This window comes from Macaca fascicularis, chromosome 4, assembly GCF_037993035.2.
Source record: "Macaca fascicularis isolate 582-1 chromosome 4, T2T-MFA8v1.1".
Lineage (NCBI taxonomy): Eukaryota > Metazoa > Chordata > Mammalia > Primates > Cercopithecidae > Macaca > Macaca fascicularis.
In genome coordinates this window covers 53,594,996-53,713,832 of record NC_088378.1, presented here as the reverse complement: position 1 = coordinate 53,713,832, position 118,837 = coordinate 53,594,996, and the positions used below count along the sequence as shown (strand labels likewise).

At 37.2% G+C, this 118,837-nt stretch overlaps 1 protein-coding gene and 1 long non-coding RNA gene across 6 annotated transcripts; one reads left to right on the top strand and one right to left on the bottom strand.

Annotated features, from left to right (window-relative positions):
* Nucleotides 1-391: 391 nt before the first annotated feature.
* Nucleotides 392-58,548, bottom strand: LOC123573018 (uncharacterized). Its single transcript, XR_010586273.2, has 3 exons — nucleotides 58,418-58,548; nucleotides 39,066-39,125; nucleotides 392-501 (listed from the first exon to the last, which is right to left on the bottom strand). It is a non-coding gene; the product is annotated as an uncharacterized lncRNA (long non-coding RNA).
* Nucleotides 58,270-86,491, top strand: FBXO30 (F-box protein 30). 5 transcript variants are annotated; one of them, XM_065543538.2, is made up of 3 exons: nucleotides 58,270-58,368; nucleotides 67,405-69,451; nucleotides 73,457-75,631. In XM_065543538.2, exons 2-3 carry the CDS (start codon nucleotides 67,421-67,423, stop codon nucleotides 73,658-73,660), a joined length of 2,235 nt encoding a protein of 744 aa, XP_065399610.1. In that variant the 5' UTR covers nucleotides 58,270-58,368; nucleotides 67,405-67,420; the 3' UTR covers nucleotides 73,661-75,631. The 5 variants fall into 5 exon arrangements, with proteins under 5 accessions (XP_065399610.1, XP_073893299.1, XP_045247330.2 ...); XM_074037198.1 differs by lacking the exons at nucleotides 58,270-58,368; nucleotides 73,457-75,631 and adding exons at nucleotides 59,050-59,260; nucleotides 84,850-86,491; XM_045391395.3 differs by lacking the exons at nucleotides 58,270-58,368; nucleotides 73,457-75,631 and adding exons at nucleotides 59,050-59,523; nucleotides 84,850-86,491.
* Nucleotides 86,492-118,837: the final 32,346 nt, after the last annotated feature.

The following is a 118,837-nucleotide window of genomic DNA, read 5'->3' as shown; positions in this document are numbered from 1 at the left end:
CAAAGCTCATTCATGATTTGGCTCTTGGCTTGCCTGTTGTCTGTTGTCGGTGTACAGCAAATTTTACACTTTGATTTTGATTTTGTATCCTGAGACTTTGCTGAAGTTGTTTATCAGCTTAAGAAGCTTTTGAGTTGAGACGATGGGTTTTCTATATATAAAGATAGTTTGACTTCCTCTTTTCCCATTTAAATACTCTTCATTTTTTTCTCTTGCCCAATTGCCTTGGCCATAACTTCCAATACTATGTTGAATAGGAGTTGGGAGAGAGGGCAAACTTGTCTTGTGCTGGTTTTCGAGGGGAATACTTTCAGCTTTTGCCCATTCAGTAAGGACACTGGCTGTGAGTTTGTCATAAATAGCTCTTATTATTTTGAGGTATGTTCCCTCAATACCTAGTTTATTGAGAGTTTTTAACATGAAGGAATGAGGATTTTTATCGAAGGCCTTTTCTGCATCTATTTAGATAATCATGTGGTTTTTGTCCATGAAATGAAGAGCCTAAGAAGAAAAAAATCCCACAAACATATCAGTAGGTGCAAAAAGAAAGCATTTTACAAAATCCAACACCCATTCTTCATAAAAAACTCTTAGTAAATTACAAACAAAGAGGAACTCCCTCAACCTGATAAAGGATATCTACAAAAACCCTACAGCTAACATATTTAGTGGTGAGAACCTTGAGACTTTCCCACTAAGATCAGGACAAAAGCAAGGATATCCCCTCTTACCAGTCCTTTTCAACATTGTTTTTGAAGTCCTAGCTAATGCTATACAACAAAAGGAAATAAAAGGTATACAGATTGGGAAAAAAGAAATGAAACTGTCTTTGTTCACAGATGACATGATCATGTATGTAGAAAATCTGAAACAGTTGACAAAAAAAAAAAAACCCTTCTGGAACTAATAAGAGATTATAGAAAGGTAAGAGAAGACTAATATATAAAAGTCTATTGCTTTTCTCTGTAACAGCAATGAACAAGTAGAATTTAAAATAAAAAATGTAATACCAGTTACCTTAGCACCCCCCAAAAATGAAATACTTAGGTATAAGTCTAGCGAAATATGTACAATATCTTCATGAGAAAAACTACAAAACACTGAAGAAAAATCAAAGAATAACTAAATAAATGGAGAGATAGACCACTTTTGTGGATAGCAAGGCTCAATATTATCAAGATGTTAGTTCTTCCCAACCTGATCTATAGGCTCACTGTAATCCCTGGTAAAATCCCAACCTATTATTTTGTGACTATGAACAAACTAATTTTAAAGTTTATATGGAGAGACAAAAAAAAAAAAAACCCAAGATAGCCAAAACAATATTGAAAGAGAAGAACAAACTCAGAAGACGGATAGTATCTAACTTCAAGACTTACTATAAAGCTATAGTAATCAAGACAGTGTGGTATTGGTAAAGGAAAGGTCAACTAGATCAATGGAAGGAATAGAAAACTCATAAACAGACCCACATAAATATAGCGAACTAATCTTTGATAAAAGAGCAAAGGCAATAAAATGAAGCAAAGATTGTCATCTCAAAGAATGGTTCTGGAACAGCTGGACATCCACACAGAAATCACTGAATCTATACCCTTCACAAAAATTTACTCAAAATGAATCAGTCTTAAATTTAAAATGCAGAATTATAACACTCCTTGAAAATAACATAGAAGAAAATCTAGATCGCCTTGGGTTTGGCAATGACTTTTTGACTACAATACCCAAGGCACAATCCAAAACACAAATGATAAGCTCTTCATTCAGATTAATTTCTGCTCTGCAAATGCCACTGTCAAGTGAATGAAAAGACAAGCTACAGAATAGGAGAAAAAATTTTCAAAACACATATCTGATAGGGAACTGTTATCCAAATACATAAAGAATACTTAAAACTCAACAATAAGAAAACACACAACTTGATTTAAAATGAGCCAAAGACCTTAACAAGTATCTCAATAAAGGAAATAGATGGCGAATGCATCAGGGAAATGCAAATTGAAACAAGATATTGATACACACCTATTGGAATGGCCAAAATCTAAAACACTGACAACAATAAACGCTGGTGAGGATGTAAAGCATTCATTGTTGGTGGGAATGCAAAATGGTACCTCCACTTTGGAAGCCAGTCTAGCAGTTTCTTACAAAACTAAACATACTCATACCTCATGAAATAAATATGAGAGACATTATTAGTTAAGAATAATAAAGCAAACTATTATAATTCAATATTTTTAACTTTTTCCTAAAAATAACAAATGGTTCATTGTAGATGTTTATATTTGTCCCAAAAATGAGATTTCAAGAAATCAACTATTAGAATGATTGTTTCACAGTAGACTTCTTTTTATGTTGCAACAATTGACGGCTGAGGCTGTACATCCTTCTTCAGCTTTAGATTGAATATACTAAGCAAAAGACTAGAGAGGTGAAGTATAAAAAACAATATTCTTCTAAGAAAGCTAGATTATCTTCTCTTGATTCTTTAATTTTCACTGACTATCTTCCTTTGTCCTACCTTAATGCTGATAACCTCATCTTAGCCGGACTGAAAACAAGTGACCCATTAAAACTTCCTAATAAAAAATGACATTCAACAAAAGTTAATTCTACCCCCAAATATTCTGTTTTAGAACTCAGGTATGAGGTCAGAACAACTTGGTTTTAAATCCAAGCTTCACAACTTACCAGCTGCGTGATGTTATGCAAAGTTGTGGGCTTTGGTCATTCCTCATGGGTAGCAACAGAGATGATGTTATTTGGCGTTATGGGATGAATTGCATCTCCTCTTCAAAAAATTGGTATGCTGAGGTCCTAACCCCCAGGGTCTTAGAATATGACTGTGTTTTGAGACAAGGCCTTTAAAGAGGTATTTTAGGTATAATGAGGTCATATTGGTGGACCCTAATCCAATTGGACTGCCATTCTTACAAGAAGAGGAGCTTTGGACACAGACAGGTACAGAGAGAAAACTATGTCAGAACACAGGAAGAAGGCATCATCTATAAGCTAAGGAAACAGGCCTCAGAAGAAATCAACCTAAAATAAATCAACTTGACCTCAAACTTCTAGCCTCTAGAATTGTGAGAAAAACAATTTCTGTTGTTTAAGCCACCCAGTTTGTGGTATTTTGTTATGGCAGCCCTAGCAAACTAATATACTTGGCAAAGTTGTTTTGTTTTGTTTTTAGTCTACAAGAGAGTTTTTGTGGAGGTATCTGTATTTAATTCCTGTGGGTGTTGTAACAAATTTCCATGAACTGAGTGGCTTAGAACCGCAGGAATTAATTCTCTCAGTTCTGGAGAGTAGCAGTCTGAAATCAGTTTTTCTGGGATAAAATCAAAGTATTGACAGGGCAGCTCTGGTGCTGATGGTGACATACTCCAAACTACCTCTGTGGTTACCTCTTTTGTCTGTGTCAAATCTTCCTTCACCTCTATCTTTTTTTTTTTTTTTAAGACAGAGTGTGACCCTGTTGCTCAGGTTCAGGTGCAGCAGTGCAATCACAGCCTACTGCAGCTTCAACCTCCCGGACTCAAGTGATCCTCCTGTTTCATTTTGCTTCTCTCTTATAGTGACACCTGTGACTGCATGGAGGGTCCACCAGGTTAATCCAGCGTAATTTCCCCCCATTTCAAATTCTTTGCTTAATTCCTTTTGTAAGAGTCATTTTTCCATATAAGATAACATGTACAGGGAGGGATTAAGACCTGATATCTCTGGAGTCATTAATCAGTCTACTACGGTGTGATACAGGGATGAATTTGGATACTCATCTAATGAATGGAAGTTGCCTTCCTGTGAACCTTGTTAATGTTCATGAACAAGATGTTTACTGCACCTGTTCATTTTGAGATCAGGGAGTGACGAAGAGTAGAAAAGTGAAACTAAAATACTGAAACTGTAAAAATAGCACAGAATATTTCCCCCATAGTGACCTCAAATTTGAGCTTTAACTTCCCATTTAAAAGTTTTAGATTTTCTATGTTGGAACTGAAACAAGTGCTTTGAATATAAAAAACATAGAATACAGATCTGGCCAATCTGTTGGCAACCTTGAAGGGTGTTGACAAATCTTTATATTCACTGTAAGATTTTTGCATACCAGAAATATTGCCCCTGTCCCCTCTCTGTCTGCCTTCCCCCCTCAATCAGCACAGGCAAAGGCCAGAAAAAGTGACAAGTGATTGTGGGCTAGACAAGTTAACGTATGTGTGGAAAAGGAGAAAGCACTTTTGCCCCGCAAATCTCTGGTGACAAAGGACCCAGAAATCAAGAAGCAAATCTTCTAGTCTCCTTTAAGCCTTCTCTTTCATAAGTGGCCTCCTCCCTGGAATTGGAAACCACTGTTGAGTATCCACGTCCCCGTTGGTCCAGCATGAGACTTCTGCACCTTTGGCTCTTTGAATGCTACGTGACATGAACCCTCTGGCCACTTTCAAAATGAGGTCAGAGACTGCTGGCTCTCATGCTGCTAATAATGTCTGATAATGATAAAACCATGTCCTAATTGTCTGGTATTTTATCATAAAGAGCACTTTGATGTGCAGATTCTCTTTTCAAGGTGTTAAGAAAACAAAAGTAGATAAGACACATATTCAACCCTTACGGATCATTTCAATCCAGTTAATTATAACTCTTTTAATCCCAGAAATGTAGAAAGGAGGATAAGAGAGTTATTATTGTCCCCATTTTCCAAATGAGGAAGATGGGTGTTAAAAAAAATTTTTCAGAAAAAGGTTAAAGTGTGACTTTCATACAGATATACAAATGAATAGATGTTAAAGATTTTGTTCAACACATTCAATGAGGGAAGCAGACAGATGTTATAACCATTTCAAAAAAGAAGTCAAGAAGCACAAATGTATATGTCATAAAACAATGTTGAAATTAATGGGGAATGAAAGCAACTGTTTTTCCCCCTTGGGGATAAAGGTGAGGAAGAGGGAAGTCAATACAGCTTGTGGCACACAGGACAGAATTTGTGTGACTATCAGGTAAGTTCAACAAAGAGTTGTGAAATAGCTCCATGGAATCAGATCACCAGAGGGAGGATGCATAAATGCATAGATTTCCAAATAGGGCCTGGATGTGAATCTTAGATTTTCTGACACCAAATTCAGGTTTGTTTCACTCTACCACATTGTCCTAGCTTCTGAAAAAGGTACTCTTTTGTCACGTTAAGTCAAAGAAAGTTACCAAAAAGAAAAAAAAATAGGAAATGAAAGCATAAAAGGTAAACTGGTCAGAGGTTTCCTGCTATTCTGCCAGTAAGCCAAGATGCAGCTGAACCTGATTCTTGGAGAGATTGCCCAGGCCTCTGCCCATACTGAGGCACAACTCCTGAAATGAAGCCAGCTTCAGAACTTGCTCAAATGCATGTTGTTTCTCATTGCAGTTGGAATAGTAGCTTGAACTGGGATGGAAATTGAAAGTCTGCTTCTAAATCCTAACAGGAATCTCCTAAGCAGGATCAAAGGCCATCTGTCTTAGTCAGCTCAGGCTGCCATAACAAAATACCATAGACTCAGTGGAAACAACAGATTTTATTCATTCATTCATTTATTCATCCATCTTCACACGGTTCTGGAGGCTGAAAGTCCAAGATCAGGATGTCGCATGGTTGGGTCCAGTGAGAACTCTTTTTAGCAACCATCTTTTCATCTACTTCCTATGTCCTCACATGGGAAAGAGAAAGTGAAACCTCTCTGGTATCTCTTTTTATAATGGCACTAATCTCACCATGAGGGCCCCACTTTCATAATCTCATCGAAATCTAATATCTCCGAAAGGCCTCATCTCTAAACGTCATAACGTTAGGAGTTAGGACTTCAACAGTTGAATTTGCATGGGGAAATTATTCCATCTATAGCAATGCCAATATTTGAACTAACTAACATGCTTAAGCCGGGGACCTGAGATGGTCACAATTATGGGCAAAAAGATGTTCAATCCAAAATAATGAAATTATAGCAGCTTACAAAAATGTTACAATTTATGTTTCTGAATGTTCCGTACTAGAAATAAATAGAAAGGCACCATGGTCTCAAAGTGTGTGTGTGTGTGTGCGCGTGTGTGTGTGTGTGTGTGTGTATAAATTTTATTTGATATTTTGGACTTACTAGGCTGAAGGAAGAAGAACATTAGCAAAAAAATGATAGTGGCATTAATACATTTGCTCACTACTAATGACCTAAAACTTGGCAATTCAAAAGGAACAAATAATTATTTCAGTGTAGACTGTCACAGAATCTAGGGCATCATCAAACTTTGGTCCCTTTGGGCTTTTTGCTTGGAAAGAATGCAGTCTCTCTCTTTTTTTTAACATTAGCTTTATTTTCCAAACATTTTAAAATTTGATTCATGGGCTATTATTTTGTTCATAAGCTAAGTGACTTACCAAAAAAAAAAAATTCTTTCTTTGTACCAGATCGTACCAGATTTGTATCTTTCCAAGAGGCTTTATTGTTTTGTTGTTGCTGTTTTTATTTTTATCTTTTAATTTTTTAAATTTTTTATTTCCACAGGTTTTTTGAGGAACGGGTGGTATTTCATTTTTGTGACATCACCCCATCCTCCCACCCCTGGTCCCTGACAACTGCCATTCTACAGATGAGAGATTTGGTGATTTGTGAGTTTCTTTTTTATTTACTTTTAAAAATGTTTGATTTCTTTTTTAGAATCGTTCTCAGTTTACAGATGTTTGGCACAAGTAAAAATAACAGGGCTTATTCAATAATAAATGTCTCTAAGGAATAAACATTAAGACACCCAAATTAGGGTCTAAATTAAGGAAAGGTGAAATATGAAGAATAAAGAAATGAGGAAGAGAGAATATAGATGATAGACCTAAGAGATTTGTCTTAAGTTATGGTCGTACTACAAGGAGAGGGCAGGTGATCTAATTTGTCAACAAGATGAAAGAATAAAGCACTCACATAAAGAAGTGTAAGTTTACATACAATGGTTTGCTTTGCAGATTTGCTGGGACCACAGCACAAGCCAGACACTCACATGATGCAAATTACTTATGTGGATAAATAATAGATATGCACATATCACAAGAGATTTTAACAAAACCTATTTAGCGACAATTTGCTAGTAATACACTATAAATAATCATAATTCTTCATTGACTTGTATTTTACCAAGTCTCAGTCCTTTTTTCTGACAGCCAGATCCTTAATGAATTACTAAGGACAGCAGGAAGCTGCCGCCAAAAGATGCTGCTTGTGAAATTTACCTTCCTGAAAACACTTTGATTATGTCTGTTCCCTAATTACAAACCTTTACTGGCTCCTCTTTGACACTGACAACGTCCTGAACTCCTAAAGAGGGGAAAATTTATCCTTTATTAACGAGCCCAGTCCATCTCAGACCCTCTCCCCTAAAAACTCTGGTCACATTAAGCTCGCTGTCCTCTCAACTCCTATGCACCTTTGCATTAGCTATTGTCTTTACTCAGAATGCTCTCCTTTCTCTTTGTCTTCTTAATAACATGGGCTATTGCAAAATGACAACTTACCACTGTCAATCTTATCCAGATCGCTTAAAATAGTTGTTTGTTGAAGGAGCTATACAACTTAAACTCAGGAAAAGTATTGCAATATATCTGCATTTATCCATCCATTCCTTTGGATACCTGGTCTTATTTATGTCTACCCTTTTAAAGGGAGGCTTGGTTAAGTTCATGTTATTCTAAAGATTTTTTGTCCTTGATTAGCTTAAATCAAATCATTGCAATCAAGTCTCTCATTTTCAAGTCTCACCACAAGTATCATCTAGTCTCCTTTACTAGTAATTCCATAGATCTTCATTCATACTTGGGATACAGCACTTCCAATGAGATATATAATTGATCTGTTTGCATATCTGCCTCTTTTAGGCTGGATAGAGATTCCTGTATTTGCCTTTGTATCCTCAGCTCTAACACAGAGTCTCATACATAATTGTTGTTCAATACATGATATCCTTAGATTCAAACTCCTGTCCAGTGACACTGGACACTACACAATTTGCTCTTAATCATTCATTTAATCTTTCAACTAAAATAAACTGAGCACATACTATGTCAGACATTGGGAATACAAAGACTAATAATACCTCATACCTACCTAGTTCTAAAATCCAGAAAAAAAGAAATAATCTTATACCTTGCATGTGAGAGGGTTTTCTAAGACACTCAGGAGAATTTGATTTAAAAAATAGGAAAATAAGGGTTGTACTACTTTATTAGTCTTACACAGGAAACTGCACTTCACAGACATGAAAATACTGTTTCAAAGATAAATACAGTACCTCATACATTCAGAACAGAGTTTGACAGCTGAAACACAGAAGAAATTGTTCAACATCTACTATGTAACTGCCAAGCTCTATGCAAAATGCTGTGAATGTAAAAACAAGACACAATATTTGCCATTATGTAAACTTGATATGTTTGGGGAAAAGTATACACCCATGAAACTGTTACCACAATCAATGGCATAAACTTAACCAACACCTCCAAAAGTTTCTTCCTCCTCCATTTTTATTGTTTTGTTTTGTTTTTTCTTTTTGGTAAGAGCATTTAACATATGCTCTACCATCTTAGCAAATTTTAAAATATGCAATACAGTATTGTTATTCATAGGCCCCATTTTGTACAGTAGATCTCCAAAATCTACTCATCCTACATAAATGAAACTTTGCAACCTTTGACCAACATCACCCCATTCTCCCACCCCCAGTCCATGACAACTGCCATTCTACTCTCTGCTTCTATTAGTTCGACTATTTTAGATTTTACATATAAGTGAGATCATGCCATGTTTGTCTTTCTGCGTCTGGCTTATTTCACTTAACACACTGTCTTCCAGGTTCATCCATATTACCACAGATGGGAGAATTTCCTCCTTTTTATGGGATGAATAATATCCCAGTGTGTGTATGTGTATGTATCTATATCTACATCTATATCTACATATATGTGTGTGTCTGTGTGTGTGTATATAATGTTTTCTTTGTGCATTCATTTATCAATGGACGCAGGTTGTTTCCATATCTTGGCTACTGTGAATAATGCTGCAACGAATATGGGAGGATGGATATCTCTTCAAGACACTGATTTTATTTACTTTGGATATACACCTGGAAGTGGGATTGCTGGATCAAATGGCAATTCTATTTTTAATTTTTTGATAAATATCCATACTGTTTTCCATAGTGGCTGTACCAATTTACATTCCCACCAACAGTGTACAGAATTCCTTTTCTCTACACCAACACTTGATGTCCTTTTTTTTTTTTTTTATAATAGCCAGTCTAGAGTGTATGAGGTGATATCTCACTGTAGTTTTCATTTACATCTCACTAACGACTAGTAATGTTGTACACATTTTCACGTACCTCTTGATCATTTTGTATGTCTTCTTTAGATAAGTGTTGGTTCAGGTCTTTGCCCATTTTTAAATCAAGTTATTTGTTGTGGTTTTCTATTGAGTTGTAGGTATTAAAGTCTACAAACATTTTTCCCCCATTCGCTAGATTGCCTTTTCATTTTTTTAATTGTTTTCTTTACTATGCAAAAGCTTTACATTTTATGTAATCCTACTTGTTCATTTTTTGGTTTTCGCCTGTGTTTTTGGTATGATATCCCAGAAATCATTGCCCAGTCCAATGTCTGCAATCTTTTTCCTCTATTTTAAGACTATTATTTTTTCCAGTTCTACATGTAAGTATTTAATCCGTTTTGAATTCGTTTTTGTATATGGGGCCCACTTTCATGCTTTACATATGGATATTCAATTTTCCCCACACTGTTTACTGAATAGATTATCTTTTCCTCATTGTGTATTCTTGGCATCCTTGTCAAAGATCAGTTGGCCATATATGTGTGGGTTTATTTCTGGGCTCTCCATTCTGTTTCATTGTCCCATATGTCTGTTTTTATTCTGTACCATACTGTTTAGATTACTGTAGCTTTATAATAGGTTTAGATGTAATAGAATGTGATACCTCTAATTTTGTTCTTAGTGCCCAAAATTTCTTTGGCTATTTGGAGTCTTTTGTAGTTTCAAGTAAATTTTAGGATTCTTTTTTCTATTTCTGGAAAAATGCCAGTGGGATTTTGATAAAGATTGCATTGAATCTGTAGATTGTTTGGGGAAATATAGACATTTTAACAATATCAGTTCTTCAAATCCATGAACACAGAATGTCCTTCTATTTATTTGTATCTTTTAAATTTTATTTCATCAATGTTTTGTAGTTTTCAACGTACAAGTCTTTCACTTACTTGGTTGAGTTTATTTCTAAGTAGATGTTTAGATGCTATTATAAATATTTTAAAAATTTCCTTTATGGATAGGTTGCTTAGTGTATAGAAACACAACGCATTTTTGCAGATTAATTTTGTATTCTGTAATGTAACTTTACTGAGTTCAGTTATTAGTTCTAACAGTTTTTTGTGGCATCTTTAGGATTTTCTACACGTAAGGTCATGTTATATGCATGACATAAGATAGTTTTACTTTTCCTTTCTGGAATGCTCTTGCTAGGGCTTTCAATACTATATTGAATAGATGTGGTGAGAATGGACATCTTTGCCTTTTTCCAGGTCTTAGAGGAAAAACTTTCACGTTTTCACCATTGAGTATGGTAGTTGTAAGAAATACACTTTTAATTCATTAACTATAAATGCCTATTTCAAAATAATTTTAGCAGTATAGGCAATTATATTCATATAAAATTTGAATTTAGATTATAAAAAGCTAACTGTTGTCTAGAGATTAATATAGGTTAAACAAAAACCCACCTTAGACACTATTAATATATCTGTAAAACATACTCACATTTGCCACTCAGAAAGAACAGAGATAGAATTCAATTTAAGACCCCTAAGCACTTTCTCCTCTTCTTGCCATTCCAACACATTCTGCCACTCTTTTTCATCTTGGTATCCACAGCCCACAAAGCTGCTTGGGCCTTGTTACAACAACTTCACAATCTTTTACGTTGGTTTGGAATCAGAAACAACATAATTTAGAAGCAAATTCAGTAAATTTTGACTATCATTTACTCATTCTAACTGAAGTCTTGCTGCTGCTTGATCTGTGATCTTTTACAATGGTTGCTGTTTTATTTCTTTGTTATGCATTACAAATTTATTTTATTATTTGAAATTGATGCATTCTAACATTACCTTTTGTAAAGCAGACAATTTTATTTCTGATTTGCTGTCAGTATCTCCACTCATTTATTTGTCTACATGGATAAGTTATTCTAAACATAATAATGATGTATATTTCAACGTGCAATTGAACTATAAAATCTTTAAATGATGTCCAGTGCCACATTAAATAAAAATCAATGATTTTTTTAATCATTTGAACATTTGAACAGTTTAACACTTTCTAAAATAAATGTAGATCAATTAGAGACATATAACAACTAAACTTTCAGAGAAAATTACAATTAATATCACAGGTTAATTGGGTGAGATTGAGTTGTTAGCATTCTACTCAATTTAAAATTGGGATGCATTTCTTCAAAATTGGTTAGACATACATTTTGTTTTTATCTGATCATCTACAAGTACATGTACATACAAAGATCTCCCAAGGAAAAGTTTTGGGTTGTTTTGCATGCATTGTATTTTTTATGCTATCCAGAATATTTAGTCCATAATAGTCAAAAGCATATTTGTTAATGTCAAACTATCATTTTAATATGACATGAATTACATAAAAATACAGACTAATGAGAAAAGCAAAGTCAAGATCAACCACAAGTAAGTCCATTTCTGTCTGCCCAGTCATAAAGAGCCATGAAATCTAAAGTACCACATCACTCCAGTTCTCTATGCCTGTTGAAAGTATACCAGGTTATTCTTTCATCCAGCATTAGCATTTTGAACCTTTAGGGTTTCTGTAGTTCTGTGACACATTTATTGAATATTGAAGAGGAAGAAAAACTTGGCAGAAAACCATTGTTGTTTTAAGTTTTACTGAGGTATAATTTACATCTAATCAACAGCACATATTTAAAATGTCAAATTTGATAAGTTTTGACATCCATGAAACCATCACCACAGTCAAGATAGTGAACATATTCATTACCCCAAAAAGTTTCCTCATGCTTCTTTGAAATCCCTCTCTCCCTTGTTTTCCTCTACTCATTCCCCTCTTCCCAACCAGATCTGCTTTTTATCACTGGAGATTATTTTAGAGGTCTATATAAATAGAATCAAACAACATGCACTTTTTTTGGTCTGGCTTTTTTCAGTAAGTATATTTATTTTAAGATTCATCCAATTTTTTTCTCATATAAATCTTTTTTAAAAATTATAGTGCTAAGTGACTTTCTGTTTATGGCCATACGACAATATATTTATTCATTCATCTGTTGATGTTTATGTTATTTTCAGTTTCTGACTATCATAAATAAAATGGCTATGAGCATACATGAATAAGTCTTTGTGTAAACATAAGCTTTTTTCCCCTTAGGTAAATTCATAGGAGTAGAATGACTGGGTCATATGGCAGGTGTGTTGGCCTTTTTAAGAAATTGCTAAACTATTTTCCAAATTCTGTACCATTTTAAATTTCCACACACAAAAAAGTATGAATGTTTCAGTTTCTTCACATCCTCACCAACTTAGTATAGTCATTCCTTAATTTTAGACATTCTACTAGGGCTACAGTGGTATCACATTGTGGTTTTGATTTGCATTTCCCTATAACTAATGATATAGTGTGTTATATCATATGTTTATTTTCCATCCATTTATCTTTGGTGAAATGTCTGTGCAAATATTGTACACATGTTTTATTGGGTTGTTTGATTTCTTATGGTTGAGTAAAGTGCACTTCTTGCAAGCAAAGTATAGTCTTATTTTTTTATTTCTACTCAGACAATCTGTGACTTTTATGTGGGGCGGTTAGAATATTTACATTTAATGCGATAGTTGATATTGTAAGGCCTAGGTCTATCACCTTCCTGTTTGTTTTTGCTCTGTCCCATGCGTCCTTTGTTCCCCCTTTTCTCTTTTCCCATCTTCTTTTGTATTAATTATATTTTTAAAATTCTTTGTTTATTAGGTGTAGTTATTTTGATGTGGTTTGTGTCATTGTTATTATTGCTCCTGTTTTAGTGGTTGTTTACAGCGTATTAATAACTTACCATTGTCTATCTTCAAGCAATATTATACCACTTCATGTACAATACAAGAGCCTTACACTATTATATTTCATTTTTCTCCTCCTAGTCTTCATGTTATTGTTGATATACATTTTACTTATTTACATTTTATAAATTTCAGAATGCATTGTAATTAGTTTTAATACTCAATCAGTTATCTTTTTAGAAGATATAACTATAAAGGAAAAAATGTTAGGTTTTTACTCTTAGGGTTATCGTTTGTGGTGCTTACCATTCCTTTGTGTAGATCCATAATACCATGTGATATCATTTGTCTGACTGAAGGACATATTTTAACAATTCTTGTAGTGATGATCTGCTAGCTATAAGTTCCTCCAATTTCACTTTTTAAAAAATGAGCTATTTTACTAGGTCTAGCAGTTTAAAGGTGTTTTTCCTTTCAGCACTTTAAGGACGTTTCTCTCTTGTCTGCCCACTTACATCGTTCCTATTGAGAAATGTGTTATACATGTCTTTATTCCTCTATGGATAGTGTTTCTTTTTCCTTGAGCTGCTCTTAAGATTTTCTCTTTATCACTGGTCTTGAACAACTTGTTTACTGTGTCTGTTGTTTCTTCTTTTTTTTTTTTTTTGTATTTATAGATTTTAGTTGTCTCAAATTTGGGAATATTTTGGCCATTATTTTTCTATCCATTCTCCCTGCCCCTTGGCACTCAGGGACTCCAACTACATCTGTACTGGGCCACTCGAAGTTGTTTCACAGCTCTCAGATACTCTGTTTACATTTTAAAAATTTGTTTTAGTCTCTATGATTCATTTCTGATAGTTTCTATTGCTGTGTCTTTAAATTCACTAATCTTTGACCGGACGCGGTGGCTCACGCCTATAATTCCAGCTCTTTGGGAGGCAGAGGTGGATGGATCACGAGGTCAGGAGATCGCGACCTTCTTGGCTAACACCGTGAAACCCCGTCTGTACTGAAAATACAAAACAAATTAGCTGGCCGTGGTGGTGTGCCCCTGTAGTCCCAGCTACTCAGGAGGCTGAGGCAGGAGAATGCCGTGAACCTGGGAGGCAGAACTTGCAGTGAGCAGAGACCACACCACTGCACTTCAGCCTGGGTGAGAGAGCAAGATTCTGTCTATAAATAAATAAATAAATAAATAAATAAATAAATAAATAAATTCACTAATCTTTTCTTCTGCAATGTCTAACATATCATTAATCCTATCTAGTGTGTTTTTTAATTTCAGTAATTGTAGTTTTTATTCCTAAAATTTTAATTTGAATATTTTGATAAGTACTATGTCTCTACTTAATTTTGAAGGACATGGAGTGTGTGTGTGTGTGTGTGTGTGTGTGTGTGTGTGTGTGTGTGTATATATATATATATATATTTTTTTTTTTTTTGAGACGTAATCTTGCTCTGTCGCCCAGGCTGGAGTGCAGCGGCGCGGTCCCGGCTCACTGCAAGCTCCGCCTCCCAGGTTCATGCCATTCTCCATGGAGTATATTTATAATGCCTTTTAAATACCTTTGTCTGTTATTTCTAACGTGTCAGTTCTGTGTCAGTTTTAATTGACTGATTATTCTCCTTATTAAGGGTCATGTTTTCTTGCTTCTTTGCATGCCGGAATATCTTTCGTTGGAGGAAGACATTGTGAGTCTTACCTTTTGGGAGCTGGGCATTTTTATATTCCTATAAATATAATTGAGCATTGTTCTGAGGTGCAGTTAAATAACGTGAAAACAGTTTGATTTTGGGGGATCTCATTTTTATGATTTGATAGACATGTCAGAAGCAGTGCTAGGTAAAGGTCTAATTATTTCCTACTACTGAGGCAAGACCTTCTTGAGTACTCTACACAGTGCCCCATGAATTATGAAAATTTCCACTTTGGCTGGTGAAAATATGAACTATTCTCAGCCATTGCGAATGTCAGTCACTGTTCTTTCTGATTCATTCAGGTAATGTTTTTCCTGGCCTTAGGTAGTTTTCTCACATGTGAGCACTGACTGGTACTCTGCTGTAAGTCAGGGTTTGTTCGCTGCTGATTTCCTGGATTCTTTTTTGGTGTAATTCTCTTTTTGTAAACACTCTGTCTTGTGAACTCCAACTACTTGGGCATCCTTGGATCCTTAGTTCCCTGTTCTCAACCTAGGGAATCTGCTGGAATCTACCAGTGATCCCCACCCTTGTGTCATGACCTGAAAATGCTCTTAAGGTAGTAATCTGGGGCAAACATAATGTTTATCTTGTTTGTTTCCTCTCTCTGTGGTATCACTGTCCTGCACTGCCTGATAGCCACTGTCCAGAAAACCATTGTTTCATATATTTTGCTGGATTTTTAAATTTGTTTCAAACAACATGATAAATCCATTCTTGTTTTTCCATTTTTGCCAGAAAGCAGAAATCACTGTCACAAAATTTTGCAGCTAAAGAAAAAAGCAAAACAAAACCTTGTTTGTGGAAATCTTATTTATCCCTTTCTAGACTTTTAGAAGCATTTTCTATTTAACCTATTGCTTCAGTGTGAATGTTTGTGTACTCCTCAAATCTATCTGTTAGAATCCTCTTTATCACAGTGATGGTATCAGGAGAAGGGCCTTGTAAGAATACTACTAGTTGCCTTCTGGCAACACTGCCATTTGAAAGATAATAATAACAGCAACAATAATAAATGGATATTGAATGCTTGCCATAATGAGATACAATCGGATGCATAAATCCAGCTTAGAGACTAGGCTATTTAGTGCCTAGTTGACAAAAAGGGCTGATTAGTAATAATATTAGTTAATGCTAAAAACGTACGTTATCCACCAGGCATTATTGTAACTCTTGACGTATATTTACTAATATGATCTCTATAATTACTCTATGGGAATTTTGTGTTTCTATTTTACAGGTGGGGTAACCAAGGCATCAAGAAGTTATTTCTCCAAGGTGTCTCACCTAGTAAAGGACAGAAGCAAATATGAGCCCAGCGGTATTATTCCACAGTCCTTCTCCATTAGCCTTTAAATTTGTTTAAATATGAAAATCAGGGATTATCACAGCTCTGTGCATGTAGGAGTTCAGTTTTTCTCAGAAGATGCAAAGAAAATCTCTGAACTATTTTTGCAGCAGTACTCATATATGCATGCAGGGAGAATATTGGGTATAGCCCAATATTCTGTCATTAGCTCTCTTGCCAAAGTTCTTTAGTCTGTTTTAGGACAGAAATGATTGCAAAATGCTGAGTTGTGGATTGTCCATTTAGTGCTGTCTAATAAAATGATCTGTGATTATCTAAATGTTTGCATCTGTAGTATCCAATAGCCAGTCGACATACGTGGGCATTGAACCGTTGGAATGTGAATAGTGTAATTGAGAAATGAAATTTTTAGTTTAATTTTAGTTAAATTTAAATAAAAAAGTCACAGGTGGCTAAAGGTTACTGTATTGATCAGAGTAGATCTATGATGGAGAAGTTTCCACTTGTCATCACAAAGGACAGCACAAAAAAGCTTTTGTAAGATACTAATTAAAACCTATGAGAACCAAAATAAAGCTCTTCTAGCCACTCTCTATGATTTCATTCCACCCACTCTTCCTCTTCCCTCTTTCCTGCCAGACAAAACACACACAACATAAACACATGCATCACACACATAGACACAGACTCTCTCTCTCTCTCTCTCTCTCTCTCTCTCCCCCCCACCCCCGCACATCAGAAAAATAGTTATTTCCTGAGTAGTATATCCTGGACTTCCGTGTTGACCAGGACTTGCTACTGTTGTTTTCTCTGCCTGAAATGCCCCTCTCCTCTAGCCTTGCAAATGTCTCCTTCCTTCGCAAAATGTCATCTTTCCTTTCTTGGTCCCCTGAATCCCCTTAACAGAATTGATTGTTCCTGTGTTCCTAGGTGTGATGGTTAATTGTATGCTTCAACTCGCCTGTGCCATGGTGTGCTCAGAGTAAACATTATTTCTGGCTGCGTCCACCGGGGTATTTCCACATGAGATTAGCATTTCAATCAGTGGACTCAATAAAGTAGATGGTTGTCACTGGTATAGGTTGGCATCATCCAACCTATTGAAGGCCCAAATAGAACAAACCAAAAAAAAAAAAAAAAAATGAAGGAAGGAGGAATTTTTCCCTTTTGCTTCCTGCATGCTTGCTGAGCTATCAGTCTTCTCCTGCACTTGAACTGAGATTTACACCTTCCGCTCCCCTGGTTCTTAGGCCTTCAGAATTGGACTGGAATTATACCACTGGTTATACTGGGTCTCCAGCTTGCAGATTATGAGACTTTTCAGCCTCTATAATTGTGGGAGCCAATTCCTCATAATTTCTCTCTCTTTCTCTGGAGAACTCTAATACACTAGCTATAAATGACCTCTGTGATTTAAAATTAATTATTTATCAACTGAGGATGGATTGCTGGATTAGTAAAAAAAAAAAAAAAAAAAAAAAAAGAGAGAGAACGGAGACTAGAAGACCACAATCCAAACTGATTTCACAGAACTGCACAGGGCATGAAATGTCCCTGGTAGCATGTCAACCAATCATGTTTTGTAACAATCTCAGCTTCGCTCCAATTATTCAAAAGATGAGTAGTACATATTACTTTTGACAGTGTTGCTTTTTCCTCCAGTTTAGCAATGAGAATTTGTGTTACAAATGCACCTCATCATCTTGCATAAAACATAGAACTTCCAGTTTGGAGCTTTTTAGTAGAAAGCAATGGCACACAGGATACTGATATGACTCCTGTAAATGAGTTGACTTCAGAAGCTCAACTTTACTCTGATGCTGTTCAGTATGCCCAAGGTATCCCCATAGTTTGCAAGGATAAGGCAGACTACAAAATAAATCTTTAAAGGTGCCTTCCAAGAAAAGTGTAAATATTAAATTTGAATATATCTCACTACTAATGGGAAGTCAAGACGCACCCCTCAGATAAAAAGAACTTGCTATTCACCTGGAGTAGTGCAGTCAGTTGAGAGCCGCCTGCTCTAGTGCCCTCAGAAGACTGGATAGCTCCCAGCCAATGCCTGGGTATGGTGTACCAGGGCCTAGCCATCTGTCCCTCATGCAGAGCTCCTCCTCTGTCAGTGTTTGCACCAGAACTCTCTTTTGCTTGGCCGAGATTTTATCAGTACTATACTTATTGCCGTTTGAGGCTAGTCCTACCCAATCCTCCTTCCTTCCTATTCTCCTTTCCACAACAGTCAGACTTACATCACAGTCCGAGTCTTTCCCTGTCTATTCCTACTCCCTTTTCCCCTTTGTCTTTCACTGAAATTACTCTTGATTAATTTCTTGCTCTTCTAATTACATTTTGGTGTCTGTTTCCCAGGAGACATAAACTGATAGAATTAGATCTAATTTTAGAAACAAGAATCAGGCCTATAGAAGCACAGGACTTGCCTCCATGGCCTCTCCATCTGCTTCTAGGTTGAATCAAGAAGATGAACATATATTGTTTATTAGTTTTTATTCATTTTTTCTTTAAATGTTGGTCTTTTGTGGAACTGTGTTCCAGAAACAGAAATAGGTTCAGCTACTGCCAAGAACTTTTTTCCCCTACTTGATCCATAAAGTAAAAGAAGTAATAGGTCACTGTAACTGGCAAGGTGGGATTATCTAGTTTTGCTATGCCAGTAAGAACGAATTAAGACAATTTTTTCCAATAGGAACATACACAAATATAAATCTATATAAATGTGTATAATTTTTCTATTGCCTAAAAAATATCTATAATTCTGTTTCTTACTATATATGCTTCCCACTAGACCAAACACAAATTGGAAAGAAAAAAATATTCTGGAATTGCCTCTTTTTTGAAAAACATATGAAATATTTATGCTTAGGCCAATCATAAGAAAAACCCTAAATTCAAATGCAGAATTCTTTAAATTCCTTGGTTTATTGTAGACACAACTAGAAGATTCTGATATTCAGAAGTTTGGCTTTGTAGAATGATGATGCCTCAATTAAATCTAACCATCCTGTGGAAATTTAGATTATACTTGGTAGTAAATCATAATGCTGTGAAGACATTACAAAACTTATAAAGCTATATGATTTTTTTCACATATTAAAATAAGAAATTGGTTTAAACTTACTGAAACTCCTTTTCTGAAAGGACATTTAGAGGTTGTTTTTAAGCCACCACCAACACTGGCTTTATTGTTTTAAAGCCATTTATCAGCATTTAATGGAAAAAATGAAAAACAGAGTCACCTGTATTGCTCACAAATTACCTCTAAATTATTTAGTTTATTTTTAAAGGTAAAATCCCTCCTCAAATAACAAATATCCATCATATGTATCTTTATCACATCTGAGAGGCTATAAATAAATCCTGGCGGATTATAAAGACTTGTTAATGATGAATTACACACCAGTAACTCCAAGACAGACCTGGAGGACATAAAGTTCCACAACGTGACCATGTCAAGTGGTGAAAGATCAAAAGTCAAAGTGAGGGGCTCGGGAGAGATCCCAGGACATCTGGGTGCTAATCCTGCCTCTGCCATCTTGGAGAAGTTCTTGAAACTTCCAGGCCATTTTCTCACTCAGACTGTGAGAGGACAGGTTTTGAGGATGTCTAAGGTTCACTCCTGAATGAGCAAGGCTACTTCCCTTAGATAAGAAGAGCCAAGGGTGAACAATAAATATTTCCAAGGTGTAAAGTTGGAGCATAAAGAAAAACCTAACCAGTCTTTCCCTCCATCTTCTCACAGAAGATTGATTTAGAAAAAAAAAATCTTCAAGTACAAATGAAAAGATGTTTAAATAGTCATAAAACCTGCAAGTGTGATTAAATGGAAGCAAACAGTTGAACACAAATTGGGATGCTTTGCACCCTTCTCAATCTTTAATCTGCCCTTTACACACCAGGCTCAGGGCCTCCACCAGAGGGGTCATTAAAGACCTAGGAATTACAACAGAAGGTTTTTAGTAAGAAGGCTCTTAGTTTTTCCCTACAACATGCTTGCATGCACATGCTGGTCACATAAATTCAGCCCATTTGACTAAACAAAATATTTCTTTTTTTTTTGAGACATAGTCTTGCTCTGTCGCCCAGGCTGGGATGCAATGGCATGATCTCAGCTCACTGCGACCTCTGCCTTCTGGATTCAAGCGATTCTTTTGTGTCTGCCTCCCAAGTAGCTGGGACTACAGGTGCATGATTAGCCCAGCTAATTTTTGTATTTTTAGTAGAGACGGGGTTTCACCATATTGGTCAGTCTGGTCTCGAACTCTTGACCTCAGGTGGTGCACCCACCTCGGGCTCCCAAAGTACTGGGATCATAGATGTGAGCCACCAGGTCTGACCCAGAATGTTTATCTTCTGAGCTACTATTTTAAACACATAGGATAGAAATTTCCATTTCTAAGACATAAAATAGTGGTCTCTTTTAATCTGGAAGATGTATCACTATCATCGTTGATATAGCATCTACTCAGTTACGCTCCTGATTTTCAAAAGTCAAACCCATGTTGCAATCATTATACAAGAAAGCAATTGAAGATAGGGAATACTGAAGATGTGGAATATTATTTCTGAAGAAGCCTAGATTAAACTTTTTATGTCACATTCATTTTTGTCAAATTCTAGGCCTTTAATAATCCAACTTGAACACAGCTGGGAGTATCCTTCTCAATAATCTAGGTCTGATGACATGTGCAAAGCCATACTATTGAAGGGAAGAAATAAGAAGACTGGCAATCAAAACATAATAAACGAAGTGCCATAAGAAGAAATACCTAAAATCCAGTTTGAGGAGATGAAGAAAGCAAGATATAAATGGGAATCCGAAAAATGAGGGGAGTAGCTAGATTCTGGTGGGGTTTAGGGGAAAGGGGATAACACTGGGTCAGAACAGTATTTGTAAAGGTTCCAGAAGCAAGAGAGATCAGAAAGTATTTAGGACTAAGTATAGAGTTTGGGAGAATGGGAGCAGATTATGATGAATAGAAAGATTGGAAAGGCAAGTGGGACCAGATCATGATGGACGGACATGTTTCTTGAACCTCCATTTCCAAACACTTTTCACCTATATTCTGAATCTTCATTTTATCTCCACAACAAACATGCTTAGAAAGAATATTGTCATTTTCTTTTTTTAATTTTTTTTTAAGACAGGGCCTCATTCTGTCACCCAGGCTGGAGTGCAGTGACATGATCATAGCTCACTATAATCTCAGACCTCTTGGTTCAAGTGACAGATCCTCTCACTTCAGTCTCCCGAGTAGCTAGGACTACCAGCATGTGTCATCACACCCAGCCATTTTTATTTTTTTATTTTATTTTTTTGTAGAGACAGGGTCTTGCTATGTTGACCAGGTTATATTGACATTTTTATAAAAGTAAAATGTAAAAGTACTTTTTATAAAAGTAAAAAGTAAAAGTAAAGTGATTTGCTGACATTTCTTTAACAAATGTGCTCTATATGCTATTAATAATACTGTCTCCTGTATATTAAAATGTTAAAAGGTGGCTGGAGGAGGAATGTTGATAGCAAGTGTTCTCTTGCCACTCATTCTGCAACTCACAAGTTCCTCCTCAGTCATAGACTTCCACACCCATCTGCATCACCCATTAGAAAATTCATCCATGGTTTTTACAGGATTTAAGCCTTAGACTGATTCTGTAGGGGGTCGCTGGCAGAAATAAAAAGTGACTCATTGGACAGAAGTAGTATCCTGGGATTCTTACTTCTATTTTTAATGGTATTAGATCCAGAGAATTCAAATTATTAATGACAAACTGCATGGGTAAGTTAACCAAGTAAGAATGACAAACAAAATTTTCTCTGGAGTATAAATTGCACAGTCACCAACAACTTGGCAAGGTGTTAGGAGCAAAATTTGTACAACAGTTGAGTAATGTGGTGACTTGGCTGTCCTCTCCACATGAGTGACTTGCCACTGGCTGTGACATATACTAAGCTAAATCTAGATAGAAGAGGCTTTTAAGTTATATAAAATTTGATAGTTGAACTCTGACTGGATCTTAGCATTTATTTCTCATTTGTCCAAAATTCATTTTTTCAGCCAGGTGAAACAATGCCGAAGACATTGAAAGTCGATATGTGTTGAAAGCAGGATTATTAATTTTTGATCAAGTAAAATACGTGTTTTCATGTCTTCTCAATTCTTCCTAGGCACTCTTGAGTTGGGAAGCATAAACAGTATTGAAAATAACGAGTTAAAAAAAATCTAGGACACAAATCCAGATATTCAGTTTTGTTGAGATTTCTTACAGTGATCTGTACTCCATGGCATAGTTTAAATATATCACAGTTTTGCTATTGGAAATCTGGTATGCTTCCCGTCTAGACAAGGTTTTGGAAATCATATTATGTATTAGACAAAATATGACTATATGATACCACATTTTAATTAAAGATTAATGGGCATATTAGAAGTTTCTCAAAGTTAAGCTAGAAATATATCTCAAATTACCCTAAGCAAACAGACAGAAAGGAGAAAATTTATCATCTTAAGTAAGTGGGCAGTCTGTCATGGGTCAGGTACAAACAGATTGAGGAGACCATGCAATAGCATCAGGCTCTGTTCTTCACCTCTGGATCTGCTTGCCTTGATGTGCTCTTCATTCATAGGTTGATATTGTTAGGTTTTGGGTCCCCACCCAAATCTCATCTTTAATTGTAATCCCCATAATCCCCATGTGTCAAGAGAGAGACCGGGTAGAGGTAGTTGAATCATGGGTGTGGGTTCCCCCATGCTGTTCTTGTGATAGTGAGTTCTCACGAGATCTGATGGTTTTATAAGGTGCTCTTCCCACTTTGCTCAGCACTTCTCCTTCCTGCTGCCTTGTGAAGAAGTTGCGTTGCTTCACCTTTGCCTTCCACCATTATTGTAAGTTTCCTGAGGCCTCCCAAGCCATGCTGAACGGGAGTCAGTTAAACCTCTTTCCTTTATAAATTACCCAGTCTTGGGCAGTTTGCTATGGCAGTGTGAAAACGGACTAATATATACATTTTCCAAGTCTTGGCAAAACAGTGCCTCTGAGCTCCATTATTCTTATAGCTGCAGATTACAGTGAAAGCAAACATCGCTCATCCTGGCAATTAGAATTACAACCTGATTTGAGCTACCTGCCCATCCTTGATCACAGTTTGGAGAGAAATAATGAGCACTTGACTGACCTGATTGATTGACTCTGAATTTAGTTGACCTTGAAGTAGGAAATGGGTTGCTTCTCCAGAAGAAAAAAGTGCAGAGCAAGTAAAAATAAATAAATAAATATCTTGCAGATGTCTTCTCCACAGGCAAATCAAATACAGAAAACATTTCTCTTTTGGTAGCCAAAATAGATAAGCATCTTTAGAAAACACTTTTTCACAATATTTTCTGCATATTTGAAGAATATATTATTATGCTATTAGAAGGGAAAACATTGCCCTTCCACCAACACATATTTCTTAAAATCACAAAATGTTTTCCCAGTAACCAAACTATTAAAATACATTTTAATGGACTCAGTTACTTTAAATTCAAGTAACTATGAGTTGACATATTATCTGCAGTGAAAACAAAAACAAAACTTTGCTCATAATATATCTTAATGGAAGTTAATTAGCTGACACAGCTGGCAAAGAAAACAAATTAGGAAACAGAAAGACATTTAGGCAACTAACTAAATTAAAAAGCAGGTCTCTCTTTCTGGAACCTGTCACTGTGTGTATGACCCCAAGCTCTCAAGCTTATTGCTAAAAATCCTTAGTATCATTCGAAACTTTCTTTACCTCAGATACTTTTAATAAAATGTTGACAAATTCATCTCTGTACACAACTTAGAAAAAAAAAAACCCTTTATTCCATGAGTGTTTAATAAACAGATGTTTACTTGTAATCTGTTGTTTTGATAGCTGACTATGGGATTGGAGGCAGGGAAGAAGCAGGCAGGGGCAGCAGGAGGAGGGAGAACAGGCTGTGAAGACAGGGAACAGCCAGTGTTTCATGTTAGACCTTAAAAACAAAAGAAAGGAATTCTGAAAACTGGCACAGTTATCACATTATAAACAAAATGCCTTCCCAAGCAGATTGTATAAAAGGCATTTCTCAAGTTAAACAATTCCCCTACTGCCATGGTTGTGAAAGAGCAAAGACTAAAGAAGGAAACAATCTACCTTCTTTTTCAACTGGTTAAGGCAGATATTCTCAGAATCTTTGAGGCTGAATCTTTCTCATATGAGTTGATTCCATAACATTCCCTCTCATTCCTATTCATTCTAAAAGTGTGATTTGGAATCTCTTCCTTATGAAATTAAAAGGAGTTTTATTTTTTAACACAATTTGATGCCATCTTTTGACTTAATTGGGCCATACTATGGGCTTTGACTTAATTGGGCCATACTATGGGCTTTTCCCACTCAAAAAGTGAGTGGGAAAGTGAGGTCCATCGAGCTAGAGGTTGGAGAGCTGCCCAGACAGGATTTGATGCTTTCAGGGTGGGCTTTCTCACCCACCCCTTCTTCACTGGATAGACCTGATCATATTGAAGTGTTATTTCCCTCTACCTGAGCTTCTCTAATTAAAGACTGGTTTCTGGATCAGAAATATGATTGGTGCACACCACTGCTTCCTATAGAGGGTGTTTTGCATATATGGGTTTTGATAATAATATTTGTCTTTGATTCTGACAACAGGCAGTTGGCTGCTTAGATATAAAAAGAACCCATAATAACCTATTCACAGAGCTGCAAATGCACAGAGCAGCAATGCAGCTCCATTGGTTTGTTCCATTGTCTAGACCTTCCACTTACCCTGCCTGTGCATTCCCCTAGACCCACTTCAGTGGACAATGGGCACATGGTACATGAGGAAGACATACCGGGCTGGGACCCATGGGAAAGGCCTGCACCAACCAGAGGAACTGGGAGATTATCAGCCTCTGGGAAGGAACTCATGTGCTTTGGAACAGATAGTTCATTTAAAACATGATGGTGATGGGTAAGAAAGAGGGGAGAAAAAATAAAAAGTTATCTTTGCCTGGTTCTGCTCCTGCTGGTTTCACTACATCCTGCAGCGAGGGGTGGGGAAGTTAAAAACACCTGTGTTGTCTCAGTCACGCCTAGAACTGAAGCTGCCTGACATCAAACCAATTGTCCAGGACCAGCATTTCCAGCACTTCCAGTTGTCCATACCTGCACTTCCAGGAGTAAACAGGCAACTGAAATACAAGTTTGTCAGCAAAAATCCCAGGAAACAAGTTCCTGGTAGAACAACGGTTAGATCAGGGGATCACTTCTGTGTCGGTATTACAGTGAGGTGTAGTCACAACCCAAACCACAAGAGCTTTTCAACCCAAAGTCATAGCTTGAATTGCAGTGAGCAGGAAAGCATGCAGTTAATGCACACTTGTTAAACTACAAAAAAAAGTATATTGGCTAGTATACAGGCAATTGCCTGCTCCATAACAAAGAGGCCAAATTTTTGAAACATATAAATTAAAAATTATTCCTAGCTGGTGTTGTTCAAACGTAGGTGTCCCTCCAAAATTCTCATGTTGGAACTTAAAGCCCAAAGTGATGGTATTAAGAAAATGGGCATTTGAGTGTTGATTAGGCCACATGGGCTCTGCCCTCTTAAACGAAATAATGCTCTTATAAAAGAAGTTGGGAGTGTTCTAGCACCTTTTTGCCTTTCCATCTCTTCTGTCCTGGGAAGACAGCATTCTCCGTTCCCTTTTCACTCCTTCCTCCGAGTGAGGATTTAGCAAGTAGTGCCTACTTAAAGCAGGGAGCAGCTATCACGAGGCACCAAATCTGTCAGCACCTTGATCTTGGACTTTTCAGCCTCCAGACTGTGAGAAATAAACGTCTGTTGATTATAAATTTCTCAGTCTGTGGTATTTTGTTTTAGTAATAAACCTACACTAGCTTTAACAAGCTTCTCTTAATGTTTAATATGTTGTAGTTACATAATAGAATTATAATTGGAAGATTGTAATATATTGTAACAGATTACTAAAGCAGACCAATAAAATGAAGAGTCTACCTGACATCACCTTTTGAAGCCGTTCAGATTCCACTGACTAAATAGGATAAAAGGTCACTGTATTACTCAAGGTTCTCCAAAGAAACAAGAATCAACAGAATATATACATATGTGTGTGTGTATGTGTGTGCACATGTACATTATATATTTATAGTATATGTATGTGTGTGTATGTACACTACATATTTTTATATTATATATTTATATGATACATGCCATATATAAAAAAATATGAACATGTCTCATATATAAAACATATAATATATGATATATATTTTAAAGTACATATATGGAAATTTTACATATATTTATAAAATATGTTATATATTTTAATATATAAATAAATAATATATAAATTAATATTATAATAAATCTGTCTTTCATTTTATATATATCATATAATTCTGTATATAAATAATATAAAATTATATATGTATATACTGTATATTTGTCTAATTATATTTTAAATAATTATAACAATATTGTTATATTTAATATACTATCCATAAATATTTACAATTTATATATATAATTTAATGTATAATTTTATATAAATTAATATGTGATTTAGATATAAATATATAAAATTAATATGTGATTTATGTATAATTAATATATAAAATTAATATATAATTTATATAAATATGTTATATAATTATATAATTAAGGTATATATTATGAATATAATGAGAGATTTAATGTAATATTTTAAAATTTTAAAAAATACATGCAAAATTTTAAAAATATATTATATATAAAATTCTTTTAATATAATTATTTATTTACATATACAATGTATAAATTATATATAATTAATTTTATATATTAATTCTATTATATATACTATATAACATTATATATTATATAATTATATATAAATTATATATAATATATGAAATGAGAGAGATACAGAGAGACAGAGTTATTGTGATAAATTGGCTTACATGATTGTGGAGTCTTGATAAGTTCAAAATCTGCAGGGTGGACTGGTAGGCTGAAGAGCCAATGAAGAACTGGTATTGCAGTTCAAGTCTGAAGACAGTCTGCTGGCAGAAATCCCTCTTCCAGGAAGTTCATCTTTTTCTCTTAAGGCCTTCAACTGATTGGATGAGGCCCACCCACGTTATGGAGAGTAATCTGCTTTACTCAAAATCTGCTGATTTAAATGTTGATCTCATCTAAAAAAAACCTTCACAGAAACATCTAAAATAATGTTTGACCAAATATCTAGGTGGTGTGGCCCAGCTAAGCTGACACATAAAATTAACTGTGATAGTCACTTTCTCCATTGTAAGCTATTCTGATCTTGTTTGAACCTTCGAACCCCAATTATCAATAGTCAGAGGCCAGGAAGTATTTGGAGCTGAGAGAATGTATTTTATAATTTAAAAAAATGAAACACCTATGGAGAGTTATTTGAAATTATTAACATATTAAGAGCCTTCCCTAAAATAGGAGAACACCAATAAAGAAATTAATTCCATTGAGCTTTCACTCAGGTTTCCTCATCTGTTTTGGAAGATACCACTTTTCTAGTAAAACAATCATACCAATTCTTTCCTTGTACCTGACATATATAATGATAAGATGTAGATAAATAATGTAGGTGAAGATTCCATTGACTAATTCAAACTTGCTGCTTCTGACTTAAAAGAATGTGTGATGTATTTATCTCAGAAATTGTCAAGAAACAGCCTCTGGAATTTGGAAATATAAAATAGTTTTCTTCAACCTTACTTTAAAAAGATATGTATATATGTTTCACCTCTAGAACGTACTTTCTAATTCTATATGAGGATAGTACTTGGTAGCACTAGTATATGTAACCCAAAGGGCAGTCTTAGAATGGGATGGTGACCAGACAGCATCTGACCCAAGTGGTTCTCTAGGGACCAAATATTTAAAACTCAAAGATTCCTGGGCTGGCATATAGTTGAAAAACGGCACAGAATATTTTAAGTAGCAACATAAAACCTACTGTTCCAGAAAAGCTTCATTTTCCTATTAGAGATATTTCCAGATATATCAAAACATGTACAAAGATAACTTGATTATCTAGGTATTATCTCCCTTTAAGTGGAGGATTTATAATCTGCAGGATAATAATCCTGAGACTACACGTCCTGAGACTACTATAATCTGCAGGATAATAATCCTGAGACTACACATTCTTTGCAAAAGACATGAATCTGATTTCTGGAAATGAGAACAAAATACCATTGTAATGAATAATTTCTATTTACACTTTATTATTGGTGGCAAATGATTATGCATTTCAACTTGCTATGCTGAGGATATGTTTATTTCTTCAACATACTGTGTAAACTATGTACTAGCTTTGTTGGGTACACTGGAGATTCTGAGAAGAGTAAGACACAGCTTCTAACCTCAAGGAGGTCTTGTTCTAGTTGGAGATGCAGGTGGTGGTGTGAGTTAATTGTTTTTCCCCATCCAAAATTCATGTTGTAACTTGATCTTCAATGCAGCAGTATTAAGAAGTGAGACCTTTAGGAGGTCCCTGACTCATGAGGGCTCTGTCCTCCTTCATGGAGTTTGGTTCTGTTTTAAAATGGCTTGACAGAGGAAATTTGCCCCTTTCCCTCCTTTAGTCCCTTTCATGATATAAGAACACAGCACTCCTCCATTTTGGAGTACATGACAGCGAGGTGCCATCTTGGAGGCAAACAGCAGTCCTTGCTAGACAGCAATCCTGCCAGAGCCATGATCTTGGACTTCTTAACCTCTATAACTATAAAAAAAATAAGTATCTGTTCTTTCCAATTATCCAGTCTGTGGTATTTTGCTACAAGAATGCAAATGGACAAAGATGGCTGGTAAACAAGTGTAGGTGTCATAAAAACCAAGACACAAAGGGGGGTCAAGTCTTCTTCAGAGAGAATAGGTTAATGACAGTCCAAGTCATTATGAAAGATATAAATTATCCCAGTGTCTACTGCATGTCCAGCAGTAGATATAGCCTTCCCTGAGTCTGATGTTGCCCTTAGCTGTGAACTATTTGACTCAAGTTGAAGTTTTTACCTTGTGGTTTTCCTTCATAGCTGGCAGGCAATGGGCTACATGGACTATGGAGTCTGAAAGACAGGGTGCCTCTCACAAAGCCTGACCAGAAGGGAGAATAGGAGGCAGCCAATGTAGAACTGGTGCCCGAAACCCATCTTTAGGGAGCTGGAGCACTTTGTCCAACAACTATCAAACACAAGATCTACCACCCTCCTACTCTTGGCTCAGTCATTCTTCATCTGAGGGTTGCTAAAATAGTGTAGGCCTTTATTGCATTTGTTATTTATACACTGATGCCTACTCCCAAGAGTATGTAAGCTTACTTGAAGTCCACACATACAATATAACCAATGAAAGAATACAATAATGTTTTAAAATAATTAAGGAGGTAATAAGTAGGTAGTTTAATCTAGTTTGATGGAATTGAGCATTAAATTTAGCTCTATTTTTGCTAATAGTAAAAGAAAAAAGGAAAAAAGATAAGGAGGGGGAACAGGATGAGTTCACATGCTTCTATCAACATAAAAAGAAAATGAGCAATTTAGAAATGTCTTTATTCTTCCTCTGGGACAAAATTCTAAGAGGGAGTATAGTGTAAGGATATTTCTATAAAGAGGACTAGGTAATTAATAATAGTACAAAGGATGAAGATACATAAATACAGCTTGTGGGTGTTGGGGAGGGTATGAATTCTGAATAAAAGCAGAAGGCAAATTGTTAAAGTTTTCAAAGGTCTTTCTATAGAGAGCCAATAAAGTGACAATAACTCCCACTATTATATGTTGACGCTGTGTTAGAGCTTTACATATATTTTCCATAACAATGTTGGGAGGTACATACTACTGTTCTTCTAGAAGTTTCCTAGGGGAACTGTGAGAGATTGAGGATCTTGGTCATGTAAAGCTAAGACATGAATCTGGGTCTTCATGGTCTAAAGTCACATTCTTTCCATTCTACTCATCCAGGCATGTAGATTTCTATTGATTTGGTATGGAGATAGAGTAAAACAATGCGGAAAATGCTAGTTATCATGTTACTGTATCTCCGAAAACCACTGTCCAAGTCCAACTTTTGACACAACCAAGAGAGCAAAAAACTTGAGTTTAAGTTAACTGAAAAATGCTTGCAATATTACTATTTTCCAAAAGAAAATTCAGATGTTTTATATACCATATCATTAAGAAGAAAAACTGGTTTTCTTTTAAATGAAAATTAGCGTCAGATACAGACTTTCCAAGTTGACGAGTAAATTATATCCTTGCACAAAAGTAGACTGGGGTTTATGAGGATTAGGGCCAAAATTTTTCACAATAATGCTTGAAAGCAGCATCTAACATTAAGGACTCCTGCTTGAAAGTGATAGAAACCCAATTTGAACCCATATTGAGAAAGATGAATTTGTTCTCTCTCAAAATCTAAAGAAGTAGTGAATATCCAAACCATGTGAAAGAAAGCATTGAGTTGGGTCTCAGGAACTGACTGTGTCAGGAACTTGAAGGATACCAGGTTTCTCTTTCATTTACTTTCTCTCTCTCACTTACATTCTCTGTCTCTCTCTTTTGCTCTCTCTCTCTTCCCCGCCTCCCCTCTGTGGTAACTTTGTCTCACACTGAGTCAGTCTTTCTCTTTGTGGCAGGAAACATGATTACTGACAGTTTCTAAGTTTTACATCTCAATTCAATCACAGGACAAGATTGCCTAACACACACCACACCAACTCCCCAACAAACAACAAAAACAACTCAAGGAATGCCCCTGATTTGAATGGCTTGGTTTGGTTACCCATCCTTAGAGCCCTCAACACTTTCTAGGAGGCAGAGTTGCAGTGGGAGGAGGAATAGTTTCCAGAAGAATGAGTTGCTTTTTTTTCAGAAGGAGGCAGGGGTGGTTAGTAGACAAATAATAAATATTCTTCTCAAGATTGTCTTGTCTCAGTGGCTTTTAAAAGTACAGACTAACAACTGTCAGATTCTTCTATATGATAGAATATATTTTGTTTAATTGATGGATTAAACTTTTTATTTATCAGTACCTTATCTTATTTCAAAAGAGATTTAAGATCTTTAAAGGGCAATATAAAATATAGCAATAAGCTACAAATAAAATGTGCCAATAAATCATAAACTACAAATTCTATGAGAATAAATAAGGAAAAACAAACATGGGGGCAAAAACTAGAAGTAGAAATGAGTTAAATGAAAGATGAAATCATACTGTCATTTTGAGCTACAAATTTTGCTCTGTGAGAGGGAATGGGAAAAGGGAAATTTGATTGATGACCCAATTCATAATATCCATAAAATAAAAACAAATCAATTTCTCAAGATAAGTCTGGCTTATCTTCCTCACATTAGCACCAGAAAAGAAATGTTGAGGTAGTTTATAGAGAGTGAGATATGGAATAACATGATTTCCATAGGAGGCTGCAAAGAGAAATTATCTGTGCAAGTCCAGAGCATCACACCAAATAGAATTCAGGAACAACAATTCAGTAGGGGGCAAAAAAATATATTCTGGAGTTACATGTTTCAGCTTTTAAGAGATTAAATTCAATGAAATATTTTATTCATGTATTCAATCAACAATTTTTGTGGGGTACTTACTACTTGACAAAGTGAGAAAAAAAGATGAAATAATAGATAAAATGTGAATTTTCCCAAAGGCATCCATGGACATTGTTTCCTGCGGTTGAGTTTTTAACAGATACTTGAATGACAAGGAATTCAAGAGTATATTCTCTAGGAAGTAGCTAGCAATTCTTCTATGTTGCCAATTAAGCACACAATTATATAGTTTCCTGCAGGGAAGAGCTAGCGTTGCAATAAATAACTTGTGAAAAAAATAAATAAATAAAGACATTTTCCTGAAGCCATCCACCTTCCTCTTAGAGGTGAGTGAGGCAATTTCACTAGGCAGAACCAAGATCATCCTTAGAAAACAAATTGTTATAATGTCCCAAATTTCTGTTCCAGATAATTTTGCAGTAATTTTAATTGACAAAAAATTACAAGGTGACATATCTGAATGCCTGTTTCAACATAACAAGAGCCCTGTAAAACACATGAGAACAACAAGGCTTGAACTACGTTCTGGCATAGCCTCCAAGAAGGACAATTTGTACACATCAACATCAGTGGACAAGGTATCATGCTACATTGATTCTTAATAATAATTTAATAGTTGAGAGATAGCAACCAAAAGATAATTTTGAAATAGTTATTCATTTGGGGAAAGACAAGTAATAATATAACCAATTTTCTGTTAAACGTCCTACACTGTGGTTGTATCATGCATGCCTATAAAAGTACTTATGAGAAATCTATGGTGCCTGTAGAATAGTTCTTTTTTGAGCAGCCTGTATCCGGATGGGCCTGCTGGATAAGGTAGCCATGAAACAATTATCCCAGAGAACTTACCATGTGCTAATGTTAAATAATTTATTCATCACAGTGGGGTTATAAAGCATCGACTGGACACCAAAATGACGGTTTGGATTGCAGTATAATTGGTAATCATCAGGGAATATTATTATACATAATAGTCATTATATTTCATTATATAATATTATTAAGTAATAATTATAATTACTATTAAATAGTATATGTTATTATTATTTTACTGTCACTAGTTAGTAGATTAAGGTATTAACCACCTGTCATTCCTGTAAGAATGTGTCCTTTACTGTTTGCTATGGCCAGAAAACATGCATTTAATCAATACAATCATTGTGACAATTTACTCATTCTAATTAGGAGTGGAAATTAATCTATCAGCTCCTGTCACTCTATGTTTGCAAGCAGCTTTGTGATAAAGTCTCTGAATCCACATTGAAAGCCTACTATTTATATTGAAATCATAAAGCTTGGCCCATGCATCCTTATTAAATCAATAGATTAGAATAGATCAGAAATGATGCAAAAATTCAGAATTTGCTTCTAACATCTTTTTTTGTCATTTATGTGAAAGAGAATATAGCAGTGATCCAACAGTAAACCAGTTTTACCTCCTGCTTTCTTATTCCTCATAAAGGAATAGTCATAGCCTGGTAAATAGTAGTCACTGAGTAAATTTGTGTTGAAGGAACTACACTGAGCAGATCACTCTTAAATAGGAAGTCAAAGGATTTTAGTCTTGTAAATGGATAAACTACATTTTAAGCCAATGCTGAAGAAATAAAGGTGAGTTAATAAAGATGATTTTGGCCAGGTGCGGTGACTCACACCTGTAATCCCAGCACTTTGGGAGGCCAAGGTGGGGAGATCACTTGAGGCTGGGAGTTCGAGACCAGCCTGGCCAACATCGCGAAACTCCGTCTCTGCTGAAAAATACAAAAATTAGCCGGGTGTGGTGGCACACGCCTGTAGTCCCAGCTACTCCGGAGGCTGAAGCAGGAGAATTGCTTGAACCCAGGAGGTGGAGTCTGCAGCGAGCTGAGGTCATGCCACTGCACTCCAGCCTGGGCTACAGCATGAGACTCCATCTCAAAATAAAAACAAAAACAAAAAGAGGTGAGTTTTGACTTTGAATTGAGAGTGTCCTCGACGATCTGTGTCAATACAAGTTGATTAACCAGAACGCTAAGAATTATTAGTTTCATTTAGAAATTATTCTAATATGAATTTCCAGTGAAAACTTGACTGTTCACAGACCTCTGAAAATTAAATCTAAAAAGTCAAGTAATGTAGGTAACTAAGGGTTACTCTTTTAGCTTTAAAATGGCTGTGTTTTTTATTTTAACCATTTTAAATAGTAATTTTAAGAAACACACATGCTTCTATTTTTTTTAAACAGAATTCATTGGACATGTCAACTTTTTCTGATGTGCTACAGAATGTTATTATAAACATCAGTTACAGCACTGCCCTCGGGACTGATAGAAAAGTATAGTCACAAGACAGATGTGTGATTTTTTTTTAAAGCTTTTCTGTTTAAATTTTTCTACCTTCTCCTCTTCCCCCAGACTCTCAGGCAATTCTTTCTTCTTGGTTTTAGTGTATGTGCTTATTTCAATCCTATTGTCATATTTCAATTTGTGGCCTCTACTCCGTGGTAGGTTAAGATATTAAAAAGCCACACTCAAAACTGTATGCAAAAAATTCTCATATTTGTATGAGAATTTAGGTTTTAAATGGTTACATGGAATCCCTCTATGAAAAAAAAGTGTGCATTTTGTTTCAGAGTATTTTTACATATTTTGATTGTTCTTTGTTTATCTATTTTAGTCCTTTTTGGCTTCTGGGATTTTGGCTGCTTTCCCGATTAGGCAAATTTTAAAGATAATTAAGTTTTGTAGAAATGAAGTACTAACGTATATACAAGACTAGTTAAATAACTGGTTAACCAATAAATACATATTTCATGAGATTCTATTACTTTTTCAGTGTTGAATAGAGGTCATATGTGTGTTGGGGAAGGTATTTTCCTTCCATTTCAAAGGGCAGGAAACATTCATTTCAGTAATAGTGTAAGCTTTCTGAAATGGTGATAGGGAGATGAAGAATTAGGCTAAATAACAATTTTAAAATATTTCATAAAATAGCTGTTCTGGAATACCTATAAAACAAACATATGAGAGCATTTATCACAGCAGGTGATAATTGAGTATGCATTTATGTTATTATTTACTTAAAGTCTATCTCTCCAACTACACTGTAAACACTATGCAGGTAGGGACAATGTCAGTTTTACTGACCACTTTGACTTTTAGTGTTTTAAGAGATAACAGATGCTCAATGAAAATTTTCAAATGATTCAATCAATGACATATAATTGATAAGGAGGCAATATTTTCTGATGTAAAGAACATGGGATCCAGATTTATAAAATTCCCTTTCTTCTGGTTGCATGTGATTTCAGAAAAGTTATTTATTGTCTCAGAACTGTGGTAACTTCATGGGCAAAACTGAGATAACAGTAAAGTCTATTAAATAAGTTGTTGGCAGGGCCAAACAAAATACTATATGAAGAGTATTTCTTATACTATAAGATGTTACAGTACTTTTTTGTCAAATTATAGTAAGAGATGAATAAAAGTCTCAAGAAGAAACAGTCTTTGATTACAGCTGTTGTTGCTTGACAAAAATATATAAATAGCCATAATCCTTAATGGCTGCTAATGTTCCCAAAAGTCATCAGACATATGTGCTTCCTGGCTGAAGTATACCTATGCAGTATTCTTACTACAAAATTGAACTTGATGCTCATCAAGCCTCTGGATCTAACTATCACTTTGCAGGAAATACGGGAGTAGTGGGAATCAGTAAACTTCAGACTAAGAGAAATTCTATTAGACAAATGACCTGGTCTTTTTAATGAATAAATTTCAAGGGATTAAAAAAGAGATAGAGTGAGAAAGATGGAAGAAGAAGGGTTAAGGAGACTTAAGAGACACATCAACTAACTGCAATATGTGACCCACAACTTGGTTACATCAACAAATACATTTTTAGGAATTATAAAAGAGAAAGGGAGAACCTAGAGATTAAAATGGATTTCATCAAAATCCATTTTTCATTCCATTGTTAATGGAATGAAAAGACAAGCCACAAAGTAAATATTTGTAAAACACACCTACTAGTGGTCTTTTATCCAGGCCATATGAAGAATTTTCAAAAGAATATTAAGAAAAACTGCTCCATTTAAAAAATGAGCAATAAGCTAGGCATAGCGGATAATGCCTGTAATTCCAGCACTTTGGAAGGCCAAAGCAGGAAAATCCTTTGAGGCCAGGAGTTTGAGACCAGCTTGGGTAACATAGTGAGACCCCATCTCTACGTATATTAAAAGTATTAGCTAGGAATGGTGGAGCACATCTAGCTACTCAGGGGGCTGAGGTTGGAAAATCACTTGAGCTCAGGAGTTCAAGTTTGCAGTGAGCTATGATCATGCCACTGCACTCCAGCCTGGACAATAGTGCAGGACCCTATCTCTTTACAAAGAAAGTGGGGGAGGGGCAAGTAAACCAAACAGACACTTGACTAAAGTACAGATATAAATGGCAAACAAGCACATAAAAAGATGCTCAACATCATCACTTATTAGAAAAATGCGAGTTACAACCACAACAAGTTACTACTTTATATCTGTTACAGTCATTAGAGTTTAATAATACTGGTGAGGATGCAGAGCAAATGAAACTCTCACACTGCTGGTGAGAATGAAGACGGAACATTAGCAGTTTCCTATAAAGCTAAAAATGTACTTACCATGGGACCCAGCAATCATATTCTTAGGTATTTCCCTAAATGAATTAAAAACTTATATTCATACAAAGCCTATACATGAATGTTTAGAGAGCTTTTAGCCATAATTGCAAAAAACTGAAAACCACCCAAAAGTCTTTCAACAGGTAGATGATGAGGCAAACTGTGTTATATCCACATAACAGAATACTACTCAGCAATAAAAAGGTAGAAATTACTAATACATACAGCTACATAAGTGAATCATGAACACAATATACTAAGTGAAAGAAGCCAGACTCAAAAGGCTATATGGTGTGATTCCATTTGTATGACATTTGGGAAAAGGCAAACCTATAGAGACAGGAAAAAAAAAAAAAAAAAAAAAAAAAAAAAAAAAAAGCTTAATGCCTCCCAGGACCTGAGCATAGGGAGGAGTACTGACAAGGAAGGGACACAAGAAAAGTTTTTGGAATGAAAGAAATATTGTATATCTCAGTTGAGATGGTGATTACAAGACTGTGTTTGTCAACACTTACAATCGTATACTTAAAAGGGTGAATAGTGCTATATATAAATTATAGCTCCATTTCAAAAAAAATTTCAGAAGACAAATCAACCAATTACAATTGGTTGTACATTGATTTAATTTTGTTTCTGATTTTACAATGTTAAAAAATTTTTACAAGGCAATTCGAAGTTTTTGAACACTGACCTGTTTTATGATAATAATGAATTATTATTTTCAAGGTGCTGTGATAGTATTATTGGTATATTTACATAAATAGTTAATACCTTCTAGAGATACATAAGGAAATGATATGATGCCTGGAATTGGCTTCTATATAATCTAGATGGGCAGAGCAAGGAGTGCTGATGAAGCAAGATTATCCATGAGGTTATAATTATTGAAGCTGGGTAATGGTACAGGAGGGCTTAGCATGCTACTCTCTTTACTTTTAAATGTGTTTGAAGTTTTACCTAACGAAACATTTTCTAATGTGCAATGATTTTGTAAAAACAGAACTCGATTCTATAAAAAAATAAAAAATACAGAAAAAAAGAATTTATGTTAGAGGAGCCAAGGCAAATATGGAAACTCACAATATAAAAGTTGCTTTTTCAGTTCCCAGGAGGGTTTGAGCATAACTGCTGACATCTTAATTGAAAATTCATCATGTCTGGCATCAGTTCATACTTCCAGACACTTGCTCTACCACCAAGCTACTTCTATCTTGATAATTAAAGTATCAAGCCCTTATCTCCTGAGCCATTATTTACACATATTGATCACAAAAATCTTAAACTAACCTGAAATATTTAAGTTTGGTACAAACTTTGGTACAAACAGTAGACCTCTGTAAGTTTCTGTCATTTTTTGCTGCCTATTATTAAAAATGTTTATTCCCCTTTGGTTTTAGATTTTACTCTTCTATTTAGTATGACTATCTGTTGCATGAATTTTATTTTATGTAATCTTGCTTCAAACTCTTGAAAATATAAATGTATTCAGAGGTGAAGATAGTAGACACATATGTAAGATCTTATTACAGAGTATTTAATAATGATATGCTACATGGTGCTTTTGTAATGGTAACTTTCATTAATTTAAAAAAAATCCTCCAAATGTATCTTGTCCTCAGTCTTTTAGCATTCCTCTGTTCTTATTCCCAAGAGAGTCCAGGAGGATAAGAGGCCGAGCAAGTGAGCCAGGGCCATGAGGCACAGGGTCAGAACTAAACCAGTGGACCAGGGCCAGCATGGCTCGGGCCAGAGCAGGAGGCAGCCAACAGCACCAATGCCAGAGAGAGCTGGGAAGAGAGCACAGTGGTGCAGCCAGAGGTAAACAGGTTGGGAAAGGTCAAAGCGGAGTGTGGCCTCTTGAGTTCAAAGGACAGAAGTATTGGTCCTGCTGTCCCCTGTGATGGTGCATTCTTCAAGTGGTTGTATTTCAGTGACTGACTTGAATTGCATTGCTTTTTTTCTCCACCAGTGCATCTGAATGACAGTAAATTCCTTAGTTCTTCCCTCTTCAGTAGCCCATTCTGAGTCTAATGTTGATATTAATATTAATCAAGTATTTAAAGAATATCCATTTGGGCAAATTCAGAAACACTATCAGTAAACAACTTGGACTGACTTCTGTGAGAGATGTAGAATTTTAAAATTTTTTAATTGACACGTTGTAATTGTACATATGTATGGATGCAATTTCCTGTTTTAATAAATATCTGTGCTGTATAATAATCAAATCAGGATAGTTAGTATATCCATCACCTCATGCATTTATCATTTCCTTGAGGTGAGAACATTCAAAGTCCTCTTTTCTAGCAATTTTGTGATTATATAATACCTTACTGTTAACCATAGTCACCTTATTATGCAAGAGAACACCAGAACGTATTTCTCCTATTTAATTGCAACTCTCTATCTATTTGACTCTCTCCTATCTAATTGACTAAGCTCTTTCCATCTTCCTCATCCCCTCTTCCTTCCCCATTCTCTGGTAAACACTGTTCTACTCTCTACTTCTATGATACTGACTTTTAAAAAAATTTCACATATGAGTAAGATCATGTGTGTATTAGTCCATTCTCATGCTCCTAATAAAGGCATACCTGAGACTGGGTAATTTATAAAGGAAAGAGGTTTAATTAACTCACAGTTCAGCATGGCTAGGGAGGCTCCAGGAAACTTACAATCATGGCAGAAGGGGAAGCAAACACGTCCTTCTTCACATGGCAACAGCAAGGAGAAGGCTGAGCAAAAGAGGGAAACGCATCTAATAAAATCACCAAATCTCATGAGAACTCACTCACTGTCATGAGAACAGCAGCATGGGGGTAACCACCCCTATGATTCAATTACCTCTCACCAGGTCCCTCCCATGACACCCGGGAATTATGAGAACTACAATTCAAGATGAGATTTGGGTAGGGGCACAGCCAAATCATATCAATATGGTATTTGTCTTTCTGTGTCTGGCTTATTAAACTTAACATAATGTCTTCCAGGTTCTTCCATGTGGTCACAAATGACAAGATTTCTTTTTTTAAATCATAGAATGGTATTCCATTGTGTATATAGACTGCATTTTCCTTTTCTCTCTTTCTCTTTCTTTCTTTCTCTTCTTTCTTTCTTTCCTTCCTTCCTTCCTTCCTTCCTTCCTTCCTTCCTTCCTTCCTTCCTTCCTTCCTTCCTTCCTTCCTCTTTCTTTCTTTCTTTCTTTCTTTCTTTCTTTCTTTCTTTCTTTCTTTCTTTCTTTCTTTCTTTCTTTCTTTCTTTCTTTCTTTCTTTCCTTTCTTTCTTTTTTTTTTTTTGACGGAGTTTCACTCCTGTTGCCCAGGCTGGAGTGCAATAGTGCAATCTCGGCTCACCACAACCTCTGTCTCCTGGGTTCCAGTGATTCTCCTGCCTCAGCCTCCTGAGTAGCTGGGATTACAGGCATGAACCACTATGTCCAGCTAATTTTGTAGTTTTAGTAGAGATGGGCTTTCTTCATGTTGGTCAGGCTGGTCTTGAACTCCTGACCTCAGGTGATCCACCTGCCTCGGCCTCCTAAAGTGCTGGGATTACAGGCATGAGCCACCATGCCTGGCCTACATTTTCTTTATGTATTCATTCATTGTTTAACACTTAGATTAATTCCATAGCTTGGCTATTGTAAAAAGTGCTGCAATAAACATGAGACTGGAGACATCTCTTTGATATATTGATTTAATTTCCTATGGATATATACCTAGTAGTAGGATTGTTGGAAAATATGGTAATTCTACTTTTAATTTTTTGAGGAATCTTCATACTGTCCTTTCTCCAATATATATTCTTGACACCTTTGTTTTCCATCATGGCTGTACTAATTTATAATCTCACTAACAGTGTGTAAATGTCTCTTTTTCTTCACATACCTGCCTACATTTGTTTCATCTTTCTGATAATAGCTATTCTAACTGGAGTGAGGTGGTATCTCACTGTGGTTTTCATTTGCATTTCTCTGATGATTAGGATATCTTTTCATATGCCTGCTGGACATCTGTGTGTCTTTTTTTGAAAAATGTCTGCTCATGTGTTTTTCTCATTTTTTAAGTTAGGTGATTTGTTTCTTTGCTGTTGAGTTTTTCAAGTTCCTTGTATGTTCTAAATATTACCCCTTGCCAGATGGATAGTTTGCAAATATTTTCTCCCATCATGTAAGTTGTCCCTTCACTCTGCTTATAGATCCCTTTACTGTTCAAAGCTTTTAAGTTTTATATAATCTCATTTGTTTCTCTTTTTGTCACTTGAGCTTTTGAGGTTTTATTTTAAAAATCCTTGCCCAACCCCATGTCACGAAATGTTTCCCCTATGTTTTCTTCTAGTAGTTTCATAGTTTCAAGCCTTTAATTTAAGTCTTTAATCCATTTTAACTGATTTTTGTATATGATGAGAGGTAGGGATCTAGTCTCATTTTTCTGCATGCAGGAGATGTGGTTTTTTAATTTTTTAATATTTTTAGGTAGGAATCTAGTCTCATTTTTCTCAATTTTCCTCCACACCATTTATTGAAGAGATTGTCCTTTCTCCAGTGTGGATTCTTGGCACCTTTGTTGAAAATCAATTGGCTATTGGATGTAAGTTTATTAATTTATTCCTGAGCTCTCTATTCTGTTCCATTGGTCATTGTGTGTGTTTTTATGCTATTTTGGTTACATTAGCTTTGTAGCATATTTTGAAGTCAGGTAATGTGATGTCTAAGCCTTCCTTCTTTTTGATCAGGATTGTTTTAGCTATTTAGGGTCTTTGTGATTAACACAAATTTTAGGATTGTTTTTCTAATTCTGTGAAGAATATCATTGATATTTAACAGGCATTGCATTAAACCTGTAGATCACTTTGGGTATTATGGCCATTTTCAGAATATTAATTCTTTCAATCCACAAACATAGGTTATCTTCCCATTTATTTGTGTCCTTCTCAATTTCTTTCATCAATGTTTCATAGTTTTTCAGTGTAGAGATCTTTCACTTTCTTAGTTAAGTTTATTCCTAAGTGTATTAGTCTGTTCTTGCATTGCTATAAAGAAATACCTGAGACTGGGTAATTTATAAAGAAAAGAGAATTCACTGTCTCATGGCTCTGCAGACTGTACAGGAAGCATAGCGGCTTCTGCTTCTGTGGAGGCCTCAGAGAACTTCCAAGAATGGTGGAAGACAAAGAGGGAGCAGGCCTCTTACATAGCAGGAGCAGGGCCGAGAGAGAGGGAGGAGGTGCCACACATTTTTAAACAACCAAATCTCTTGAGCATATACTCACTATTGTAACACAGTACCCAGGGGAACATCCAGGCCCCATATCCAATATTGGGAATTACAATCTATTGAACATGAGATTTGGGTGGGGACACAGATCCATACCATATCACTAAGTATCTTACTTTTCTTGCAGCTCATGTAAATGGAATTTTTTTCTTGGAATTTTTATTAAAAAATTTTTAAAACCTTAAATGTCATATTTCCAAATATGATCTTAAAGACTTTTTTCCTGTGTTAAAAAATAGTAAGTAATGTTTGTTTCTCATATGATTTATAGTAGAACCCTATTATAGCATGGTTGATCACTTAAATGAATTTATGTATAAAATGAGACAAATAAGGCTATTGTTCCCTAAATTAAAAATACATTAAAAAATCAAAATAGAGATGGCTTCTTGAGGTGCCTTTCAATCTAAGATAGAAACTATCTTTCTAATCCACCTCAATCTGAACACCACTGTAAACATGTGAAGAAAGTATTTTGCTTTGTTTCCCCTTCTAGGCTCTACTTGTCCCCATAGTTACCACAGATGTCTCTCCCAACTCACTAAACTCTTGTCCTTGGCTCACAAACCCCAGATGTCTGTAGGGTAAGCTCAAGAACCTAGTTCCTAATCTTGTCACCACCAAAGTCTCCTTTAATTATCTATCCCTGCTCTTCTTCTCTTCATGCACACACAATCTCATTAGTTTAAACAATTTTGTTTTACCTTGAGATGCCACAATTTTATTTACAAGCAAGGAAATTTGATCTTTAATCAGCCTATATGTGACGTGTAGCAACAATATAGAAATAAGCCATACATGGTCACTTTATTTGGATTTGCAAGTTGTGGACTCCACAATTCCAGAAGGATAGCCATCTAAACATTCTCAAAATGGAAGCATCGGGACCATATGACATTTTGCTGTTTTTATGCAAGGTGCTACATCACAGAGGTATGGGTGCCAAACAGTAAGTCTGCTACAGCTATTCTGACACTGCTAATGATTAACACTCTGGCTTCAGACAGGCATTTGCTGTCTGCATTTATCAAATAAAATAAAAGGATTAATAATCTGTAAGATCTAACTTATTTTCTTGTTTTGTTTTGTTTTTTTGGTGAACTCAGATATTCCTGAAAAAGAACAAATATGGAATCAGGAGACCACAGCCGTACATCCAGTTCTATGTTGTGAGACTTTGGGTGTCTTGCTTAAATGCTCATTGTCCCTATTTCTCCAAATGCAAAGTAGAGATAACTTGAGTAATTCACGAGATTGATAGTGAACTTAAAACTGGTTATAAAAAAATGGTTTGAAATCATTTTAAATGCATTACACAAATATAGGGGGGGGTTGCACTTCACCTAAAATTAACTTAGTTCAGTTGTACTTATCAAAATGGACTCACAACTTTTTGGGGGAAGAACTTGCCTCTGCTAGTGAAAGTAGCAAAGTAAAAGAACTGTATCGAAGCCAGCACTTCAAGTCCTAAGGCAAGAGCAGAAGGTAAAAAGTAGAAATATTTTTCCCAACTTGTTGTGTGATCTTGTTTCAGCCCTTCTGGTTCCCGGCACCTGCTCTTACTGAAAAAAAACCTGGCTGAGGCTGGAAGTTATTGTGGATATTCACAGCTTTCCTTATGTCATAGGACCCCATAAGCAATAAAAAGGACTTTCTTGGCTGGGCACAGTGGCTCATGCCTGTAATCCAGCACTTCAGGAGACCTAGGTGGGCAGATCACTTGAGGTCAGGAGTTTGAGACCAGCCTGGCCAACATGGTGAAATCCGTCTTTATTAAAAATACAAAAATCAGCCAGGTGTGGTGGGGCACACCTGTAATCTCAGCTACTCAGTAGGCTGAGACAAGAGAATTGCTTGAACCTGAAAGGTGGAGGAGGTTGCAGTGAGCCGAGATCACGCCACTGCACTCCAGCCTTGGTGATAGATCCCTCTTCTCAGCAGATTATTTATCATCCACTTCCCTGCCGTCCCCACTCTATCCCAGATTTGAAGATCCATATATTTTCAGACTTCTTAGGTAGACTCAAGGAAGCTTTCATGTTGCTGTTATTATGCCAAGTCAGGGTCTTCTAAACCGTGAGTTTGCACAACACAATTAGATCATGTGCATTTACTCTGATGTACTTCGTCGCATCATCTAGCTCTGTAAAATTTGCCTTCTGTTTCTTTCTGAAGTCTTTCCCCCACTACTTCACAAATGTTTATGTTCTTTTATAAACATTAAAAGCATTTAACCAAATGTGGGAAGCAACCGAAGTTATCTTAGCACTGAGGCATTAGACTGTTCTGTTTCTCTGAGGAATATTATTGTGTGACCTCACTAAGGAGGGAAATAAATAGAAGCATATGTTGTTTATAATATTTCTCTGCATAAGACAAACTGAGAAGTGGGTGAGCAGAATCAGGGTGTGGCAAGCTAATTCAGCTCTGGAGTGTCTGAGAAAGACTTGGGGACAAATTAAACACCCCGAGAAGATGACAAAGGCATTTGGGTTGTGGTGACATAGGCTTTAATGTATGACTCACGTGGGCTTGCTTTAGATCTTTCCATTTCAGGTTGGAAATGAAACTAAGCATCTTATAAGCAAACTGCAAGTCAATGTAAAGTTAATCTAGTTTTTGTTTGAGTGTGTTTGTTCTCAATATCTTGTTAATTAAATCACATTATGTGGGAGTCAGTGGTCCTAGACTCTGGTTCTGGCTCAGAAATTGATTTTATTGCCCTTTCTATTTATGAAATATGAGTAATATGAAAAGTCATAATGCTTCAGGGGGCATTAAATGCCAATCAGCTGGCTCCAGGATTTCTATAAAAAGGATATTAAGGGTAAATACTTTGGTTCTTCCTTTGCATCCAGATACCCAATGAAACTTCTACATGGATTAAAAATTTGCTCCAGGGTGTCAAGGCAAATTGAGGATGATGATGTCAGAGTTGCAACCTGTGTAGTTTTGATATGTCACATATTACTATGTAATTCACATTTAAAAAAAGAAACAGACACAGATTCGGAAGCAGAGGAAAAAGAAACAGAGAAACAGAAAGGCTATTGGGTAGAAGACTTTGCTTCTCAAGACTTAGCAACAAATAGAAAGTTCACATACAGGGCTAGGCTTTGGAGGCCTCCATCTTCCCTTTTAATTCTTTCACCATCTTGAGGCCCCTGAAATCTCCTACTCCCATGCCTCAGATCCTCTTCTGCTACCAACTGTCCATTATTCTAAACAAAATACTGCTCATTTCAGGGTTGCTTTTAATAGGTGATTCCACAAGACCTCATAAATTACCAAAGGAACAAATTGATAACATTGTGCTCCACCCAGATGACTTGTCTTTCAATACCCACCACTGGAGAGACCTCAGATTTCCCAACTTGGAGGAAGAAGAAAAGAAAAGACACCTTTCCTAAAGTTTTGTTTTCCCACAGAAGATGTCAGTTTAGAGATGAATCAGGGGGCCATTTGCCAGGTACTAGCTTCAGCTTTGTAAGCTGATAGGAATGGAGAGCATGCTTACCTTTAACCCTTTGAATAGTGGAGAAGCAAATTAGAAAGTGATTTTCAATTTAGAAAGTGAGTTTCTTTTTAGGTCTTACCATTCCTTGATGCTCTGGAAGACATCCAATTCTTCTTTTGGTGGAAAAACTCCCCCAAATCTACAATTTTTACTTTCAAGGCTTATGTGATAGAGTCTTTCTTACTGCAACAACTTGATTTACATTGAACAATATTAATATCAACCCATAATTATTGACTTGCATATACACATTTCTTTCTCCTGTTCCAGTCCCATCTTTGATACTTTAAATACATCCTGAATCACTTTGTGTAACTAAGGATAAATGAAAGTAATGCTAGATACTTTATTTATTCAGGAAATAATCTGTCTTAGAAAGACAAATTAGCTTAGCTTGCTTGTCACCTTAGATATTTCAGTGGAGTGGAAAATAATCCATTGACCTTGAAGACCACCTTGCTTCTGTTCCCTGAAATGTCCCAAAGTAGCTGTGTGCAGGTAAGCTTCTATCTCAATGTAATAATGCATTTTCTTTCCTTTACTGTAAAATGTAAGGTCAGAGAAAGGTCTATGAAAAGTGTGCTGCCATCTCAAAATATGAAGCAACAACAATTTACAATTATTGGTGTAACACAAACGTTATTTAACCAACATTTATTTAACATTGAGTATATCATATTCCCCTAGGCTCTGGGAATACAGGAATAAACTAGATAGACAACAGACCCTGTCCCTTCACCTACTGGGATTATCAGCCTTGCTTAAGTACAAGGCTTAACAGGTTTCAGCTACAATTTTTTTTTTTTTTTTTTTTTTGAGATGGAGTCCTGCTTTGTCACCCAGGCTGGAGTACAGTGGCACAATCTCAGCTCACTGCAACCTCTGCCTCCTGGGTTCAAGCGATTCTCCTGCTTTAGCCTTCTGTGTAGCTGGCATTACAGGTGTGTGCCACTTACCCCGGCTAATTTTGTATTTTTAGTAGAGATGAGGTTTCACCATGTTGGCCAGGCTGGTCTTGAACTCTTAACCTCAAGTGGTCCACCCACCTTGGCCTCCCAAAGTGTGGATTAAGGTGTGAGCCACTGCACCTGGCTTCCACTACAAATCTTAATGAGTAGACTCAATATCTCTCAGAGGCCCATTGCACAGGCTGACTCAGTTGTTTCTGAGTTTTTCCAGAGATCTTGTTAGAAATGCTCAAGAATAAATCCACCTATGATCTTGTGCTCGGGCCTCCTTGTCACTGCCCAGTCCATCGAGGGCAAGGCCAACCAGCTATTCTGATAAGGGCACAGTTCCCCTGGCTTCTGTAGCGCCCCTGTAGTTCTATCAGGCTCTGCAGCAAAGTTGCCCCATGGTGGAACACAAGTGGGAAAGAACTTTCCTTTGCCTAAAATAATGTCACAATTCGTCACTTGAACTTGAAGCTGCACAAAGACAGCCCCTTTTGCTTCTGTCTACTACCCTTCTTTGCTAAGATACTTGACTACCTCTAGGATCTGACTGAGGAAAAGACACCTAACATTATTGAGTGCTCACATGTGCCAGGCACTGTTCTAAGTACTTTAAAGATATTAATTCATTCAACTCTCAAAACAGCAGATGTTGGGGCAGGGGAGAATACTATTCTTTCCTATTTTAGAGATGAGAAAAATAGGATCTGATGTATTAGTTGTCTATCACCATACAACAAATGATCAAAAACGTAATGGCTTAAACAACTTCATATTTTCTATAAATCAGGGCATGGCTTAGTGGGGGCCTCTGTTTTAAGGTTTCTCACAAAGCTGCAATTCAATGTGTTGGCCAGGGTTAGGGTCTCATCTGAAGGCTTGATAGAGAAAGGATCTGCTTCTATATTCATGTAGGTGGTTGTTGGTAGGATTCAGTTCCTTTGGGATATTGAATTGAGGGCCTGGATTCCTAACTGATGATTGACAGTGAATATCCTCAGTTCCATGCCATGTGGGCCTCCCCAACATGACAACTTGTTTCATAAAAGCCAGCAAGAGGGAGAGTCTGCCAGCATGACAAAAGTCACAATCTTTCGTAGACATGAAAGTGATACCCTAACACCTTTGATATATTTAATTGGTTAAAAAGCAAGTTATAGCTCTTGTCCTCATTCAAGAGAAGATTACGCATGAACAGTAGGAGACATGGGTCATTGGGGGCCATCTGAGAGTCTTTCTCCTGGACAGAAAGGTTAAATAATTACCAGGAATTATGAGTCAGTATTTAAGCATAGGAAATCTACCTCCAGAGGAAAATGAGACTCAAATGGTTTGGAAACCAGGCGAGGCACAGAAATAATATGAACTTCTGTTTTATCACCTGTTGGATGAGTCACTAAAACAAGGGTGATAAAAATGTAGACTTTTTTGTGTTAGATTTTTTTCCCCATGCAGGGTTTTTTAAAAATTTGAAAACCACATCATGTTGTTTTACATAGTTATATGAATTTCCAGGAGTTTTAAAAATAATCAGAAAATATGTTGCCACCATTTCCTCCATTCACATGTGGCACCAGCTATTAGACTAGAGCTAAGTAACAACTTAGTAACAATGTGCTTGTCTAATCCCAACAACCTCTTTTGAGCCCTCTTCTTGTTACTAGCATGGCATTTATATGAAGACATTTGACTTTGCTACAAATGCAGTTGAATAGAGAGTATAGTAGACCTGAGAACTAAATAGTGAGCCCATTTATGGGGTAAATTAAAAGTGGTTTCTCCCAGATACTTAATCCATACCAAATTTCTTCAAATAATGAGAAATGTATACATAGAAATTAAACATTATCTGAAAATGTACTATCAAAAAGTGCTGTTCGCTTAGCAAAGTCACATATATATTTGTAGACAACTGATCTAAAAGGATATCTTCTAGATGTCCTGAGAGAAGGCTACCTGATCATTTGCTTAAGCACAGACTTAGTACCCATAAGTGCTAGCTTCCCAAAATTCAAATATAACACCTTTGAGGTACAACCTTTAGGGGAAGGGGATTTTTCATTTGTTTCTTTATTTGTTTAATGAGCATATATTCTGTATACTAGGCACTATATTAAGAAATCTAGGGGGGCGGAGCAAGATGGCCGAATAGGAACAGCTCCAGTCTCCAACTCCCAGCGCGAGCGACACAGAAGACCGGCGATTTCTGCATTTTCAACTGAGGTACTGGGTTCATCTCACTGGGGAGTGCCGGACGATCGGTGCTGGTCAGCTGCTGCAGCCCGACCAGTGAGAGCTGAAGCAGGGTGAGGCATTGCCTCACCTGGGAAGTGCAAGGGGGAAGGGAATCCCTTTTCCTAGCCAGGGGAACTAAGACACACAACACCTGGAAAATCGGGTAACTCCCACCCCAATACAGCGGTTTAAGCAAACAGGCACACCAGGAGATCATATCCCACACCTGACCGGGAGGGTCCCACACCCACGGAGCCTCCCTCATTGCTAGCACAGCAGTCTGTGATCTACCGGCAAGGCAGCAGCGAGGCTGGGGGAGGGGCGCCCGCCATTGCTGAGGCTTAAGTAGGTAAACAAAGCTGCTGGGAAGCTCGAACTGGGTGGAGCTCACAGCAGCTCAAGGAAACCTGCCTGTCTCTGTAGACTCCACCTCTGGGGACAGGGCAATAGCAAACACAGCCGAAACCTCTGCAGACGCAAACGATTCTGTCTGACAGCTGTGAAGAGAGCAGTGGATCTCCCAACACGGAGGTTGAGATCTGAGAAGGGACAGACTCCCTGCTCAAGTGGGTCCCTGACCCCTGAGTAGCCTAACTGGGAGACATCCCCCACTAGGGGCAGTCTGACACCCCAAACCTCACAGGGTGGAGTACACCCCTGAGAGGAAGCTTCCAAAGCAAGAATCAGACAGGTACACTCGCTGTTCAGAAATATTCTATCTTCTGCAGCCTCTGCTGCTGATACCCAGGCAAACAGGGTCCGGAGTGGACCTCAAGCAATCTCCAACAGACCTACAGCTGAGGGTCCTGACTGTTAGAAGGAAAACTATCAAACAGGAAGGACACCTACACCAAAACCCCATCAGTACATCACCATCATCAAAGACCAGAGGCAGATAAAACCACAAAGATGGGGAAAAAGCAGGGCAGAAAAGCTGGAAGTTCAAAAAATAAGAGCGCATCTCCCCCGGCAAAGGAGCGCAGCTCATCGCCAGCAACGGATCAAAGCTGGATGGAGAATGACTTTGACGAGATGAGAGAAGAAGGCTTCAGTCCATCAAATTTCTCAGAGCTAAAGGAGGAATTACGTACCCAGCGCAAAGAAACTAAAAATCTTGAAAAAAAAGTGGAAGAATTGATGGCTAGAGTAATTAATGCAGAGAAGGTCCTAAACGAAATGAAAGAGATGAAAACCATGACACGAGAAATACGTGACAAATGCACAAGCTTCAGTAACCGACTCGATCAACTGGAAGAAAGAGTATCTGCGATTGAGGATCAAATGAATGAAATGAAGCGAGAAGAGAAACCAAAAGAAAAAAGAAGAAAAAGAAATGAACAAAGCCTGCAAGAAGTATGGGATTATGTAAAAAGACCAAATCTACGTCTGATAGGGGTGCCTGAAAGTGAGGGGGAAAATGGAACCAAGTTGGAAAACACTCTTCAGGATATCATCCAGGAGAACTTCCCCAACCTAGTAGGGCAGGCCAACATTCAAATCCAGGAAATACAGAGAACGCCACAAAGATACTCCTCGAGAAGAGCAACTCCAAGACACATAATTGCCAGATTCACCAAAGTTGAAATGAAGGAAAAAATCTTAAGGGCAGCCAGAGAGAAAGGTCGGGTTACCCACAAAGGGAAGCCCATCAGACTAACAGCAGATCTCTCGGCAGAAACTCTCCAAGCCAGAAGAGAGTGGGGGCCAATATTCAACATTCTTAAAGAAAAGAATTTTCAACCCAGAATTTCATATCCAGCCAAACTAAGTTTCATAAGTGAAGGAGAAATAAAATCCTTTACAGATAAGCAAATGCTTAGAGATTTTGTCACCACCAGGCCTGCCTTACAAGAGACCCTGAAGGAAGCACTAAACATGGAAAGGAACAACCGGTACCAGCCATTGCAAAAACATGCCAAAATGTAAAGACCATCGAGGCTAGGAAGAAACTGCATCAACTAACGAGCAAAATAACCAGTTAATATCATAATGGCAGGATCAAGTTCACACATAACAATCTTAACCTTAAATGTAAATGGACTAAATGCTCCAATTAAGAGACACAGACTGGCACTGGATAAAGAGTCAAGACCCATCAGTCTGCTGTATTCAGGAGACCCATCTCACACGCAGAGACATACATAGGCTCAAAATAAAGGGATGGAGGAAGATTTACCAAGCAAATGGAGAACAAAAAAAAGCGGGGGTTGCAATACTAGTCTCTGATAAAACAGACTTTAAACCATCAAAGATCAAAAGAGACAAAGAAGGCCATTACATAATGGTAAAGGGATCAATTCAACAGGAAGAGCTAACTATCCTAAATATATATGCACCCAATACAGGAGCACCCAGATTCATAAACCAAGTCCTTAGAGACTTACAAAGAGACTTAGACTCCCATACAATAATAATGGGAGACTTCAACACTCCACTGTCAACATTAGACAGATCAACGAGACAGAAAGTTAACAAGGATATCCAGGAATTGAACTCATCTCTGCAGCAAGCAGACCTAATAGACATCTATAGAACTCTCCACCCCAAATCAACAGAATATACATTCTTCTCAGCACCCCATCGTACTTACTCCAAAATCGACCACGTAATTGGAAGTAAAGCACTCCTCAGCAAATGTACAAGAACAGAAATTATAACAAACTGTCTCTCAGACCACAGTGCAATCAAACTAGAACTCAGGACTAAGAAACTCAATCAAAACCGCTCAACTACATGGAAACTGAACAACCTGCTCCTGAATGACTACTGGGTACATAACGAAATGAAGGCAGAAATAAAGATGTTCTTTGAAACCAATGAGAACAAAGATACAACATACCAGAATCTCTGGGACACATTGAAAGCAGTGTGTAGAGGGAAATTTATAGCACTAAATGCCCACAAGAGAAAGCAGGAAAGATCTAAAATTGACACTCTAACATCGCACTTAAAAGAACTAGAGAAGCAAGAGCAAACACATTAGAAAGCTAGCAGAAGGCAAGAAATAACTAAGATCAGAGCAGAACTGAAGGAGATAGAGACACAAAAAACTCTCCAAAAAATCAATGAATCCAGGAGTTGGTTTTTTGAAAAGATCAACAAAATTGACAGACCACTAGCAAGACTAATAAAGAAGAAAAGAGAGAAGAATCAAATCGACGCAATTAAAAATGATAAAGGGGATATCACCACCAACCCCACAGAAATACAAAGTACCATCAGAGAATACTATAAACACCTCTATGAAAATAAACTGGAAAATCTAGAAGAAATGGATAATTTCTTGGACACTTACACTCTTCCAAGACTAAACCAGGAAGAATTTGAATCCCTGAATAGACCAATAGCAGGCTCTGGAATTGAGGCAATAATTAATAGCCTACCAACCAAAAAAAGTCCAGGACCAGATGGATTCACAGCTGAATTCTACCAGAGGTATAAGGAGGAGTTGGTACCATTCCTTCTGAAACTATTCCAAACAATAGAAAAAGAGGGAATCCTCCCTAACTCATTTTATGAGGCCAACATCATCCTGATACCAAAGCCTGGCAGAGACACAACAAAAAAAGAGAATTTTAGACCAATATCCCTGATGAACATCGATGCAAAAATCCTCAATAAAATACTGGCAAACCGGATTCAGCAACACATCAAAAAGCTTATCCACCATGATCAAGTGGGTTTCATCCCTGGGATGCAAGGCTGGTTCAACATTCGCAAATCAATAAACATAATCCAGCATATAAACAGAACCAAAGACAAGAACCACATGATTATCTCAATTGATGCAGAAAAGGCTTTTGACAAAATTCAACAGCCCTTCATGCTAAAAACGCTCAATAAATTCGGTATTGATGGAACGTACCTCAAAATAATAAGAGCTATTTATGACAAACCCACAGCCAATATCGTACTGAATGGGCAAAAACTGGAAAAATTCCCTTTGAAAACTGGCACAAGACAGGGATGCCCTCTCTCACCACTCGTATTCAACATAGTGTTGGAAGTTCTGGCTAGGGCAATTAGGCAAGAGAAAGAAATCAAGGGTATTCAGTTAGGAAAAGAAGAAGTCAAATTGTCCCTGTTTGCAGATGACATGATTGTATATTTAGAAAACCCCATTGTCTCAGCCCAAAATCTCCTTAAGCTGATAAGCAACTTCAGCAAAGTCTCAGGATACAAAATTAATGTGCAAAAATCACAAGCATTCTTATACACCAGTAACAGACAAACAGAGAGCCAAATCATGAATGAACTTCCATTCACAATTGCTTCAAAGAGAATAAAATACCTAGGAATCCAACTGACAAGGGATGTAAAGGATCTCTTCAAGGATAACTACAAACCACTGCTCAGTGAAATAAAAGAGGACACAAACAAATGGAAGAACATAGCATGCTCATGGATAGGAAGAATCAATATCGTGAAAATGGCCATACTGCCCAAGGTAATTTATAGATTCAATGCCATCCCCATCAAGCTACCAATGAGTTTCTTCACAGAATTGGAAAAAACTGCTTTAAAGTTCATATGGAACCAAAAAAGAGCCCGCATCTCCAAGACAATCCTAAGTCAAAAGGACAAAGCTGGAGGCATCACGCTACCTGACTTCAAACTATACTACAAGGCTACAGCAACCAAAACAGCATGGTACTGGTACCAAAACAGAGATATAGACCAATGGAACAGAACAGAGTCCTCAGAAATAATACCACACATCTACAGCCATCTGATCTTTGACAAACCTGAGAGAAACAAGAAATGGGGAAAGGATTCCCTATTTAATAAATGGTGCTGGGAAAATTGGCTAGCCATAAGTAGAAAGCTGAAACTGGATCCTTTCCTTACTCCTTATACGAAAATTAATTCAAGATGGATTCGAGACTTAAATCTTAGACCTAATACCATAAAAATCCTAGAGGAAAACCTAGGTAGTACCATTCAGGACATAGGCATGGGCAAAGACTTCATGTCTAAAACACCAAAAGCAACGGCAGCAAAAGCCAAAATTGACAAATGGGATCTCATTAAACTAAAGAGCTTCTGCACAGCAAAAGAAACTACCATCAGAGTGAACAGGCAACCTACAGAATGGGAGAAAATTTTTGCAATCTACTCATCTGACAAAGGGCTAATATCCAGAACCTACAAAGAACTCAAACAAATTTACAAGAAAAAAACAAACAACCCCATCAAAAAGTGGGCAAAGGATATGAACAGACATTTCTCAAAAGAAGACATTCATACAGCCAACAGACACATGAAAAAATGCTCATCATCACTGGCCATCAGAGAAATGCAAATCAAAACCACAATGAGATACCATCTCACACCAGTTAGAATGATGATCATTAAAAAGTCAGGAAACAACAGGTGCTGGAGAGGATGTGGAGAAATAGGAACACTTTTACACTGTTGGTGGGATTGTAAACTAGTTCAACCATTATGGAAAACAGTATGGCGATTCCTCAAGGATCTAGAACTAGATGTACCATATGACCCAGCCATCCCATTACTGGCTATATACCCAAAGGATTATAAATTATGCTGCTACAAAGACACATGCACACGAATGTTTATTGCAGCACTATTCACAATAGCAAAGACTTGGAATCAACCCAAATGTCCATCAGTGACAGATTGGATTAAGAAAATGTGGCAAATATACACCATGGAATACTATGCAGCCATCAAAAAGGATGAGTTTGTGTCCTTTGTAGGAACATGGATGCAGCTGGAAACCATCATTCTTAGCAAACTATCACAAGAACAAAAAACCAAACACCGCATGTTCTCACTCATAGGTGGGAACTGAACAATGAGATCACTTGGACTCAGGAAGGGGAACATCACACACCGGGGCCTATCATGGGGAGGGGGGCGGGGGTAGGGATTGCATTGGGAGTTATACCTGATGTAAATGACGAGTTGATGGCTGCAGCACACCAACATGGCACAAGTATACATATGTAACAAACCTGCACGTTATGCACATGTACCCTACAACTTAAATAATAATAAAAAAAAAAAAAAGAAATCTAATTACAATAATTCAAACTGTGAAATATTGAAATGCACATGATAGATAATTTCAATAATGTCCTATAGTAAGTCTGTGGTGTACAGGAACAAAACCCTGGTCTTCTGCTTTTCCAATATTCCAGGCTGCCTCGGTTCAAATTCTCTTGAAAATTTAGATAAAATTGCAAGGTTGACTTTGGGTTATGAGTATTACCCTTGGCAGGCTGCTTCAATTATCATATAAATGTATGTTAATTATCATATTCCTCATACTTCAAATGAACTTATACAGGAACTATAGTTATAGCTACTAGATTCTAGACTCTGGGAATTAGGTGATTCAAACTGACTCTTTCTTTCTTGTAATTCCAGAGGAGCATATCATAAAAGAGGAATGGTATTTCCCACCACAGTCCCAGCTGGTAATTCTGATTGTCCCATGATTTCACAGCTGCAAATCAGCCCCCACCCAATAACACTTGTCTCTGGCAATGATCCTTTCCTTAATTAGAACATGACTTAGACTTTAGTCCTAACTTATCTGTTGCCTTGGCCCTGGGCTACCTGAGTACAGGCTGGTTTAGTTGGAAAAGAAAACCTACTTGAACATAGGTCTGTTTATCCTAACATTGAACAAAGGGTAGAGCCATTTGTCTGGTTGCTGAATTTACTTTATTTAGCAACTGAATTTATTTTCTTTGATAACTTCTCTCTCTTACAGTCTAGTCTTGTCAAGGCTTTGTACTTGTGGTGTCATTTTTATAGTTCTTATTCCTTCCTCAACTTGGGTATGGCCTCTAGAAAAAACCATTAGGTCTTGTCCAAGCCTGTATGTGACAGCATGTGGGGTGTGATGTGAGGAGCAGGTAAGGCTTTCCTCTAAGGCAGCAGGTAGGTTAAACCTAATATTGCCCTTTCCTCCTTTTTTTAAAAAACCTCGAATTTCCAGGGTCCCCGTCACTTCTCTGAGTGGCTAAGTCATACAGATGAGAGCTTTCCTCTAGAAGTCTATGTCAAAATACATGTACATTAGAGAGGAGGGTATATTTAAAGAAATTTGTGATTTCTGGCATTCTTTCTGCTCACCTTACACTTTGATACATTCTCTTGGAAAGGCACCAATAGAAGGTAAATAGAAGATACACAGAAAATGAGGATAAGGTCAAATGACAGGAAAAGTAAATATTTTATTTTTCAAATAAAACACTATGCATCTACAATGTACATGGTAGTATACTAGATAGTTGGGGAAGATATAAAAGTGGTACAAAATCTGCTTCCATGAATTTGGGAGATAATCTGTGAGCCAGTATCTACATGTGAATCTATATGTTTTACATATAGATTTGTGAAAAAGGTAACAGTGCCATCTGGTACATGTAAAAGTGCTGAAAACAGATAGTATTTGCTACAGAGTCCTCTCAGAGAGGACATGGTATTAGAGCTGTATATTTAAGAAGCAGGAACCTCAGATTTACTATGATCACAGGTGGCTTGGAATTGGACTGTGCATAGTGTTTGGTAGATAAAAGAAAGAAACAAATCAGGCTAAAATGAAAGATTTACTTTGAGCAACTGAAGATAGGAGTTGAGACTGTATCTCATGGGCTCTAGGTAGCCATCTTCTATGGTCTGAATGGTTTTGTCCCTGTCTCAAAAATTCATATTGAAACTTAACCCCCATGCAACAGTGTTGGAAAGCATGGCCTTTGGGAGGTGACTGAGTTTTAAGAGCTCTGCCTGAATGAATGGGATTAGGTGCCCTTATAAGAGGGCTTGGCAAAGGGAATTTTTACTCTTGCCCCTTCACCTTCTGCTATGAGGACAGAGCTTTACTCTTCTCCAGAGGAAGAGGTGTTCAATGTGCTATCTTAGAAGCACAGATGGGACCTTTAACAGACAACCAAATCTGCCCATGCCTTGATCTTGAACTTCCCAGCCTCCAGAATTGTGAGAAAATAAATTTTTCTTCTTTATAATTTTAATTTCTTGTAATGTATAATTACTCAGTTTGTAATATTTTGTTATAGCAGCATACACAGACTGGGACAGTTAATATTGAGTGTCAACTTGATTGACTTGAAGGATGTCAAGTATTGATCATAGGCATGTCTGTGGGGGTGTCGCTAAAGGAGAATAACATTTGAGTCAGTGGGCTGGGAAAGGCAGACCCACCCTTAATCTAAGTGGGCACCATCTAATCAGCTGCCATTGCAGTTAGGATATAAAGCAGGCAGAAAAACGTAAAAAGGCTAGACTGGCCTAGCCTCCCAGCCTACATCTTTCTCCCATGTTGGATGCTTCCTGCCCTTGAACATCAGACTCCAAGTTCTTCAGTTTTGGAACTCAGACTAGCTCTCCTTGCTCCTCAGCTTGCAGATGGCCTATTGTGGGACCTTGTGATCGTGTGAGTTAATACTTAATAAACTCCGTTTTATATGTATCTGCCCTATTAATTCTGTCCCTCTAGAGAACCCTGACTAATACACATACTAAGACACCATCCCATCGAGATGTCTGAATACAAAAATAACAAGATAAAATGAGTGTCTTAGGAAGAATTGTGTTGATAGTGGATTTGAGATAGCAGACAGTGCAGGAGAAAGGACTGGTTAGGCAACAGCAGAAATCCAAATTTGTTTAAGACAATAATGTTTAAAATAAACTTCAGCCACATTAAATTTAAAGGAGTTTGAGCAACGAACAATTCACGAATCAGGCAGCCTCCTGAGCCAGAGGAGGCTCTGAGACTCCAGCACAGCCACATGGTGGAAGATGATTTACGGACAGAAGAAGGAAAGTGACGTACAGAAAATGGAACTGAGGTATAGAAATAGCTGGATTGGTTACAGGTTAGGGTTTGTCTTATTTGAACGAGGTTCAAACAACTGGCTACATTTGATTGGCCAAACTCAGTGATTGACAGAAGTGTGGGCTATGGTCTGTTTACTCCTCCACTTATTATAGTTCACGGTGTACAGAGAAACCTTTAGGCTGAACTTAAAATATGTAAGGAGGCTGCTTTAGGCTAAACTTGATTTAACAGTAACTAGGAATGAAGGTGAAAGAAAAAAAGGATTTTAAATAATTGTCTGGACACGGAAAATTAATGAGATGAAGGGGAAAAGAAGATAATGAGATTTCCAGCCTGAATGACTCAGCTTCAGGCGGGTGAGAGTGACCTTGTGTCAGCTAGATGACTTAGTGGAAGGTAAAGCCCCAGATCTCAAAAAGTATAATTAGAGATTCACAGAATTTTAAAGCTGGAAAGGGTTCTAGAGATAATCTATTTTAGATCCTTTATAAGAGGACAACTAAAGCAAAAGAAAGGTCTGTGACTCAATCCAGGACAGTAAGCATGGAGGGGGGCCATAGTATAGCAGCACCTACATCCTCTCCCACCAGGCCATCCTGCTTGTTTCCCCATCCTGACCATGTAGCTCTCTGGACAGTGGTTCTCAAGGTCTGAACCGAGGACCAGAGCCTGTCTGCAGTCAAATTAGGCAAAATAAGGGAAACAGATAATTTTTCAAAAAGTTAATCATTTAAGGAATCAGTCTTTACTCTGTAATCTAAGTTCCTAACTCAGTCTTTGTTTTAATTTACGGATCTGAAAAACCCACAGGTCTGAGAGTCATTTCTCTGTAGGATAGCAAGTTATGTGTGAGCTCTCTTTCCCAAAGCACAACAGCAGGGCGTAAAGAAGCAGCCACAAAAAGGATGACAACAGTGTTTTCCTGGCTGTGCCCCAATCCCCACTGCCAGGATTACAGCCATCTTCCCTTTGTTGTAATTCTCTTGCCATAGGGGTGGGCAGGAGTCCCCGACAGAGGGGCGGGGGCGGGTGAGCGGCTCCCACCACCCAGAGCTCGGAATCACTGTCCCTCGGCCGTAGACCAAGGCTTGGTGGTGGCAGCTGGGGCGTGGACATCCATTCTTTGATATAGCCCTGTGGGATTTCTTTACTCCTCAGTCATAGGTAAGGTACACTGCAAAAGCGGCTTCAATCCCCCTCCCCAGCTAATTACCTTCCCGGAATGACGCCTCAGCCCCTCACAGAAGCAGACCCTGGTGGGCTGTCCCGTCTGAGCTCCAGAGAGGCTCTGCCGCCCGCCGGGATCCAGGGCTGCGTTCCGTCCCGGGGGACATAAAACCCGACAGGGGATAACGGGTCACAGCACCCTCCTGGCAGTAAGTCATGGGACTTGGGCACGCTGGGTTAGCCGGCGGGAAGGCCTGTGGCGGCAATCACCAAAGGTCGAGCAAGGGCTGACCCATTTCCTCCAAAAATGAGCCAAAGGGAAAGCAGTGCCCCGGAGTCAAGGTATCGGGGCTGCTTCTCCTTCAACTAGCGGCGGGAACAAGTCATGCTACTGGGGCCTGTTTCCTCAATTGTAAAATGAGGGGTCTAGGATTCCCTCTAGGAATGTAAGATTCTAAAATCGAACAGGGTTTGCTAGCACCGCCAGGGCGGAGCCTCACGGGGCGCCGCGGGAAACCAACGACAGGACTCGCCACAGCAGGAGCTCTCTCCAGACCCTACTCTAGCCACGTGGCTGCCGGGTCAGAGGGCAGCGTGCGCGTCCCCGCCGGGCCTGCGTGAGCGTCCCCGCCCAGCTGTCGGCAGAGGCCGGGCCGGGTGGGCGGGGCGCGGCAGGGCGCGGCGGGGCGGGGCGCGCCAGGAGGGCGGCTGCCTCTGGAGTAGGCCGGCTGGAGAAGAGAAAAGGCGGCGGCCCGGCTGGGGAAGAGGGGTGGAGGAGGCGGTCCGGACGGCTGTGTGGGGCACTGACCGTCGCCGGGACAGAGCGGAGCAGCTGGGCACGGCGTCCAGGGCAGCTAGGGCCTGGGCCGCGGTTCGGCCGCGCTGGCCGGTGAGTGTCGAGAGGCCGGCAGGGGAGGCCGGCGCCGTCCGCCCTGCGGTGGGGACCGAGGCGGCGGCTGGGCAGTTAGAGGCCGGCAGCCGGGATCAAGGCACTGGCGCTGGCGACCGTGGGATTGACGGGCCCGGCCTGGAGTGGAGGAAAGGCGGCTGACCCCGGTCCTTGCGCGTCCCGGGTCGGCCGTCCGGTCGCGCTGAGAAGGCGTCCGTGGCGCTGGTGTCCGCGCCCGGCAGCATGCCGGGCCAGCCGTTGAGGTCAGCAAATGGCGACTCAAGCCCCGAGGGTACCGACCTCCGTGTTCCCCCCAGTTTGTGTGTCTGTGTATTGGGAAGGGACGAAGGAGGAGTTAAACTTAGGGAACCCTAAGCTTCTTGTTGAGTCTGGCTTTTAGAAACTTGGGTTCTTTGGGGACAAATGGGTTAAAGTAAGACTAGGGAGGCATCATCCACTGTCTGCACGGGATGAGCAAAGTTGGTAACTTTTCCATTCATGGAAGTGAGAGGTTCTTATCCTTAGCCTCGGTCGTTATTAAAGGGAAACTTCCTTATTTTGCAGACCTGAGGTTATTTGTGGTGTTCCACGACCTGCACCTTGGAACTGCTTTGCTTGGAAGGGGTTTATAGAGCGCGTGCTGAATTCGGAGTAATCTGCCAATATGTTTTTAATGTGTGTATTTGGGAGTATAGAGGCAAAGAGGCAGAACAGTATGTATTTACCATGATCCTAGTACTCCATTTCCCTCTCCCTTTCTCTTGTTTTTTTTTTTTTTTTTTTTTTTTTTTTGAGCCCTGTCGTAAGTCCCAAATAAAAGATGCTTGGGAACGAATTGACCTTTTATTCCATGATTACTTCGTTGACTCTGATCCAAGATGAAGTTATTTATGGGCATTATGATATCGGTGTAGATTAAGTTAAAACTCTTTTAATACAAAATCCCAAACTTTTTAAATTTCCATTTGCTCAATTTCAATACTGTTTGTTCTTTAGAGACCTATGCAAATTATATTAACAGGTTTTGCATTTGCACATACTAAGGTTTTCCAAAGCAGTCCAGTTGTTGACATGGCAAAAGGAAAAGAGTAGCATAAAATAAACCTTTAGGGTTTTTCAGAGGGTTAGATTTCAATATGCGGTTTCCGCTGAATCACTCTTCTTAATGCTTAGTCACTGTTTCTCATCACAGAAGTTTAATTGGGGGTAACATGGTGTTTTGCTAACTTTTTAAATTGCCAATTTGTTTTTACCTAGCACTTTAGTGCCGTGACGTAACTTTTTTTTTTTTTTTTTTTTTTTTTTTAAATTCTGGTAATAGTGGAGTTCCGTGAATGCTATAAGAGAACTGAGGTTTCCAGTATAGGCACACTTTAATGTATACCAAGTGTACTAGGTATTTAATTTCAATCCAGTATTTCTCCCGGTCTAGCATTGGGAGACTTCTTCTAAAAAGTGTCCTAATATATCATTAAAAAGCAATATTATATAGGTAATGATAGCGTGTATAGAGAGGTACCTTAAGGTCACCAAAATAGGCATTAGTTAATGCTTACTGTTTGATATAACATATTTCTAAGATGTGAATATTTTAATGGGTAAGCCCTATGCTATTCCGTATGATTTTGGATAAATCTTTTAATTCAGTTCCTAAGACTGCTTATTTGATAAAAGGAGTTAGTACATACTATGGAATGTCATTGTATTTGTAGAATTTTTTGACATAAAACAATTGAGTCAAAGGCTGTATAAAATATAAATTAAATTCAAATTCAGTGTGATGAAATAGAGGAGATTGGCCTTAAACAAGTTGCTTCTATATTTTAGGTAGATAGATGTTAGATGCAGACAGGCGGATCAGTTAAAACCCAGTCTATGAAAATCTTTTTTTTAAAGAATGGGTAATGTTATTACTAGGTAGTTCTTCGTATGATTGCATTTAATTAATGATCTCATAAAAATAATTACACATACAATTTTTGTGTATGTAAGTGTGGCTGTTGTGCAAATCGAAGTACATCTGGTTTCTGAGAAGTACATGTTTATATCCTATTGGACATACACATAATTGTAAACAACCTTTTTAAAGTTCTAGGTTGTTTCCAGAGTAAAGTAACTGCCTCAAGGTCACTAAGCTGAGACTCCTTGGAAGCCCATTCCCCCATGTCATGTTACCTGTTTTAATAAACTGAGTTCTGCCATTTGGGTGGATTATTTTTATCTGAGTATCAACTCAAATAGGTTCTAGTCTGAGTATTAAATATTTATTAATACTATTTCAATTTCCTATGTAAGTCTGTGATCGTTTCATTTGCTTATTTAGTGGAGAATATTGCAAATAGATATCGCTTTAGAATATGCTACTCATGACCATGACCATATTTAGAAATGAAGAATATATGTTTTGATATATCTGGAACAATAAAACGTAAAAAAAATCCATATAATTAGGTCATCCATTTTATAAATGAAAACGAAAGTTTAATAAAAGAATGTATACCTTGTAATCCATTTAGCCATTTGGGATTGAAAGCTAGTGCTTTGAGTTGGTAATTTAAGGATGTCTTTTTGATTTTGTCTAACCAGTGCCCCCCAAACCCACCTCTTTTTAAACAGTAAGATAAGATGCCTAACTGAGGTATAGATTTATTATCATTTTTTAAAGCTGAGTGCGCCTGATGAACAGATCAGTCAGTAGAGGTACTATGCACTAGTACCTCTGGACTTTACAAGGGATGAGATTTGCACTGGAAGAGCTGATAAGTGATTGCTAAATTTGAAATTTCATTTGTGGACTTAACTTGTAATAATGGTTAATTAATTGAACAAATCTGTCTATAGTTTTATATCAGCCTTACATTGGAACAGTATATTACTGTTTTAAGTATATTTTATTTAATACCATGTTAATTGTAATATTAAGCTGTAGGCTGATAGCACTTCCTATTTTGAACTTCTTTTTCTCACTCTCTATTTCAGGCACCTTTGCATGTGTAGACCTTAATCTCTTCCTTTCTTTTTGAACCCAGTGCTTCTGTATTCATTTTTTTTTTTTTTTTTTTCCAGTAATTGGTCTGCAGGTTTGATTAGGGAATTAAAATAGTAGAAATATATAAGGTAAATGCTTCTTCCTGTGTTTCTCATATTATTATTATTTAAGATTTTAAAACAATGGAAGGTTGAAACTAACTTTCTCTGATTTGCTTTTTTGATAGATGATTTGTCTAACTCCATATATAATGCCTGAAACATATTACTTATGTGCTCAACATATGTTTGAGCACCATTGACTTTTTATGGCCAGTACAGTGAAGTAATTTTGATTCAGTTTGATTGATGCCAGATCTGTAAGGTATTTTTATGTGGAATATGTAGTTTTCCATGAAATGAAGACTCGTGATTTGTCCATTTCATTATTTCCTTATAATTCTTCGTGTATTTAACACAAATGAGTCTCTAATTGAGGCAGAATTTTGAATGTAGGGAACATAAGAATGAATGAGATAGAGATGATTCTGACTTTCATGGAGCTTATAGTTTTCCTGTGGAAATAGATATTAAAGAAAACGATGACTTACTTAGAGTAGTCACTAGTATTACCAGGGAAAAAGGCAGTGTGTAATGGGTACACACAATAGGGGATCCATACCTTGTCTTTGGAGTATGTGGAAAAGGAACACATAAGCGGAGATTTAGGGTTGAGGCAGTAGGGGTGTGTGTAGAGGAAAAGATATGTGTATCTGTCTGTGTGTTAGAGGTAAAGGCAGACATTAGGAACAGCCTTGAAGCAGCAGGTTATTTTGAATACATTAGATGACTCTTATGTTTTAAAATCATGCTAATTTGCACTTCTTTATATTTACTTACCTCTTTATGTATTTTAATGAATTTTTAAAAATACTTTTTTGAGGTCAATGTATTTATGCCTTTAATGACAAGATCTCATTTCATTATATGGGAAAATGCCATGTCTTAGAACTATTTTTATGAATTGCTTGTCAGCCACTGAGTATGAGTTGGCAAAGAACTTCTCTTAGAGAAAATTGAAAGAATTGAAAACATTTGATGATTTACTAATATTTTCAGGTCCAGCGAAACTTTTCCAATAATTTAAATTCAAGTGTAAATTATTAGAGATGTTAGTTGTTTTCTACTGTGCCTGCTGTGTAACTGATAAATAAGAGATTGATGTTTTTAAACCTGTTCTACAGGATTTACAGGCAGTTGCAAAATACTTTATAAAGGCACGTTTAATTTGATCTAGTGGTCTTGATTAGGTGGAGGATGAATCTAGGGGAGTTTTAAATTCAATACTCAGAATACTCTTAGTATTGACTACTGTATTTTCTTAATTTTTTTCTTAATATAGTTAATAGGAAAATGGAATTGAAATTCATTCCTCATTTGTATGGCTATTTTAAGAATTGTTAAATTTAGTAATGTAATGTTCTGTACACTTATAATGAGCGTTATCTATGTAAATTATTCTTCAAATAATTTAAAACATATATATTCAAAGCAGAGTAAAATGCTATTAAAATTGGAAGAGACCAAAAGACTTTCTTGACCACAGGAGTGATTAAGTACTGGGATAAACTACAAGCAAAGTTGTGTAATCTCCATTACTCACATAATGTCTTAACATTGGATCACCAGTTACAGAAGTACCGCCTTATGTTTTTAAACTTTTATAAGTAAACATACCTGTTATTGTCCATGGATGTTGATCGGACATGGAGCTAGAACGTATAGTCCTAGCTCTGCCACTTACTAGGTAGATGACCTTGGCAAATCACTTACTCTTTCTGAACCTCAGTTTCCTTCAGGTTGTTATAAAGACATGTAAAGAAGGATAAAATAGGCACATAATTACTGTTCTCTCTTCCTTCTAAGTCTACTTCAGAAAATAATAAATGTTATGAACTTGTTGCTATGAATGCTTTTTTAAAACCTTATTCAAAGGGGGATGGATAGTGTAAAAGAGACTATTTATTTGAAGCTTGACTACTTTCCTTCTACCTTTGAAAATTATGGCTGTTTTTGCTTTTAACTCAGACCCTGTTTCAAGCAGTCACTATTTTAAGCGCTTTTGAATTAAGTGATATTTTTAAGATGTGTTTTCCCTGGTGGTGTCATGTGATGGTGTGTACAGTAACATAAAGTGTCCCTAAAAGTTCTGAGAGCACTGGTTACTTCTGTTGAAACTGCTTGTATTTTTAGGTTTCTCCCTTAGTAACAGTCAAGCTTGTAACCTTCAGCATGTGAGATCAGCTCAGTCTATTTCTTGCAAAATAAGAAAGCTACAGCTGTTTCACAATCTAATCACTCAGTAAGATTTGTTGTAATTCTTAATAAAGTTTCTCTTTAAATGTCCGGTTAATTTACAAATGTTTGTCACTAGTCTTTTTCTATATGACTATTTTAGTATGTCTATTTTTATAGTTCTATACTTATCTTTAAAATTTATGAAGATAAACATTTAAAAATATTCAACTCATAATTTGTAATTTTTAACACAATTTAAAAATACAGTTTTGGTGTTGAGTATGTACCTTGTCTTTTCTTTGACATCATTGAACACCATAATATCAATTTGGAACTTTTCTACTGAATCAAGAAAAACTCTGTTGATGATGATTCAGGTACACTTTTGTTCTTCTAGTTTGAGAAAACTCATGCCTCAACTGGAGAAAAAGATAATAGCAATTGAGGAGTGATTAATTAGTTACTTGGAGCCAAGATAGATTTTATGGAAAAATATGTCATAGGGTTAACAATGTCTTATGCACTGAGGTGAAGAAAACAGGGTAAGAATCACCTTCCAGTCCAGAAAATTCTTGTCTACTACAATGCAATTTGATTTTGGAAATGTTGAACTGAGTTGCCCGTGCCATATACAAGTAGAAATATATCATAAGTAATCCATTGTAGAGAGTGAAGAGGAGTTTGAAAGAGGAATCTGGTAGGATGTATAGATGGATTTTCAGCATATGTGTGGTAATTGAAACTTTTGGAGAAAATGAAAGCACCCAGAGAGAATGTACAGAATAAGCAAAAAATGACACAAGCCCTGAAGAAATGCAATATTTAAGTAATTATTATTGAGGAATAGTTAAGAAAACTAAGGGTAGGAGAAAGACTGGAGTGACATCATGAAAAGTAAGAGGATGTAATAGTCCCAAAATAAGAGATTAGTCATCATCACGATACAGTGGCCACGGAAGATGGGGTCTGGAAAAATATGCCCTCCAGATTTAGTATTGAGGTTCTCAGCAGAGCGGTTTTAAGAGGGGTAGTAAAAATAGAGCCAGAATAGAGAGTTAAAGGACATATAGGAGATTAGAAGTTTTTTGGTGGTATTTTTCTTTAGAAAACTTGACTGGATAAGAAAAAAAAATGGTGGCAAAGGGCGGATATTATGTTATTATTTCAATTATTATTATCACTTTTTGAGACAGAGTCTCACTGTGTCACCCAGGCTGGAATGCGGGGGTGCACAATCATGGCTTACTGCAGCATTAATCTCCTGGGCTCAATTGAGCCTCCTGCCTTGGCTTCCCAAGTAGCTAGGATTATAGGTACATGTCACTATGCCTGGCTAATTTTTTTGTTTTTGTTTTGTAGAGAGAGGGTCTTACTATGTTGTCCAGGCTGGTCTTGAACTCTAGGCCTCAAACGACCCTCCTATCTTGGCCTCCCAAAGTGCTGGGATTACAGGTTTGAGACACCATGACTATTATTTCAGTTTTTAGAGGTTAAATAATCTTTTAAGTTTTTATTACTAATAGGAAACACGCCAGTAAAGAAGTTGATTATACTAAAAATACATTGAATAGACTCACTAAATATAATTAAGTCAATATATTATGGTTAGACTTTTCTTTTTGATGTAAAACTTTTCTTTATAAAAGTTACAGTGCAAATTTTAAAGCAGGAAAGACTTAATCCATTCATGTTATTTTATAGAACTATTTCTCTGCTTACAATTCTCAGTGACTTCCAGTTGTAAAAGTGTGAACTCTTTAGAGCAGCATAAAGCACTCATTATGATTTGCCTTATTCCTTTCTGGCCTCATCTTTTACAGATACCTTGCATTTTTCCCTGTGATCCAACAATACTAGGGAACTTGAGGTTTTGCTAATTCATGCTTTTTGGTATTTGCATTTGCTATTACTTCAGCACTGAATTCCTCTCGTTTTTACCAGTTTACCCTCCCGTACTTAAGACCTCTCTTTCAAGACTACTGTGAATTATTCTCTAATCCCTACTCATATTGATTATTATCTTCTCTATTGGTACCATTTTACTTCTATCATATGGACCACATAAAAACGACATACACTTTTTACTGTCTTTGACATCTTGCTGTAGCTTTTTGAGAGGAGGCACCGTGACTTGCTAATCTTCATATTGCCACACCGAACACAGTGCCTGATCCATGATAAACAATAAATAGGCATTTAGTGAATGAATGTGACCCTCAAAAGTAAGTGATTGGCCCACAGCCACAGAGCTTGAGCTAGAACTTTTATTTTCTGGATAAATTCCTTGTATGTTCTAATTAAGACTTAATTTGTTGCGGAATTTATTAAGGCATATATAGAAGGAGGGATCAATAGATGAAATCTTAAATGAATTCATTTAGAAGGAATGAAAAGAAAACTTCTAATAAAGTTTTAAATACATTCATGAAATTCATACTGTTCTTTTTTAGTAATATGAAGTCTCTGCAATGTGGGGTACAATCAAAATCAGTTTAGTTGAAATTAGAAGGATAAAAGTGAAAACACTCTGAAATCTAAAATGCACGTTAACTTGTTTTTAGCATTATGTAGTATACAGTATTAGAATTTAAATCATATATTTTGAAACTTTTGCGCTTTTAGGCATATTGTTATATGGTATATAAAAATGAGCCCTTATGACATTCTATAGTATTGAATTGTTACTAGAATATAAGTGCTTACGTCCTTTCAAGACATTGATTATATGTAAAATTAACTGGTTACATATGTTTATTTTATATATGTCATCCTAAAATAAACCAAGATATTAGATACATTAGTGATTTAATTATTAAACGATTTTGAAAAATCAACAATTTTTTGGCTAACTTCTTATCTTTTTCCATTTCATCAACCAGAGCTGTGCTAGCCATTATGGAGGAGCAGCTGCAGCATTCCCATTGTGTGAATTGTGTCAGTAGACGGTGCATGACTAGACCAGAGCCTGGGATTTCCTGTGATTTGATTGGTTGTCCATTGGTTTGTGGTGCAGTTTTCCATTCTTGTAAAGCTGAAGAGCATCGACTTTTATGTCCATTTGAACGAGTGCCTTGCTTAAATAGTGACTTTGGATGTCCGTTTACCATGGCCCGAAATAAAGTTGCTGAACATCTGGAAATGTGTCCTGCAAGTGTGGTGTGCTGTACTATGGAATGGAATCGATGGCCAGTTAGTTATGCAGACCGGAAATCATATGAAAATCTAAGCAGAGATGTTGATGAAGTGGCACAATTGGATATGGCCTTGGCTCTTCAAGACCAAAGGATGCTCTTAGAATCCCTCAAAGTAGCCACCATGATGTCAAAAGCAACTGATAAAGTATCCAAACCTAGAGAACAAATCTCAGTTAAATCAAGTGTCCCAGAAATACCACATACTAATGGTTTGGTGTCTGTTGATGAAGAATCTTATGGTGCACTTTATCAAGCTACTGTAGAAACAACCAGAAGTTTGGCTGCTGCTTTGGATATCCTGAATACTGCTACAAGAGACATTGGCATGTTAAATACAAGTATCCCAAATGACATGGATGAAGAGCAAAATGCGAGAGAAAGCTTAGAGGATCAAAACTTGAAAGACCAAGATCATCTTTATGAGGAGGAGATAGGAGCAGTAGGTGGAATTGACTACAATGACACAGATCAGAATGCCCAGTCTGAACAAAATGGTTCAAGTGATTTATTATGTGACTTGAATACAAGTTCTTATGACACTTCAGCTCTTTGTAATGGCCTTCCTTTGGAAAATATATGTACCCAGGTCATAGACCAGAATCAGAATTTACATGGTGATTCAAAACAAAGTAACTTAACAAATGGAGACCGTGTGGCATCAGATGGCACTTCAAAACCTTCCAGCTCACTTGCGGTAGCAGCACAACTTAGGGAAATAATACCATCCAGTGCTTTGCCTAATGGCACGGTTCAGCATATCCTTATGCCAGATGATGAGGATGAAGGTGAATTGTGTTGGAAAAAAGTAGACTTAGGGGACTTGAAGAATGTGGATGTCTTATCTTTCAGTCATGCTCCTTCATTCAATTTTCTTTCTAATTCATGTTGGTCTAAACCAAAGGAAGATAAAGCAGTAGATACATCAGATTTGGAAGTTGCAGAAGATCCCATGGGCCTCCAAGGAATAGATCTGATCACAGCAGCGCTGCTGTTTTGTCTAGGAGATTCTCCAGGAGGTCGGGGTATATCTGATAGCCGCATGGCTGATATTTATCATATTGACGTTGGGACTCAGACTTTTTCACTTCCATCTGCAATATTAGCTACAAATACAATGGTTGGGGAGATAGCTTCAGCTTCAGCTTGTGATCATGCCAATCCACAGCTTTCAAATCCAAGTCCATTTCAGACACTTGGGCTGGATTTAGTATTGGAATGTGTCGCTAGGTACCAACCCAAGCAGCGTTCAATGTTTACCTTTGTGTGTGGACAGTTATTTAGAAGGAAAGAATTTTCTTCCCATTTTAAGAATGTGCATGGTGACATTCATGCTGGACTCAATGGCTGGATGGAACAGAGGTGCCCTTTAGCTTACTATGGTTGTACCTATTCTCAGCGTAGATTTTGTCCATCAATACAAGGAGCGAAGATTATACATGATCGCCATTTGCGGTCATTTGGAGTTCAGCCATGTGTATCTACAGTATTAGTGGAGCCTGCTAGAAACTGTGTGTTGGGATTACATAATGACCATCTAAGTAGTCTTCCTTTTGAGGTCCTGCAGCATATTGCAGGCTTTCTTGATGGCTTCAGTTTATGCCAGCTCTCATGTGTATCCAAGTTAATGAGGGATGTGTGTGGCAGCCTGCTTCAGTCTCGTGGCATGGTCATACTGCAGTGGGGGAAAAGGAAGTATCCAGAAGGAAATTCATCATGGCAGATAAAAGAAAAGGTTAGTGTAATCTTTACAGCCTTTTATTTGACATAAAGAGGGCTTTCGTAATACTGCTGAATTAATACAATTAATATCTTGTTGAGAAATTGACCATTCCCTAAAACTTACTAAATCAATGTGATGACAGAATTTTTTTAATGGAAATTAATAATGAACTAGGATAGTTAGAATTGTTTGCCATAATTATAGGTTTACTAGAACTAGATTATAATCTAATATGGCAGAGACCACTTATGTTTCTCAATTTTTCTATAACAACTCTTTTTTGTTTGGGTCCATTTTACCATTTTCTAATTTGGACTCCATCTGAAAAATTTGCATCATAAGATAATGGAGGAAGTAAGAAGAGGGTTTTTTTCCTGCTTGTAATTGTCTCTCCATTCTATGGCCATTTCGTTCTTAGGATTTGGTTGTTTCAGGTATAACCTAAATAGCGAGAGATGAGAAAAAGTTATAACTACGACTATGGTCATATATTAAAGTGACCAGAGGAACATAAATGGATGAATGAGGAAATGCTTCAGGCTCGTGTGAGAAAACAGTAGGGCAGTAGGATTTGATATTTTGGGTGGGGACTCGGTTTAGTGGAGTCCAAAGAAGTGATGCATACTGTATTGGAAACTTGAGCTGGAAATTTAGGCAGACCTAAGCAAATTCAAGCTACACCATTTTCCTTCTGTGATACCCTACTTTTGCTCAGCTTCTATTTGGCACTACTCAGTAGGACCTGGAAGGCATTACAGATATCTTTGATTGAAGGTGTTTTTTATTTTTGAACACTTACAATATGACACTTTTACATTTTATAAAGTGGAAACAATTGTGATAAACTTTACATTTAGTTGCACAGCATTCAAACTGGTTGCTTTATTTGTAGCACCTTTAGGTTTTCTTTCATTCATTGCACTGATTTTTCAGAATTCTACATCCACTTGGTTTCCCTGAGGCTTTGACCAATAAATGATCACATAAATTGTTTCATGATTTTTTTTTTTCCCAAAAGGGAATTTCTGATGGCAGAAAGTTTCTACCACTTGTGTTTGTGTGTATTTTTGTTTTCCATATGATTTTGTATCTTTTCTTCCCTTTGGGATGGGGCACTCTTAGTATGGTCTTTTTATCTTTGCCTACTAGTATTGACATATGGAGTGAAATGTTTTTTGGGGATTCTATAATCATTCCTGCAGAAAATCTCACCTACTCTTCAAATTTAACTCGCCATCATTTATATAGATTAGTCACACATCTGTCTCCTAGCCATTTGCTCCACTATACACAAGCATCTACTGGACATTTCCACTTGATTACCCTACAGCTTTCTCAAACTCAACATATCCAGCCTACTCCAGTCCTCCCCCTCTTAGTCTGAGAAAGTGGCACCATCATCACCAAGTTTCCTAAACCAGGAATTTAGGAGTTATGTTGACTGCTTTTTCTCCCCCCTTTGTTTTTATTCAGATAATCATGAAGTCCTGTTTATTTTCCCTTTCTCATACCTCTCAGGTTTGCTTCTCTGTTTGCACTGCCATTTCCCAAGTTCATTCCCAACTTTAGTAGTCTCCTAGACTACAACAACAGCTTCCTTCTAACTGGGTTCCTACTTCCATTTGGGCCCTTCTAAAATATATTCTCTACACAAGAGCTAATGTGATATGTATTTTCTTGAATACAGTTCTTACACTGTCACTGCAGTGCTTAAAAACATGTTTAATATTTGTTCATCACCCCGGGATAGAGTCCAGCTCCTTAATAAAACATTTGAGACTTTTCGTAATCTCATCTTTATCTTTTGACTTTCCTTTTCATTTTATACTGTAACCATGTTGATTTACTGACAGTTCCCTAATGTTTTTTCTTGCATTAAGTCTTTAAATTATGCCATCCCTAATACTCACACTTGAGTACCTGCAATATGCTACTCAGTGTGCATTAGTACTTGTATTAACTTACATAATCCACTGTCCCCATTTTACAGACAAACAGAGGTTAAGTAAGCTTGCCAACTAATTGACTTAGGAAACTGGTTTCTCCATCTTTTGATCTTCATCTTTCTTGCTGTGTCCTGCTTACTCTTCAGGTTTTACCTCCTGAAGATAGCTTCTTGGCACCCAAACCCTGACACCTTCTGAGAGTTGCACTGCTCTGTGTTCCTGTGGTGCTCCATTATATACCTCTACTAAAGAACTCACTGTGCTGTTTTGAAATTGATTGATCAGTTTCAGTCACTAGACTGTAAATTCCTTGAGAAGTGGGACTCTCAGGGAACCAAAATACTCCCTTGCATAGCAGCTACTATGTAGTAGGCACTCAGTAAATACATGATGCGTACTTGGATGAAAGATGGATCCATTACTAAGAAATCTTGTAATCAGCAGGGGGAGTCATACATTTTCTTTTGCCTGCTTTTCCTAAGTTTGCTTCAGCAGACTCTCAGTTGTACGGAAGTAGAGAGACTGCCTGTCTCCATTGAATCTTTCAGCTAATTCACCTGCCAAAGCTTAAAGAAAACTAATGCCTTTGTAGTTTTGTGAGCATAGGGAATGGTAAGGGAGGCTAGTGACATCTATACTATCACTAGGCCTTCACTGACTCCTGGGAAATTACTCCATAAAGGGTAATTGATCATAACCCTAAGGAGTATAGGGGGTACCCTTGTGCTGAACAATGGGGACTTTCTATTGCTAGTTGACAAATAATTGGTTTCCCACAAAATTTGAAGACATCTAGCCACCCCGAGAAGATATTACCTTGCTTTCCTGAGAAGCAATAAATGCTGAGGGTTTTGCTTAAATCTGGCACTCTCTAAAGCAGGGGTGTCCAATTTGTTGGCTTCCCTGGGCCACATTGGTAGAAAAAATTGTCTTGGGCCACACATAAAATACACTAACTACAGCTGATGAGCTAAAAAAAAAAAAAAAAAAAAAATTCAGATAACGTTTTAAGACAGTTTACGAATTTGTGTTGGACTGCATTCAAAGCTGTCCTGGACCACATGCTGCTCACGGGCCCCGGGTTAGACAGGCTTGTTCTAAAGCATCTGCTGTTCAACGCATTGTAAACTGTTCCCTGTATCAACATTTGCCTGTTGATACACTTAGCAGGGATGCCTAGGCCTGTCCTGCCCCATTCATGCTTGTTATCTAGGTCTGTCCTGCTCTGCATTCATGCTTGTTACTAGTTCAGGTAGCTATATGTTTCATTTGTAAAGATGAGGGGCATGGGGCACAGTCTTTACTGGACTAATAATTTGACAGTGCTTTAGGGCCTAGAGCTGTTGAGGGGACAAAAGGGGAAGAAGCCAATATTTTTACCTACAGACATGAATAGGGATGGCAGGTGAATATTTTGCCTAGAAACATGTTTTACAATGATACGAACTAAAATAGGATCCACTTTACAAATATTATTTTTATATAAAATTTCAGAGCGATTTTGAACAAATCGAAGTACTTGAATATTATTAAGCACCTTTAGTACTTGTGAACAGCAGGAAAATAAGCTTGCCTTGGCATACATTATTCTAAGGTATTTTTTAGTACTGATAGTATAAATAGGAATGGGAGAGAAAAATATGGAGAAAAAAAGAAAAACACTTGCATTGTATCTCCAGAGTGTGGTTAGTTCTAGATAGCCAGTCGGAGAGTATGAAAGAATGGTGTGCAGTACATAATATTTTAGGAAATGGCTCTGAATTTGTGCAGTTTTAATTTTATAAAAATCATTTGGTAAGCCAGATTGGGGTGTGATTTTTAATACTGAGTTTTGTCTTTTATTGTTTTTAAATTTATTGAAGTCATAATGTCATAGAAGTGATTTACCTTGTAAATATTTGACAGATATATTTGTATCCAAAAGGATTTGCCAATTTTTAATTTTATAGCTATTTGAAACTTTATATTGGATGCTTCTGCAATAGCAGAAATGTACGCAGTAGGAGCAAAAAGTGTGTTTTGATTCTCTACAGATTGACTTGTTTAAATCTAAAGTAGAATTTTCTTGTAGGTATGGCGATTTAGTACTGCATTTTGTTCTGTTAATGAATGGAAATTTGCTGACATCCTAAGCATGGCCGACCACTTGAAGAAATGCAGTTACAATGTTGTCGAGAAACGGGAGGAAGCAATCCCTTTGCCATGTATGTGTGTGACACGAGAACTCACTAAAGAAGGACGTTCACTACGCTCAGTTTTAAAACCCGTACTTTAAAAGTTGTAATTTTACTTGCACATATATGCAAGCACCTAGTATAATTTCTTTGTAATATGTGAAACTTTATTAATGTATTAAATATTACAACTAGCTAAATTTATTGTCACTATGTATATAATGTTTTGAAGTGACATCTATTTTTATAAAGTACTGTTTAGTTGGAAAAAGTTGCCTTAATGTTTGAAATGTGTGAAATTTTTGGAACTTGCTGGACAGGGTGATTTAATTTTTAGCCGCATAATTTTAAGAATTAGTATTTTCAGTGGTGTGCATATTTTGGTTCCTAAATTTTTGCTTCTTAAACTAAAAATATCCTGACCAATTTATTCCTTGTTTTCTGTGGGTTGCAACCCATGCAATCAAAAAGCAAAACTTTGACTCAGATTTTTTACAGCATAGGTTTTTCATATAAAAATATTCTCAATTTCTTAAGCACTGCCATAAGATCATTATAATGTTTTTGTTTTTTAGTGCTTCCCTATACAATTGTTAATGCACAGATGATCTCTAATATATACTTGCATATGTAAAATCGTAATTAAAGTTTGGTAATGCAGTTTATCATGTTTTAAAAATAATCCACAAAGATGTTTTTAATCTCATATACTTACAATTCAACACAGAGAGTGACCATGTGCAGCTTTCTTTTTTGTTAGATGCCACATCCAAAGACTCATCGCAGTGTGTTATATGACAGGACAATGCAAAAACAAGCAAACAAAAAGCAAGCCTGTGAATATACTGTAATTTGAAACTGCTCCTGGTATTACATATTTGCTGGATATCTAATGTTTTAAAAGAAAATATACCTCATTTTAAGTTTGAATTGGGCATATTGTATAAATTTCAAATATTCAGAATGCAAAGGGCTTAACTATTAAATTTTTGCCTTTTGATGTTTATAAACATTACAACTGTGTTGTTTTAAGACATTTAAAAACATGAAATTTGTTATCTTTTAAAATGACAATCATGTAGAAATGTGTTTTGGTTGACAATCTCTTTGAAACATTTCCAAGTTAATTTCCCATAGGCTTCACTACCAAGAAAGTAAGAATTGCATCTTTGCGTAATGGTCAAGGTATAATGGAAAAATATACCTATTCTTGAAGTAGTTTATTATAGTTTTCAAATTGATTTATACCATTATTAACCTGATGTGGTCTGCTTAAAAAATGAATATATCAGTGTTTAGATATAAATTGCAAAGGTGGGGATATATACTTAAACAATTTGTCTTTAGCATTTGGTAGTCTGAAATGGTGACAGATTGCTTGTTAAAATTGTGAAAACTCTGTTGTGTCCTCTCTTCCTACATTTGTCCCTGAGAGTGCTCTATGATTACTAGGTTCTTGATTCCCATATATGGCAATCAGGCAGAGGCGTTCCTTGGGCATTAGAGAGTTCCGAAGCTTAAGATTTGTTTTGGTTGGGTCAAGTCCTTAGTACAGTTGAAAAATACAGCATTAAAGACTAATCAATTGTTTTGTCTCACCAGTCATTTTAAATAGTAGAATACTTATTTCTCAGTGCTTAAAATTTCTTTTTCAACTGTGAGATTGAATAAGCAATCTGTATTTCTGTGAAAAAAACAGAAAAAATATATTAAATACCATAAAATATAACTCTGCCTTTTAAAGTTTTGCTGAAGAATGTGTCTGTGGTTAGGATAGCACAAGCATTAACTTTTGTTTTATAGTTATGCTTTTTAAAATTCATTGTTTTTAAATTTAGACTTCTTATTTCCACACTGGATTATGAGATATTTAATAATTTTCCACCTTATATTTCTTTTACACATTTTGCTGTTCTCTTTTTTGTTATTGTTATGCCACCATACCATTTTGTTAAAATGTTTTCTTTGTGAAACATTTGTTCAAGTTCTAATAAAATTAATATTTTCCCTTAACATGGCTCAATAACTTAAAAAGGTTCATTTAAATAAAATTTTAATACTTGTTTGACAAATTCCAACACAATCATATTGTTTCTGTAGTGTGGATTTTCTGCATGTTATGGTAGTTGTTGATTATCATTGCTCACACATGTTTTACTAGTGAACCTTAATTTTTTAAAAATATGAGACACTCATTACTTAGCTTTCTCTGATCATTCAGTGTCTCGAAAGTAATACCACCTAAGTTCACTGAAAGGCGGAAGAGTTTCTAGCATGGTTATATCTCTAAAAGTCATATAAACCATCTGTCTCTCCTCTTAAGTATGAAAAGGTTTGTATGTTGGCCTAATAGATTGTACTTTGAGAAGTCATCATTGATTCGTTAGTCTTTGCTAAATAGCAAGGTAAAAGGCAAGCATTGGGATGGAGGGAAGTATTTGAATTCACTTTTTTCCTCTGCCTCCTTCCCCAATACTGCCTGTTAGCTTAATCTTTCTCCCTCTCTCCCTCTCCCTTTTCCTTTTTCTCCCTTTCTCACTCTTTTTTACTAGATTTTGAGACTCACAGATCTTACAGCAGTGGTTCCTAAAGTGTGGTCCTTGGACTAGCAGGAACATCAACACCTAGAAATTTGTTAGAAATGCAGATTATTAGGCTTCTCTCCAGACTTAGTGAATCAGGAACTCTGGGGTGGGACCCAGGAATCTGTTTTAACAAGATCTCCAGGTGATTCTAATGCACAGTAAAGTGTTAGAACTTAGAGGGAAGCCTGAGTCATGTCAGCTACACTCTGGTGCATTACTGGAGTGGATATATGTGTGTACCTGTGTGTGTTTGTATAAATATATGTGTAATCAAAAATTGAGAGTAATGGTAATTTATTAATGGTTAAACTATATATGTTGTCTCAATTTTACAGCCATATGACAAAATACACTGGGTACTGTAGTTGTTGGACTTGTATTCTTTAAATTAGTCTTTACTAGTATTTAAAATTTTACTAGTGTTTCTTCTGTTCAAGGTAAATTGCAGTGCAAATTTTAGTTTATTAGCAGTAACATTTAGCCTAGTCATCTCATTCTCTTGTTTAGTGGTTGTGTAGAGTCGTGAACATATTCAGATTATAGGGTAGAGTAGAAGTAGACAAATATTGGATTAAATCCTACAAAAATATTTTTAGGGATCTTTTCAACCCTATCAATATGATGTTATGAAAGATTGAATCTCTTGTTTATAGTAGTATAGAACCTTTTCTGATCTTTTTGACTCTGTGCTGCCTATCTCATCAATGTTGTTGCTATTTATATCTGTCCTTTAACACTGGATGTTGGGATCTTAGTAATGTTGATGGTAATAGGATTTTCAGCAAAACTTCCATATCCCTTGAAGATATGGTAGCTTATGTTACTATATTGATAACAGTTTTACCTGTGGAGATTTGACTAGTTTTTAGGTGTTTGGAAGCAAAAGAGATTTCTTCATGTTTTGCATCCCAACCTGAAAAGACATGAGGTTTATTAATTTTAAAATTTCCTAAGGAAAAATTATTCAAATATTTTAAAATGTGTTTGTTTTGTGCATGACATGCCACATTGGTGTTGTGATTGTGATTGGAGCTTACAGAGTTGGTTGTTTAGAAGTGCAGTAGAAAGAAAGCAATTGGCCCTTATTCTCTGGACAAACTTTTGATGGAAATAATTTCTCTGATAGGTGTTTGACTGGTTATCTAAATGTTGCTGTAAGTAGTCTTACTTAAGATGCTCATAAGGTCTAGGAAGCAGAGAATATTAGTTATACCTTTATCAACTCATCAGTGACTTGTTTCATGGTGTTTAAGATAATTTAATAATGGGGTTTGACAGGATTTATCTGATTTCCAAAAAAGCAAAGTTTGAATTCAGAAAAGATCAACTCTAATGAAGTCCTTTCTAAATAAGGGGAAAGGAAAGATGGTTTGCTTATCTTTTACATAATTATTCCCTTTATTTAAAAGATTAAAGTGAGATCAAGAGATAAAACCTTTCAAATTTGAATTTTATGGATGAGAAAACAGGTACTCAAAATTTAGGCAGTGATTAGTGTACCAGGATATTTGAGAGAGAATTATGTCCTTACATGGATCACTTTTTCACTTTACAAATGCAGGAAGAAAAGAGACATTTAGATGTAAGGAAATTTGGAAAATGTTGTCTAGGATATTTGATTCTTACTGCTTTGGAAAGCATTTTGGGGCAATACCAAAAGGAAACAAACTAACCAGGTGTGGTATGTTGCTCTGAAAACTTTGTGAAATTAGGGTCTCTTGCTGAATTTTACAAATAGGTTATTGCATCTATGATTAAACTTTTTAAATAAATTGCTTATACATATGTTTATTTGACATATATAATCTTCATAATTGGCCAGTACACCTTGAGATGTATTAATGGCGATACATCTTGAGGTGCTTTGTTACCTTAGCACATTTCAAAACTGGCATTTTGTATTCAGATTGTTTTATATTTCAGTGTATTATGTGGACAGTGACTTTTCATTAATAAACTACAAAGAAATGGGTTATAAGGAAGATTCATGAACATGCTGTATAGAAATATAGTAAAAATTCATTGATGCAAAGTCCTTTTTTAAAAATAATTTTCAATCTTTTTGATATGCTTCTGTCTTTTACTATGAAGAAAACATTTCTGAAGTGAACTGACAACATAAGGCACATACTGGGTAAAAATTTAAACATCTCCAAAATCATTAACCCATTTGTATGCAAATATTAGGGAATGGTTCTTCAATACGTAGCTAGTTCTTGTGGTGGTTAATAGTTCGTGTGTTTGAAAGTAATAAAACTGCATTTGTGTTGAACTCTCAAAACCAATTAATCAGGTCAGTTACTCCTAACAAAGGTAAATTCATCAGATTTAATTTCTACCGTTTTCTAATACAAATTTTTAGAAATTTTCTTTCTCAGATGTAAGGCAAATAGGTTGATATATTTGTTTATTGTTTGACAGAGAAACTGACTAGAGTTAGCTTTTTAATACCCCTTACAGTCAAAAAGTAACATTGTTATATTTTGTTTTAAAATCATACCATTTTACAGTATAATCATACTGCACTGCCATTAGCTATTTGCTGGTATCTATATACTATAATTATGGGGCCATCTAGGTAGAAACCATATCTTATGTGGCTTTGCATCCCTGTTCCTAGCTGAGGGTCTTACAAACATACAGTGATATGGTTTGGCTGTGTTCCCACCAAATCTTGTCTTGAATTGTAACTCCACAATTCCCACATGTTATGAGAGGGACCTGCTGGGAGGTAATTGAATCACGGGGCAGGTCTTTCCCATGCTAGTCTCATGATAGTGAATAAGTTTTAAAGTCTGATGACATAAGAACAGTAACAATTTGTTAATATTCAAAAGATTTAAGTTGAAAAAAAAGGGGTCCTGCACTCTGCTGTCCTAGAATATATATTTTTTTTCTGTTGAAATCCTCCTTTCTATATTGTCATTATTGCTTCTTTATCCCATGACTTCAGTTTCCTGGTGAGGTGACCCTGAATTTAGTCATTTTGGTCAGTAGTTTTAGATTTAAGTAACTTACCACACTTGTTTTAAAGTCTCTCTCAGCTCACCCATGAAGAAACAAATTTTTTTTCATTTTTTTCTTCAAAAATCAGCAAGTCTTGCTGAATCTAACAAGTATCAGCATTCAGGTTTAACCATGTTATTTGATTGAAAGAAACCAAACCATGGAAATAATGGGCACTGTATCTGCTCAAGAGTAAAATTACCCAATGAATAATTATGTCATCTGGATGTCTTTTATATCAATTGATGACTTTTTAAAAAATCTGTATTTTAAATAAAATATGGAAAGAACAGTGTTGGTCCCTACAACATTCCAATAGCTTTGTCATGACAGCCATGACATATGAAATAAGTTACTCTGAATGGCCAATAATTCGGTGGACATGAATTCTAAAGATTTTTATTTGCACTTAAAATGTTAAAGTAGTATTGTTCATTTGATCAATGTTTGAATACCAGTCAGTATTGAAAACTTTTAACTGCATTCTGAAAGGTCATTGCACAGATTCACTTACCTCAGATGTCATTTAGCTTCCTTTTCTCATGATTTACATAAATGTTGTTACCTTAAATGCAGAAAGATGTGATATTCTTTGGAGGATAAAAAACCTAAGTGAATGAAGCTAGACACAAAAGGCTACATCTTATATGATTTCATTTATATGAAATATTCAGAATAGGTAAATTCATAGAGATAAATCAGATTCATGGTTGCTGGGGGAGGGGGAGTGACTGCTTCATGGGTATGGGGTTTTCTTTTGGATTGATGAAAATATTGTAGAACAAGATAGTGGGGATAGTTGCATAATATTGTGAATGTGCCAAAATGCCACTGAATTGTATACTTTAAAATGGTGTATTTGATGTATATGTTATTACAATTAAAAAGAAAAGAATTTAGTATTTGCAGTCATTACCAAAGCCAAAAACTAGTGTTCTCAACGTTTGTGAAATGCCCAACCATGGTTTAGAATTAATTTATAGCATTAGTAACATGACAAATCTATTCAGCTTAAAGTTCTCGTAAAATTTGTGAATCCCATCTTAGAAGTACCCCTGACAGCAGCAGAAATAAAGCTGTAATTCATCAAAATTTCCTTATATTTAATACTTCTGTGACTGAGTAATTGACTTCTGTGTCAATGTTTATGTTTTATCTTTTGAAAATTTTTATGATTCCTTGTGGCACATCTCAAACATACTTTTTAAAGATGTGATTTTAAAATCATGCTTTGAAAAAAAATTGTGTAATTTTCAAGGTGATTTTTTTTTATAGTTTTATACTTTGTTTCTTTTAAAGAACAAATGCAACTTGTATTAGAGTAAGACTAAATAAATTGTACTGATGTGTACATTTTTATGCTTTTGTATTGTCTTGTGGGGAAAAAAACTATTTGAATCTTAAGATTGGTAGGAACTCTAATGATCATTTAGTTTCTCATTTTATATTTGGAGAAATTGAAGCTGAGGTTATCGGTGTGTCATTCATTTAACAGGCATTTATTGAACACTCATGCCAGGTAATGTGTAGGCTTGGCTCTGGAAGGTTATTTCATGCTTGAAAGTTTCACAGGTAATTTCTTTTTTTCTTGTTTTTTCTTTCGTCATCTAGTAACTATGCCAGACACATGGACAAACGGACAAGTTTCAGAGGAGGGGAGGCTTACGCATAGAATCACTTTAAGTGGTTCTTCTCATAATTCTTCAAACATCTTAAAGAGATGTTCTTCAGCGCAGTAAAGCACACATGATCATAAGTAGTCTGCTACTTAAGGAATGTGTTACTACTTTCATGACTTTGGGAAGGGAGTATTTTTGAATCACTTTAAACCAATTATTTTCCATTGTTTTAAGGAGCCAGCTTCATACTGTTGGTTCAAATCAATCTGTAAAGAAAATTAAATTGCTTTGCAGATAACAGTGCCTCTCATATAGTTGGGGGTATATATGTGAAAGGTTGTGTATGCTTCAAGTTGAACAACAATAAGTATAATTAAAGAACTTAACAGAATGAGGTTGATAAGGTGATAAACATAGACAAGTAGCAGTACAGTGGCTTTACTTACACACTGCAAGAGTCCAAAATCAAAGAAAATGAGAAGGTAATAGTTGTGATAATTCATACACTAACACATTTGTTATGATTTTTTTACCTTACTAATTTCTTCTTAATATTTTGCTACTTCTACAACAGGACTTCTCACCAAATAGGTTATTTGACTTGACTTTCCTTAATCATCTACCTTCTCTTATTCCATCACTTTACACTCTACGTTTCTGCTGCATTGTATTACTAACTATTTCCCAAACACTTCATATCCTTCAATGTCTGTGAGGCTTTACATACACTACTTCTTTTGCCTAGAATGTTCTCCCCTAACTTTCTTGTTCATTGGTGAAGATTCAATTCTGATCTCATCTGCTTTTTACCTAGATCATCTCCAGTGGATAATCATCTTTTATCTATGTTCCCAGTTTGGATTTCTTTTGTTTTAAAATCATACCATTTTCCAGTATAATCATACTGCACTGCCATTAGCTATTTGCTGGTATCTATATACTATAATTATGGGGCCATCTAGGTAGAAACCATATCTTATGTAGCTTTGCATCCCTGTTCCTAGCTGAGGGTCTTACAAACATACAGTGATATGGTTTGGCTGTGTTCCCACCAAATCTTGTCTTGAATTGTAACTCCACAATTCCCACATGTTATGAGAGGGACCTGCTGGGGGGTAATTGAATCATGGGGGCAGGTCTTTGCCATGCTGTTCTCATGATAGTGAATAAGTCTCATGAGATCTGATGGTTTTAAAAACGGTTTCCCTGCATGCACTCCTCTCTTTGCCTGCTGCCATCCATGTAAGACGTGACTTGCTCCTCCTTGCCTTCCACCATGATTGTGAGGCTTCCCCAGCAACGTGGAACTGTAACTCCATCAAGCCTATTTTTCTTCCCAGTCTCAGATATATCTTTATCAATAGCATGAAAATGGACTAATACAGTAAATTGGTATCAGTAGAGTGAGATGCTGCTGAAAAGATATCCAAAAATGTGTTAAGTGACTTTGGAAATGGGTAACAGGCAGAAGTTGGAACAGTTTGGAGGGCTCAGAAGACAGGAAAATATGGGAAAGTTTGGAACATCCTAGAAACTTGAAGAATGGCTTTGACCAAAATGCTGATAATGATATGGACAATGAAATCCAGGCTGAGGTGGTCTCAGATGGAGATGAGGAACTTATTGGGAACTGGAGGAAAAATGGCTCTTGTTATGTTTTAGCAAAGAGACTGGTGGCATTTTGCCCCTGGCCTAAAGATTTGTGGAACTTTGAACTTGTGAGAGATGATTTAGGGTATCTGGTGGAAGAAATTTCTAAGCAGCAAAGCATTCAAGAAGTGACTTGGGTGCTGTTAAAGGCATTTAGTTTTGTAAGGTAAGCAGAGCATAAAAGTTTGGAAAATGTGCAGCCTGATAATGTAATAGAAAATAAAATTCCATTTTCTGTAGAGAAATTCAAGCTGGCTGCAAAAATTCGGATAAGTAATGAGGAGCTGAATATTAATCCCCAAAACAATGGGAAAATGTCCCCAGGGCATGTTGGAGGTCTTCACAGCAGCCCCTCCCATCACAGGGCTGGAGGCCTAGAAGGAAAAAAATGGTTTCAGGGGCTGGGCCCAGTCCTTGCTCTGTGCAGCCTAAGGACTTGGTGCCCTGCGTGCCAGCCACTCCAGCCATGGCTAAAAGGGGCCAAGGCACAATTTGCGCCATTGGTTCAGAGGGTGAAAGCCCCAAGGCTTGGCAGCTTCCACATGGTGTTGACCTGCAGGTGCACAGAAGTTGAGAATTGAGGTTTGGAACTTCTGCCTAGATTTCAGAGGCAGAAACGCCTGGATATGCCAGGCAGAAGTTTGCGGCAGGGACAGGGCCCCCATGGAGAATCTCTGCCAGGTAGTGCAGAAGGGAAATGTGGGATCAGAGCCCCCACCCAGAGTCCCTACTGAAGCACTGCTTAGTGGAGCTGTGAGAAAAGGGTCACCGTCCTCCAGACCCCAGAATGGTGGATCCACTGACAGCTTGCACTGTGCACCTGGAAAAGCCATAGACAATGCCAGCCCACGAAAGCAGCCAGGAGAGGGACTATATCCTGCAAAGCCACATGGGTGGAGCTGCCCAAGACCATGGGAATCCAATTCGTGCATCGGCATGACCTGGATGTGAGACATGGAGTCAAAGGAGATCATTTTGGAACTTTAAGATTTGACTGCCCCACTGATTTTGGACTTGCATGGGGCCTGTAGCCCTTTGTTTTGGCCAGTTTCTCCCATTTGCAATGGGTGTATTTATCCAATGTCTGTACCCCCATTTCAGCTAGAAAGTGATTAACTTGCTTTTGATTTTACTGGCTCATAGGTGGAAGGGACTTGCCTTGTCTCAGATGAGGCTTTGGACTTTGGCCTTTTGAGTTAATGCTGAAATGAGTTGAGACTTTGTGGGATGGCTGGGAAGGCATGATTGGTTTTGAAATATGAGGACATGAGATTTGGGAGGGACCAGGAGTGGAATGATATGGATTGGCTGTGTCCTCACTCAAATCTCATCTTGAATTTTAACTCCCACAATTCCTACATGTTGTGGGAGGGACCCAGTGGGAGGTAATTGAATCATGAGGGTGGGTCTCTCCCATGCTGTTCTCGTGATAGTGAATATGTCTCATGAGATCTGGTGCTTTTAAAAATGGGAGTTTTCCCTACACAAATTCTCTCTTTTCCTGTTGCCATACATGTAAGTTATGACTTGCCCTCCTTGCCTTCTGTCATGATTGTGAGGCTTCCCCAGACACGTGGAACTGTAAGTCCATTAAACCTATTTTTCTTCTCAGCCTCGGGTATGTCTTTATCAGCAGCATGAAAACGGACTGATACAGAAGGCATTCAATAGAGGTTTGTTAATCTGATAATGAAAAATGATTGAATAATTTAGTGTTGTGTCAGTTAGCTTTTGCTGCATAACATGAAATCCTAAAAGTTTGTTGTTTAAGCAACAGTATAATTAGCTCATGATTGGTTGGCTTAGCATTTCTGGTTGGCCTGACTTGGCTGATGTCTTCCTAATTGGCTCACGTCCATGGTCAGCTGATGGGTCGGCTGGAGGTTAGATGATCTAAGACTACCTTACACATCTGGCAGTTGGCAGGCTGTTGGCCAGGGTTATGGGGATGATTACACCATGTGTCTCTCATCATCCATCAGGCTAGCCCAGGCTTATTTGCAGGGAATAACAAGAACAGCAAGAGTGTAAGCCTCTATGTTCAACCCCTTTCCAAGCCACTGCTCATCACATTTATTAATGTCCCATTTTCCAAAGCAGTCACGTGGCCAAACCCAGATTCAGGGGGTGGAGAAATAGGCTCTATACCCTTTGATGGAAGGAACAGCAAAGTCACAGTGGAAATGAGTATGTGTATAGGAATAAGAAGAATCATACCTATTTAAGTCTACCATAAATGTTGAGAAAATTTTCACTTAATCTACCTGAATGTTAAAAACTAGAGCCAATTCAAAATCAGAACTATCTTTTGCCTCTTTTTTTCAAACTGTAAAGCTAGTGTTTTAGTCTGGGTTCTCCAGAACGACAGAACTGATAAGAGATATCTATCTATCTATCTATCTATCTATCTATCTATCTATCTATCTACAGAAATTGACTTACTCAATTGTGGAAGTTGAAAAGTCGCATGATAGGCCATCTGCAAGCGGGAGAGCCAGGAGATCCAGCAGCCTGGAGGACCAGGATGTCCAGTAGCCTGGATCATGTTTGAAGACTTCACAACCAAAGAAGGGAAGATGATGGTGTAACTCTCAGTATAAGGCTTAAGGCCTGAGAGCCTACGGGACTGCTGGTATGAGTCCAGGAGTCCCAAAGCCAGAGAACTGGGAGATCTGATGTCCAAGGGCAGAAGATAAAGGGTGCCCAAGCTCCAGAAGAGAGAGAGAGAGCAAGAATTCCCCCTTCCTCCATGTTTTTGTTTTATCCAAGACCCCAGCTGATCAGATGGTGCCTACTCACATTGATGGCAGATTATCCCTACTCAGTTCAATGACCGAAATGCCAATCTCCACTGGAAACACCCTCATGGACATACATAGGGCAGTCCAATCATTCTAATCAAATGTTAAAACACCTGAGTTTGTTTTCCTTTCAGCAGAAGAGGGATGGGCTTAATGCCTACTGAAGCACTGAAGATATGTAATGCTATACCACCTACCTGGATATCCCTTAATCCAGTCAAGTTGACATCCAAAATCAACCATTACAAGTTCGTCCCTTGTCAACTTAGCACCCATACACATCTCTTTATCATACTTAATCTCTAAATAACAATACAACTATCTTGTGCATAACCAAAAACTCATGAATCCTTTCCCCAGAAGAGGAGGTAAAGTTCTTGCATGATGTTTACTCCTTTTCTGATATCCAATAACTAAAATTCTATAATGTAAAATTAACAGTACTCATACTAATACAAGCTCAATACATATAATGTTACATAACAAAGGATAAGCAATGAAAACAGATATTTGCTTCATATATGTGTATACACACAAAAACCTATTCTTAACAAAATAGGGATTGTACAGCCCTTGTTTCTGTAACTGGCCACATGGTTGTAACTGGTATTTATAACTACCTTGTTCTACTACCTGTTGTGTATTCCCTTTGCCTGCAGTAAGCACCTTAGCTGGTTATTGTTCTTTACCTGATGGAGTAACCCAAACCTCTATTCTTGTAGGGTCTCAGCAATTTGCAGCCCTGCCTGGATTGGGTTATGATAATTTCCCATTGACTTTTTTTTTTTTAAATTATACTTTAAGTTCTAGGGTACATGTGCATAACGTGCAGGTTTGTTACATATGTCTACTTGTGCCATGTTGGTGTGCTGCAGCCATCAACTCGTCAGCACCCATCAACTCGTCATTTACATCAGGTATAACTCCCAATGCAATCCCTCCCCCCTCCCCCCTCCCCGTGATAGGCCCCGGTGTGTGATGTTCCCCTTCCTGAGTCCAAGTGATCTCATTGTTCAGTTCCCACCTATGAGTGAGAACATGCGTTGTTTGGTTTTCTGCTCCTGCGATAGTTTGCTGAGAATGATGGTTTCCAGCTGCATCCATGTCCCTACAGAGGACACAAACTCATTCTTTTTTATGGATGCATAGTATTCCATGGTGTATATGTGTCACATTTTCTTAATCCAATCTGTCACTGATGGACATTTGGGTTGATTCCAAGTCTTTGCTATTGTGAATAGTGCCGCAATAAACATACGTGTGCATGTGTCTTTATAGCAGCATGATTTATAATCCTTTGGGCATATACCCAGTAATGGGATGGCTGGGTCATATGGTACTTCTAGACCTAGATCCTTGAGGAATCGCCATACTGTTTTCCATAATGGTTGAACTAGTTTACAATCCCACCAACAGTGTAAAAGTGTTCCTATTTCTCCACATCCTCTCCAACACCTATTGTTTCCTGACTTTTTAATGATTGCCATTCTAACTGGTGTGAGATGGTATCTCATTGTGGTTTTGATTTGCATTTCTCTGATGGCCAGTGATGATGAGCATTTTTTCATGTGTCTGTTGGCTGAATGAATGTCCTCTTTTGAGAAATGTCTGTTCATATCATTTGCCCATTTTTTGATGGAGTTGTTTGTTTTTTTCTTGTAAATTTGTTTGAGTTCTTTGTAGGTTCTGGATATTAGCCCTTTGTCAGGTGAGTAGATTGCAAAATTTTTCTCCCATTCTGTAGGTTGCCTGATAAAGGGGATATCACCACCGACCCCACAGAAATACAAACTACCATCAGAGAATACTATAAACACCTCTACGCAAATAAACTAGAAAATCTAGAAGAAATGGATAATTTCCTGGACGCTTATACTCTCCCAAGACTAAACCAGGAAGAAGCTGAATCCCTGAAAAGACCAATAACAGGCTCTGAAATTGAGACAATAATTAATAGCCTACCAACCAAAAAAGTCCAGGACCAGATGGATTCACAGCTGAATTCTACGAGAGGTATAAGGAGGAGTTGGTACCATTCCTTCTGAAACTATTCCAATCAATAGAAAAAGAGGGAATCCTCCCTAACTCATTTTATGAGGCCAACATCATCCTGATACCAAAGCCTGGCAGAGACACAACAAAAAAAGAGAATTTTAGACTAATATCCCTGATGAACATCGGTGCAAAAATCCTCAATAAAATACTGGCAAACCGGATCCAGCAGCACATCAAAAAGCTTATCCACCATGATCAAGTGGGCTTCATCCCTGGGATGCAAGGCTGGTTCAACATATGCAAATCAATAAACGTAATCCAGCATATAAACAGAACCAAAGATGAAAACCACAGGATTATCTCAGTAGATGCAGAAAAGCCCTTTGACAAAATTCAACAGCCCTTCATGCTAAAAACTCTCAATAAATTCGGTATTGATGGAACATATCTCAAAATCATAAGAGCTATTTATGACAAACCCACAGCCAATATCATACTGAATGGGAAAAAACTGGAAAAATTCCCTTTGAAAACTGGCACAAGACAGGGATGCCCTCTCTCACCACTCCTATTCAACATAGTGTTGGAAGTTCTGGCTAGGGCAATCAGGCAAGAGAAAGAAATCAAGGGTATTCAGTTAGGAAAAGAAGAAGTCAAACTGTCCCTGTTTGCAGATGACATGATTGTATATTTAGAAAACCCCATTGTCTCAGCCCAAAATCTCCTTAAGCTGATAAGCAACTTCAGCAAAATCTCAGGATACAAAATTAATGTGCAAAAATCACAAGCATTCTTATACACCAGTAACAGACAAACAGAGAGCCAAATCATGAATGAACTCCCATTGACCTTAATCACAGGATATGGTAGTACTAAGAGACAGCCTTAGGGATACCTTGTATTCCAGACATACTCTTCTTTACCCCCATGGTAGAATAACAGTCCAATTTCTCCTCAATAGTCCAGATCAGTCACCCCAGCCAACACTGTTACTCTTCTCTTAGCCTGCTGACTCAGGCATGAAGAGCCCAAAGTGGGCAGATAGCAGTCTTAACTTCTAGCTCAATGGAATTGTTATGTCTCCTGGTAGAAACATTTATCCCTCTGGAACTAAAACACCCAGGCCAGGGGAGCTTGAAGTTGTGGGAATAGGAAGCAAAAATTTTGCTAGTGTGTCACTAGGGGTAATGGTGGATAGTGCCACACCTATCTTCACCCCTTGATTCCTGGATCCATGAATCCTGGCTATGGAAGAAAGGGTACCATATTCCTGGTGTTGATTTGGAGCAATTGTGGTCTGCTGGAGAACATTGCTCCAGTCTTGCAAAGTGTTATCATCTAGTTGGTACTGTAAAAGGCCATTTCACCATTTTATCAAGACATTTGCTTCAAGATGATGGAGAACACGATAAGATAAATTAATTCAATGAGCATGAGCTCATTGCTGCACTCCTTTCTCTATGAGGTGAGTTTCTTGGTCAGAAGCAATGCTGTGTGAGATACCATGACTATGGATAAGAGTGGAAGTGGCACCACTCACCATCACCCTTAGTGATCCACTAGCAAAGTTTTTGCTTCCTGTTCCTGTGACATTACATTCTGCTGGTCTAGAAATCTTAGTTTCAAAAGGGAAACACTGCCACCAGGAGACACAAGAATGATTTAAACTGGAAGTTAAGATTGCCACCTGGACACTTTGGGTTCCTCCTACCTTTAAGTCAACAGGCTAAGTTACAGTGTTGGCTGGGGTGACTGACCCAGACTATCAAGATGAAATCAGTCTACTACTCCACAACAGAGGTAAGAAAGGTATGCATGGGATACAGGAGATCCATTAGGGCATCTTTTAGTATTACCATGCCCTGTAATTAAGGTCAATGGGAAACTACAGTAGACCAATTCAGGCAGGACTACAAGTGGCCCAGACCCCTCAGGAATGAAAGTTTGGGTCGCCCCACCAGGATAAAAAAACCATGATCTGCTGAGGTGCTTACTGAAGGCAAAGGGAATACAGAATGAGTAGTAGAAGAAGGTAGTCATCAATACCAGCTATGACCACATGACCAGCTGCAGAAATGAGGACTGTAGCTACCATGAGGATTTCCTTCTTCTTTTGTTAAAAACATGTTTGTGCCTGTATACACTTGTATTAAGAAAATATCTTGTTTTATTTCCTTTTCCTTTATCATATGACATAAGATTTATTGATTTCATATCAGCATTTAAGTATTGTTAACTTTATGTAATAGTATTTGGGTTGGGGATTGGTATGTTTCCGGTTGTACAAAGGATAGTTGTATTATGTTAGGTGTAATTATGACCTTATTGTTGTCTTTTTTTGAATATTATGTATGATCTCAGGAGATGTGTATGGGTTCACGTTGACAAGGGGTGGACTTGTGATGGTTAATACTAAGTGTCAACTTGATTGGATTGAAGGATTCAAAGTATTAATCCTGGGTATATCTATGAGGGTATTGCCAAAAGAGATTAATATTTGAGTCAGTGGGCTGGGGAAGGCAAATCCATCCTTAATCTGGTGGGCACAATCTAATCAGCTGCCAGCAAATATAAAGCAGGCAGAATAATGTGAAAAGAGTGAGACTGGCCTAGCCTCCCAGCCTATATCTTTCTCCCATACTGGATGCTTCCCGCCCTCAAACATCGGACTCCAAGTTCTTCAGTTGGGAGACTCAGACTGGCTCTTCTTGCTTCTCAAGCTTGCAGACAGCCTATTGTGGGACCTTGTGATAGTGTAAGTTAATACTTAATAAACTCCCCTTAGTGTGTGTGTGTGTGTATACACTAATATAAATAAATATAACTAATAGGATATATCTATATAAGCATTCTATAAGTCCACAGATGATAGTTTTAACAGAATATTGCATGCAAAGAAGACAAATGCATACCTTTAGTAAGTGTCTATTAGGTCTAATGTAATCAACCTGCTATGCCACAATATGCTTGGCTAATTACCCCAGGGAACAACACCATATCAGTGGCTCAGTGTTGGCCTCCAGGGCTGGCAGATTGGGCACCAGCAGTAGCCATGACCAGGCTGGCCTTTGTGAGTGGAAGTGTATGTTACTGATCCTATGCTAACTTCCATTCCTGCCACCATGACCACTTTGTTCATGAATCTGTTGGACAATTACAGGGATGACTGGGGAAAAAGACTGATTGGCATCTAAAGACTGGGTCATCCTATCTACTTGTTTTTTACAATTCTCTACTGAGGTCATCCTTTGGTGAGTATTCACATGGGACACAAATATCTTTATGTCCTTTGCCCATTTAAAAATGCCTATCCACATACCTCTTCATCATATTTCTTTTGTCACTGGTTTTTCACCATGTTTCTTCCAAGTCCTTGACCATCCAGCCAAGCCGCTGACTACAGCCCATGAATTGATATATAATCACACATCTGTCCCTTTCTCCTTCCACACAAGGTGCACGACCAGGGGCAGTGCCCAAAGTTTACCCCTCTAAAAAGATACTCCTTCACCTCTGGACTTTCAGAGACATCTTAGAAAGGGGCTGTAGAGCTGCAGCTAGCTGTCTACTGTCAGTAGTACCCACATATTGTTCAGAACTATCTATTAACCAGGCCTGAGTCTTCTCTTCCCATCAACTGATCATAGCAAACTTCCCATGAGGTTACAGCTGCAGGCTGAGAAGAGGAGCCATTGTAGCAACAGCAGAAACCACGGACATTTGTGCCAGCCACCTCTTCATGGACCTTACTTGTGCCTTCAGGACCTGCCTGGGTTTGATCATGTATATACCACTTACATTGATGATGAAGTGCTGCTGTGCATGCCCAACTTTATGTCTTGGTGGATCAGATAACATCCAGTTCATAATAGGGATCTTGGGTCACATGGTAACTTGGTGGCCTATGGTCAAGCTTTCAGCTTCTAATAAGACTCAGTGGCAGACCAAGAGCTGTCTCTCAAAAAGAAAGTAGTTATTTGTGGATGACGGCAGGGCAGTGCTCCAAAATCCTAAAGGCCTCTGTTGCAAATCACCTATGGAAGCCTGCCAAAGGCTGCAAACATTATCCCTATCTGCCACTGACACCTCAGGTACACTTGGAGCTGCTAGGTCATATGGCCCAAGTGGCAGAGCAGCTTGCACAGCACCCTAGACCTGTTGCAGAGCCTTCTCCTAATCTGGACCCTAATCAAAACTAGCAGCTTTTTGAGTTATTTGGTAAATGAGCTAGAATTTACCAAATGGCATTTCACCCCTGTGGTTTGGATGTGTCCCCTCTAAAATTCAGGAATGCCAATTAGGTAGTATTAACCCTTTTCCTGTTTAGAATTTTTAAAATGCAGCTCATGGCCAGCACTCATTTAATTTTATATAAACATGTTCTTTGAGGCTGCAGCAAAACTGACTGATTTTCCAATGTGAAAATAAAATATAAAAACTGTTCTTGGCTGGTGTTATTTCTAAACAGAAGTAACATCAGACTTGACTTGATCATCAGAATCATCTATTTCAGAAAAATTAGATTCATCAAATGAATCCTTGGCCAACAACTGTTCAGAATGATGTTAACATCACATGTAGAAATGCTACATTTTCTAGGATTTGACATTTTCAGTGAATGAAAATAACTGTATTTTATAAATGAAAATACCACTACTAAATGTAGAATGCTATAAATAGAATGATGTCTTGTGTTTCCAAAGTCGATATACTAGAGCAATGCGAAAATAATAATAAGAGTGAGATATTTCATAGCAAAGTTATCTCAGGGTATATGCTACAGCTGCTAGCACCACTGGTGAGTATTCTCAGAGCAAACAGGAAAAGGGTTAAGAAGTGGGGCCTTTAAGAGGTGATTTAAGTCATGAGAGCTGCTTCCTCATGAGTGGGATTAAGATCTTAAAAAAAAAAAAGACTTTGTTTAGCATTTGACTCACTTAACTCCACCATCTAAAGACACAGCATTTCTCCTTTCTGAAGGATACACCATTCACCAGACAACCAAATCTGCCTATTTAACCTTGATCTTGGACTTCCTAGCCTTCAGCACTGTGAGAAAGTAAATTTATTTTCTGTATAAATTACCTAGTCTGTGGTATTTTGTTTTAGCAGCACAAAATGGGCTAAGACAGAAATTGGTACTGATAAATGGGGGTGTTTCTATAACAAATACCTGAAAATGTAGAAGTGGCTTTGAAATTAGGTAATAGGCAGAGGCTGATAGAGTTGGTAGGAGCAGGCTAGCAAAAGCCTATATTGCCATGAGTGTGGCGAAAGGGTGATTCTGGTGAAGGCTTAAAAGAAAAGAAGAGCTACAGAGAGGGCCTTATTCTTCTTATAGATTACTTAAGTGGCTGCGAGCAGAATGTTGGTAGAAATAGACAGTGAAGACTACTCTGTCATTTCAGATGGAAATGAAGAACAAGGTATTGGAAACTGGAGGAAAGGCCATCCTTGTAATAAAGTGGCAAAGACTTGGTTGAGTTGTGTCTGTATCTTAGGACTCTGTGGAAGTTAGAACTTAAGAGTAATGAACTAGAACATTTGATGGAAAAAAATTGCTAAGCAGAAAAGTGTTCAGGGTGCTGCATGGCTTCTCTTAACTGCTTATAGTAAAGTGCAAGGAGACAGAAACAATTTGAAGATGGAAATATATAAATAAAATCCAAAAACAAAACAAACTATAAAGATTTAGCAACTTTTAGGCTGCCCATGAAAAAATATAAAGTCATGTTTAGGAGAGAAAACAATGGGTATGTCCAAGAGATCATTTGGTAATATTCATATGGATAGAGGGAAGCCAGGAGGTATTCATCAAGACAATGGTAGAATGACTCTGAAGGTATTTCAGAGATCTAGGCTGCCACATCCATCATAGGTCCAGAGCACCAAAGTCTTGAGGTCATAATAGTTTTGAAAGAGAGGCCCAGGACCCTTGTGGGATGTTGAGGAAAAGTCTTCATCTCTCCTTCATGTTTGAAGTTTGTTCTTGCTAAGTACTGTATTCTTGGCTGACAGATTTTTTTTAATGTCAATTTTACTCTCTCCTGGCCTTCAAGGTTTCTGCTGAGAAATCCACTGAAAGCTGCACTAGGGCTCCTTTGAATGTGATTTTTTTTTTTTTATTTTCCTTTTGCTGCTTTGAGTATCCTTTCTTGGTCTTTGATTTTTGTGAGTTTGATTATGATGTACTTTGGGAAATCTCTCTTTGGGTTACATTTGATGGGTGATCTCTGAGTTTCCTGTACCTGGATGCTACCATCTTTCTTCAGATTTGGCAAGTTCTTAGCCATTGTTTCCTTAAGTATACTTTCTAGGCCTTTTTCTCTCTCATCCCTTTTAGGAACTCATAGTATACAGAAGTTAATTCACTTGAAGTTGTCCCATAATTCTCATAGGCCTTCTTCACTCTTTTAAAATTATTTTTACTTTTTTCTCATCTGATTGGGTAATTTCATGTTATGTCTTAACTCACTGAATTTTTCCTGTTTTATCAACTCTGCTGTTGAAGCTTTCCAATGAGTTTTTTGAATTTCAGTTATTCTTTATTTCTACTAGTTTTTAAAAATTGTTTTTATTTCTTTATCAAGTTTCTAATTTTGTTTCTGGTTTTCCACCTTTCATTTAGTTTCTATCTGTATCTTTTTATGATTCCCTGAACATTTAAAAGATTATTCTGAATTTTTTTTTATCAGACACCTTCTAGATCTTTTGTTTTTGGGGGCTCATTACTGGAACATTGCTGGTTTCTTTTGGTGGTTTCAGATTTCCTTGAGTTTTTACAATCCTTGTTTCTTTATGTTGATGCTTTCACATTTTATGGGGTAGCCACCTCTTCCACTTTTTGTAGGTGTTCTTTGGTGTTATTATACATTTACTACTTAATATTAGAATGTAATCACTGGTTCACTATTGCTTTCTGGCCTGGAGAAGACATATACTGAGCACCGGAATTTAAACTCTGCACTGAAATTTCAGCACTGCCCTACCATTGTTTCCCAGTTTGGGGAAGACTTAAGGAAGCATTCGACCTATTCACTGACTTTTTAGTTGTTTCAGCTCATCAGAAGGTTTCATACAAATGCCAGGACATTGTGGGAAATCCAGTCAGGGATTTGGGCCTTGTCGAGGATTGTGCCCCTGCCACACTATGGTGCCAATCAGTCTCCTCAGTGTGGCATCTCTACTGACCAGAGCACATAGCAGCCACCAAGATCCAAATACCAGTTGCTGTAATCAGCACCCTTGCTTTTTGTCCTCAATCCACTCCAGAAGGTTCAGCCCAATTGTCACTACCAGTAGTTCCCATGGGACAAGATCAGAGTGGACTTCCCATGGAGATTCTCAGACTAACGGGGAGATCAAATGCCAACCTCCAGTTCTGTGCTCCAACTTCCAATAAAGTGGGTCTGTAAAAATTCTCTTTAAGAGGCATTATGACAGCTTAAGAGGAGATAGTGGAGCAGTCTGAAATAATCGTTCCTCTTATTCGTTTTGTTTTTCTTGATTCTGTGGGACCAGGGGATTTCTCTATTTCTTTCCTGAGTTCTGCAAATTCCGGGTGGTATTCTGATGTTTGAATAATTTCTAATTGTATTTGTGTGTATTGGGGTGGGGGAAGCGATGCTGGGGGATCTTCTATTTTGCCTTCCTGCTGACATAACTCTTCTATAATCTAGGTAATTATTTTGAAACCTTAATAGCCATTTGTTACTTAGATGTTTAAATATTCAATTACTAGGGCAATGGCTGAGTAGCTTTGTGGGACCAACTGTCTGACAGATAACAACTGTAAAATTAGTACCAAACATTAAAAAAAAATACTATTTGAAGATACTATAGAGGGTCTTAAAGCAGGCATCAAGTGGAGAGAGGTCTACCCTTTAAAAATGCACACAAGTGAAATTTGCATGAATCACAGAAAGCCATAGCCTTACTGGCTTAAGGTGTAAAAACAGAGTCGAGTCTAGCAAAGGGGCCAGAAAGTTAAGGAGGAAATCTTGTAAGAGAAGGGACTAGGAAGAATGTGAGCACCAAAATCTATGTATAAAATTTGCCTAAATACTTGACTACCAAACTATGTATGTGCAGGTGAGAGCCCATTGAGCCAAGCAAAAACAAACAGCAGCTAGAAACAGAAAAAAAATCAGTAGAGATTTTAGCTACATTCCACAGAAGAAAAAATGGACATTGGAGTTTGATTCAGTGAAGTAAATTGCCCACTAGAACAAAAATCACTTTTCAAAGGAACAAAATGGAAGCCAGAGTCATCTTTACAGTTCATAATTCATAATATCGAGTATCTTATAAAATCCACCAGATTTGTGAATAAACAGGAAAAAGTGACCCATGCTCATGAATAAGAGTAGTTAATAGGATATAAACCCAAGGTAATTCAGATGTTATAAATAGCAGACAAGGACTTTGCAATAGCTTAACATAAATATACATTCACATTGCTTTTCCATTTGTATGTATCTGCATGTGAGTATATGAAAGAACCATAACTGCAATGAAAAATCACTGAATAGTATTAATATTATGGTATGGTGTTGTATGAATGCTCTTGACCTCCAGTGATTCCTTTTTCCTAGTATTCATGCTTTTATGTAATCCCCTTCCCTTGAGTGTAGACTGGATCAAGTGACTTGCTTCTCACCAATAGAAGATGACTAGTGGTTGTATATCATTTGATGATTGGGTTCCAAAACATTGTGGCTTTGATCTTGCTATTAAAACATCTTTCTTGCTTGCCAGTGAGGAATTGGATCTTGCCAAAAAGTGTGGCGTGAGCTTAGAAGTCAATGCTTTCTCAGCTGAGTCTTCAGTTGAGATCATAGACTTTGGGTTGACTTCTTGATTTCAGTCCTGTGAGAGAACATCAAGCAGAGGACCCAGATAAACTCTGTCTGAATTCCTCACCCACAGAAACAGTGAGATAATAAATGTACATTGCTTTAAGCTGCAAATTTTTAGGGTAATTTTTTCCACAATAATAAATAAATACTAGTGGGAATAATAACCAACTAAAGATGGTAGAACAATAAGTCAATAAACTTAAAGAAAGATTGTTGATATTATCTCTATATGAAGAACAGAAAAAAAAATTGAAGAAAATTAAACAGAGCTTCAGAGATATATGGAATAATATCAAGGAGTCTTATATACATATAATGTTAATTCCAAAAGGGGAAGACTGAGAGAATAGAGCAGAAAAAAGGATATGGAAAACTAGTACCTGAGAACCTCCCTCTGAATTTTAAAGGCATCAGTTTTAGCATTCAAGGGGTTCAAATGAGTCCCAAGCAGGATAAATTTAATAAAAACTGAAACTGAGCACTTCATAGTTAAACTGCTCAATCTAAAGATAAGACAAAATTTCGAAAGCATCCAAAGCAACATATTATATACATAAGCAAAAAGTTATTAGTGATGGGTCATTTTTCATTAGAAAATTTAAATAAAAATAAATTGTTTGATAGGACACTAAAACACTATTTTTAAAGATTTGAACAAAGACTTTTGTTCATCTATAATTGTGTCTAGCAAACTATTCTTCAAAATGAAGGTAAAATAAAGACATATGGAGAAAACACTGACTAAAATTATTGTTAATACACATATACAATAAGAAATGCTGAAGTTAGTTCCTCAGAATGAAAATAAATGATACAAAATGTTAATTTAGAACTACAGAAATGAATGAAGATCACCTAAAATGATAAGTATGTTGGCAAATGTAAGTGACTATATAATTTATTCTTCTCTTAATTACTTTAATGACATAATATGTAAAGCAAACCTTTTATGCATAGGGTTTATAATGTATTTAAATGTAATATTTATGACAACAATTAAACAAATAATAGGGGTAAGTTGGTAACTGGAGCAGTGATATTCCAATGCTGCCAAATAGAACAATAAAAGATTGTGATAGGCCGGGCACGGTAGCTCACGCCTGTAATCCCAACACTTTGGGAGGCCAAGATGGGTGGATCACCTGAGGTCATGAGTTTGAGTCCAGCCTGCCAACATGGTGAAACCCTATCTCTACTCAAAATACAAAAATTAGCTGGGCATAGTAGTGGGCACCTGTAGCTACTCAGGAGTCTGAGGCAGGAGAATCACTTGCACCCAGGAGGCGGAGGTTGCAGTAAGCTGAAATCACACCATTGCCCTTGAGCCTGGGTGACAAGAGCAAGACTCCATCTAAAAAAAAAAAAAAAAAAAAAAATTGTGATAAGTTGAAGATGCAATCATTTAAAAAATGCAACACAGATATATAATTATCTTCACTTGCAGATGATATAATTATCTACATTGAAAATTCTAAGGGATCCTCAACAAAACTAGGAAAAATAAGTGAATATAGAACAAATTTGTAGAGACCTACAAAGAGACTTAGACTCCCACACAATAATATGAGAGGCTTTAACCCCCCATTGTCAATATTAGATAAATGAGACAGAAAATTAATAAGGATATTCAGGATTTGAACTCAGCCCTGGATCAAGTGGACCTAATAGACATTTACAGAACTCTCTACCCCAAATAAGCAGAATATACATTCTTCTCAGTGCCACATGGCACTTATTCTAAAATCGACCACATAATTGGAAGTAAACACACCTCAGGAAATGCAAAAGAACTGAAATCATAACAAATGGTCTCTCAATCCACGGTGCAATCAAATTAGAACTCAGGATTAAGAAACTTACTTAAAACCACATAACTACATGAAAATTGAACAACCTGCTCCTGAATGACTCGTGGGTAAGTAATAAAATTAAGGCAGAAATAAAGAAGTTCTTTGAAACCAACAAGAATAAAGAGACAATGTACCAGAATCTCTGGGATGCAGCTAAAGGAGTGTTAAGAGGGAAATTTATATCACTAAATGTCCACATCAGAAAGTTAGAAAGATCTCAAATCAACACCTTAACATCACGATTAAAAGAGCTAGAGAAGAAAGAGCAAACAAATCCAAAAGCTAGCAGAAGAAAAGAAATAACTAAGATCAGAGCTAGAACAGAAGGAGATAGAAGCCAAAAAATCCCTTTAAAAAAACAATGAATCCAGGAGCTGGTTTTTTGAAATAATTAACAAAATAGACCACTAGCTAGACTAATAAAGAAGAAAAGAGAGAATAATCAAATAGACACAATAAAAAAGATAAAAGGGATGTCACCACTGACCCCTCAGAAATACAAACTATGATCAAAGAATACTATAAACATCTTAATGCAAATAAACTAGAAAACCTAGAAGAAATGGATCAATTCCTGGACACATATACCCTCCCAAGACTGAACAAGAAACAAGTCAAATCCCTGAATAGATCAATAACAAGTTCTGAAATTAAGGCAGTAATTAATAGCCTACCAACCATGAAAAGCCCAGGACCAGACAGATACACAGCCAAATTCTACCAGAGGTACAAAGAAGAGCTGGTACCATCCCTTCTGAAACTGTTAAACTATTCCAAACAGTTGGAAAGGAGCGACTCCTCCCTAGCTCAGTTTATGAGGCCAGCGTCATCCTATACCAAAACCTGGCAGATACAGAACAACAACAACAAAAAGAAAACTTCAGGGCAACATCTCTGATGGACATCAATGTGAAAATCCTCAGTAAAATACCGGCAAACTGAATCAAGCAGCACATCACACAGCTTATCCACCACGATCAAGTCAACTTCATCCCTGGGATGCAAGGCTGGTTCGACATAGGCAAATTAATTAAATGTAATCCATCACAAGAACAGAATCAATGACAAAAACCACGATTATCCCAATAGATGCCAAAAAGGCCTTTGATAAATTCAACATCTCTTTATATTAAAAATGCTCAATAGGCTAGGTATTCATATAACTTGTCTCAAAATAGTAAGATCTATTTATGACAAACCCACAGCCAATATCAGACTGAATGGGCAAAAGCTGGAAGCATTCCCTTTGAAAACTTGTACAAGAGAAGGATGCCCTGTCTCACCACTCCTATTCAACATAGTATCAGAGGTTCTGGGCAGGGCAATCAGGCAATAGAAAGAAATAAAGCATATTCAAATAGGAGGAGAGAAAGTCAAATTGCCTCTGTTTGTAGATGATGTGATGATATATTTAGAAAACCCCATCGTCTCAGTCCAAAACTCCTTAAACTGATAAGCAACTACAGCAGTCTCAGGATACAAAATCAAGGTGCAAAAATGACAAGCATTTCTATACACCAACAATACACAAGCAGAGAGCCAAATCATGAATGAATTCCCATTCACAATTGCTACAAACAGAATAAAATACTTAGAAATACAGTTACCAAGGGATGTGAAGGACCTCTTCAAGGAGAACTACAAACCACTGCTCAAGAAAATAAGAGAGGACACAAATAAATGGGAAAATATTCCAGCCTCATGAATAGCAAGAATCGATATCATGAAAATGGACATACTGCCCAAAGTAATTTATAGATTCAATGTTATTCCCATCAAACTACCATTGACATTTTTCACAGAATTGGAAAAAGCTACTTTAAATTTCATGTGAAACCAAAAAAAGAGCCCGTATAGCCAAGATAATCCTAAGCAAAAAGAACAAAGCTGGAGGCATCATGCAATTGGACTTCAAAATATACTACAAGGCTGCAGTAACCAAAGCAGCATGGTACTGGTACCAAAACAGACATATAGACCAATGGAACAGAATAGAGACTTCAGAAATAATACAATACCACACATCTACAACCACCTAATCTTCAACAAGTCTGACAAAAACAAGCAATGGAGAAAGACTTCCCTGTTTAATAAATGGTGCTGGGAAAACTGGCTAACCATATGCAGGAAACTGAAACGGTCAGACCCCTTCCTTATACCTTATACAAAAAGTAACCCAAGATGAATTAAAGAATTAAATGTAAAACCCCAAACCATAAAAACACTAGAAGAAAACCTAGGCAATGCCATTCAGGACATAGGCATGGGCAAAGACTTCATGATGAAAACACCAAAAGAATTGCAACAAAAGCCAAAATTGACAAAATTGAATCTAATTAAACTAAAGAGCTTCTGCACATCAGAAACAACAGGTCAGAGTCAACAGGTAACCCACAGAATGGGAGGAAATTTTTGCAATCTATCCATCTGACAAAGGTCTAATATCCAGAATCTACGAGGAACTTAAACAAACTTACAAGAAAAAAACAAACAACCCCATCAAAAAGTGGGCAAAGGATATGAACACATACTTCTCAAAAGAAAACATTAATGAGGCCAAAAATCATATGAAAAAAAAGCTCATCACTGATCATTAGAGCAATGGCAATCGAAGCCACAGTGAGATACCATGTCACACCAGTCAGAATGGTGATTATTAAAAAGTCAAGAAGCAATAGATGCTGGTAAGGCAGTGGAGAAATAGGAACACTTTTACACTGTTGGTGGGAATGTAAATTAGTTCAACCATTGTGCAAGACAGTGTGGTGATTCCTTAAGGATCTAGAACCAGAAATACCATTTGACCCAGCAATCCCATTACTGGGTATATACCCAAAGGAATACAAATCATTCTACTATAAAGACACAGGCACACGCATGTTTATTGCAGCACTATTTACAATAGCAAAGACATGGAATCAATCCAAATTCCTATCAGTGATAGACTGGATTAAAAAAATGTAGTACACCATGAAATACTATGCAGCCATAAAGTGGAATGAGATCATGTCCTTTGCAGGGACATGACTAAGCTGGATGCCATCATCCTCAGCAAATTAACAGAGGAATAGAAAACCAGACATTGCATGTTCTCACTCATAACTGGGAGTTGAACAATGAGAACACATGGACACAAGGAGGGGAACAACACACCAGGGCCAGTCAGGGGATGGGGAGCAAGGGGAGGGAGAGCATTAGGACAAATAGGTAATGGATGCGGTGCTTAAAACCAAGATGGAGGGTTGACAGCTGCAGCAAACCACCATGACACATGTATACCTATGTAACAAACCTATATGTTTTACACTTGTATCCTAGAACTTAAGGTAAAATTTTAAAAATTTTAAAAAAGAAAAGTACAGAACTCAAAATTAATATACAACAGTCAATTGTATTTTTATATATAAAAAATTGGGAGGTTAAGATTCCATTTACAATAGCACAAATAAAAAATGTGAAGGAATACATTTAATGAAAGATGTGTAAGTCTTCCAAGTGGAAAGCTATACAACATAGCAGAAAAATTATAGAAAACCTAAATAATTTATCAGTAATGTAATTTGTCACTACATTTTGAAAATGATAAAGAAAATACTTAAAGCAGAAGGAAAATGATATAAAATGAAAATTTGGATCTGCACTAAAAAAAGATATAAAATGAAAATTTGGATGATATAAAATGGTAAATTTGTGAGTAAATATTAATTTTTTTATTTTAAAAATGTATTTAAAGATGACATGCTGCTTAAAAGAAAATAATGTCTTGTAAGGTATGTGTACAAAGAAATTTATATATGTCAAAGCAAAATGTATGACAAAAACACAAAGCTTGTAGAGAGAAAATCTATGCATACTTTTTTGTAAGATTCTTACAGTATTGTTAGTGATATAATATTACTTGAATGTAGATTGTGTTAAACTCAATGCCAGACAGAATTCTAAAGTGGCCTTGCTAAAACTCTTGGCCTGGGTAATACAGGAACCTTTTATCAGTTACTCAAATAAACACTGATCTAGATGATCTTGTGAAGTACAAATGTAATTAGTATCCCAAACCAAAATCAACTGACCTTAAGATAGGGTGATTATCCAGGTGCACCTGAACTAACCGCACAAGCCTTTTAAATGCACAGATTTCTCTGGCTGGTTACCAAAGAGGAAATTATGGAGATGTATTCTGGTTGCCCAGAAAGAAAGCAAACATCCATATTATGAACTGATGGCCTCCAAATATTGAGAGTGGTCCCTGGCTGACAGCTAACAGGAGAACTGGGACCTCCACCCTACAATGATAAAAAAGTAAATTCTGCCAGTGAGCTTAGAAGAGGACCCAGAGCTCTAGATTAGTACTAGAGCCCCAACTAACATCTTCATTTCAGCCTGGTGAAATCCTGGGCTAAGAATTCAGCCACATTATGCCTGGACTTTTAAATTCCTGAAACTATGAGATAATAAACTTGATTGTTTTAAGTCACCAAGGTTGTGTCATTTGTTATGCAATAATAGAAAATGAATGCAATGTTAAAACTTTAGCAACCCCCCCACACACACACAAAAAAAAAAAAAAAGAAAAAGAAAAGAAAAGAAAAAATAGGTATAGCCAACAACACAGATAAAATAGAATCATAATTTATACTAAATTCAAAAGGGGGCATAAACATAAGAAAGAATAGACAGGGCAAATAATAAATAGCATGATGGTAGATTTGGACATAAGTTCAACCATTCTAATAATTGCAGTAAAATTCAGTGGCCAAAACATCCCAATAAAAAAACACGATATTCAGATTAGATAAAAATGCAAAAACAAACTACATACTGCCTAAAAGAAGCCCACTTTAAATATGAAGATATAGATAGATCAAAAGTAAAGTGTGTAAAACATATATTATGTTATAACTAATAAAAACAAAGCTGAAGTAGTTATATAAATACAAAACAGATTTCAAAGCAAAAAATATCACCAGTGATAATGGGTGATAACAGGGTCAAGTCATCAAAATTTGTGAAGCTAATGACAGAGTTTCAAAACACGTGAAGCAAATCAGAACTTGAAAGAGAAATGCAAAAATCTATAATTACAGTGAGAGATTTCAACACCACTCTTAATAATTTACAGGACAATGAGACAGAAAATCAATAAGTGTGTAGAAGACTTGAGCAACACTATCAACCAACATGACCCAAATGTCACTTACGCGGAAATGTAAGTGAATAGACATTTTTTTTTACATGAACACAGAACACTGACCAAAATAGACACTATTCTGTGCCTTAAAAACAAGTCTTAATGAGTTTAAAAGTATTCAAATTGGAATATGTTTTCGGGCCAGAATTAGGAATCAATAATGGAAAGAAATCTGGAAAATACAAAAAAATATGGTAAGCTAAATATCATACTTATATATAACCTGTTGTCAAAGAAGAAATCAAAATAAAAATTAGAAAGTATATTAAAATGAATAAAATTGAAAACACATGTCAAAATATAAAGATAAGTCTGTGCTTTAAAAAATTATAGCACTAAATTCCTATATGAGAAAATAAATGTCAGAAATTAATGATCTAAATGTTTGTCATTTTATTTTTTTAGAGAAAGGGTCTTGCTATGTTGCCCAGACTGGCTCAAACTCCTGAGCTCAAGTGATCTGCCTGCCTCAACCTCCCAAAATGCTGGGATTATTGGCATGAGCCACTGCACCTGGCCATAAAGACCTCAGCTTTGAATTTCAGAAATGTGTGAAAGAAAAAATAAATACAAAGTAAGCAGAAGAATGGAATGATAATGATAAGATTAGAAAACAAAATGAAAAAATAGTGAAAATTAATGAAATTAAAAGCTGGCTCTTTGGGAAAAAAAAAAAAAAACAAAACAAAGTGGACGAACCTCTAGTCAGACTGATCTGGAAAAAAGAGGTAACACAAATTACCAATATCAAGAATGACAGAAGGGAATCTTGCAGATACTAAACTTTAAAGGGAAAATTAGGGGATAATATGAACAACTTTATGCCAACAAAATCGACAATTTAGATAAAACGGAAAAAGTATTTGAAACATAAACTACCAAAGCTTACTTAGGAGAAATAGCTATCCTGAATAGCCCTATGTATCTGACAGAAATTAAATTTATAGTTAACAAACAAACAAACAAGAAAAGCAATTCCCCACATAGAGAATTTCAGGCCCAGGTGGCTTCCTTGGGGAATTTCACCAAATCTTTAAGAAAGAAATCATGCCAATTCTGTCCAAACTCTTCCAGAAAAATGGAGAAGTAGAAAACCATTCCCAACTCATTTTATGAAGCAACATTAAAATCAAGAAAGAGCCCTACAAGAACAGAAAACTGCAGATCAGTATCCTTCATGAATATAGATGCAACTATTCTCAGCAAAATTTTGGCGAATCAAATCTAACAATACATTAAAAGTAGATTACACCACTACTCTGGGGGCATTATCCCAGGAATGCAAGCTTAGTTTAACTTTTGAAAATCAATAAATGTAATTCACCATATTAACAGGCAAAAGAGAAAAAAACATATGACAATTTCTTCAGGATGAGAGAAAATAATTTATTAAGAATGGTGAAAGTATAAATATTAGTACAGATGAAGTGCCATTTTCCTTGTCCTCTAGAAATTTGTTGTTGTTTTTTCTGTTTTTGAGACAGAGTCTCGCTCTGTCATCCAGGCTGGAGTGCAGTGGTACAATTTCAGCTCACCACAATCTCCGCCTCCTGGGTTCAAGTGATTCTCTTGCTTCAGCCTCCCGAGTATCTGGGACTACATGTGCATGCCACCATGCCCAGCTAATTTTTATATTTTTAGTAGAGACAGGGTTTTGCCATGTTGGCCAGGCTGATCTTGAACTCCTGACCTCAAGTGATCCTCCTGCCTTGACCCCCCAAAGTGCTGGGATTAGTAGGCGTGAGCCACCGTGCCCCACCACCTCTAGAAATTTTGATCCTATTTATGCTCTTGTCTTAACTTTCTTGACTTCATGACTTCATATTTTTCTAATTTTCTTATTTTAATTTCTGGTCCTTTTGCTGATTTCCTTTTCCTGACCCTTGTTTTCCCACTTATGGCCATCCATCAATGTCTAAGTTTATTATTTTGTACTATTTTCTAATATTGATGTTGTTTAATAGGAATACATCTCAATCTATAGCTCTAGGTATATATATCTCAAAATACCTATTGGATATTTTCACATGAATGTTATTATTTCAAACTGCAATGAACGGCCAACATGTTAATAATCTTTCCCTTAAAAGTAACTCTATTCTTACCTTATGACCCAACAATTCTTCTCCTTGGTATTTCCTCAACAGAAATAAAAACATGTCCACAGAAAGACTATACAAATGTATAGCAGCTTTGTTCTTGATAGCTCCAAACCAAAACAACTCAAATGTATATCAGTAAGCAAATGAATAAATAAATTATGCTCTAACCATACAATAAAATACCACTCAGCAATACAATAGAATGGACTACTATACACAAACAATATCTCCAAATATTAAGCTGAGAAAAAGAATCCAGATGGAAATGAGTACACACTCCTCATTTCATTTATATGAAACTCTAGAACAAGAAGGAACTTGTGGTGATAGAAAGAATATCGCTAATTTTTTCTGGGGCCAGGAGTGAGTAGATGTGAATTGACTATGAAGCCTCTCTCCCAGTTTCTGGTGATTTTCTGCCAGTCTTTGGTTTTCCTTGTCTGTGGCTGTATCATTCTTATCTTTGCTTTCATATTCACATGGTATTCTTCCTATGTATATCTTTGTGTTCAAATTTCCAAAATTCCCCTTTTTATGGGGATACCAGTTATCTTGGATTAGGAGTACACCTACTCCAGCATGACTTGATCTTAAAATTAGATCTCTTTCCAAATAAGGTCACGTTCTGGTACTGGGGGTAAGAACTTCAATATTTGACTTCTGGGGGGACACACATTAATCCATAAAATGTAACTGGAACTCATGACCAAGAATTAGCAACTAATCTAGACACATTAGTAAGACACTTGCTTGTAAATGAGTAAGAAATAAAGTCCACAAAAATTAGCAGTTATCCTAGTGAAATTTCTAGGAATCCAGTTGTCTGGGACATGTCAAGATACCTCATTCAAGGTGAAGAACAAGTTGCTATATCTACCCTCTCTTAACACTAAGGAAAATGCACAACACCTAATAGGCCTCTTTGGATTTTGGAGGCAATATATATATATCTCTTTTGAGTATGTTATTCCAACCCAGTTACTGTAAGATCTCAAAAACTATCAATTTTGATTGGAGCCCAGAACAAGAGAAGGCTTTGCAACAGTACAGACTGCTGTACAAGCTACTGTGCCAGTTGGGCCATATGATCCAGCAGATCTGAAGGTGCTTAAACTGTTAGTAGTAGGTAGCGATACAATATGGAGCCTTTGGCAGAGGGTAAACACAGTGCTTAGCTTCACAGTTCATCTCTTTCTTTCCAATCCTTATCTCTGTATTTTTCTTGCCTGTATCTATTTAATAAGTCCTCCAGTTCAATATAGAATAAAAAGGGCAAGACAAACATCCTTACATTCTCCTCATCTTAAAGTAAAATTCTTTATCACTTAATTATCAAATTTGACATTAGCAGTAGGTTTTACACACTCCCTGTATAGCAAATTGTGGAATCTAACTTCTATTCTTGAGGGGAGATTTTGTTTTAATCACAAATGGATGTTGAATCTTATCAAATGACTTTTCTGCATCTGGTAAGATGATTATATAATATTTCTACTTTTCTTTTGTTGCAGCAAATTACATTCATTGATCTCCAAATGTAACCTTGAATTTCTGAGATAAACTCCACCTCATTATTTTGTATTGCCATTGTTATGTACTGCATGATTTGATTTGCTAATAATTTATGAAGGACTTTTTCAAAGTTTATGAAATATATTGGTCCATAATTTTCTTATGAAATTTTTGTCAGGTTTTAGTGCTGAGGTTATGCTGCCCTCATAAAGAGAATTGAAGCAGTGTTTCTTCCTTCTATGTTTTCAAAAAGAGTTTGTGTAGGTTGGTATTATTTATTTCTAATCTGTTTGATAGAATTTACCAGAGAGACTAGTTGGGCTTAGAGTTTTATGTGAAGGGTTTGTAAAATTGAGAATCAATTTCTTTTGCAGATATAAAAAGATGTTTAGAATTCTTGTGTTTTGAATCAGGTTCAGTATTTCATGTATTTCAATAAATCCATCAATTTTATCAAAGATGTTAAATTTATTCAATTTATATTTATGATGGGATAGTTAGCTACCCTTATGCAGAAGAATGAAACTGGGCCCCTACTTTTCACCGTATAAAAATTAAGGTGGCTGTCAAGATGGCCAAACAGGAACAGCTCCAGTCTGTAGCTCCCAGTGAGATCAATGCAGAAGGCAGGTGATTTCTGCATTTCCAACTGAGGTACCCAGCTCATCTCGTTGGGACTGGGGTATATCCCACAGAGGGCAAGCCAAAGCAGGGTGGGGTGTCTCCTCACCCAGGAATCACAAGGGGTTGGGGAACTCCCTCCCCTAGCCAAGGGAAGCCTTGAGGGACTGTGCCATGAGGAACTGTGCACTCCGGCCCAGATACTACATTTTTCCCATGGGTCTTTGCAACCTGCAGACCAGGAGATTCCCTTGGGTGGCTACGCCACCAGGGCCCTGTGTTTAAAGCACAAAGCTGGGTGGCTGTTTGGGCAGACACCGAGCTAGCTTCAGAAGGGTTTCTTTTTTTTTTTTCCATATCCCAGTGGTGCCTGGAATGCCAGTGAGACAGAACCGTTCACTCCCCTGGAAAGGGGGCTGAACCCAGGGAGCCAAGTGATCTAGTTCAGTGGATCCCACCCCCACGGAGACCAGCAAGCTGAGATCCACTGGCTTGAAATTCTCACTGCCAGACAGCAGTCTAAAGTCGACCTGGGACACTCGAGCTTGTTGGGGGTAGAGGTATCCACCATTACTAAGGCTTGGGTAGGCAGTTTTCCCCTCACAGTGTAAACAAAGCCTCCGGGAAGTTCAAATGGGGCGGAGCCCACCACAGCTCACCCAAGCTGCTGTAGCCAGACTGCCTCTCTAGATTCCTCCTCTCTGGGCAGGGCATCTCTGAAAGAAAGGCAGCAGCCCCAGTCAGAGGCTTATAGATAAAATTCCCATCACCCTGGAACAGAGCACCTGAGAAAAGGGGCAGCCATTGGCATAGCTTCAGCAGACTTAAACATTCCTGCCTGCCAGCTCTGAAGAGAGCAGTGCATCTCACAGCACAGCACTCAAGTCTGCTAAAGGACAGACTGCCTCTTTGAGTGGGTCCCTGTCCCTTGTGCCTCCTAACTGGGAGACACCTCCTCGCAGGGGTCGACAGACAACTCATACAAAAGAGCTCCAGCTGGCATCTGGTGGGTGCCCCTCTGGGACAAAGCTTCCAGGGGAAGGAACAGGCAGCAATCTTTGCTGTTCTGCAGCCTCTGCTGGTGAAACCCAGGCAAACAGGGTCTGGAGTGGACCTCCAGAAAACTCCAGCAGACCTGCAGCAGAGGGGCCTGACTGTTAGAAGGAAAGCTAACAAACAGAAAGGAATAGCATCAACATCAACAAAAAGGATGTCCACACAGAAACCCCATCCGAAGATCACCAACGTCAAAGACCAAGGTAGATAAATCCATGAAAATGAGGAAAAACCAGTGCAGAAAGGCTGAAAATTCCCAAAACCAGAATGCCTCTTCTCCTTTGAAGGATCACAACTCCTCACCAGCAAGGGAACAAAACTGGATGGAGAACGAGTTTGACAAATTGACAAAAGTAGGCTTCAGAAGAGTAATAACAAACCATTCTGAGCTAAAGGAGTATGTTCTAACCCAATGCAAGGAAGTGAAGAACATTGGGAAAAGGTTAGAGGAATTGCTAACTAGAATAACCAGATTACAGAAGAGCATAAATGACCTGATGGAGCTGAAAAACACAGCATGAGAACTTCATGAAGCATACACAAGTATCATTAGCAGAATTGATCAAGCAGAAGAAAGGATATCAGAAATTGAAGATCAACTTAATGAAATAAAGCGTAAAGACAAGATTAAAGAAAAAAGAATGAAAAAGAATGAACAAAGCCTCCAAGAAATAGTGGACTATGTGAAAAGACCAAACCAACGTTTGATTGGTGTACCTGAAAGTGATGGGGAGAATGGAACCAAGTTGGAAAACACTCTTTTTATATTAATATAAGGGTATTATCCAGGGGAACTTCCCCAACCTAGCAAGACAGGCTAACATTCAAATTCAGGAAATATAGAGAACGCCACAAAGATACTCCATCAACACTATGAAGAAACTACATCAACTAACTGGCAAAATAACCAGCTAGCATCATAATGATAGGATCAATTTCACACACAACAATATTAATCTTAAATGTAAATGGGCTAAATGCCCCAATTAAAAGACACAGACAGGCAAATTGGATAGAGTCAAGACCTATCGGTGTGCTGCATTCAGGAGACCCATCACATCTGCAAAGACACACATAGGCTCAAAATAAAGGGATGGAAGAGTATTTACCAAGCAAATGGAAAACAAAAAAAAAGCAAGGGTTGCAATCCCAGTCTATGATAAACAGTCTTTAAAACAACAAAGATCAAAAAAGACAAAGAAGGACATTACATAATGATAAAGAGATCAATACAACAAGAAGAGCTAACTATCCTAAATATGTATGTATCCAATACAGGAGCACCCAGATTCATAAAGCAATTTCTCAGAGTCCTACAAAGAAACTTAGAGTCCCACACAATAATAGTGGGAGACATTAACACCCCACTGTCAATATTAGACAGATCAACAAGACAGAAAATTAACAGGGATATTCAGGACTTGAACTCAGCTCTGGACCAAGCACACCTAACAGACATCTACAGAACTCTCCACCCCAAATCAAGAGAATATACATCTTCTCAGCACCACATCACAATTATTCTAAAATTGGCCACATAATTGGAAGTAAAACACTCCTCAGCAAATACAAAAGAATGGAAATCATAACAAACAGTCTCTCAGACCACAGTGCAGTCAAATTAGAACTCAGGATTAAGAAACTCATTCAAAACTGCACAACTACATGGAAACTGAACAACCTGCTCCTGAATGACTACTGAACAAATAATGAAATCAAGGCAGAAATAAATAAGTTTTTTGAAACCAATGAGAACAAAGACACAATGTACCAGAATCTCTGGGACACCGCTAAAGCAGTCTTTAGAGGGAAATTTATAGCCCTAAATCTCCACAGGAGAAAGCAGGAAAGATCTAAAATCGACACCCCACCTCACAATTAAAATAACTAGACAAGCAAGTGCAAACAAATTCAAAAGAGAGCAGAAGAAAATAAATAACTAAGATCAGAGCAGAATGAAGGAGATAGAAAAAAGAAAAACCCTTAAAAAAAATCAGTGAATCCAAGAGCTGGTTTGTTGAAAAGATTAACAAAATAGATAGACCGCTAGTCAGACTAATAAAGAAGAAAAGAGAGAAAATAGACACAATAATAAAGGATAAAGGGATATCACCACTGATCCCACAGAAACTACCATCAGAGAATATTATAAACACCTCTATGCAAATAAACTAGATAATCTAGAATAAATAGATAAATTCCTGGACACATATACCCTCCCAAGACTAAACCAGGAAGAAGTCAAATCCCTGAATAGAGCAATAACAAGTTCTGAAATTGAGGCAGTAATTAATAGCCTACCAACCATAAAAAGTCTAGGACCAGATGGATTCAGAGCCGAATTCTACCAGAGATACAAACAGGAGCTGGTACCATTTGTTCTGAAACTATTGGAAACAATAGAAAAAGAGAGAATCCTCCCTAATTCATTTTATGAGGCTAGCATCATCCTGATACCAAAACCTGGCAGAGACACAACAAAGAAAGAAAATTTAAGGCCAATATCCCTGATGAACACAAATGGAAAACTCCTCAATAAAATACTGGCAAACCAAATCCAGCATCACATCAAAAAGCTTATCCAACATGATCAAGTCAGCTTCATCCCTGGGATGCAAGGCTGGTTCAACATACACAAATCAATAAACGTAAACCATCACCTAAACAGAACTAATGACTAAAACCACATGATTATCTCAATAGATGCAGAAAAGGCTTTTGATAAAATTAAACACTGTTTCATGCTAAAAACTCTCAATGAACTGTATCTCAAAATAATAACCGCTATTTATGACAAGCCCACAGCCAATATAATACTGAATAGGCAAAAGCTGGAAGCATTCCCTTTGAAAACCGGCACAAGACAAGGATGCCCTCTCTCACCACTCCTATTCAACATAGTTCTGGAAGTTCTGGCCAGGGAACTCAGGCAAGAGAAAGAAATAAAGAGTATTCAAATAGGGAGAGAGAAAGTCAAATTGCCTCTGTTTGCAGATGACGTGATTGTATATTTAGAAAACCCCATCATCTAAGTCCAAAATCTCCTTAAGCTGATAAGCAACTTCAGCAAAGTCTCAGGATACAAAATCAAGGTGCAAAAATCACAAGCTTTCCTATACACAGTGAAATCCCATTCACAATTGCTACAAAAAGAATAAAATACCCAGGAATATAGCTAACAAGGGATGTGAAGGACCTCTTCAAGGAGATCTACAAACCACTGCTCAAGGAAATAAGAGAAGACACAAACAAATGGAGAAATATTCCATGCTCATGAAGGAAGAATCAATATTGTGAAAATGTCCATACTGCCCAGAATAATTTATAGATTCAATGCTATTCCCATCAAGCTACCACTGGCTTTTTTCACAGAATTAGAAAAAGCTACTTTAAATTTCATATGGAACCAAAAAAGAGCCCTTATAGCCAAGACAATCCTAAGCAGAAAGAACAAAAGCTGGAGGCATCACGCTTCCTGACTTCAAAGTATACTTCAATGCTGTAGTAACCAAAACAGCATAGTACTGGTACCAAAACAGATATATAGCCCAATGGAACAGAACAGAGGCCTCAGAAATAATGCCACACATCTACAACCATCTGATCTTTGACAAGCCTGGCAAAAACGAGCAATAAGGAAAGGATTCCCTATTTAATAAATGGTGTTGGGAAAACAGGCTAGCCATATGCAGAAAACTGAAACTGGGCCTCTTTCTTACACCTTATGCAAAAATTAACTCAAGATAGATTAAAGACTTAAACATAAGACCTAAAACCATAAAAATCCTAGAAGAAAACCTCGGCAATACCATTCAGGACATAGGAATGGGCAAAGACTTCATGATGAAAACACCAAAAGTAATGGCAACAAAAGCCAAAATTGACCAGTTGGATCTAATTAAACTAAAGAGCTTCTGCACAGCCAAAGAAACTATTGTCAGAGTGAACATGAAACTTACAGAATGGGAGAAAAATTTTGCAATCTATCCATCTGACAAAGGGCTAATATCCAGAATCTACAAAGAACTTAAACAAATTTACAAGAAAATTTCATCAAAAAGTGGGCAAAGGATATAAACAGACACTTCTCAACAGAAGCGGCCAACAAACATATGAAAAATGGCTCATCATCACTGGTCATTAGGGAAATGCAAATCAAAACCACAATGAGATATCATCTCATGCCAGTTAGGATGGTGATCATTAAAAAGTCAGGGAACAACAGATGCTGGAGAGGATGTGGATAAATAGAAGCACTTTTATACTGTTGGTGGAAGTGTAAATTTGCTCAACCATTGTGGAAGACAGTGTGGCAATTCCTCGAAGATCTAGAAACAGAAATACCATTTGACCCAACAATTCCATTACTGGATATATACCCAAAGGATTATAAATCATTCTACTATAAAGATACATGCACATGTATGTTTATTGCAGCATTGTTCACAATAGCAAAGACTTGGAACCAACTCAAATCCCCATCAAATTGATATACTAGATGAAGAAAATGTTGCATATATACACCATGGAGTACTGTGTAGCCATAAAAAGGATGAGTTCATGTCCTTTGCAGCAACATGAATGAAGCTGGATACCATCATTCTCAGCAAACTATCACAGGAACCGAAAATTAAACACTGCATGTTCTTACTCATAAGTGGGAGTTGAACAATGAGAACACACGGACCCAGGGAGGGGAACATCACACACTGGGGCCTGTTAAGGGGTAGGGGGCTAGGGGAGGGATAGCATTAGGAGAAACACCTAATGTAGATGACAGGTTGATGGGTGCGGCAAACCACCATGGCATGTGTATACCTATGTAACAAACCTGCACTTTCTTCACATGTATCCCAGAACTTAAAGTAAAATAATAAAAAAGAGAAAGTCAAATGTGAATCTCAGAGTGAGAGATACATTCTGTTGTAAAGGATGTAAACTGACTGTGACCTTTGAATGTTGTGTGTTCTTGGGAAAAAAATTAACTTGAGATGGATTAAATATCTAAATGTAAGACTTCAAGCTATATAAGAATTCTAGAAGAAAACTTAGGAAACACCATTCTGGGCATCAGTCTTGGAAAATAATTTATGACTAAATCCTCAAAAGCAATTGCAACAAAAACAAAAATTTACAAGTGATGATAGGGATAGGAGGCAGGGAAGTTCTGGGGAGAAGAGAGTGGGTCCCTGGCAAGGGCTCCACCCTCAAGCTGAAAAGCCTGATACTGTGGCCAAAGTGAGAACATACATCCCTGTTTTCATGTTTGGCTGTTGCCTTTGCAAAAGCACCCATGGCCCAAACTGCCCACAAAATCCCCAAGCTCAGCCAGCAGAAGAGGAGAAGCAGCTGAACATTGGAGACTATGGTTGAACATTGGAGAGAGGTGGCTGGACTTCAGAGAAACTGCTTGATGGTGTAGCTTTGGAGAAGAGTGATTTCACTTCAGAGGGACGGCTTGACAGTGTAGCTTCACTCTTGCAGGGTCAGTACAAAGTTCACTCTTGTGGGCATCCAAAAGTGCTTACCCTGGCTCCTGCACCCACTCGTCTGTGCTCTCCCTCTAATGAGGAGTGGAGCAGCAAGTGAGTGGAGTTCACTTTTGCAATCCAGCCCACAAAGTGGTCGGGGAAATATCCTTCTTCTTGAGACCTAATTAAACTAACCATCTTCTGCACAGCAAAAGAACTATCAATAGAGTAAACAGATAGTATACAAAATGGGAGAAAATTTTCACAAATTATGCATTCAACAATGGTCTAATATTTCAGAATCTATAAGGAACTTAACTCAACAAGCAAAAGCCAAATAATCCCATTAGAAAATGGGCAAAAGACATTAACGGACACTTCTCAAAAGAAGACATACGACCAGCCAATAAACATATGAAAAAATTCTCAACATCACTAATCAGAGAAATGCAAATCAAAATCGTGATGAGATACCATCTCACACCAGTCAGAATAGCTATTATTAAAAAGTAAAAAACAACAGATTCTGACAAAGGCTGTGGAGAAAGGAACATTTATCCACTGTTGGTTGGAATGTAAATTAGTTCAGCCATTTTGGAAGGCAATATGGAGATTTCTCAAGGAGCTTAAGGTAGAACTACCATTCAGCTCAGCAATCCCATTATTTGGTATATATCTAAAAGAAAACAAATTGTTCTGCTAAAAAGACACATGCAATCACATGTTCATCTCAACATTGTTCACAATAGCAAAGACATGGAATCAACCCATCAATGGTGGATTGGATAAAGAAAATGTGAATATATATATGTATATATATACACACACACATACACCATAAAATACTATGTAGCCATAAAAAAGAACAAAATAACATCCTTTGATGCAACATGGATGCAGCTGGAGGCCATTATCCTAAGCAAATTAATGCAGAAACAGAAAATCAAATACCACATGTTCTCATTTATAAGTGGCAGCTAAACACTGGGTACTAAGGGGCATAAAGATGGCAACAATTGAAACTAGGGATGACTGGGAAAAGGGTGGGAGGGAGGAAGGCAAGGGTTGAAAAACTAACTGTTGGATACTGTGCTCAGTACCTAGATGATGGAATGATCTGTGACCCAACCTTAGTGTCACACAATTTATCTAGATAAAAAACCCTATCATTGACTGTATTTAATTTCTGGTTTATGTGATAAATATGCTAGCTTTTAAGTTAAAATGTTTATATAATGTTGGTCTACTATCAAAGTTGGTAATATAGTATTTATACAGATGAAATTGTTGGAAAGAGGTTAAATAAATGCAATTTCTATAGGCCTGTGACTGCTGTGTGCCTCCTGGCTTCCCCCTTTTTAGATGGTAGTGTGTAAAAACTTATCCTATTCTTGGCCGGGCGCGGTGGCTCAAGCCTGTAATCCCAGCACTTTGGGAGGCCGAGACAGGCGGATCACGAAGTCAGGAGATCAAGACCATCTTGGCTAACACGGTGAAACCCCGTCTCTACTAAAAAATACAAAAAACTAGCCGGGCGAGGTGGCTGGCGCCTGTAGTCCCAGCTACTCGGGAGGCTGAGGCAGGAGAATGGCAGGAACCCAGGAGGCAGAGCTTGCAGTGAGCCGAGATCCGGCCACTGCACTCCAACCTTGGCGACAGAGCAAGACTCTGTCTCAAAAAAAAAAAAAAAAAAACAAAAAAAACAAACAACTTATCCTATTCTTGTTCAATCATTGAATATTGAATATTTGGGGAGCAAGTAGCTCATCTCTTTAGATATTATGTCTTTAGATCAAAATGAATGTTTCTGAAGAAGTTGTACTTGAGGAGCTACACCCAAGGAGATTCACCTGAACCTTGACTGATTTAGTTGAGGAAACCCTAGAGCAGATGCCACAGCATGAGAGGACTTGAAAATCTTAGGGAAAAGAATGAGTACATCTTGCATGTGGAAGGGTAGAAAGGATGTGAATTTTTGTAGCCAGAGAGTAGACTGTGACACATTGTATTTTCCAAAGATGACCTGCATTCTTTCTTTACAATACATTTTCTTTATTTTTGCTGTCAAATAAAAGTCAGATTACATTTTTAACTGCCCTCAAAACCTTGATACTCCTCCCACTGAGTGGTAAAGTCCATGTCCCCTCTCCCTGCAGTGGGTAGACTTTAGTGACTGCCTCAATTAATAGAGTATGAGAAAAGTGACATTACTTGACTTTGAGACTAAATCATAAAAATCCCATCTACCTTTCCCTTGCTCTCTGGGGACACTTGCTTTTGAAATACAGAACCATGTTGTGAGAAAGCCCACACTAGCCCATAGGAAAGACTATATGAGGAGGCTACATGCTAGTGTTCTGATTGACAGCCAAGCTGAGGTTCCAACCAACAGCCAGCAACAATGTGAGTGAAGTGACATGTGAGTGAAGACGGCAAGTTAATGAAACTGCCGCAGGGTGATTTTAGCCCCAACAATTGAATGATCCTCATCCTTAAAATTTTCCCAGCTGAGACCTCACAATTGTGGAGCAAAGAACAGCCATTCCTGCTTTCCCTAGTCTGAATTCCTAACCCACAAGATTCATAAGCATAATATAATAAATTTTCACCAAGTTTTGGGGGTAGTTTTTGCTAAGTTTTTGGGGTCATTGGGGGTAGTTGTATAGCAACTGAGCACTGGAAAATTAGAATAAATTATATAGTCAAAAAAACAAAAAACAAAAGACAAAAAAAAAAACACCCCTGTACATGTACCCCAAATCTAAAATAAAAGTTGAAACTAATTTATATTTACACTAATTTTACATTGTTCACAATGTTTCCCTATTATACTTTTAATATCTGCAGAATCTGTATTCATAACCCATCATTCATTGCTTGTAACTAGTAACTTGTGTTTTCTTTTTTTCTTTATTACTTTTGATACTGGTTTATGAATTTATTATTTTTTTAAAATAATTTGCTTTTGGCTTTAAGTTCCTTCCTTGTTTGTCTGTTTTACATGTCATTGACATTTGCTCTTCTCTTTATTATTTCCTTTGTTTCTACCCTGTGTACAATTTGCTCTTTGTTTACCAGCTTCTTATCAACTTAGACCATTGATTTTAAACATTTCATCTTTTATGAGTATTTAAAGATATAAATTTCCCTCTCATCACTGCTTCAGCTGCATCTCACAAATTTCGATGCTATATTTCATTATCATTCAATTCAAGATTTCTCCTGTGAGTCCTTCTTTTGTTTATTTACATACATATTTAAAAATTTCAAAATTTAAGTAATTTTATAGATAGTAGTTGTAGTTGTTACTGATTTCTAATTCCACTGTGCTCAGAGGATATACTCTGTATAATTTCAAACTTTTGAAGTTTATTATGACTTTTATTTTTTCGTCCAACCTGTGGCCAGTCTTGATGAAAAACCTATGTGCATTTGAACAGAATACGTATTCCACAGTTTGGGCTAGAGCATTTAATAAATACCATTCAGATATTATTTATCCTTACTGATTTCTTTTGCACCTGCTCTATCAATGATGGAGAGAGAGGTGTGTAAATGTTTAATTATGACTATGGATCTATTTTTATTTTTTCTGTCAGTTTTTACTTCAGGTAGTTTGAAGCTCGTATTAGATGTATACTCCCTTAAGATTGCTATATCCTGATCAACACTTTTATCATTATGAAATAAACTTCTTTTTCTCTGTTTGAAAATATGCTATGGAAGAATAAAGGAACAATAGAAAGGAAAACAGCAAAGAGTGGGAACAGCAAGGAGTGGGTGGGAAGCAGCTTACAAATTTTTAAAGCGATTAGAATAAGCCTCTTTAAGAAGGTAACATTTGAACCAAGACTTGAAGAAGTTAGCAAAGTGTAAGAGAAGAGTGTTTCAGAGAGGGGTAACAGCCAGTATAGATGCCCTGAGATAAGAGCATGACAGTTATTTTCAAGGAATAGTAAGAAAGCAGTGTGGGCTGGAGAACAGTGAGTGATGGAGAAAATAGTATGAAAGCCTATAAGGGAGATAAAGGGAATTCAGGTCTTATAGGGAGGGCCTTGAAGGTTTTGGTAAGACTTTGGCTTTTACTTTCAGTAAGGAATCATTACATGGCTTTTAATATGACTTACTCTGTGCTCTGACTTGCATGTTAAAGGGATTGTTCTGGTTACTGTGATGAGTATAGAGTGTTAGAGACAAGGGATACAAACAAGGAAAACTTTGTGTAGTAAGCAGGGCAAAGAAGATGATGATATGGAACAGGGTAGTAGCAGTAGAAGTAGTGAAATATAAGAGAAAAAAAGAAGTCAATGATGACTTTACTTTTTTGGGGGCTGAATAAGTAGAAGTTTTATCTTAATTGTACAAAAAGAAAAGTAAGATATAGCTCAGTTTATCAGTAATTCTCCAGAAAATAATGGGTCATAGAGATGTTAACATCTGTTAACAAAGAATGGCTTTTACTATGGTTGTGTCTGCAGCTCTCAGTAAAGCACGCTGTGAGTCATTGAAGAAATGGGATAGAAGCACTGACAGATATGTTTTAAATGAAACATTTTATAGGGGAAAGAAATGAGACTGAAATTGCTTACAAACTAAGTAAACTATTCGATTGTAACTAAGATGTTTAATTTTATTTGATGTATTGATTTAAAATCCATACAGATTATACCACTAAAAGAGCTAATGGAATTTATAGAGACAATCTCACTGATGTGCTTACAGAGAATGTAAACTGATCCTAATGTAGGTATATTCAGAAAATTTTGAAAGTGAGCACCATCTAGACTGTGTTAAGGCTGGGCATGGTGGCTCATGCCTGTAATATCAGCACTTTCAGAGGCCAAAGTGGGCAGATTGCTTGAGTACAGAAGTTCAAGACCAGCCTGGACAACAAGGCAAAACCCCATCTCTACAAAAATAAAAAAAATTAGCCAGACATGATAGCATGCACATGTGGTCCCAGT

Excerpts from the sequence above, each read along its gene's own strand:
- FBXO30 (XM_045391394.3), top strand. The coding sequence starts at position 59,504 with ATGCCGGGCCAGCCGTTGAG. Across the intron at positions 59,524-67,404 it reads ATGCCGGGCCAGCCGTTGAG|AGCTGTGCTAGCCATTATGG; the intron begins GTCAGCAAATGG and ends TTCATCAACCAG. Across the intron at positions 69,452-73,456 it reads CATGGCAGATAAAAGAAAAG|GTATGGCGATTTAGTACTGC; the intron begins GTTAGTGTAATC and ends ATTTTCTTGTAG.